This window comes from Apodemus sylvaticus, chromosome 6, assembly GCF_947179515.1.
Source record: "Apodemus sylvaticus chromosome 6, mApoSyl1.1, whole genome shotgun sequence".
NCBI lineage: Eukaryota > Metazoa > Chordata > Mammalia > Rodentia > Muridae > Apodemus > Apodemus sylvaticus.
In genome coordinates, this window is record NC_067477.1 from 52,360,541 (window position 1) to 52,504,719 (window position 144,179).

The window sequence follows — 144,179 nt, forward strand, 5'->3', positions numbered from 1 at the left end:
GACATGATGCTGGCCTTAGAGACATGATGTTGCCCTTAGGGACATGATGCTTGCCTTAGGGACATAATGCTGGCCTTAGAGACATGATGCTGGCTTAAGGCAGGTGTTAGCAGTAGCTACAGAAGAGAAATATTATGACTTAAATTACATTTTGATAACACACCCCACTGAACTGATAGGAAAATTATAATTTTGATGACACCCCCCACTGGACTGGTAGGAAAATTATTTCATATTGCCTCCTATTCTCTCCTTTCCAAAGCTATTTTAAACAGAAGCCCTTGTTCTCACCTCTCACTCATATAAACACCAGTACATGAGTGCCTCAGAAAAATGCCTCCAGCCCTCTTAAATGATGTTTGGTCTGAATGGCCTACTGAGCCACCAAGCACTTCACATGGTCATGGCCGCTACACCCTCTGAGGGTCTGCATCAGTCCCAGGAACATTGGAAGGATGGTTACCAGGGCTTAGCTCAACGCTAGGGTCTGCATATAACCCATCTGCTGTACCTGTCACAACCAGAGAATAGAACCGTCCTCAGCACTGCGGTGATTGAGAAAATCAGTATGTGAATACATTTTACAAACTGTGAAAACACACCCAGAGAGGATTAAAGAGAAATGACATTTCACTGGGCTCCCAACCTCTGTCCCCTGCTCCTCTAGAACTTCTGCACCAAGAAGAAAACACTCTAAGAACAGCCTCCACTCCTAAGCTAAGTGTCCTTGGCAGAATGCATCTTTGAAGGCTGAGATGGAATTGTCACCATATTTTAGTTGGACCTGATACTCTGTGCATCGCTTCCTCACCTAAAAGGGGAGTTGATAAACATTCTGACTCTCAGGAGAAGATTGAGGAAATGGCTACACAAAGGGCTTAGAAAGGCTGCTATAGAGTGAGCGGGAAGCACTCCTTCTCCATATCATTTGCCTGTTCACATAGCCAACACACCATACTTATAAGGCAAACATGAGTTATCAGCCCACTGAGACGGTGTCAGTCTCCATGGCTGGGAGTAGGTTGCTAGGGAAGTGTCAAGTAAGGTCATTCAAAAACTTAATGGAACAAAGTGGCGAGATGAGTGTCAGATGCTAAAGAGACATCTAATAACTCGTGATTAATTTACTCTGAATAATGCATTGAAGTGAGGACTCTCTGAAGCTTTATTTGGATTAAGTTCCTGGCTGTCCCAAGGCTCCTCTCACTGGCTTATCACTGTGTGGTGTTATAAGGGAAGTGGGATTCTGCCCTCACCAGCAAATATCCAGGTATTAGCAGGTTCTGCCCCCTATGGTTCCCCACTGTTGCGTGAACATTCCCTCGGGGAGAAATCAACACATGTCTCCTTTTCAGATTAGGGTACCAAGAACAAGCCAAAGTTTGATGGATCAAAATCTAACTTGGGAAAACATTGCATTGATCAGTTTTATTTACTGCACATGGCTGAGGAGTTATTTACATGAGTGTGGGTGACCCCAAAGTAGCCACATCACCAAGAAGTCTCATCTCCAGAGTGGATGATAGTTTCCCTAGAGCTCATAGACGAGTCCCCACTTCAGTTAGCCTTTCTCAGTCTATAACCTCTAACATCTTCAGATACAACAAGGCCATGTGCAATCAGGGCAGACTAACGCACAGCTGGCTGGGAGGCATAAGGTCATGACCTTCTCCATCCCTTATCCCTTCTAGCAAAGAATGTCTACAGTCAACAAACCTGATTGATTGATTGCTTGATTGATTGATTTTTGGTTTTTCGAGACAGGGTTTCTCTGTGTTCTCTGTTGCTCTGTGTAGCTCTGGCTGTTCTGGAACTCAGAAATCCACCTACCTCTGCCTCCCAAGTGCTGGGATAAAGGCGTGCACAACCACTGCCCGGCAACAATCTGATCTTGAGCGTCTCTTGCAAGCAGTCACAGATGCTCTGATGAAGGTAATGGCTGATACTCTCATAGGAAAGTAATCCACTTACCCAGCTTAACAGGCAAGGTTCTGCATCTTGAATTTTAATTGGACTCCATTGTTGTTAGACACCCCAGAGTTTAAGACATCTACTAGTCAAAATAGAGTAGAATTCTCTGTGGTAACAACAGCAAAAACAGTACATGTCGGGGCTGGAGAGATGGCTCAGCGGTTAAGAGCACTGACTGCTCTTCCAAAGGTCCTGAGTTCAAATTCTAGCAACCACATGGTGGCTCACAACCATCTGTAATGAGATCTGACTCCCTCTTCTGGAGTGTCTAAAGAGGGCTACAGTGTACTTACATATAATAAATAAATAAATCTTTCTGGGTGGTGGTGGCACACACCTTTAATCCCAGCACTTGGGAGGCAGAGGCAGGCAGATTTCTGAGTTCAAGGCCAACCTGGTCAACAGAGTGAGTTCCAGGACAGCTGGGGCTACCCAAAGAAACCCTGTCTCAAAAAAAAAAAAAAAAAAAAAAAAACCCAAACAGTACATGACAGAAATTTGAAATTACTTATGTTTCAAATCCATGGAAGAGATGGGAATGCCATGCTCCTTATAGCTCTGAAGAACCAGGGTGGCGTGTCTAAAGGCTTCTCAGACATATGGACAGAGAGAATGGAGTAGCACAAGCCACATGTTACCTCTTAGACATTTTTACCTGGAAAATGTCTATTATGCAACTCATACTTTAATGGTCAAAAAACCCAAAGTCGTATGGTCGGTCATGCCTGGTCTTCTAAGCACATACACTCTCCCTGAAGGGAAGTGCCCCAGATGTGGGGGATGAGAAGAGGAGGTACCAGAGCAAGGAGTTAATGGAAAATAGAACTGTGTCTAATGGCACTAAAGAGTATTTTTTTCCACTACAACAGAAGTCTAGAGGCAGATGGAGTCCAAGCTAGAAGGCTCAGGCTGTCTTCAGCACTTGGTCCTGGTTCTATAGTGCTGTTCTTCTGCTGTCGGCAGTCTCTTGGTTGTGGCTGCAGAGCTTATACATGGCCAGGTGTCACATGAACTTTCAAGTATCATACAACACCCAGAGAAGAATAGTAGTGCTCTTCCCCCTCCCATTAGTTATATTAGTGTGAAAGTCTTTCCCAGGGTCCTGGCTTACTTTGTCTTGGGCCCATAGGCTAGAATTAAGCTATGTGCCCATGGTTGAGGACTGGTACAGGGAGTAAGGCCACCTTCTGGCATGAGGGAAGGCCCTTTTCCCCCTCTGTACAAACAATCCTGTCTTTCTGACTTTCCCTTTGTTTTTCTTCTGCAGATTACCTCAAACCTCCACTTCCCAAGCGCTCAGAGTACAAGTTTGTACCACCACACCTGGTAGCAATTCTGGCTTCCAAAAGAAATAGGGCACTGTGCTAGGCACATGTCTGTGATTCTAGGCTTTTATATGAGAGGCTGGAAAAGTCAAGACCAGCCTGGGCTACATAGAGAGTTTGAGGCTAGTTTACATAAAAAGGGAGGTCTTAAGAAGAAAAGTTGAGAGGGAGACAGGGAAGGAGGAAGGAAAGGGTGAGGGGTGAGAGAGGGAAGAGCGGGGAGAGGAGGAAAGGAGGAGAGCACAGACCAGAAGGAGTCAGGAATATACAACCTGTTTTCACCCCTTCTGGAAAGATCCTTTGTTCAGATTATAAACAACAAGGAACCCAAGTGTCCCTTCAGGAAAGCTTGCATTCATGCTTATGTGGTTATTCACAGGGGACTAACTAGGGACAAATAAAGAAAGCAAAGCTGGCATTTAATAAGGAAGGATCATTTACCTAAGGGTCAGGGAAATTAGAAACTGCTTTGGGTTGATATTACATCCATCTCAAAAGAGTTGACCAAAAGAATCCCTTCACGGTGACCCCTCCATTATACCTAAAAATTAGTGACCACTTCGCTCTTTATTTCCCTTATCTGTGGACCTGTCTGTCTCCACCTCTAAGGCTGAAAATTTTAGACCATTTCATCTTGTTATTCCTGCACTTGATAGGAAATAGTAATGGCTGAGATCATTTGGTCTCTCTGTACACCTGAGCCTATTATAAGTTCTGGGTGTATTAACTCTTGAAAGCCAACAACTTTCATGGATGTATTGATATCTGTGTTTGCTAGACACAGAGGACACAAAAGTTAAATCATTTAACCAAATGTACACAAGTAATAAGCTGGATTTCAAGTGGAGGCAGCCTCATGAATACGCTCAGCACTGGTGAGCTTGATACACTTTATACATACAAAGAGGACAGGCGTGAGGAAGAGTGGATACCAGCTTGTGTTGGACGATGGAATACCCTTACATGTTCCTTATGCATGGTTCTGGTTTTTCTAACTTCTAGTGCGGTTGCTCTCAGCACCTTCTGAGGAAGGGAGGGGCTGGGAGACAAGGAAAGAAGGGAAAATGCTAATGCCTTCTTTCCTTTTTTTCTTTTTCCCACCCTCTCTTCCTCCTCAAGTGCAGGAGCAACTTTCTTTTTGCAACCTAAGTGTTACTTAAGATAGGAACTGTCAGAGCTTCTGAGGCTTAGAGGCTCTAAAAGAGAAAAGTTGAAATGTAACAATGTAACCCAGCAAAGATCTCTTCTGTCCTTTTAAGTCACTTGGGTTTTGAAACAATGTGTCTCATATAAAATGTGTCTTTTTTTTTTTTTTTAATTTGGACTTGGGCTTTTTCTTCTAATTGTGTACTCTTTGAAATGTCAGTTCAATGAAGGGATGCCAAATTTCTTCATGGGCATATTGATTTATTTTTTTAAAAGCAATTCAAGGTCATAAGTAAATAAAGGCAGTAATTAAGGACCAGGAAATGCCCACTGTCAGTTGATGAGACTGTTGCTCCAACATCCTCCAACATCCTCTTTACAAGCCTTTTGTTGCATTAGCTAGATAATGGGCTATGAACATTAAAAGCACCATTTTCCTTCTTGCATTCAGTCCCATTATTATAGGACTCTGCTTCCCAGGATTGTTCCAACAACCACATAGACTCAAGGGATCAGATCTAGTCGTCAGCCCTTGTGGACTCTGCTCCAGAGCAAACAAAACGGAGGTAATATGGAAGCATCACCCTTTTGCTGGTGTGTATGTAAAATTGTACTGTTCTTATTCATAAAGGATATTCAGGGTTTCTGTTGTTGATTCTGTTGTTTTACATTCTATCCAGACAGCTGTGCTATGTGAGCATGTTCACAGGGGTGGGGCCTTGGGGGTAGTGTTATGTGTCCACTACACTCCATATGGAGCCTACAGACAACCTTAGATTTCATCTCAGGGATCACCACCCACTTCCTTTGAGACAGGGTCTCACATTGCTCTGGAGAGCACCTAATTAGCCTAGACATCACCTGGTCCTGTTTCCGTCTCTCCAGCACTGAGACAGTAATTGTACACCACCGTACTTGGTGTGTTTGCAAGGGTTCTGGGGTCCAACTCAGGTTGCCCCAGGCTAGGCAGCTGATTTAAAAAAATATTACATCTATTTATTTCTGTTGGAGTATATGTCTGGGTCTACACATGGAGGTCGGGAGACAACTTTCAGGAGTTGATTATCTCCCTCTACCATTTGGGTCTCAGGGATCGAACCCAGGCCATTAGGCTTGGTGGCAAGTGCCACTGGGTACCAGGCAGCTAAATTTGTGTTTCTTTTTAAGGCATTTGGTATAACCTTGAACTAGAACTTTATCATTCTCTAATACCTACACATTCTTTTGTTTTTTATTTTCAGGTTGTTTTTATATTTTGTTAAACTTCTTTGAGTTTGGAAGAATTCTTTTTGAGGTGTCTTCTTCAGTTTCACCAGATATGGAAATGAGCTTCTGGTCTTTCCCCTCTGCCTTTCTTTCTCTTGGATCCCATCTCTTTGTCAACACCACTCTTATTTTCTCTGATCCAACTCCAAACGTTCTGCCACTTGGGATATCCTTCATTCTGCCACACACACCCACTTAATTGCCAAGTTCAAGTATTCAGCTTGAAGGGTGGTTGTTTATTTTTTTATTTTCATGTTCAGGATTCTGAATCAGTCCCTCACTATATTTTTCTGGAATATTGTAATGGCCCCTTTATTGACTTTTGCTATCAGCTGCCTAGTTCTTTAGCCTGTCTTTTATCATTTCCATTTGAGAAAGAGAGAGAAGAAGGGGGAGAGAAAGAGAGAGGAAGACATAGACACAGAGACAAAGAGAAAGAGACAAAGATCATATTTATTTCCTGCTTGGGTAACTACAATAGTTCACTATTACTAATTTCTTTTTAAATTTTTTTGATTTATTTATTTAACTTATGTTAGTACACTGTAGCTGTCTTCAGACACACCAGAAGAGGGCAGTAGATCTTATTACTGGTTGTGATCCCATATGGTTGCTGGGATTTGAACTCAGGACCTCTGGAAGAACAGTCAGTGCTTCTAACCGCTGAGCCATCTCTCTAGCCCCATTTCTTTTCTTTTTTTTTCTTTTTTAATTAGACATATTCTTTATTTACATTTCAAATGTCCCCTTTCCTGGTTCTCCCACCCCCCAAAAATCCCCTAACCCATCCTCCCTCTCGCTGCTCACCAATCTACCCACTCCCACTTCCCTGTCCTGGCATTCCCCTATACTGGGGCCTTCTTGGCACCAAGGGCCTCTCCTCCCTTTGATCCGGCCCCATTTCTTAAGAGTCTCTTCTTTGCACTGATATTCAGAGCTCTCTTCAGCAGCCCACCTGTCACTCCCCGAGACTGTTCCTCCACAGATGCATCTCCCCAAGATTCATCAAGATGCTTCTTGGGGGGCTGGCGAGATGGCTCAGTGGTTAAGAGCACCAACTGCTCTTCCAGAGGTCCTGAGTTCAAATCCCACAACCACATGGTGGCTCACAACTATCTGTAATACAATCTGATACCCTCTTCTGGTGTGTCTGAAACCAGCTACAGTGTACTCATATAAATATAACAAATAAATCTTTTTTAAAAAATTGCTTCTTGGGTCATCCATCTGGCAGAACCCAAAGTGCTTTTCCAAGGCTTGGTTCACATGTCCCCTTCCCTCGTGGATCTCCAAGCAGAAGTACTTGCTTCTTATTTTATTCAAATCTTGTGTTCCTGTCTTAGGTCAAGGTTAGAATCATACTCTTAAAAGAATGTATGTGTGTGGGGGGGAGGGGGACAGAAGGCTCCCAGAAGAGACCAGCAGGTGAGTGTGGGAGGTGTGAGGAGGGAAAGAGACTAAACAGGGGTGAATTTAACTCCAAGTCCCAAGAGAGTAAGTATCCCAGTGGCCTTCTCTGTGTATTCATTTGTCCCTCTTCATGACAGTCACTGAGCTTTCATGCTCCCTTACTGAGCAGTCACTGGCTGGAGATTGCCCCTCCCCCAATAGCACTTCCTGCTTTTATCCAGATGCCCAATGGCCCATAGGTATCCCCTGAAGGAGCATGAAGGAGCAGAAGTATCTTGGAGCTGCTGGCAAAACAATCTCCCGAGCAACATCAGCCTTGAGCACTGTTGTACGCTGCCTGGGAGTCATTGGATCAAGCATGGTTAGTGTGGACATTGCAGCACTGGGGAGCAAAGACTGCTTCTTAGACATCTATAGCCCTACCGCCGTCAGACTTTGCTCTGCAGCTGATAAGGGCTTAAATAGCATTTATTGACTCAGATCAAATACTCCTCATGCAATGATCTGTGTTGTCTGATCATTTTGCTGAAACCCGTTACCCTCACCCCAATGGCTTTAACTCAATTTATAAAATTCATGGTTTATGGAGTTTCAGAATTCCAAGTCCAGCTTTTCTTCCTGGTTACAGCAGCACGCTCAGCACATCTCTTCCAAAATTCCAAGACAGGCTGCTTGCTCTGTTCCGTCAGGATGCCAACCCGAGAATCATTTCTGAAAGATCACAGTCCTCGTCATTGCCAAGGGAAGGAGTTCTTGGCACACAGAGAACCTGGTTCAATCTGAGATGGCAGATGGTGATTTCAACTTCAGCTAAATTCCTGCTGAAAAGTGTTTGAACTGCAGATGAGAAAAGCTTCTATGACAAATTTCCAAGCGTGAGATGCTTCAGAGGAAAATGGCAAGTGTTGAGACTCCCCAACCCCCAACAGCCACATGCACACATACCTCAGAACTACTACAGGCATCCTTGGCCAAGATTCCCTACAAAGATGCCTTTGCTTCTGCGAGCACTGCGGATCCCAGTTGATGTTTTCTGAGCTTCAAGTACATCCACCAGATCTGCTGAGAGCAAATGCCATTCAGTTCATAAGCAGTGAATTGGCAGAGCGTATCCCTGCCGCTCCAGAGGTGGCCTTTCCCTCTTCTCCAGTAGCGCCATCCTCAGACCAGCTGATCATCATTGTTTCTCCCCTCCTCAAACAGCATCAAGCCATGGGCAGCCTGGCACCCCATTTGCAGGTTCCTCATGTGCGCTCAGACCTTGAGGATTGCTTTTTACAGCTGTCCTTAGAAGACAACTACTGAAATGTTGCCTCTTTACAGAGGTTGATACTTTGCCTGTGGTACTACCCTCATGCGACCACTTCTTCCTCTGTCTGTCTTCCTCTACCCACACGCCACACTCCCTGGTCCCTTTCTTCTTGGCACACTTAATTACCCTTAATAAAACCTCACCTGTACAAAGCCTCACCTCAGAGTCTGCCAAGGAGCAGACTTAAGATGATTCTGGCCAGTAGAACAATTCTGGGAGCACCACGCTATTAAATAGAGGGCAATGCTCTCAAGAGCAAGGGGTGTATGCATTTCTACGTCATCAATCCAGAATTCAGAAGGTGAGCGGAGGAGCAAGCTAAGAGGCTTGCTACACAGACATGAAGACCTGGGTTCAGATCCCCGGGCACCCACATAAAAAGCATGTGGCAAGCAGAGACAGGACGATCCCTTTGCTGGCAACGACACCAAGCTGAATGGATGAGTTTCACGCTCAGGGAGAGAGACCCAGTCTCTAAATATAAGTTGGAGGGCAATTGAGGAAGACACTTGACATTGATTTCTAGCCTTTCCACTCACATATATTCACATATGAACACATACATACACATACATAAAGACAAAACTCCAGCTAGGCATTTACAGGAAAGTTAATAGCTGAAGATCTGTAAGCAATGGCATGTGCAGAGGCAGAGACCCAAGGAGAGTGCAATCCTAAAAGCTGGTTAGAGGGTCGTTAACAACCGCTGGTTAGAGGGTCGTTAACAACCATTGTCATCCTGGGCCTCACTGGCCAGAAGAGAGCATAGCTCTCTTGTCAGCTGTGTAACAAGAGCTGGTCTCTGCAGCAGACCTACAGAGCCCTACAGGGAGGGAACTCATCAGCTGAAACTCATAGGACTCTAGGCTTGGGGGGAACCTGTTCATGCTTATCAAGGTTCCCTTCCTAGGGCACAGAACAGGTGGAAAGGGCAGAGAGAGGATGTAAGGGAACAAATGGGAGCTATCCAGCATGCCTACCACAGAATGCAACGTATACACACACACACACACACACACACACACACACACACACACACTCAATGCTTGATTTTCAGGCTTTTTACTGGATGCACATAGACACAATTTTTTTCCTCTCTGTTGGTAATTTTTCCTTCAGCCTTATTTGATTGCACTTTGGGAGACCCAGACATAGGCTACATCATGCGGGAGCAAGGACCCTTAACAATCAAGACCCAAAGTGCATTTTCATTAGAGTCTGAGTGTGGCCACTGGGTACCGCGGCCTTGGTGCTCACACAGCAGCCTCCGAGACAGAACTTTCTGCAGACTGAGCATGACTCACAGAGTACACTGCCATAAAGAGTAATCATCCACTTAGCCTTGGAGCTTCGTTCTCAGAGGTCTGAATGTAACCTTAGGAAGCCACTCCATTTCTGTTCCAGTTGAAAACAAACTATAAACCAAAGGTCTTCATGTGGCTTCTGCTGTATCTATCAGGCTACAGTGCCATCAAACCCTTTGAAGAGGCCATCATTATTTAGATTATGTCCCAGTGTCCTTATTGCTGGGGGCAATGACATCTCATTGGTCTCATTTTCTCTTCTCAGAATGGTCATTTCCTGCTTCAGATTTGAACTATTGAGAGAGTAAGAGGAAAGGTCACCTGGTTGTTTCAAAGCCTTTGAGATTAGTTATGGAAAACAACGCGGGTCCTCAGGATGCTGACAGGGGATGATGTGAGTGCAATGGAGGATGTGTGAGACTAAAGTACCCTCCTTGTACTTCCTTGTAGATGCCCACCGTTGCCTTCTATGTCTCGGGTCCTCTCTGCTGGGCTCCCTGCAGATTCAAAGAACTGATGGGGCAAAAGAAAACAGTTTTCTAGTTTGTGATTTCTAGGTATTAAAATACTGAACAGTGAACTCCTTCAAAATACTTTTGAAGACCTGAGGGTTTGTAACTTCCCGCAGTTACATCAAATGGGCTACCTGAAAGGGAAGCTGGGGGTGAATGGGAAGGCGGCAAAAAGAGAGACCAAGATAACACCTGCTATTCAAGGTCTCAAAGTTTAATGAAGAATTCCCAATATAGGCTGGAAGCTTCTTAGCAGAACCAGTTCAGTTGCTCAGCAGGAGGCTAGTGTTTCTCAGGAAACCACAGGTCTTTGAAGAACAATGGGCTTCACCTTGGTCTGAGCATTCCACCCTAGGTGGAGGGGATTATGGCTAACACAGGAGTTCCCACTCAAAGGCTGGGAAAGGAACTTCACATTGGTCAATGTCAAGTTCCTACCAGGTGGCATGGCACCTCAATAAGACTCTCTACATCTCCTCCCTTTTTACTAGTTTTAAGATGAGAAGATAACAACCAAGTGGACAGTCATCCATCAAAGGACGGTGGGCATTAACCATGAGGGGGGAGTAGTGACCTGGTCCTCCTAAACACTTTATGGTGTCTTCTTATGGAAGAGAGGGCTTAGGTTTCCTTGTCATTTGTTAGTCTAAGGAAGGCCTTTAAACACCAACCTCTATGCAACCAGGTTTGCTTCACAGGGGACTCAGAGGTAGAAAACATGGTGCTCCCCTTGCAGTGCTTTGCCTCGCACCTCCCACAGTGCCCATGTCTGCTCGTAAGCGAACACACATAGATCTGAGTTCTACGTAGCTCTCGTAAGAGGTTGACTTGTATAGGGTTTTGATGTCAGAGAGTCGATTTTTTGCCAAACACCCCGCAAGTGTCTTTAACAGACCTGCCAGTTTTCAGTCCAGGTGAGCCTGAGTGGAGACAATCAAGCTGCTTAAAATATAAGGTGAAGAGTTAGAAGCAAAACAGGATTAACTTGTCTGCAGTTATCCCAAGGTGTCCAACTCAGTTGTAAATCAGCAACTTTCAACTGTGCCACAGCTGTCTTTAATTCTTTTATCACTTTGAACTCCAAGGTCTGATATTATTTGACTCTGTTCTGCTGGTCTATGATCTCAGCGACAGGGAAAGCCAGCAGTCAGATGTATCCTGTCCTTCCCTGTGAGCCTGACTCAAGCTCTTTCTAGCGGCGATTGGTGCATCTCAGGATCACTGCTCCTTCCTGCACTTGATTCCCTTTTTAGGTCCTGTAGCTCATTAGTCAATTTCTGCAACTTATTTTCAAACTCTAATTTATGTAGTTGCACCTCCATCTGAGTATCATCTTGTACAGTAAAGACCATACGTGAAGCAGAAGATGCACTAGGAGGCCAATCCTCACCATAATATTTGGCAGCTCCTTTGTCTGAATGAGCTTTCTTCTCTAATGTTAGTTCATCAGTAGTATCTCTATATCTTTCTAATTTAGGGTTGAGAGGACCCTTTTCTGAGAAAGTCCTCTCTGGCAGGCTTCCTTCTAGAGATTCCTCAAGGTCTCCCTGTGTGCTCTCTGATGCCTGCAAGTTCTCTTCATCAATAACATCTTTTATAAGCATCCAGAGGCAGAGGGTAGTATTATCTGCCTTGGTGGCTCTTAACATTTCCCCAAATTTTCCCCCAGGTTCTCTTATCTAAAGTTCTTTTTTCTTGGAACCATGGGCAACAAGAATCTTTCTGATCTAAACAACCTTCTAACCATTGTTTCAAACCCTTCTTTCGCCTGAAGCAGCTCTTGAAGGCTGCGGACAAATGCTTATAAAGTTCCTGTCCCATTTTCCACTGGCAACCCCTAAGCGAGTTCAGCACTGGGTCAATGCTGTCCCACTTAGCCTGTGTTCTTCTGCACATACAACAACAGTTTAAAAAGATGAAATCTTAGACTAGCGCTAGTATTTATCTCCTATAGTTGCTCACCATGCAGGATACCATCTTTTCTGTTTTCTGCGAAGTTTCACCAAGACAGGGTCACCTCAGGAGTTCTTCCTGAGTCCTGCCCCACTTTGGGTGCCAATCTGTAACTACCTGCAGTTTCATCAAATGGGTTACCTAGAAGGAAAGCTGGGGATATATGGAAAGGTGGCAAAAAGAGACAGAGACCAAGATAACACTTGCTATTCAAGGTCTCAAAGTTTAATGAAGAACTCCCAATATAGGCTGGAAGCTTCTCAGCAGAATCAGTTCAGTTGCTCCACAGGTGGCTAGTGTTTCTCAGGAAACTGCAGGTCCTTGAAGAACAATGGACTTCACCTTGGTCTGAGCACTCTACCCAAGGTGAAGGGGATTATGGCTAACACAGGAGTTCCTACTCAAAGGCTGGGAGAGGAACTTCACACTGATCGATGTCAAGTTCCTGCTAGGTGGCATGGGACCTCAATAAGGCTCTCTACAAGGGTTTAGAAGGTGTCCAGTCTTAAATATCATCATTATCACCATCACCACCACCACCACCATCATCATCACTATCGTCTTTGGACAACTTGCATTTCAACGTAGCTATTTGGGTCATCTATAACCAGTCCCAGAAAGCACATGCTATGGAGACAGGCCCAGGCTTGGCGTCAAATGCATCCACTTCGTGATCTTAGACCAACAGTAGCTATCAGTCTATAGACCAGTCTGAAGAGAGATTAGCTACAGGCAAAACTACACAGCAGGAGCCAAAGAATTGCACAAACACAAATGCACACTAACTCACTGGGTTTTAATACTGATTAAATGTTGAAAAGATAATATTTGGGATATATTGGATCAGATAATGTATTAGACAATAATTTTATGTGTTCATTTTACATTTTAAAGTATGGCCATCAGCAAAACCTTGAACTACATGCATGGCTTACATTTAATTCTACTGGACAGAGCTGCTTCAAATAGGTCCCCAATTCTTACAAAAACTCAAAAGCAGTCCCATTTGGCAAAACATTCTTTCCCATTCAAAGATCTTATTCTATTTTAAATGAAGATTTCACATCACATTAGTCAAGTGGAGTCAATGGAAGAAACATTACCTTCTTTTAAACTAAAATTCCATTTCCTTCTTCTTTGAATGAAGCTGCAGTGACCGGCACTTTAGGACCAGAGACCACTTCCAGATTCCTGACTCAAGAAACAGGATGGCTCTGTAATAAAAACCAGTCCTACCCCACCATGAGCACACACCATCCTTTGTGTGAGGGCCACGCGCCTGAAATGCACCTAATTGCTCAACCTAAAAGACTCTCGAGTTCGAGGACTGGTTCCCACGGTGCTTCAACTTCTGCACCAAAGAGAAAACATGGCACAGAGGTAAAGCCACCGGCTGTGTCATGGGACTGATAGAAAGGAAAGCTGTGGGAAGACTCAGAGGTACATGTGCAGAGCAGTCGAGGGAGGTCAGCCTCCATGAGAGTACGCACTGTCACAATGACTGCACAGGCTCCCGGGACAGCGTGTGGAATGCAGTAGTCTGAGCAGCAGCCATATTTTAATGATGTCCTTGGCCCTCTGCACTGCTAGGATCTGTGTAAGCTGCCCAACTTGTTCAAATCCAGGGTTGCCTCCAAGCAATCCCATACTCTCTCACATGTGGGTAATTTTCCTTCTGTCAGGACAAGAACTGACAATGCTTCCTGAGAATGTCCTGGAATACCAGGACAGTCCTGGGTACTTTCAGAATCTGAGCTGGGCCCATCTCCTCTCTCAAATGCCTCACAGAGGAAAGTGAAGGGGCCAGTACTAAGGAGAACCCCCTGGGGGCAAAGGCTAAAGGCCTCTTCCATCCACCCCCTCCTCTCTGCTTATGTTCTTTCTTCCTGCCTGGCTGTTGAGTCTCCCAGTCTCTGGCATGCATCTCTGGGATACAGACTGTGGTTTTCTCCCTCTTTCTTTCAGTACCCAATCTCCTCGGGGAGAAAGCAGACATCTTTCACTCAGTTCCTCGGCTAGCCAGAGAAAACAAACAAACAAACAAACAAGTATATCTTCCTCCCTCCCTTCTTCCTTCCTTCTTTCCTTCCTTCCTTCCTTTCTATTTTTGGAGACAGTTTCTATGTGTAGCCCTGACTACCCTAGAACTCACTTTATAGACAAGGCTGGCCTTGAACTCATAGAGATCTGCCTGCTCTGCCTCCCGAACGCTGAAATTAAAGGTGTGCGCCAACAGCCCTGATTACTTTTATCTTTTTCATCCCTTAATTACTCCCCCCACTTCTACTTCCCTCATCTTTTTCTCCAGTTCATCTTAACTGTCCATATTCTGATCAGTTATAAAGTTTCCCACCTGTTTTGGTAGCAGGAGGATCAATCAAGGCCAGCCTGGGCTACACATTAAAGCTAGGTGTGGTGGTGTACTCCTTTAATCCCAACACTAGAAGGCAGAAGCAGGCAGATCTCTGTGAGTTTAAGGCCAGCCTGGTCTATAAGAGTGAGTTCCAGGACACCCAGGACTTTAGAGAGATTCTGTCTCAAATAAAGCAAGAAACAAACAAACTAGTTTCCCCAGGAAGAAATAGAGCAACACACTCTTTCAAGGCCTGTGCTTCAGTAACTTGCAAAGTTTTAACCATCTGACATTCCCAGTCCTGTACTGAACTGTAGCAGAACACAATCCCCAAAACAACAGGTGTAAGTACTTGACGAATCTAGGCTCCCTTAACAAAGTTCTGTAAAGTGAGAATTAAAATCAGAAGCAGAGGGCTGGAGAGATGGCTCAGCAGACAAGAGCACTGCCTGCCCTTTCAGAAGGCCAGGGTTGAATCCTCAGAACCTACATGGCAGCTCACAGTCATGTGTAACTCTGCATGCACAGATAAATTAATTTAAAAATCAAAAGAAGAGGAACTACAACAAATAAATGGTGAAAACTGCCTTGAAATGGGTATTACCACTAGGCAAAGATTCATATTTCTTTTTCATTTTTCTTTATATGTAAAGTAGAATTAAACCTACTTCTATCAAGCAATAGGTTGATTCTGAGAGAAATCTTGGGTTTTGTCTGGACTAAGACCTGCCTGGCCTGTGCGACCTAACATGCACATAGTTTTAAAGAATCTGTTTCATGCCTTTAACTCCAGCTCTTGGGAGGCAGAGGTAGATGGATCTCTGCCTGCAGCACCCAGCAGCGAACTGCCTGGCTCCCTGCTGTTCCCCCTCCTCTGTGGTGGGGCTGCAGGCAATCCCAGCACTAACTCCACCCTTCCCATCCTTTCAAAAAAACGAGTTCTGTGTTTTTCTAATTACACCATCCCTAGCAATCGCTTCCTCTGCAAGTAGTGGAATTGCATCCAATATCCTTTGCCCCAAGGATCATAGCTTTGAACTAGGGTACTACCTCACCCTCATGGGCTCTTGGTGGTTACAGGGACGGGTGGTGAGATACTTGGCGTGATCTGCCATGGCAGAATCTGGGCAGAACACGGAAGCTGTTTCCTTGTCCTTTCCCCCCGAGGCTGCTGAGGTTTGAGTGCCCACCGAACATCATTTTCTAGTTCACGATATCTCTGTAAGCATCCTGATGGAGGGTTGATGAATGGTGTTACAGGACTGGATAGCTCTGCTCACGGCTTGCACGTTTACGTTTCTGTGTACAGACGGGGATGGGGACATGAAATGTCTCTTATTCTCCCAGATGCTCTGTAATGGAGAAAGGTTTGGGTTTTTTAAATAACTGACTTTGATACTTGACATTTTGAGATAACTGGATTCCTGCAAGTTGTAAGAAACAATATGGAGGGACCCTCTAAATGCTTTATTCGTTTTTCCCACTCTGCAGAACTATAGCACAATACAATCAGAAAATAATAAACCAGGCCTTGGTCAGCTGGGGGTCCCAGGAAAATCCCTCTCACTAGTTCTGCTTTGTGAGCATTAAATTCTAGATAGTTTGACACAAATGTGATGTTCTGAGTCAGTCTGTGAAGGGCTTTCTGTGTGACGCTCTGGCTTCCGGGCCCTCCAGCTTCCTGCTTTCGAAATGCTATGGTGTCTACCGCCTCAGGAGAAGTCACATGTGTTGGTTCCAGGAGCCTGAACTGGCCCGTTTCCTTTCTGTCGCCTACAACTCTCAGTGGCAAGGGGACTTGGTTCAGCGTTCTTGTGGAAATAACTTGTGGATGTAATAAATCAAGACATATCCGTCCTTCCACAAGGGTAACTCATGGATTCTGCAAAGAAGTTGCCTCGGGCCCATATTTCCCATATCTCCCTCCACCTCTAGCCTAGATTTGCGATCCTGTTTGACTACTTGGTATTAGGAAGCACTGGGAAGAGAAGAACACTGAAATATAGTTAGCACCTTTTTTGAGAGTAACATGTAGTGCAGGCGTGGGAGAAAGCAGCAGGATGAGGACCCCCCCCCACACACACACACAGCAACCTTGATGACAGAAGGACCACCAATTCCAGCGACTTCCTGTTCTGCAAGGCTGTCACAGATGGTTGACTGCACCCTCCGAAGTTTATACAAGCGGCAGGGCACCTATTAGGATGAGGTGGGCAGCTACTGATGCTTCCAGAAAAGGTGGGACATTCAGAGAGCTCAGTGCGCTCCAAGGACCTTCGCTCTTTGGGACCTTTTCCATGACCTTCAAAAAGCTCTCTGGAGCTGGGGAATCCAGGGTCACCTGCAGGTGACAGAAGTACTGGCCTCCACTTAAGGTCCATCAAGCTGGGGTCTTCACTCTCCAGAAACGCGTGGGTCCTATCCCAAGCGCCAGGTGCTAGTGGATGCCTTTGAGAGGAAAAGGAGGTGGTGGACAAGGGGCCGCGTGGTGGCAGTGCCAGCTGGTACGCTAAGGCGACCTCTGGGTGCAGGACGGACACGCGGAGCCAGGGCGTTCCCAAATTCAAATCTCCCTGGCGGGGGCTCTGCCCGCCCGCCGACTCTCAGCCGCTGCCCGCTCCTCCCTCGGCTGCGGCGGGAGGAGGAGTCGCGCCCTGGCCGGCGTCCCCTTGACTCCTCCCTGCGCGGCCAGGCTCTTCCTCCCCCGCGGCCCGATCTCCGGGTGGCAGCGGCTGAGCCCGGAGCGAGCGCGCGGGCGCGGCCGTCCCGTGCCTCCGGGCCAAGCCCGAGAGTCCCACGGTCATGGTCTGTGCGGTAGCGCGGGGCGCCTGAGCTCGGGACGCGGTAAGCGACAAGCTGGGGATCCCCGGGGGTCGCGCGGCCTGGGAGACCGAGGAGGCCTGTGCTGCCAGTGCACCGTCCACGAGGGAGCCCGAGCGCCCTGAGCGGCGCACACCCGCAGATCCCGCAGATCGGGGTCCAGCACGCCCTGGAGGGGCTCTGTCGCCAGAGGGTGGTGGCGGCGGCGGGGGAGGGGCGACGGCGGGGGCGGAGGATGCGCCGGCGCGCTTTTGTGAACGCTGGCCCCTTACATATGGAAATGACGCCCGCGCGGGTCCCTATTCGCGTCCTCTGGAAAGACGCGTGCCCGGATCTGCGGCGCGGGCTGCTCGGTGTCGCGGGGCCCTAACAAAGCGCCCTTTCCTTGCAGAGCTCCGGAGGCGGCCGGCGTGGGCGCTCCCCAGAGGCCGACGGAAGGTAGGCGAGGCCGGCGGGGCCGGACCACAGGTCTGGCTTGTGAGCTCTACGACCCGCGAGGGGACAGGTGGAGTGGGGACGCCGCTCGGGTTGCTAGGAACCTGGGCTGGCCCGCCCTCCCGCCACACCTCCGCCTCGCAGACCTGCGGCGCCCGGAGCTGAAAGCTGCTACTGTGCCTCGCTCCAGCCGCGGGCAGGAGCCGCCGGAGCGAGCAGAAAGGGTTCTTGTTCTGTGGGTCGAGGCCACCCAGGCAGCCCCAAGATCCAGAAGCTGAAGGGGAAGCCTGCGTGGGGAGCCCCTGGGTGTCCGCCTGCACCTCTTGGGAGCGCAAAACTGCTTGGAGTCCTAAAAGTGGAGATTTTAGAAGGTGCGTGGGATCCGTGCAGGTAGAGACTTTGGGGTGCAGCTAGCAGGAAGGGGTGGCAATACATCGTGACAGTTGCTCTGAAAACCGCGATCTCCAGAGCAGAGGCGCGTGGAATAAAGTGAGGAGAGGGTGTAGGTGGGAGAGAAGTATCCAAGACTCAGGTCTGAACTGCAGTACCACCCCCACGTCCCCTAAAAAGACAAGGCTGATGGAAACCAGCCTCCGCTCAAAGCTCTGTGAGTTTGAGAGAGATTGGAAAGGGTGGTGCCCCTAGCCTCAGCCCGGAAGGTGCGAACGAAAGGGGAGCAGGAATCATGCACTGCCACGGATCGGATCGTATTTCCAGACAACTTTCTTCTTAGGAGATGGTTTCATCGTCCCTTAACTGAGCCGGACCCTTTCCAGGGGGGGCGAGGAAGTCCTGAGAAGGCTTTCCTTGCAGCTCAACCAAAACAGACTGCGGTTATCTATGTGACTGAAACGGTAGTTTTTAGGGTGCTCATCCCAATTAATCTCACCATAGCACCTGAGCTAGGCTCTTGGGACCATGAACTGTTTCTCAGTTGGGTTCGCTCTGATATGTCATCTTGGCATAAATGTATCTATTTACATGCTTCCTGAGGCTTAACAAACCGTACGTAGATACTTTCCTGGTACCGGTGTAGCTTATTCTAGGGTCTTCTGCAATGGTGAGCACAGAGGCTGACCTGGAATATTAGTATGTCTTGCTGTGGAATCGAAAGGAACCGTGAAATACCCTGACTGTTCATCAGTAACATCACAGGCCAGAGGAAAGAGGAGGAGTTCGTGCTGTCTCTTTAGCTGTGGCTGGTGTTCATAGGGAGGTGATCCGGGCAGCAGGTATTGGCAACCTGCCTGTTTTCAAGGCTCTCTGATGTTTTAGAGGGAAGCATTCTGAACTGCAGTGTTGAGAAAGCAAATAGATTGCCACAAGCAGAGGCATTGCTAACACACAGACCCCGGGGCAAGAAAGAGGACGCTACCCTCTATGTGGTCCTCTTGCTGAAATGTCACACGGTCCAGTCATTTTAATAGGTGCTCGCTCAGAATGTCACAAGTTCTTTTTCTCCGTATTCCCTTTCATTTTAGATAATGTAATGGCCCTTCATATCACAAGATGTTAACTCACAGGACAAGAATAGGGCTCCACAGAATTCTGAACAGTCAATCTTAATTTAATCGTCAGTGTTCTTATCATGAGTCAAATGTTGTTCAAATAAATTGTTTTAAATGTCACTGCAAATGACTTTTTAAACTAACGTTTTACCAGTCTTGATGCTTCCATTTGGTGTTGATAATGAAAATACATTTTATAAGCCTTACCCTGATAGAGGCTTGGCAGTTACATCAGGACATCTTAGAGGGATTCAGACAGCCTGGGCCTTTTAGATGGCTACTTTTATAAATGCCAACTCATTTGTAAGTCAATAAATAATGCAGTTTGAATTCTGGCTATTGATCTTATATCTATTGGCCAGAGGCTCATGGGGCAGGCTCGCTGTACCTCACAAAAAAGATATGTTTATCTGATTATATTCAGAAATAAGATAATTTTAAACATTATGGAATCATGCAAATGAGAAACTTCATTAGAAGTTAGGCACTTGCTCTACATGGAAACTGCTCAGAGTGTCGATATCCTAATATCTACCTCAACACAGTTGGGGAAATATCATTTGTAGATGTGAGAACAGGCATTTTCTGCTCAGGCCCTAGGGAGCTTACAGCTTCAGCCATACCAAATTAATTTATGTAAATACAGCTCAAGAAATGAAAGTTGTTTCAGGCTCTCTCTCTCTCTCTCTCTCTCTCTCTCTCTCTCTCTCTCTCTCTCTCTCTCTTAAAGTAGCAAATACAAAACTCTATTTTGTTTTTCATTTCATGTGTGACTCCTGTAGTTTGGTAAGTAATTGAATATAGGTTACTGGATCTGTAGCACGAAGCCGTTGTTGTTCCTTAACTGATTAGGTAATTCACCTGTTATTACGGATAACAAAAGCCTGGATTCACATCAACCTGCCGGGCAGTAAAACCCTAATGCTTGCTTAGGCTGAGAATAAATGCTAGCAGGGCGCCTTGGCACAATCAGATTTTAGAGTATGGTTAGCAAAACAAGTGTTCTTTCAAACTCATCTGCATGTGAATTTTCAGCGGCATGTAGGAGTTTATATATTTTTTTCCTACCTCAGCTCTGTTCCTGCTGATGCTGTATTGCTTTTGGTTTTCCAGCTTGAAGGCGGGAGGCGCTGTGTGAGTTGGGAGGAGGCATTTGGCAGTTTGTGGCTGAGCAGCAAACTATATTTTGAAGTGTTTTAGGTAGAAATTGGGGAGTGGGGGTGGGCAGGGCATCGCTTAATTCTGGAGCTGGTGCTGTTCTCGAGTTCTTTCTCCTTGTTATTCCTTTTATAATAAAACTAGTATAAGATTAAGCCTGGAGAACTTTGCAGCTGATAAAAATTTAGGAACAAAAAGGGAAGAAAGGGGAACACTTTAATTTGATCATGGTTCCTTATTAGGGTCTAATAAAGGCATAGGTGAAAAGCCTTAGCAGGCAGGGTTTGCTTTGTTTCTATCACTGCAGTTCCGAAGTAATGAAATTAGACACTTGGTGGTCACTGCCTGGGCTGTGGACCCCCGACAGCTGTGTCTGAACACAGGTCCGAAAGCACCTATTATGATACTGAAAGGGAAGAGGCTGTGAGGGAAAGCTTAGAGGACCAAACACACATTCCGCAGGGCTCTTCAGCTGCTGGGCCATCTGGAAGGGAGATAAAAGGCCTGGCTAGGGGCTCCGGCATTGTGTTTATTTATTATTTGGTTTGCACTTGCCAGACTTTGTCCCCCTTTTACTCCCTCCAGCCCAGGACAGAAACCCACCCTGGCTGGGGCTCCAGACTTGCAAGTTCCTTCCTATAACCTGGTGTGGGAAAGTCCACACATGGCTTCACACGGACCTGGGGGTCACTTCGTTACTCCAGCTCTACCTCCACCTACTTTTTAGAAGTCCCCATTGGCACCATGTTTTAATCTGCTGGGGGGTTGGATAAAGAGTGCGTACGGCACAGACGTGATGAATGTCAGTCTGGGGCCTAGTGACAGCCTTGTTTTGGGTTCATTGGGAGGAAGATGCCCGAGTAATTGTCATTATGGCCGGTTATTGGGTGGTAAATGCTTTGATTGCGCGCTCTACGCATCTGCCTCTTATTTAACTGTCCCTAGTTAGAACGCCCACACTAGTCCTTTTATTCCAAAGGAGTCATGATGGCTTCTCGCGAGCTGTCATTGGTGGGGTTCCCCCCCCCCAGGTTATGGTTGTCACCCTTAAACTGGAATTGTTCTTTGCAACTTTAAGGAGAATTTACTACTCTCATTCAGCTTTATAAGTTTCCTGCTGCTGATGGGGCACCTGCTGGGCCTGACTCTGGAAAGTATTGGTTTCTCAGATGAGACCCTAAGTGTTCGTTGGTGGAAAGACATGAAGTGCTGTGTGATTCCTGAGCTGTAACCATTCCTGACGGGCTGGGGCCCTTATGGTGGTCTCAGGTAAAAGTGTATTTCTTCTCAGCCTCAGAACCCAATGCTGCTTTAGGAAAAGAGAGTGCCCATCCTATCTGTATATTCCTAGAGACTTGTAGGCTGTACACATTCGGTCCATGGACCAAGGCAACTGGGACCCCACACACACACACCATTCCCCACTCCAATTTGGAGCAGCGTGTGGCTTGAGACTGTCCAAGGTTTTCTCAGTACTGGCCAGCCGGGCGACACAGATGGGGGACCACGAGTTGTTCAATCCCATCATTGCATCCTGTGAGCATGTGTGACGCTGAGGGACAATAACGGTAGAACCTTCGCCCTGCTCCACTCTAACGCCGTGGCCTTGAATAGGTTGCTTAATTCTGCCTAACCCCGATTTCTACACTTGAAATGGGGAAGTGATACTGTCTATACCCCTGAACCAGGAGGAGTAAATTATATGATTGAGGCAATATGCATAAAGTACTCGGTGTATGCTGGACTCATATTAAATGCTGGGAAGAACATAATGCCTTCTGAATTCCCCGCTATGTCTTAGCCTTTCTGCAGTTATCTGACATTAAATTTGTCAATAATCTGCCCTTTTAGGCTTAGGGAGCCAAGCATTATCCATTATCATCACCGCTTATTAATATAATGATGTTTTCAGGGTAACGTCACTTGCTCATTCTCGCCCTTATTCAGTAGCATTCCACGAGCTGCTTGGCTGCTCTGCAGGCCCACTTCTGCCTGATTGACTTAAATTACTCTCCTCTGGCTTCCTTTCCAGGCCTCGGGTGTTTTCTTGCTTGATTTTTTCGGTTGCCTCGCTTGGACCTGTTCCTCTGAGCCACTAGTTTGTCCTACTTAGTTCTAGAACAACCCTCGCAGATGGCCGTTGTTATCCTCAGTGTCTATACAAGGGGGCTTGACAAGTCCCTCCAAAGTCTGGTCCTTAACTGAGAAATGCAGCTTGTGACTGACTGCATTGTGCACCGAATTACACTCGGATGACTCCGCTGTGGTTCGGTACTCATTGTTGGTGCTGATTCTTCTTGGTTATGCCTAACCCTGACAATGCCCTTGAGAAGTGAAGATGTATGTGTGGAAGAAGTCAGGGCAGGAACTGTCTATGTCAATTTTGGCATCTTCACCGGGGTAAATATCCCTCCCTGCAACCCCCGTAACACAAAGTCAGTCCATTTACTGAGTCCCTGGCCCAAAGAATGGATTGTACTGTTCAGCTGTGGGCAGGGAAGGAGCTAAAGAAGCAGAAACTGTGGCCCTTGCGCTTACCTTTCTGGTGAGTGGGGAGGGGGAAACATTTCTTGCGCTGGAAATTACAGATGAACATTTGGAGAATTGTGTCAACCAGCAAAAATGCATTTGGTGCCAGATGAGAACTGACAGCTTGTCACCATGTGTAACATTTCCTGGATGTTGCAGTTGGAGCACTTGCCACTGGGGTGCAGCCCCCCCTTCTCCCATATCACCCTTACCCTACCCCCACGAACCCTCCTCTCCCACCCCCACCCCACCCCACCCCAGTGTACCTTTACCTCCCACCCAACCCCTGCCTTCAGTCAAAAGAACATTCTCCTAAGCTTGTTGTCTGTGGAACCTAGGAGATGGAGTTCAGGGATAAGAAAAAAAGAAGCTGCTTTCAAATGAAAGAAGTCTGATCTAGTGAAAATCCAATGGCCTCCCTAAATCAGATTTGAAGCAGCAGATAAGGCTAGGCATTCTTAGCACTGGGCGTGTTTCAGTCTCTTTCATTGGCTTAGACCATTGGTTCTCAACCCTCCAAATGCCTTGAATTTTATGGTGACATCCCCCCCCATCACCATAAAATTATTTTCATTGGTGCTTCATGACCGAATTCTGCTATTGTTATAAGAATGCAAATAAATGATATGCTAGAGATCTGTGACCCCTGTGAAAGGATTGTTCTAACCCCATGGGCTTGAGACCCAGAGATTGAGAACCATTGGCTAAGACAGAAAGTAATGTTTGAAAGGGAATGTGTTAAGATTCTTTCTCTTCTAAGTTTATAAACCCACATAGAGAAATCAAGTGAAATTGTTTGACTTTTCTGAAGTTGGTCAGATTACAACCCAGGCAACTCTAAGAAAGAACTTCACAGCTGTGAAAATCCTAGAGCCCATGGGGCTCCCAGCAGACCTTCGTTGACAATTAACTGGCCCACTCTGGGCGAACCTCCTTAGCCAGGCTTGGCCTTGTCTGTGCTCCTTCTTTTTGTGGTTTGGTTTAACACCTTGGTGTTTCTTTTCTGAAGCTTTGATGTTTATGTAGCACTCGAACATATTTTGAAAACATTTACATACTGATTAGTTAACCCAGCAGACCAACCCTGGGAAGGCAGCCAGAGCCTGCTGCTGCACCTCAGAGGTTAGCTGCTGAGGGGAGAGACCTTCCCAGGCCTGGGAGCCTGGACCGGCACTCCCTCACGATGCTTTTCCTGGTGGCCCTGAACACTGAGCTGGGCTGCGCCTTCTCCCCAGCTCACCTTATGACATCATCCAGTGTGTGGGGGTCACAGCTTGTCTTCGGTTTTTTGTTTGGTTGATTTTTTTTGTTGGTCTCTCTCTCTCTCTCTCTCTCTCACTCACACACACACACACACACACACAAAAGACAGGGTCTATGTAGCTATTCTGGAACTTACCCTATAGACTAGGCTGACCTTGAACTCACAGAGATTTGCCTGTCTCTGCCTCTCAAGCACTGGTGTCAAAGGCATCCACCACTACACCTCACCTGGTTGTTTGTTCAGGCCTGTCATGTTGTGGACAGTTGTCTGTGGAAAGAAAGAAGGCGGCCTAGAGGGGCATCGCATTGTTTCAGAAAGTTCCATTGCCTTGGGCCTGAGCTGTGTGCAGCTTAAAAGACACTGTCTCTGCGATACTCTTGAGTTTTGACTCAGGGCTTTAGTTAAAGAGGCTTTTTTTTTAACTGCTGATGCTTTCCGGGGTTGGGCCCAGGGCCTTACACATGCTAAGCATATATGATGTACTACTGAGCTACACCCCCAAGCCCTGGGGAAGGTGCTGTGTTTTGTAGTCACGGTGTTGGCTGAAAGCCTAATTGCAAACGCCTGAGGTCACCATCCCAAGGGTACGTGTTGTGTTTGGCACCCGTTGATTGCATCACGAAGCTTCTTCCAGATGTGCAGCATTTGAGCTGGATCCAGCACATTAAAAATTGATTATTGTATACAAGGAGAAGGAAAGATCTTTTTCGCTTTCTTTCTTCTTTGTTTCTTTTCTTCTCTCTCTCTGTTTCTTTGTTTCTTTCCCTTCCTTCCTTCCTTCCTTCCTTCCTTCCTTCCTTCCTTCCTTCCTTCCTTCCTTCCTTCCTTCCTTCCTTCGAGACAGGATTTCTCTGTGTAGCTCCTGTTGTTGTAGAACTTGCTCTGTTCCACAACTTGCTGCTCTGAACTCACCGACATCCCCCTGCCTCTGCCTCTCAAGTGCTGGGATTAAAGGTGTGTGCCACCATACCCGGCCTGTGAACATCTTATTCTCAAAGTAAAATACCTGGATTTGTGTGGTTTTACTTTTAGCAAAAGAGAGCCTTTGGTGGCGTCAGGTTTTTTACTGGTCCTAGAGCGGGTTAAAGGCTGGGCCGGGGTTTGCTGGTGGGGAATCAGCCATGGAAGCTGGGGCAGCCGGGAAATAGGCATGAGTTGCTGGAGGTAGAGAGCTGTTCAACTGTCCCCAAACAGCCACTGGCTTCTCAGGAAAGGTCGGTGGTGTTTTGCCCTTTCTCTAGGCAACTAAGCATTACCTAGAGCACCCTGGGACAAGAGAGCCTCAGGGAACACTTTCCTGCCTGTGTAATTGCACCAGCAAGGCTAATTGAGTTGCTTTTTAAATTAAAGGCATCTGGGCCACATAAATTGGGAGATGGCTCAGTCAGTGCCTGATGTAACTGCTGTGTGGAATTCCTAGGTTGAATGGAGTGAAAGTTTGACCACACCTCAGATCCCAGCATCTGGGGAGGTTGTCTACAGCTTGGTGATTTGTCTGGCAGCTCTGACCCTGTAGTGATAATTATCTCATCTTAACTGACTGGCTGGTAGAAGAGCCTTTCACTTTCCTGAGTCCCCAGGCTGATAGGTGAGAAACCCTTTCAAGTGTGAGTCTGGCAGACAGGCCGTTTGCCCACGGATCTGTCAGGAAGGAGGGCTATCTGCCTAAACCCTTCCTGCCTGGGATGTTACTCCGTTGTATCATTAGGTTGTGCCCTGGTGCTGGTGTGTATACAAGTACCACTGGCCAGGCGGGGCCTTGCTGTAGAGTGTTCTAAGTGGATGATGAACTGGGGGCTCGGGAGATGTGTATGAACAGATAGGCTTGGGGGAGATTCATGTGTCAGAGGTGACCTGCCCCAACCTGTCTGTCTTCCTTCATGTCCCACACAGGTGAGCGCTGTGGGCTATGGGATGGATGAGGTGGAGCAGGACCAACATGAGGCCCGACTCAAGGAGCTGTTTGACAGTTTTGACACCCTGGGAACTGGGTCTCTGGGTCAAGAGGAGCTCACTGACCTCTGCCATGTGCTGTGCTTGGAAGATGTGGGCCCGGTGCTGCAGCAGACACTACTCCAGGACAACCTCTTGGGCAGGGTAAGATCTGGGGAAGAACAGAGTTTGTTGGAAGTTGGGCGCGGTTTCTGTCAGGGTCCTGGGGTTGGTGGCAAGCCACAGGTGTGTTGCAACTTGTCTCTTGCAACCTGGCCGTTAACCTGGGGCGTGTAGTTTGCTCTCCTGATAAGGACATGATACATTTAGTCTGCGCTTGGAATTAAGTTGTTCACTGAGCATTGTGGGTAACAAGAGGAATAGACTGTTTCCCAGACTCTTTGCCTTGTTCTTTGTGGGTCATTTTGTTGAATCCATATTCATCATCAGGACAGAGAATAGAGGGGTGAGATTTCCATGGAAAAGAAGCAAAGGCAGGAAGAGAGCTGCCCTTCACAGGAAGTAGAAGTGGGTTTCTAGCACAACTTATGAAAAGCTGGTTTTTGTGGGGGTCATTTTGAGGTGAAGATTGAACCTTCAATGCTGGAAATAAGATAGGAAGGTACACAAAACATAGGCCGTCTCCAGCCCAGCCCAACATGCATGGAGAGTGTGTGTGAAAAGCAGTTAGCGTCCACATTTGATCAGGTCATGTTCTCCCCCACCCCAGATGGTCTCAGGCAAGGAAAGAATAAAGAGGTCCCCCTTGTCCCAAGCCCCTAGCAGTGAGAAGGATAGTTGCAGTCTGAGAATGCCTTCAGTTCCCCCTCAGCTCTAGGGCAGGCAAAATGAAGGGACTTCCGAGCTGTGTTGCTAATTTTGACACAGGTTTGTCCTGTGCTGTAACTCCAGGAAGTAGTCCTGAAGCTTAGTTTGGTTTTGCCAAATGCTCCTCCTCCTCCTCCTCCTTCCTTGTTCACTACCTTCCAATGGACATAGGGTACATAAGTGTCCCAAGGCATAGAAGTATTAAATGAATGTCACATGAAGGAGTCAGACACAGTACTAACCATGAAGCATACAAAAAAAAAAAAAAAGTGATATTGGGGACTTGACATGATGTGGAGCCAAATAGTTCATACTTCAGGAAAAAGAAGTTGATTTTGTTGCAAAAAGTAGGGTCACTCTTGGTCACTTTGAGGAAGATTAAATATTTGTGAGTACATGTAGTATCTTGAAAATGCTAAAAGGACTCATCCGGAAGGTAGTAAAAATAGCAATATGGAAGGTCAAACCATTTACTCTACTTCATGTGCTCCAGGGTTTTAGGCACAGTGGGGAGCAGAGTAGCATCTCCATTGTGGTCCCCAGGTTGCATGCCTTGGGGGTGAAGGCATAGTTGCTTTTAGTGCTTCAAACAGCACAAGGAGCCGGGTTCCCTGAGATCCTCTCTCAGAGTGCAAGGGGCTCCTCCACTGCAGAAAGGTTCTGCCCCAGCAGCTGGCCAACAATTTGCTCTCCAGATGTTAGCCCAAACCAGGGAACAGTTATCGATTGATTTGTTAATGGCTTGACACCATCAGCCTGCTTTTTAGGTTGGCTATTTGCCTGAATACTGAATACCTAAGTGGTCTGCAGTGTGATATTTACTTAGTGAACTGGTGATAAAGTTAAATAGATGTCTGCATATCAATTTCATGTGGGAGGTCCCTGGTGATTGTCTTGAGAGACAGAATTGTCATGAATTAACACACTACAGTTAAATTTGCATCTTTATGAAACTGAATTATTCTCCTTGGTTGATTGCCTTGGCCATATGCTGTGAAGAAGTCTCATGCATGGTTTATAATTTTCAGTTGTAAAGCAGTAAATCTCTTAGCATTTACTGGACCCATTCTATATATCATCTTCATGAAACACTGAGTAGGGATCATACATTGTTAAGGGGTAAGTGTTAAAAATTAGCTTAATTTCAGATGACTATGTAACATATAGTAACTGTGTACTGATATGTGGAATTTCAATACATGTGTGTCATGCAGCGGGATGAGGTCAGCTGACTGGTATTTTCTTGGGTTGTGAGCATGAGAAATCTTTATCTTTTTTTGAAATATTTTGTTAATCATTACCAACTATAGTTATTTTTTTATTCTTTATTCTCTGTGTGTGAGTATGTATGGGAATATGTGAGTGTATGTGAGAGAGTGTCTGTGTGTATGTGTGTGTGTGTGAGAGAGAGACAGAGACTGCGACAGAGGCAGCAGTGAGGGTCAGCAGACAACTTGAGGTAGTGCTGGTCCTCTCCTTCCACCATTTGAGATGTGGGGACTAAACTCAGGTTCTCCTTTAGTCTTGTTTAGTCAGGTTCTTTGCAGTCCTTGGCAGCAAAGCTCTTTACAAGTTGCTATTTGTTTGCTTATTTTATTTTGAGATAGGGTCTCACTCTGTAGCCCTGGCTGGCCTAGGACTGCTTATATAGACCAGACTGGACTCAGACTCACAAGTTCTCCTGCCTCTGTTTCCTATTTGCTGGATGGAATTAAAGGGGTGTGCCACCATACCCGTCCCAAGATGATATATTTTTTTTTATGTCAGCTTTCTTCTTATTAGAAGATATTTATAGAAAAACCCCACTGGGGATATAACTCAGGTGATAAAGTACTTATCTGGAATCTATAAGGCCCCAGGTTCAGACTCTGGTACTATCACTGTCAAAGGAGGGGAGGGTTATAAGGACTAGAACCTTGATTTAATAAGTAGAAAAAGTGAAAAAGTAGCATGACAAATCTTAATACATTCATCAGTTCACTAATTTGGCAAATATAATTGTGTGCTATTTGGGACAGTCATTCAGTTAGTCTCATTGTATTGGTTCAATTTATTAATGTTTACTATATACTAAAGTAGTTTATAAAATTGGCTTTTGGATATATTAGGATCCATCATCTTCCTAGATGCTTCTGACTTTAATTTTACCTTATGAATAATAAACACCTTAATTGAATATAACTGTTATTATATCAATGTGTGTGTGTGTTTTCTATGCATTTGCTAATAGACCATTTCCCTTCAAATTAGAGTTAGTTGATCTGTCTGGATTCATAACTTAAGTCAATATTTCCTGATCCTGTTGGTTACTGTTCAGATGTTTAAAAGGTGTAATCTCAGGACCCTTGATTTAAAGGAAAGGATCCAGTCCATGTCATCGGATACACATGTGTGAATCCCCACCCTAGGGCCTCCTGGATCTATGGAAGCATTGCAGGCTGGTTGGGTGACACGCCTGGTGGGTGATTGGTGAAGGGATTGAATGCTATGTTCACACAGGGCAGGATGCTGTGCCAACTCTTTGCTGGGCCGAGCTTTCACCATCAAGTGACCTGACATTAGATGCTTCTTGTTACTTCTGACCTTAGGTTTTATTTGTATCAGTTTTAAAGGTCAACACATAAAGCTGTGGGTTTCATTATGACACTTTTTTTAATTTTAAGATTTATTAATTTATGTATATGAGTGCCCCATCTGCATGCACAGAAGAGGGCATTAGGTCCCACTACAGATGGTTGTGACCCACTATGTGGTTGCTGGGATTTGAACTCAGGACCTCTGGAAGAGCAGACAGTGCTCTCACCGCTGAGCCATCTCTAGCTCCCGTTATGACAGGTGTTTCCTTAAGCCTCCTCTCTTTTATCAGCAATTAGGAGAGAAAGGAGATGGCTTGCTTTAGTTGGATAGGTAGCTTCAATTCAGTTTCCATAGCTAAGATTTAGTGACTCTGTCTGGAAACCTTCGGACTACATTCATGTTATACAATGTATTTCCTTTCCTTATCCAATATGACAACTTTGAGACAAGATAGTTTCCATCACTGTTCCTTGATAAAACTCTAAAATACCCTGTGTTCTTGGTGCACCTGTTTGAAGGAAAACAAGCAGAACTCGTGACTCCAGAGTCCTGTGGGTACCTGACCTTTTAAGCCAGGTGTGATGGTGCGCACCTTTAATCCCAACATTCAGAAAACAGAGGCAGGCAGATCTGAATTTGAGGCTAGCCTGGTCTACAGAGTGATTTTCAGGACATCCAGGTCTTCACAGAGAAACCTGGTCTGGAAACAACTCCTCCCCCCAAAAAAAGAGAGAAAAAGTTTTAATATTAAATTTTTATAGTCATATAAACATATAATTTATTTCCCCTTACTATTCATTGCAAAGTGCTTGGGGCTCTTTTAGGGGTATTAAGTTGTTAAATTGGAATGGTAGATTTACCTTTGTTTCCAGGTCATTAAAAGCTTCTCATGGTTTCTTTTTCTCACACATACTTAGCTATTTGAAGATTGAATCTGACATTGAGAAAGTCTTTCTGGCGGTGGTTATTTGGACTCATTCTGAGTGTATGCAATTACACTTGATCATCAGCTCCTGCCTATTTATAACCATCCGCAATCACGCTCCTGTGGATTTCACTGAGCTGACTCTCCTCTTCCCCCGGGGTGGGGAGAGTGCTCAGTCTCTTTCTATGTAACCTGTAGTGGTTAGGGCTGTTACTGTGCTGCTTTTGTGACTCTGGGCTGATGGCCCTTCTCCTCTAAGATTCGCCTTTGGGGTCGCTTTAAGCTCCACCATGCCTGGGTTCCACCTGATAAGGGTGCTTCTGTTCTATACTGAGGATTTAATGTCAAACATGCTACAAAATGAACTCCCATTTCTAAGTCCGTGACTCCTTAAGTCTCAGAGTATTTAGTGTGGCAGGAAGAGGAGGTAAAAGGGTGACCCTGGACTCTGGAAAAGCAAGGAGAACAGGTTGTGACAGCCATTCTCATCTGACCGAATTATTTAAATAATGCCTGATTTCTCAGCCCGAGAGGATGTAGTCAGGAAGGCTCAGTAAAATTTGCCAATTTTTCTGATACTTTTTATGGGTGGCTTCTTGTCTGCCAAGGGTATTTCATGTCCTTCAGTGTCCATCACAGGTATTAGTCATCAGGGCTCGTCTGTGTGACAAAGAATCCTAGTACCTAGTAAGGCTGGTTCAAGGTCAGATGACGCATTTGAGGCAGTGCCAGCATGGGATGCTCGAGACCCCAGCCCTTGCATTTAAGTTCATGTGTCTACAGTGTCTTCTACACTAACCATGCAAAAGCAAATCTCATTTCTTCTCATTCCCTCTAAACATCACTGCCCCCACCGCTACCACTGCCACAAGTACATAGGGACAATGTGCTATCATAGTGTAGTTTCTGATGTCAGACCTCAGTTCAAATACTGACTGCTGCCAGTTTTCAACTGTGTCATCTCAAATCCAAGGCCCACTTTCTTTATCTGCAGAAAGAGAGCCAGAGAGAAAGAAGGGCCTGGTTGAGTATTCCCCCTCGATAAGCATGAATCTTTGATAAATAATGACTTCCCCATTGTAGGAGATTGGTCTGATGCTGTTGTATTCAAATGCCAAGTACTGGTCCCCAAGATCTGGTTGCCCCCTCAAGGAAGAGATCCTCATGTATGCCAAATGATGCTATGTAACCTTGCTCCCCGAGTTAATTGGGCAGTAGATAGATGAAGACAGGTTTTTAGTTACCTGGCTGGGGGGTTGCAGGGACAAAGAAGAGGGAGGAGGAAGCCACTGTGAGAGGAGATATGCCATGAGGTCACATTTGGGGTCAGGAGAAACAGCAAGTAACAAGGGTCCTATGGCTAGGGTGTGAGCGAGGACAGCTCCAAACCCGCCCAATCTGGGCTTACCGCTTGTAAATAAAATACGTGGATTGTGTGTCCTTTATATTTAGACTAAAACATTTCATAGCCTGGTCTTTTGTGGCAAAATACAACCTGTTTGCTAGCCTATAAGGTTTCTCCTTGCTTGCAGAGACCATTTGCTGATGGGTCCATGTACTGGCTGGTTTTGTGTGTCAACTTGACACAGGCTGGAGTTATCACAGAGAATGGAGCTTCAGTTGGGGAAGTGCCTCCATGAGATCCAGCTGTGGGGCATTTTCTCAAATAGTGATGGGGGGGGGGTAGGGCCCTTTGTGGGTGGTACCATCTTAGGGGTTATTATTCTTGGGTTCTATAAGAGAGCAGGCTGAGCAAGCCAGGGGAAGCAAGCCAGTAAGTAACATCCCTCTATGGCCTCTGCATCAACTCCTGCTTCCTGACCTGCTTGAATTCCAGTCCTGACCTCCTTTTGTGATGAACAGCAATGTGGAAATGTAAACTGAATAAACCCTTTCCTCCCCAACTTGCTCCTTGGTCATGATGTTTGTGCAGGTATAGAAACCCTGACTAAGACAGTCCATATTTCTATACCCACCTCAATTAATAATGCCCTGAAGTTTCTGTCACCAATTTCCTTTTGTGATAGCAGATACAAACCAACTAAGTTTAATGCCAGCTACATAGAGCTTTCTTTGTCTTGTAAGACACTGGTTTGAATGCTCTAAGTTTGGGTCTGTTTGAATAGTACTTGTGCACACATGGAAACGATATGCATTTGGTGCCCATGGCTGCACAGGATGACTGCAGTGTTGGCTTCTTTATTTGACTCTCATCACGGCCTTGTGCTGAGCTAGCACTACGTTAGCACAGGGCTTTACACTCTTCTTTTCTCCCAGAAGGGCAAATTGTTTCCCTAAAACAGAATGTGGCCGGGAATAGTGATGAGGTAAAATCTGTCAAGAGGTGGTGACACGTGACAGAGCAGGGAGAGGGAGAGACAGAGACAGACAGAGGCAGAGACGCTGCAACTTGACTAGCCTTCCTATTAATTTAGTTTAAATGCCATGAGTGTTTTTAGTCAGGCATGTAATTTCTGCATTGCTGCAAACCGCCCTTTGAGGCATAGATAGAGAGATGCTTATTAAATGAAGGGCAGCAATTCTTGTTCAAATGGGGAAGTACCAGCCAGGGCACCCACAACCTGGAAGCTCATTACCGTGTAAGACTGACTTGCCTTGTATATTTGTGTATATCTAAATTTTGACATACCACAATAGTAAAGCTCCCTTGGAGGGAAGAAAGGATACTAAATCTTCTTAGTTACTGAACACGGTGAGCGCACTCTTAATGCGATTCTTAACAATAGGGGCCATTTACCAGCATTTTGGTTCTGGGTTGAACCCTGAGGGGCTTTTTACCACATCAGTATTCATGAGTATTGATAGAAACACCCCCCACCCTGCAATCACCCACCTCCCTTAGAGAATGGTCTCCTTGAATCAAAGATGTGGCATTTACTGCTGTCTAAATCCTGGGGCCCAGGGTCTGCATGCCCTTGCACGAAGAAAATAAAGATAGAAATGGACTTGAAGCTGTGCTAATTGTTTAGCTATCTGACGAGTGCTATCTGAAGTTTGTTGGAAGGAAGGAAGGGACCAACTTAGATACGTGACATTAGACCATGAAGAACCTCTGACTTAACAATCGTAGATGCTTTATGTGCTAAAATGAGACTGTTTTCCCACTCTGTATGGAAGCCTTTAACTCTGTCTTCTTAAGCCAGACCCTATTTTCCTTCGCACTGGCCAAGTAGGACATCCTGACTGATCGGGGCCCCTGCCAGCTTACTTTGTCTCTTTCCAAGTACTCACCAGATTCTATCTTCTCCAGGCTAATACACTCTCCTCCCTCCCACATTCCATTCTCTTGCTCCCTAGAGTAGATCTGATAAACTCCTTGAGAGCAGAGGTCAGGTGTCTTGAGTTCGAGTTCTCTGCTGTGGCCTTACATCTGCTGTGCAGTGGGCATCTGGCGGCTCGCCATGAAGCCCAAGGTTTCTCTTGGCTCTGTGGGGCTCTCTTAAGAGGTCAGGTCTTGGGCTGGTGAGATGGCTCAGTGGTTAAGAGCACTGACTGTTTTCCCAAAGGTCCTGAGTTCAAATCCCAGCAACCACATGGTGGCTCACAACCATCTGTAATGAGATTTGACGCCCTCTTCTGGTGCGTCTGAAGACAGCTACAGTGTACTTAGATATAATAATAAATAAATCCTTAAAAAAAAAAAAAAAAAAGGTCAGATCATGAGTGAAGTGGGCCTGAGTCTGGCAGAATGACTGGTTCTGATAGAGCCATATCAGAGGGCCTGGTTGCCCAGGTAATCCCGCCACTTCTAAGACGTGATCAGAAGCAAGGAACTTCTCTCAGCAACCTTTGTCTTCTAAACTCCAAGGTGGCATCTCAGATGGGTATTGTAAAAGTCAAAGACAAGCTGTCTATGAGAAAACCTTCAAGAGTATTTCACTTACCTTGGATTATCTGAGATATATATGGATAACATTCTCAATAACTAAATCCTTTACCCCAAGTACTGGCACACAAGGGAAAGAAGAGATTAACCTTTAGACAGTCAAAAAAATCAGTTTAAGTTTTATTTGATCAAAGAGTATATTGCATATAATTAGACTTACTTAATCATTTTTTGCCCTATTAGCTTTTTCAATATAGTAGAAAGGGGGATATGTCAGGTGTCATTTAGCAGTGGCTACATCTATGTCCCAAACTAAACAACCCCAGCCTAATAGTTTTTGAGTGCATATATTTCATCTTTTAAAAATAGGTTACATAGAATTATTTTAAAAAATTAATAAAAGAATCATCCATTATTTGTGTGTGAAGATAGTTTTTGTCCTTACTGTGTGGGTTTCTGTCTTTTGCTTGTGTGTCTGGGCTGTAGTGTGTAGATCACAGCAGGATGACATTTGTGTTAAAGTAGTGAAGCCAGGTATGGTGAGGAACACCTTTTATAACAGCACTCTAGAGGCCAAGGCTGGTGGATCTCTGTAAGCTGGAGGCCAGGCAGTGAGATGCTATCTTAATAACTATAAAAGTGTGTGTGTGTGTGTGTGTGTGTGTGTGTGTGTGTGTGTGTGTATACGCTTGCATGTGTGCATGGTGGTAATACTGGAGAGATGTCTCAGTAGTTAAGAACATGTGTGCTCTTACAGAGAACCTAGGTTCAATTCCTAGCATGCATTGATGGCTCAAGAACCATCTATAAAATATATATATATATAATAGAACAAAACAAAACAAACAAAAAAAAGAACCATCTATAACTCTACTTCTATGGGACCCAGCACTCCTTCTTGACTTCCAAAGGCACCAAGCACATGTGGGTGAACTATACATATAAAATAAATCTTTTTTTAAAAGATTTTTTAATTTTTTGTTTATATGAGTACACTGCCGCTGTCTGTAGACACACACTAGAAGAGTGCATACAGATGGTTGTGAGCCTCCATGTGGTTGCTGGGAATTGAACTCAGGACCTCTAGCAGAGCAGTCAATGATCTTCACCACTGAGCCATCTCTCCAGCCCATAAGTAAATCTTAAAGCAGTAACAGTGGTTGGGAACTCCTGCAGTGTTCCCGTCTATCCTGCATCCTGGCAGATGTGCCTTAAGTTATATGTAGCCACAAGGTCTCACCCATTAGTTTCCTCATTGTCTGCCATAAGCTAGATAATCAGATAATCAAGGCTTTGAGATTAGGGACCTACCGTCCCAAATGTTTCTACTTGATACATCTCAGTCAAGGAGATTTTAGCCCCATAGAAAGCCTTAAATGTTGACTGGAAGTAATTCTACGTTATAGATGCCTGTACCTTGTGTCAGAGGAGGTTTCTAGTCCCTAGGGTGAGCGTCATAACGTCTGTTAACTGAACTGAATTAGTCAGGACCAAACTCAACACTGGGCTTTTTTTTTTTCTCTCCTTTCTTTCTCTTATAGGCAGAGTCTCCTCTAACTCTAGCCAGCCTGGGTCTTGCAGTGTTGTTTGAGGCTGACCTTAAATTCTCAATCCTCCTGTCTTTACCTCCTCCACCTCCCAAGTGTTGTGATTACAGGCAGGCACCACCACACCCAGTTCTCAGAAAGACTCTCATCTATGACTATCAAAACATAGACCTTTAGAAACCCTAGGAGACCTGCAGAGTCAAGTATAAAGAGCTTGAATTTCTCAGGACCAATGACTTCCTTTCAAATGCCCGTTTAGCTTACCACTGCAGGAAGGGAAGAGAGGCTTCACTCAGGGCCTTCTGTGATTAACTCAAGTCAGGGAAGCTCAGAGTTAGGGGTTCTCCATGTACCACAGACCAGCTCAGTCTCTCTGATTCTGAGCAACTCCACAGTGGACTGGCCCCAGGATCTCCCAACTGCTACCCTACCCTCTAGGAGCTTGACTGTGTCACTCCGTGGTCACTGCCGTGCTTCAAAATATGGCCCCATTTCTCTGTGTTGGGAACAGTCAACCCAAGATTATACATGTTAATATTAACTACCATTTGTGGGGGCCTAGTAAGTCCTAGAGTGTTCTAGAAATTAACTTTGCTGTTGTTGTTTTGTTTTTTCAAGACATGATTTCCCTGTATAGCCCTGGCTGTCCTGGAACTCACTCTGTAGACCAGACTGGCCTCAGAAATTTGCCTGCCTCTGCCTCCCGAGTGCTAGGATTAAAGGCATGCTCCACCACTGTCCCACCCATAACTTTCAGTTTTACCTCCCTAGAGCACTGTTTAGGGAAGTGTGTTAAGAAATCATAAAGGTATGCAGTGCTCTAGCACAACACCTGCCAGACACCTTACAACATTCCCTGTGAGTTTGAGTTCCATGAAGATCGTGGATTGTGTCTCTCCCATCTCTGCCGTGTTACCAGATCTTAGTGTCTGGCACATGCTCAGTACATACCTGTCATATGAATCATACTGGATATTTGCTAGACATCCCCAGATGTTACAGATCAGCGGACGAAAGCTCGGGGAAGTTAGGCAAGCTAGCCAGGTCACAGTGGGATGTGAGCAGCAGAGTGACCTTCAGAGCCTGGGTGCATCTTCCCAGGCGCTCTGCTGCCCCCTCTGAAGAGGAGGAATGGTTTTGACACCTGTCAGCTGGGCCAAGCTCCCAGATGTGTGAGCTAGCTGTTGGGGTAAGTGTCCCCAGTCATGTGAACCCCAGTTTACCTGGGTGGCACCACTGCCTTCCTGAGCCTGTTTCTGAAGTCAGGATTGTGTGCTTTCTTCTTCCCAAGGGTTTAAGGTGATTTGTCAGGCACAAACGTCTAATTAGCACAGCTTACGTTCCTGCAATTGTTTAACCATTTCATGGACTACTATGTTGCTTTAGCAGATGCTCTACCTCCCTGGACAGACTCTTGTTCAAGGTTTCTTCTAGCTTGTTGATTTTAAAAGTCAGGAAATTTGCCAAGACGGTAAACCCTAACTCTTCTCATACACACACACACACACACACACACACACAGATATCTTTTAACAGCAATTAGAAAATTAAGTAAAGCCCACATGATCTAAAAGGAATATGGGCACTGAAGTGATGGCTCAGTGATTAAGAAGAGTCGCTGGGAGAAGATGTGGGTCAGGTTCCCAGCACCCGTACCACGTACCATACAACCACCTGTAACTCCAGTTTCAGGAGACCCAATGCCCTCTTTCGGCCAGGATGGACACCTGTCTGCACATACAAATAAGCAGGCACACACATTCACATATACATAAATATAAATAAAAGCTTTAAAATCTCTAAAAGGAATATAATTTGGGGAAAATTTTTAATGACTCAAAGTTAGTGTAGTATAGCTCACATCTGCTTTGGAAGAATGTGCAAAAGTATAACCAAATACAGTTTTGTTTGGTTTGAGGGGTCTTTCCCCTAAGACAGGGTTTCTGTGTGGCTCTCACTCGATGTGCTAGGACTTGCTCTGTAGACCAGGCTGTCCTTAAACTCAGAGATCCACCTGCCTCTCTGCCTCTGAAGTGCTGGGATTAAAGCCATGTCTGGCTTGGTGGGGTGATGGGGTGCGCGAGCACGTGAACATGGTAGGACAGTGTGCTACCATTGAGCTACATCACAAAGACCATTTTTAATTATTTATTTGACTTTGAGACAGGATCTTATTAAGTTGCTCGGGCTGGTCTAGAACTTACTCTGTCACTCTGGCAGCCTTCAAATTTGTGGCCCTGGTGCCTTAGCTCTTTGTTAGTTAGAATTGTAATTGTAATTAGCTGCAACTACTAAGCCTGGTTCATTCTTCAGTCTTACGACAAATCTCAAGAAGGAGACCTCTGCTTTGTTTGATTTGTGCAGATTGGACATTTTTCCAATAATAAGATGACTAATATGCTTTGTCAATTTTCCAATTTTACTTTGTAAGTGATTTTTTTTAAATTTATCATTTATAATTGAAACCTCTGTCCAGGAAAATAAGTGCCACACAATCAAACTAGAATTATGTTTGAATGCGACTTCTCCCTGCTATCCCAGGCCGAGGTCACAGAAAGGTGGAGAAGAACAAGTTTTACCCTTGTAAGCGCTTCTGACGAGTGTTTCTGAAAGTAAGACTGGCTCTCCTGTGCTAATCAGGAAAATTATGTTTTATGTTTATGATGGACGTACTTCTCAGGCTTCTTGTGTTCTGTGTGTTTGCTGTTGATTTTTTTTCTATACTCACAGGGTCCTGGCAGATAAATATTACATACTTGCCCCGGGCAAAACCATATTAAAGTTTACCTGGAAAGTTTCCTTCAGTCCTAAGAGGTGACCACATCCATATCCATGCGTAGTTTACTCCAGAGGTTTTTCCTAAAGTCCAACCTAATGTCTTTCTCTTTTGATCTTGTTTAAAAGGCAAAAGGGACTGAGAGTTCACAATGTATCTTCCTGAGTTTACACAGGGTTTGCCAGTTAGCTTTCCTCCCAGAAAGCTGGATCATACTTGCATTTGTATAAACACCAGTGTGTTCATGGCATTGCATGTCAGCAAGGAGCAGCCTGGTTTTCCTTCAGCACTTTTTGGAGAGATGAAGGAGAGAACAAATGTGGGCGAAGATTTCCTCAAGGCTGTCAGGATGGGAGGAACAGTGCAGACACCCTGCAGATGGATTTGCCTTAAGACTGTGGAAAATGATTTTAATTTTTTAAAATTTCTTTTTAGGTACATTTTGACCAATTTAAAGAAGCATTAATACTTATCTTGTCTAGAACTCTATCCAGTGAGGAGCACTTTGAGGAGTCAGGTAAGAGCACTACTATTTCTTCTACTTTTTATTCCATCTTAAAACTGTATCAAGGGCAGGGCCAGGCATGTAGCTCAGTGGCAGAGTGTTTGCCTGACATGCACAAGGCCCCGAGTTCAATCCCTCTTCCCTCTTCCTCCCAAAAAGTTTGAAAATGTTCTTGGCGAGGATCTTGAAGTGTGAATGTGGAAGATTTGGGATGTCTGTTCTCCATAGATTAGGCCCTTCTTTCTAGAGACTTCTCTTTTGATACCATCACAAGAGGCTTGTAGCTGTTAAACAGCCATGAGTCCTATATTGCCCTGGCTGTCTTAGAACTCACTCTGTAGACCAGGCTGGCCTCGAACTCAGAAATCTGCCTGCCTCTGCCTCCCAGAGTGCTGGGATTACAGTCGTGCGCCAGCACTGCCCAGCCCAGCCATGGGTCTTTACCACAGCAGTGCGTTATGGAAGGATAGTTGGATTATTCCTATGTAAGGCCTGGTGGCCTAGGGATGATTTGTGGGACTGAATGGCCAATGGGAGCTCCGCCAGCCTTGCTTCTGTGTCTGTGTGGCATGTGGTCTGGGGGAGAATTTCCTGAAAGAAGAAATGTGGCCAACAAGAGAGAATTCTACATGGTCCCAATGAGTAGAAAATCTTCTACCTGTAGACATGACTACATGACAGCGCGGTGACCTCTGCATGACCCGCACCCCACCCTCAAGTGTCTATGGTCCCAGCACCTGGATGAGCACTTAGCTTTAGTAAATTTGAAGAAACCGTCATGGAAGAAGGACTAAGCTGTATCTCACTGATTTTTTTTTTAAAGTACCATATATTCTAAGCTATACAGTTATATATTTAAAAAGAGAAAAGTGCTGTCAAATTTATAATCTAAAATGTTTTTTCATGATAACATAGATCCTAATCTAAGTGTATTCAAATCTGGCTCTGGTGTTTGAATGTCTTAAAATCAGAGAAATATGATAAATATTTGAGGGAAATTCTGGTGTAGAAGCTTGTATTTAAGTATAGAAAATTATGAAGCTGTTTGATTGACATGGGCTAGGGATGAGGGCTGACTGCGAAGGGGCATCAGGAAATTTGGAGGGTGCTGTAACTTCTACCTCTTGTCATGTGATGAGAGGTTCATGATCACACGAGCTTTTCCTACCCATACACCTCAATAAACCTGATTTTCAAAAAAGAAAACAAACAGGAAACTATAGGCCAGTATGAACAGAAACGGTATTTTGTATAGTTCGTCAGTGTGACCTATTTACAGAGAATGCAGATGGGAGCTTGTTTCTTATCTTCACAGGTGGTCTAGGTCTCCACTGGACTTCGTAAAGTGTTCCAGATTTGGGTCATGTGTCTGGGCCTTACCTTTAATAATGTTTTGGGTTCTGGCTTAATTCTCCCCCTTTTTGCTAATGGTATCTACCATTAGAGAGGCTGTTTGTGGGCCCAGGGCTTGCCACAGCTTACTGGCGGCTCCTTACTGAGCCTGGGAGAGGTGCTTATATATTTCAGACTTTTCTAGGCTAATAACAGAGTGGCCATGGGTTACTGCTGTGGGAACAAGGACTTTTGTTACTCTTAGGACCTCACATTTTATTGGCATTTTCACTTCTTAAAAATTTGTCATCTTGAGAGCAATTATACAAGATTGGGGACCCTGGATAGAGCGGTAGATTTTGGCTGATACAAGCATAGGCAGTTTAAATGCACTTCCATTGTCTTCCTGCGCTTTCAGGTGCCCTGGGAAGGGGCAACCTTGACATTAATCCACACTACACTTTCACCACCCTTCCCTGAAAACACACGCTATTGTCTGACAGAAAACTGTCACTATAGAAACACGGATTTGTGGTTGACCACACTTGTGGAGGCTGCCCCGGGCTTGTACAGAGTTGGACACCAACAATTGGAAGAGCTGTGCCCGGGTCTGCCAGGACGCCAGGCTGACAGAGCTAGCTGCAGATGGTGGCTTCATTACTGCATGTGGGCCATGCTACTGTGCAGGCGGAGGCTGCCTTTTGGACCAATCTTCCAGGAACTACACCCAGAAGGCATTATCATTCCATCGTGTTTCAGAACTGTCCCCAAACCAGTATCATGCAGCAGTAAGATCCCTATGGACAGGACAGCATTTCAGCCAGTGTTTCAGTGATGCTGCTAACCCTGGCCCTAACAGGATACAAATCCAGAGTGGAAACAGTGCCTTGAGTATTTTATCTGCTAGGAAGCAGGCATCATGGCTCCCACACTCCCTGCTTTGTCTGTCGTTGGCCTCTGTCTCCCTGGACCCCTCCGGTTGCTCATGGCTATGAAGCCATTTTCCCCCCACCAAAACATGCACCCACTTACTCTAAATCTGATTCTTCTGCCCACTCAGACTGACTGGTTTGTGTGTGCAGACACAAAAGGGACTCAAGCGCAGTGTAGCAAATGGAGTTCAGCTCCAGCTCTCCAGAGCTTCATGGTACCAACCATCCTTAAATGATAGACTGCAGCATGGAGGGCTGGAGAGTGCTCTGTCATCTTATAAAAAAACAAATGGAGGCACAAAGCAGGGCCAGGGCAGTCCTTTGAATAAATTTCAGGGGAAGACATTAATCCTGTGTCTCCAGCACATGTAAAGAACCTAGTTTTAAGTATTTCTTTAAGCTTTATTTATTTTTAGCTTATATTATGTATATGTGCCAGTGTCCAAAGAGGCCAGAACAAGGCATCTGATCCCCTGGAATTAGAGTTATGGGCTATTTTGAACTACCATGTGGGTGCTGGCCACCAAATCCAGGTCTCTGAAGGAACAGTAAGTGTTCTTAACTGCTGAGTTCTCTCTCCAGTCCCCAGTTTAAAGACTTGTAGCCTTCAGATGGGTGGGCTGGTCCTCAGTCTGTGCAGCCTGTTTCCAAGTCTGCCAAGGCGTTCTAGGCGACAAGAGGAAGTGAACTGCAGCAGGTCATGCCTGACGTCCGGTGACAGAGCGGTCTGTGTCCTTGCATCATTGGGATGCTCAGAACCTAATTCCTTTCTCACCACATGGACCTATATTGTGTGTGGTCATGCCTTTTGAAATCCTAGTGGGCTTCGAGAGAAAAGATAAAACCAGAAAGGTAACAACAGACAGGCTCATAGGAAGGATATAGTGTGAGGAATCCAGAGGGTCATGAAGTGGTAAGGTTTCTATAAGACAAAGCATTCTGCATCTGTATTAGGCAGGTGCTCTAAAGGAACAGGACCAAAGGAATGTGTATATATGCATGTGCAAATAGATATATTGGCTTACATGATGGTACCTGGTCAACCTGACAGTGATTGTCTGTGTTAGAAAGGCAAGAACCAGAGATCCCAGCAGTCCCTAGTTAGCACTGGAAACTCACAAGTGCCCATTCCTAGAGTCAATGGAACTGGGTACCCCGTGATAGGCCTAACATACTGGAGTCTGATGCCTATGTGGGAGAGTGGCAGCAGTCATAGACCCACTCATTCATAAAGAAGGCAAGCCGGTGTCACATGCCGTCTCAGCTCTTTCTGGACGTTTTAATCCTGGCTGCTCTTGGAGGACTGCACAGCCTACCTCGAGGGTGAGGTCCACTCCCTGTCACTCTCTCACATGTCTCCATAAGTGCTCCCATAGACACACAAGTGTGTGTCATCAGTTACAGACACTTCCTAATCCACTCAAGTTGACAACCCAACCAACCATTATAGCACCTGATCAAGCAACAGTCTAGGAAAATCTTCTTGATGTGATGGGAAGAACTTACAGCTGGCTTTGCCTCTTTAGTGGTGTGGCCTTATACATCTCTCCTTTATGGTCTTTGACCAGCTGACCAAAGGGAGGCGAGGCCCTTGGTCCCGAGAAGGTTTGATGCCCCAGTATAGGGGAATGCCAGGACAGGGAAGCGGGAGTGGGTGGATTGGTGAGTAGGGGGAGGGGGCATGGGTTAGGGGATTGGGGGGGGGGGGAGAACCAGGAAAGAAGGCAATATTTGAAATGCAAATGAAGAATATATCTAATAAATAAAAACAAAACAAAACAAAACAAAATGGTTTGAATGCTTTCAGCTCCAAAGTTTGCTGTGTGGTCTTCTCGTGCCCCAATGGCATTATTTACATCTATAGGAAAAGCTACAGACACCAGCATTCTCTTTCTGTAAGATTGTACATAACTATGTTAACTAACCTAACTGTAAAGCTCTCCGAAGGGCTGATGCTCACTGTGTTCCCTACTCTCTTAGTCTTCCAATAAAAGGCAGTTGTACATTAATACAAAGCAAAGCTCTAAGGGGATTTGAGAGGATACGGAATTGTCATTATTTTTGCATCCCAGTCTTGGGTTCTGCCCTTTATAACTTCTCTTGCACTATTTTTAGAATCTTGATAACACCGACTTTTGAAATTCTAAGACTGTAAGAGTTTTTCCTGTACAAAGTAGTAACGATAGAGACACAGTGAAATGTAGATAAGGACAGGACAATGGGCTGGGAATGGTAGGATGTCCTTTGTAGCTTCCAACCTAATTAACTGCAACAGTGGTCTGCGTCCTCTTAGCTGCATATGCTATTTAATTTCTAAGTTGTTCCTGGCATCAGAGAGGGGCAACAACTTATTACCTATTTAGTCAGTTTGTAATGGCAGCGGATTACTGTGGTTTTGTAGTGGAGATGCTGCAGTGATGTCCACATGCTCCTTCCTGGCTCTGGGCTCGGCTCCCTTTGGTGCCCCTTGTCCTGGGCTTCTGTTGTGGAGTAAATGTTAGCATAATGCAAGAAGCCCCCTGAAAATGCGGTTCCTTTGTTGAGGGCTGGAAGAGCCAACTCAGCTAGGAAAACAGGAAGGGGCTTTGTTTTGGCAGGTGGTAGTTTCTGTTCCAGAACTTTAATTCTGAGGCCATTCCATCCCCTTTAATTGTAGTTGTTTTTCTTATACAAAACATGACTTTTTTTCTTATTCAAAAAAGTCATGAATGAAAAAAAAAAACCATTCCCTTTAGTTCACATAGCAAGCATGCAGCAGACTGAGTTCCTTGGGCACTAGGCTAGATCCTGATTTACAGCCAAAAAGGAGGACACATTTGCAACTCCATGCAGAGGTATTGAGCCAAGCTCTGGAGTCTGGCCGCTGTCTGTACTTGGTAAATTGTTAACACATATAGCTCATGTCTTCCCTTTGGCTAAGATAAAAACATAAGTGCCTTTCTTCTGATGTTAGTAACTTGAGGCTTGCAAGGACCAGAAGTTTTCTCTAAATCACCATCACCAAAATCAACCATATAAATGGGTATTAGAGTGTTATATCTGCACACCTATAATCTCAGCATGTGGGGTGTCAGGATCAACCTGACCTATAAGTGAGATCCTGACTCAAATTTTTTTAAAAAAGAAGGTATTTGCAAGTCGTGAAATTGGAAACACCTGCGCCTGCTGGTGGTCAGGTAAAATATTAGAACCTTTGCCATGAGCTATAGTGATGTTCTTAGCCAGTCAGTGCGAGCCTCTCTCAGAGAGTAAATGATCATGTGTATAAAAGGGTGCTCACTTTGGATAGTGTGTGCGTGGTGGAGCAAAAATGTTGGCAGTGTGTCAGTAGGCAAATTGTGGCTTATGTGTGTAATTAGAGGCTAGGCAGTTATTAAAATGCCATAGAGGGTTGCTTATTGTTAGGAAAATTTTACTAAAAATAAAAAGCAATCTTGTCAAAATCCATGTGGTACTCTACAGATTCTCGTGCTACTTAAAATTAGTAGACAGGGTGCCGAGAATTTCGATAATGAAGTAGTACAATTGGGACTAGTATATTTTATTTCAGTTACAATGAGTGTGTAAGAAGGCTCCCACCCAGGGGACACAAAGGACATGAGAGGCTTAGAAGGTTTGTTCGTCTCTCCCACAGCAGCCTGCCTTGGAGTGTAAATGCAAGTAACAGGGGAGAGACAGGCAAGATCAAGATCAGGGCAGCTCTGGTTCCTGTACCTTTGCCACTAGTCTGACATGTTAGAGGAAACAAGACTGAGGAAATACGCTGTGATTTGAAGGTTGGGACACTTCCTGGCTCTGCTCCTCCAGGTGCCTACGCTGGGCACATCTTCTTACTCTGATGGCTTTGGGCTGCCACCGGCTCCACAGCAGCCTGGGTGGTGGGCTAGAGGACAGGATGAGCTCCTGTGACGGGAGTGCTCCACAGGACCATGACCTTGCTCCGTGGCATTGTTAAGGAGGAAAGGAATCCTTCATGAGGTTAAGGACTCCTAACCCTCAAGACCCTGATGGAGTATCTTGTTCCAGGTTCACATGGCCTGTGATTTTTCCATGAGGTCCTGTTGCCCCAGGAAGTATTACAGTTGAAAATGGATAGGAAACTCTAACATGCAGAGGTGGTTTTAGAAAAGTGTTACTTTGGCCATTATTAAATCAGAAGCTGCAGGCAGTGTGAGTTGCGCAACAGCATAGGAGAAAAGGCACCGTGAAAGTTCGTGCCCAAGAAGTTCCTTCAAGGCGACGCTTTGAGCCGAGCCTCGAATAGCAGGGAAGTTCAGTCAGAGGGAAGTGACCCACAAAGTGATGGCAAATGCAGAGCATCCTCACGGGCAGCCAATCAATCCGTCCTCCCAGGCCGAGGCTGGAAAGCATTGCCGTTGTTATTGGTACAGATCTTTTCCTGTCCACTGATCCTTGACTGCTCTAAATCTGAGATAGATTATAGAACTGTCCCAGTCAGCCCAGGGCATTGCCACCTCCCACATCTGTCTGTCTGTCTGTCATTATAGCTTGGTTGCTCTTGGACTCTAGCTGTTTGCTTGGCTTGTATTTAGACTCAGTTGTGGCTCTGCACTACCCAAAGCCTTCTAACCCTGGGATGGGGCAGGGTCAGGTGGTGTGATGCAAGTCAGACCGTGAGGTAAGGGACTATACAACAGGCCCACGCGTGACAGTCTTCCCCAGAAAGCCCTGTGGGGCTGTTGTCTTGAGATTTGCACACAGTTTGCTTTTTTTTTTTTTAATCGTTTCTTATTTTGAAGTTGAGTTCAGGAACCCTGTAAGCTGAACAAAAATGCACTTTGAAGGACCTCAAGTGGTACCCCCTCCCCTTCGAGAGTGGGGTGTGAGGACTCTGATCCTGTCACTGTACCCAGAGAGGGCTTGATAAAGACCCCCTGAGCGGATGCACCTGGTGTGGAATCACCACAAGAGAGGCATAGTCACAAGTAGACTGAGGTGCCAGTGTTCCCCGTGTCTCTGGCCATGATGTCTTTGGCTCACTCAAAGGTCAGAAAGGGGAGCCAATCCAGACAAAGAATGTTGGTCCCATGGGTCTGCGGGAGCCAATCCAGACAAAGAATGTTGGTCCCTTGGCGGCTAGGCTTTCTTCTTCACCCTTGGAAAACATCTAAGAATATTCAGAAAAGCTGGATTTAAAAAGTCCACCATATCCCTCAGCGGACATGAGGTGACCCCTCCCATGTCCCGTGAATAGGTATTAAAGGAGTCTGTCTCACGCGGAAGGCAGCCCTGAAAGTCTGCTTGGGTTCTCTGTTGTGTGCTTTGGTATCTCTTAGGTCCTGACCTTGTGTTTGTGCAGAGAGTTTTACGTGATGAAGTCATGGTTAGACTTGGGTAACCATCCAGGCTCCCTGCAGGTCTCTGTGCTCTCTGCTTTGGCCAGCCGTGCAATGGATTTGAGACAGCAAGAACAAGGGTTCCAGGCTCAGCGGGTAAGAGCACTGACTGCTCTTCTGAAGGTCCAGAGTTCAAATCCCAGCAACCACATGAAGGCTCTCAACCATCTGTACAGTTACAGTGTACTCATATATATAAAATAAATCAACAAATCTTAAAAAAAATAAAGGACTCTGGCAGCACACAGGAGGTGGTGGTCAGTCTTAGAAGAGAGGGAAAGTGAGACAGGCACGGGGCGATTCCTTGTGCACCCTGTGTCTAGGAGGAGCTGAAGAAGTAGTCAAGGTGTTTGTCTTGTTCTTCTTCCTGCCATCGGCACATCCACTCAGACTACCATTGTCTGCAGCACTCACTGTATTTCCATTTTAACTTTTCTGTAAGTGCTGGGTCTTGTGCACATGCCATCCATGCACGAGTCACAGCTCTGAAGTGTCTCTTCTTGGGACAGATGAGCTATAGAATAGAGGAGCACCTGTGCTTTGTTGGCCTCCTAAGAGGGAAGGAAATAAATGGTTTTCTTTCTTTTTCACCTTTTGAATTCCCTACTTACATCTTTTTCCTACCTGCTTTGTGGAGCCCGTGAGTTCCCTCACTTGCTCTGGCATCTTGAGAGAACTGACTCCAGGTTTCTTGATAGTCCTCTATTTCTGACCAGGTGTTTGGTTTATGGAGTGAAACAGATACCTAAATTAGACCAGGTAGGACTGCCTTGAAGCCATGTTCCCAAGCTTTCCCAGGCTGGCAGGGACCCTCCTAGCCACCAGAGACCAGGCTTGCCTGCTTTTTTTTTTCTGACACTAATTTTTATTGAATTATCTTCTTTCATCATGATTGGTTCCTTTAGTAAGCGGCATGTGTCTGTTCCTGGGTGCGTGCACATGCGGCATGGAGGCCAGAGATTGTCATCCAGGGTCTTCCTTGAACACTCCCACCTAAGTTGGTTGTTTTTGTTTTGTTTTGTTTTGTTTTGTTTGAGACAGGGTCTCTCGCTGAACCCAAACTGTATCTTTAGAGGAGTGTGGCTTTGAAAAGAAGCTGGGTGACCAGCAAAGCTGTAGTCTTCCACCGAGAGCTGGGATTATAGGTCTAGCTGATGCGGGGGCTGACCATCCAAACTCAAGCCCCGTGCTTACACGCAGTAGACATTTTGTCAACTGAGCCGTTTCCCCAACTCATTCCTCCCCCTGTTTTATTTTTATGCTTGATACCAACTAGTAGACATGAGCAAGAAGAGAAAATGACTCGTGAATGTCCTTTGAAGGAGCGAGCTGCAGGAGACAGGACAGTCCTTCGAGCCTCATTTCACACATCTCCTTAGAGCTCTGGCCTGTGCTGAAGGAAGCCCCGTGATGCAAACACTTTCATTTCCCCATAAATCAAGGAGCCCCGTGTTATCTAGCATCAGTGGAATTGTTGCAGAATGAAACTGGAAGCCTTTGCCTCTGGGTGCAACCCTGAAGTAAATACACTTTGCCCTGGGGTGGCAGTTTCTTCCCTTAGATGTGATAAGGCTAGACCCTGCAGTCTTCCACCTGAGCGAGAGTTTCTTAAGCTTCCCACAGTGGCCTTCCTTAAGCTTCCCACAGTGGCCTTCCTTAAGCTTCCCACAGTGGCCTTCCTTAAGCTTCCCACAGTGGCCTTCCTTAAGCTTCCCACAGTGGCCTTCCGTTTGGACTGTCCTTACTCTGGGGAAGCCCTGCAGAGATGGCTGGGGAGATTCATACTCTGCCAATGCTCTCCAGGACAGCTGTTGACCGTGAACGTTCTCTCTGGACTCCTCACTCTCGTGGGTTTCTCCTTCCCTCACAGACTCCCGATGCTGATGTTCTCAGAAGAACAGGGAGGTGTGAGCATATGGTTCTAAGAAGTAGCCATGTCTAACTGCTGTGGCCGTCCTAATTTTTATTGCTTACATGGGTGGTTTTAGAAACTCTGACAAGGAAGCCATAATAATCCACCTTTATTTTGTACATGCTAACATCTTCATTCTAGTAAGATTTTTTTTTTTTTTGCCCTCCCAGCCGCTCTAGTAAGATTTTTGTGGGAACCAGAAACACACACACATACACACACAAGCTGATTATCTATGTGTGGTATATATACATATATGTAATATAGAAGATATTAACTTAAAGGTTGCTTACAATTGGTTATTAAAATGTAATTTAAGAGGTTTTAAACTCCTGAACAAACAAAAACTCAACTCCACATTGTTCCCAGTCAGTGGGTCTCCATTGACCACCTTTTTTGAATAGAGGAAGAGCTGTTTAGATTCTCCCAACACTCTACCCTGTGACAGGAGAGTTAGCCATACACAGCCAGGGACCACTTCCGCCACCGATAAGCTTAGCATCCCATCCCCAGGAGCGTCTGTAGATCCTGTCGCTTCCCCCTTTTATCTTTAACACAGTAAGAACGCCTTTGCTGTCTGTCCGTTACATCCCCAGACCAACCCTATTCGCATACTTGGAAAGTCCTGGCTTTTATGTTTTCCTTTGAGTCCTATCTAAGCCCTCCTAATGACTAATGATGTATCCTGTTGTCTGGCACTAAAATTTAAGAACATCTAATAAATTAAGGATGCTTCTGCATTGCTTCTTGTCTGACCAGCATCTGTGGGTGCCAGCTGCCAGCAAGTGGCTCGGGTGTCTGTACCACTCCTGGGTACCCACAGGCGGACACACCCGCTTCTGAAGAAAGGTACCTTCAAGTGTGCATGCCAGTCTCGATGTAAAGTTTGTGTGCTTAAACACTTCCCGTAAGAGAATCACCTGATCTATTAAGATGACCTGACTTGGACTTACAAAGAGCTGCCTATCAATCGCTGGAAATTGCATAGCTATCATAAATACTTCACTCCTAGCTTTCCTGAGCATTCCATAATGCTCCGGCTACATCTGTGAGCATCACAGAATCTAAGTTTGTGCCCAAGGAGGTGGTATGGGGGAAGGTGGACAGGTATGCAGGGTCCTCTGCCTTCCAGGGATGCTCAAGTCAGAGTCTACCAACCCAACCTTTCCCCGTTGAGGATAAAGGGCTTTGTGGCTTCAGCTCACATCTAATCACCCACTCTTGCCCTGATGAGATGTGTATATACCTCAATTAAAGCACTTGTGTCTGAGGTCTGAAATGTGCTTGGACCCTTGTGTTCAAACAGGATCCAGAGAGTGTTCAAACGGGATCCAGAGAGTGTTCAAACAGGATCCAGAGAGTGTCCCAAGACAACAGAGAACAAATCTTTGCTCCTCTTATCTTTTTTAGTAGAATATTTTATTGCCCTGATACTATGCAATAATAGTATCATGCTTACCAAGCTTAGGGATGGCGCTGGAGTGGAGTATTTATCTTTATTGCTCCAAAGCATTCAGAGTAGAGAGAACTGAGCTGGTGGAGGTGGCGTGGACGAGGTGCTGCTGTGGCAGTCGTAGAGGTGGTGGTTGTAGACGTGGCGCTTGGTGGTAGTGGGGGGGTGTCAGTGGCCGTGCGGGCGAAACTGGCAATTGCTGATCCACTCCTGCGCACCAGGGTTCTTCAGAAGAGTTGGAGGCGACCCTACCCTGGGCACGCCCCTCTTTGTTTACACGCCACCGGTGTTGAAAACAGAGGAAGGGCCATATATCATGTTTCCGCGTGTGGCTTTCAAACACTATTTTATTCCACAGCTTTATATTTTATCATTTTTTATAAATGTAATCTTGATGCTAGCTTTCGCAGAAGGGAGGAGCTGTCCTTAAATGACTAGAATTCTCGGTGTCAGTTTCATATTTGTGTTGCCCTGCTTATCTGGTAGATCAGAAAGCGGAACAGTTAACAAGGAGGTCCCTGAGGTAAGGGAGGGTGTTTCCCTCTGAGTTCTGAAATGTGCTTAGAAGGTTGTGTTCCCTCAGATTCTTCAGAACCATACAGGGTCCACGACTCCCTGTCCCCCAGTCTACTTCTTTTGCTCTCCCACAGCTTACTAAACAGATAACCTGGATCAACTGCTGTACCCCCTTTTGGATAGGGAGTTCCCTATAGCCCCAACTGGCCCTGATCTCACTGTGTAACTGAGGCTGACACTGAGCCTTCGAGTCTTTCTACTTCTGCTTCCTGAGTTCAGGATCATAGGCATGATGGTCATGTCTAGTTCAAGCTACATCCCCCAGCCCTCCTCATCTTATTACTTAGCTTTTGAATCAACTTCCATTCTGCCATCATAGTTTCTATAACTTACAGATATGTAAGACCACAGGTGGCCCGCCGAACTGGCTTATTTGGGGAGCATGCAAGAGGCTGTGCCCCCACGTGGCCTGGGGCTACTTCTCGTGTAATGTGGCCTTCACTCTTATGTCCTTGTCCAGACTGCTCACCAGAAGTGCAGCCCAAATATGTTAGAGGCGGGAAGCGTTACGGACGAAGATCACTGCCCGAGTTCCAGGAGTCTGGGGAAGAGTTCGCGGAGGTGACAGTGCTTGAGTCACTAGAGGAAGAAGCAAGGCCATCACACATCCCAGCTGGCGACTGCAGCGAGGTAAGGAGCTCGGTCACAGTCACAGGACTATCACAGTCACAGGCGCAGTCACCCATTGTGGGCACGAGCCCTCTGTAGCATGAGACAGAAGTTAGGCATTCACAGTGCAACAGGCTCCACTCAGATGTGCCCCCTTGTAGGTTCCCTCTCCTGCCTCTCGGACATAGAAGCTAACCTTCCTAACCTTTGTCTCGGTTTTCAGAAAGTTGATTATGTCTGAGCCTCATTTATATGTATCTACCTAGATTTCGGTTATTTTTTATATTGCCTGATCTATAGCTTCTCACAGCTCTCCTTGGAATTGTATCTTTCCCTGCTATGGTACTTTTAATTTAATTTTAATTTTTTTCCCAATGATTTTAAAAAGCTAACCAAGGGCCTAGCAGGTAAGAACACTTGCTGCATAAGCTTGAAGACTCAAGTTCAAATCCCTAGAATCCGTGTAAAAAGCTGGGTGTGGTTGACATGTGCACTGGGCTTGTGAGTCTGAGTAGAGTCATCGAGAGCCATGGTTGGGGTGGTAGAAGGGTAGGGAGGAGTTGGAGGGTTGGAGACAAGATTGCCGGGCCTTGCTGGTGGTCGGCCTAGTTCTTGTCTTAAGAGAATAAGACAGAGACACACAGCTTCCTCCTCTGGCCTCAACACATGCAGGGGTACAAACATCCACGCACACCCATGTGTTCACACACTACCCACACAAACACATCTCACACACGTACATGTCTGAAAATTAAAAAAAACAAAACAAAAAACAGGTTTAAATCTAAATCTTTCACTGTCTCCAACCTCAAGCCGTGATGAACTTCCATAACAGAATAGAAATCTTGTGTTTCAAATTTTTTCAGGTTTTAAGATTTATTTTATGTGTTTGAATGTTTTGCCTGCTTTTATATATGTGCACCATGTATATACATGCCTGTTGCCTGGGGAGAACAGACCCTAGATCTGGATTTATAGATGGTCATGAGCAGCCATGGAGGTACCTGGGACTTGAACTCGGGTCCTCTGAAAAGCAACCAGTACCATTAACCGCAGAGCTATCTCCCTAGCTCCGTGTTTTGATGTTTTAAAATCACCTACACTTTAATCTTTTGGGAGGTGATAAACCAGCGGAGTGCCTCCCCAGGGCATGGACGTTTCCATCACTCTTCCTCGGGCCTGTCACACCCAGGGGCAGCACACACACTGGCTCCCCATCTTACTTGGCACTCTTCTTTTCATTTTATGCACCACTGTAATCTGCCAGTAAAGAAGAAGCGGTAACAGTTTCTTTAGTCTTTCTGGCTCATTTGCCAACATCCCATTTATAGAACATGATCAAGAATGCCTTGCTGAGCAAACTCTTAAATTTTCTTGCAAATCTCAGCTCAGATTGGAGCTGTAAATATTCCAGACATGAATATAAGCTGAAAAAGAGACAAAGCACCTCCACTTTCAGGATGGGTCTGCAGACTGCAGGCTGACTGACTGTGTGTGTGTGTGTGTATCTGCATATCTGTGTATGCATGCGTGTGTTTATAGACTGCAGGCCGACTGGGTATTTGTGCATTTGTCTGTGTGAACATGTGTATTCATGGTTGCCTAGCATCCTTGTTACTAAAATCTATAGGAGACTTGCTCCCAAGGATGTCCTTAGCAATCAAACATCTGTCTTCAACATCCTGAATACCTGAAAACCTAAAGGAACAAGGACAAACCCAGGTATGGGGAAGATTTCCCCATAGGAAATGGAACTGTCAATAAATACTGAAAATAAAAGGGGGAAAACACACACACACACACACACACACACACACACACACATGTGCGCGCGCTAAATACCTTTGCCTCTCAAAAAAAAAAAAAAAGAAAAGAAAATCAAATGATACTTAATCTGTTCCCTAGATGTGATGGTTCAGTGGCAGATATATAAGGAAAAGAAAAATAGCTAGAAAAGAGACAGAGAGCTTACAAAATGGAGTAAGAATAATGTGGGTGACATGTAGCCACTAAATTTGGAGACAGAGAGCATGGCCCGGGGTCTTCTGGGGCCCCAAGCAGGTTAGCCTAGGGCAGGAATGCTGGCTATCCCAGACACTCAGTTCAGGGATCCCTTCCTTTCTTGGTTCTTTTGAAACCTTCAGACAGGGATCTTTGCCTAGGAAAACATGAAACTTACATGCAAAACTTATATACACAGTTTTAAGAGGGCAAGGATCTGCATACATTGCATAGTTGAATATTCATACACCGCGTTTTTCCTTGCTGTTGGAGAGGGTATCCTGTTACTATGTAAAATCTGTTTTATCGTGAGTCTGGGTGGTATGAAATTTAATTGGGATATACATCTTGAAAAAGAGTCTGGACGCTTTAGGAGGTAAGCTTAATTATTCCGAGACCCTTTTTAAGTCTAGTGTCTTATCTGTTGAATTGGTCTCAAGATATTATTATGTGGTGCCAAGAAACCCAAACCCAATAATTGTTTATTTTTGACACAGTAGTTTCTACTTACACTCCAGGGACACCCAGAGAGCCTCTGAGCCGAGTCAGCCCTTCCTGGCAATGTATTTCTTGCCCCTTTGTTAGCTCAGTTGCTGACTCACTGGTTAGCTTGTTTATTCTACTGGGGTTACTATCTTTAAAAAACGAGCCTTTGGTTTATGTATAAGTAAACATGAGTTGAAGCCTGAGGCAGGAGAAACCTTGCTGATGGTAAAGGATGTTATGGAGAGATCACATCACCTTCAGTGTGCTACAGCTTCCTGCACATGCTCCAGAAACCCCACATAGGACCTTTGAATCCCACAGTCAGAATCTGTCCTGTTCACCACTCTCCAAAAGAGCTGCAGGCAGAGACCTGGGCAGGGCCCTTTCCCTGGGTGTCTGCTCCCAGCAGAGACTCTCCCCACGGTCATAGTCTGCTGCATCCCACCCCAAAGCACCCACAGGAGTACCAGAGGACATGCCTTTGCCTCCCCTGTTGAGATTGTCACAGCTGCTTCCTGCCCCCAAAGTAAGCTGAGTCGGTCCTGCCGTCTTTTGGTTTTTAGAACTATAGTTGAACCAAAGCTTGGTCTTGCTAAAAGTGATCTTCCACTCAGCCCCCAACCCTGTCATTTTTCAAAGCAGCTTCTCTCTTCAAGTTTTGGATGTTTCTGTGCAGCTGCGACCCTGCCCAAGGTCTCGTTCTCATCAGCAGCCTTCCCCTGGGCAGATGGTCTTGTGGTGTGGTTTTATGAGCCTGTCAGTCTTGTGTCCGCATAGCGTCTCTGTTTGCTGTCTAGCTCTAGTCTCAGTTACCTGCCTAAGAGGCACATCCTGGAATCATTATCCTTTCTACAGATGCTGTTCACGCGCTGAGGGGTGAGGAAGTGAAGGCCTCTTCCTATTTGGAGGAGACTTCTCCTGCCTGACTAGGGAGCCCAAATCTTAAATCTGTCAGGGGTTCTGTTCTCTGCTACATTCATTTCTGTCTCCTTCCTTGTCACCTGAGAATCTGACATCTCATGTCTTCAGAGGTGTTGAGAATCTGTTCTCTGGGATCATTCTTTACCGTGGAGCTATCTGGCACTATCAAAGGAGAAGGAAATAAGGGGAGCTGGAGACAGACTTCTTAGGTTTGCAAGATTGGGACACGTAGCCAGATTTGTTGGTCTGCTGTTTCTCCTGCTTTCAACAGGTCTGATTTTTCCCTCCCCAAAGTGGCTTCAGTTCAGAGTTTTTCGATGGAGACAATAAAAAGATCAGAGCCTGTTATCAGGAGCTGAGGGTGGTCTGGCTGTGTTCCCTAATGGGAAACTAATTTTAGCTCCAGGTTGAGTCAAATCATGATCTTACTGAGGTCCTGTGGAGGCGCGGGTTACCAACGGGGTGGAGCAGTGTCCCACTCACCCATCAAAGCTGTCCCATTAGCATCTCACCCTCTCAGGACAAATGAGCAAACTGTATCTGAAAAGGTAAAGTAAGAATCTCTCTCTCCACTCATCAGAGGGGAGGTTGCTGCGGCCTCCCACTTCTGCAGGAAGGCTGTCATTTCCAGGCTCCGGGGTGGTATAGTTCACGGTGTCTTTTTTTGATACAGGGCCCTTCTCCCATAAGTACTGCCTAAACTATAGATAACTCTCAACAGTAATTCTCTGCAGTTTACCTCTAACTCCACCTTTTTGTTGGCACTCATGGGCATGTCCACAAATGTAGACAAGTGAAGCATCTAAGTTTATATTTAATATAAGCCCTGTGCAATGCTTCAGATTTCATAGGCACCAGCAACTTGGAAGCTCCCATGGTCGCTGCTCACATGTCATGAGCCGTGGGTGAATGAGGGCCAACATGGTCACAGGTCATAGCTACTCTGCTTCCCCTTGTACAGAGTGTATGAAAATGAACTAAATAGGAACTGGAGAGATGGCTTGGCAGTTAAAAGAACTGGCTGCTCTTCCAGAGGACCCAGGTTCAATTCCTAGCATCCTCATGGTACTGTCTGTGATCTGACACCCTTGCACAGACATACATGCAGGCAAAACACCAATACACATGAACTATAATACATAAGCTTTGCCACGGCTTTGGCCATGTTCGGCTTTTGATTCTATTTGTCTGTGTTCAAGGCCCAAAAGACCCTTTCTCTAATCCTTCCCTCTCCCTTGAACGTTTATCAGGCAAGTTGATTCTTTCCTGCTGAAAGCGAGAAATGTCTAACCTAGCTGTTTAGAGTGTCTTCCCTATCGAGTGCAGTTTACAGGGCAACAGAGCCATTCTGTAGGGAGAGACCTCTGAATTCTGCAGCACTGTGTAAGTCCTTCAAAACCTCATCTGGAAAGCAGGACATCCAAGGTGCTAATTTGCAGGCCAGGTAGAGCCCACTAGCAGCCGTGATGTGCCTGGCCTCCACTAGCATGTTGATCTGGCGTCTGGATCCCCTGGTATCTGACCTCTCTCCTCTCAGCTTCGATAGAAAGGGATGGCGATTTTTCTTTTTTTATGGGATCATTTTCACCGTCAGTTCAGGAGGACATTCTACTCCTTAATGAATCAAGGCCAACAAAGGGCACATTCTTGGTCCCAGCCTAAGGTGTGACTACCGAGGGGGTTGTGGTTGACACCACTTGTTCTTAACTTCAGTAAAAAACAGAAGTGAGACTTCAGGATTTTTAAGAGCACATTTTATCCCGTTTGATGAATAGCTACTAAAGAACCTTGGGTTTCAGGCCCTTGTTTCGTCACAGGTAGCTAGCAGGGGGGGCAAAACGCCACACATTTTAATTCTATTCTCTGTTCTTCAGGCTTGGTAGAAACGTTTGTGTAATTAATACAATTGGGGCAGGGCCACTTTGCTTTCTGGCCTAGTTGAAGAACAGGACTCAGCTTGTTAACTGTTTTCCTCTCCAGGGAATAAGTTGAGTCTGTAAGATCCTTATCAAGAACAAGGGGATTTCAACAATTATTTCTTCAACTGTAGACAATAATAATGTAAGTCAAAACCTTTGGCTCACACGATGCAGTTCAGCGAGAACCTGAGAAAACAGTTAAATCCGACGGACACATTGGCCCAAGGATGCTCAGCAGAGTCCAAGCTTCAGGTTGGCCAGGGTGGCACTTGGTTAGCCCCGCCCCCTGCAAAACAACAAAACCAAACAAAACCCTAAAACAAAAACCTAACCTTGCTGCCCACATCAGTTCAAACTGCTTTGACACTGAGATTGACCCTTTCCTTTATGATATTTTCATATTCGCATAGCTTGGTGTTGAAACGGTGAATTTTTCCATTGTGTGGGTTAATGTTTAATTGTAGCACACACACCTGGGGTTTTTTTTGTATCTGAGAGAAGCCCTACTCAGACCTTTTATAGTTGAGACATACACATTACTTTTTCATTACCCCCTTTATATCCTTTGTCCATCTGTCCCCTCATTGAGGGTGATGTCCTCAGGACAGATGCTTTTGTTAATAGCATTCCATCTTCCCTTCCTGCTTCTTCAGTCTAGTTAGATTACATGGCTTCTCCAGTATGGGATTATAGATCCCTTGAGTGTGACCTAAGACCTCAAATCCTCTTCAAAGCTAACAAGATGCTCTTGTTCTTCCAAGGCTTGCAGACCTTGGTTCCCTGATTAGTCTTCCTGAATTACACCAAGATGTTGTCCCTTAAAGTCTGTCTCTGGGGCTGGAGAGGTGGCTCAGTGGTTATGAACACTGGCTGCTCTTTCAGAGGGTCCGAGTTCAATTCCCAGCAACCACACAGCAGCTCACAACTGTCTGTAACACCAGTGCTAGGGGATCTGACACCCTCACACAGACATACATTCAACTAAAACACCAATTCACAGGAAATAAAAATAGATAATTCATTAAAAGAAAAGATCCATCTCTACTCCACAGTTTTCCAGATGAGTAATTCCTGATACCCACTTTGCACTGCAAACCTAAGACACCCAGCACATCAAACCAAGCTAACAATCTTCTAATGGTTGTAGCCCTTTCCAACCACAGATAGTTTGCTTACTACCTAATCAGCAACCAAAGTGACTAGAATTATGAAAACTTCCCAGTCTACTTAAAGAGACCCTGTCTCAAAGGTAGTGTTTGTCTATATTTAGCTTTAATCTAAAGTGCCTCAAAAGGAGTGGGGAGACTTTCCCCCTTTCAGGACTTGAGATTCCAGTAACGCCCAGCCTTACTAAGGGGCAAGTCTTACCCTGAGCATATCTTTGCATTGGCAGCACTTGAAGGCTTCTTGGCGGTGTGCTAGGACTCATGTGATCGTGCGCACACTTTAAAGCCATACATTAATTCCCGTTATCCCCAGCTCTTACTCGCAGCATTTAATTGCCTTTAGAGATGAAGGCACCAATTTTCACTCTACTCCTGTAGCTCCTCCCTGAGTTCAAAATAGAGAGACTGGAGGCTGGGGCTGTCAGATTCTCCACTGCATTCTACTGCCTTAGCCTTCCCTGAGTCCCAGGAAGTGTGTCTCAGCAGAAACAAAAGCAGACCCCCAGGTACATTCAGCTTCCAATATCCAGCTCAGAGTGCAGCTTTCTAAACATTTAAGATGAACCCGACACACTGCAGATGCTCTGCTTTGAATTGTATGCACGATGCCTAAACAGATTTCTGGTTCTCTTTCGAGATACCCCACGCTTTGCTAAATACGTTCCCCCCTTTAAAGGAGCTTTGTTCATCCAGGAAACTGTCTCTTCCTCTGGCATTACAAGGCCTTGCCTTTTCAAAAATCAGTGTGCTGTGGTCTCCCAGGCTGCAGACATCAGTTCAGCAACCTCTGTCTCCGTAGAATAGCTTCGTGGATGCCCATAATCATTTAATTAGCCATACATTCTGTAGGGTGCAAAGGTCTTAGCTGAAGCAGATGGCTAGTGGATGGCTATTGTAGGCAGGTCCCATGCAGTCCGAAGGCTGCAGATTCTGTCTCCACTTTGGGGCTAGAAGCTGAGAGCCAAGAGACTCTGGCCATCTGCTCTGCAGTGCCCCAAAGCAGGTGTCTCTCTAAAGAAAGCATTCCTGAGATTGAGACAGCCTGTGTGACTGATGTGTGCAGGGCACCTCAGCCAGCTATAAAGCAATCAAGCTGGCCACAATGGCCAGTGTGACCTTAAGATGTGTGCAAGGACATCCTTTGTCTAACTGAGAAGGGTGAGGGCTACTTGATGCAGTGGCCATTTGGGGGCCAAGCAACCTCTGACCCCTTCTTCTGTGTCTGCCCTGTAAATAAGGAATCACAGGGTCGCCCTTGCCAGATGTACCATCCAGGGGCCTCTGTAGAGTGAAAGGTCCCAGGGGAGACTGTCACCCCACATTGACTCCCGGTTGATTGCTCCATCACAATTACCATGCCACACCTGTCCCTCCCTGTCGCCCATCCCCAGTCTTCTTAAGGCATAATTGTCAACAGCTGTATTATTTATAGAGACTATTTTGTTAGATGTATACAGTATGGACTGAGTGAATCCAGCTAGTTCACTTGTCTGTGTCGTAGTTGCTAATCTCTTCCAGGTTATTCCTAAAGCTGATGTTGCACTGTGCACTGTGTGTGTCTGTGTGTGTGTGTGTGTGTGTGTGTGTGTGTGTGTGTGTGTGTGGTGTTTAATTATTGTCCTTGTCCTGCCTGGAGCATCCGAGTAGCAGAGAGAATAACTAATAGCTACTTCATGTAGTTAAAAGCAGGGACCTCCCAAGGAACAGCTAGCCCTTGGTACTGGCGGGTGCTTTCTGGTATGAAGCATATCCTCCACAGTTGCTTTGACTTAGCACAAGGAAACTGAGGCATGCAGAAGTTAAGTGATTTGACCATGATGCCCATGCCACCAAAGGGAAATGAAGCTCAGTGGTCCAACTTTGGAGTTCCGGGTCAAATCGTTATTCTGAAAGAAGCAATAGCCGTAGTTGGATGTCTCTAAGACACACTCACACCCTCGTGTCCCGCTCACAGGGAGGTGTGCTGCTCCCACTTTGTAGGTGAAATAACTTTCTGAGAAGTAACAGGAATGAGCAGAGACACAGTGTTTGCTCACTTTCTATCCTTTCTATGGCTTTGCTTCCCGTGTCCTGAGTGACTGAGGTGTGTGGAAAGATGTTCACATGCGACAACAGCCCTTCACGAAGTGCACCCAGCCACCCAGAGGACCCCTGGCTTCATGGGGACCAATAGCAGTCTCTTCTGGTGAATTCAGTGCCCTGACAGCTCCGAGACTTTCCTGGCTACCCTTTCTAGAGCTCTGGATGAGCCTGTGACTAGAGGCCACCAGCCAGTGCTCACTTCAGCATTGTTACCATCAGCAATTAAAGGACCCCGGTCCACAATGACTCGCCCTTTTATTGGGGCTGTTTCAGTAGCTGAATGACCTAATCCCCCAACCTCCTAAACTGCCCCTCCCCCATCTTTTTAATTGCACTCACTGGTTCCAGGCAGCAAGAATGAAAATAAATGAAGTGTGAATGAATTGGATCTTCCCTTACCCATCCCACCCCCTCCAAAATTACAACTTAATAACAAACATTCAGCTTTTATTCGCCTCCCTCCCTCTTAAAGGGACAGACCCTTCCTGTAGACTTGGGAGAGGCGGAGCTCCTGTCATGCTAGGGGGAGGGACTCCAGTCTCCAGCAGAGCTGATCTTGGAAGGAGAAGGAGCAGTTGGGATGACCCCAGCTCCATCAGAGTTTACCAAAAATCATGGAAGAGTGCCGGGGAGACTGCCACCCCATAGTTCAGCTCTGCCTGTTGTCTCTCACTCTGCCCACCCATTATTTTGAGGTTATGAGAAACCATTCCTGCTAAGTGGTGCCTGGGGTTTAAAAGCCATGGCTGTTTTAGGCTACTGTTTAATTATTTACTAGTGTATATTGTACATGATAATGGGTTCCATTCAGACATTTGCATACATACATACATACACTGTGGGGTTTTCTTTTTGTTTTTTTTCTTTTCTTTTCTTTTCTTTCTTTCTTTTTTTTTTGTTTTTTTGTTTTTTTGTTTTTTTGTTTTTCGAGACAGGGTTTCTCTGTGTAGCTCCAGCTGTCCTGGAACTCACTGTGTAGACCAAGTTGGCCTGGAACTCAAGAAATCCACCTGCCTCTGCCTCCCAAGTGCTGGGATTAAAGGCGTGCACCACTACCACCCGGCATACACTGTATTTTTATTCACTACTGATCCCCTTTCTATTCCTAACTACCCCCCCCCCCCACACTTAATTCAGGTTGTTTATAGGAGTTACTTATTGGAGAATGGACAACTGAACAGTGGCTGTCTATACCACTGAAGAAAATGTCTTCTCCACTTGTAATAACCATTAACTTCCCTGAGTAAAGTCTTACTTTACTCCCTGGGTAAGGCCTTATGAGTCCCCCCTCCACCTCACGACAGAATATTGAAGGTCTCAAAACAAATCTTGTGTGACCGATCTTATGAAAATGATCAGAGTTGCTGTGAGGGCCAGCACCAGGCCCACAGCATGCCCAGTGTTAAACTATTAGGGACTGCTCTTTGGGATGGTTTGGTCTGCAGAGCAGGTCTTAACGGAGGGTCTCTGATTGTCCCATGCTCTGCTGAGCTTAGGAGGCATCAGTAGCATTCGCCTGCCTAAGCACCATTGGCTTCCCTCCAAACCTGCACCCACCACAGTCTGCTGCACAAGGTAACTAACCCAAGGGAGAGAGCCTGAGACAATGCAGCTAAGCTAACGAGGACCCGAGGACGAAAGGAACCGCGAGAGCTGTGTCTCCTCATCCTGCAGATCATTTATAACAGTGGAGGAAATAAAAAGCGGTCTCTTATAGACCCTCAACTAAAACGTGTCTTATTTTTATTATCTGTTTCCTTCTGGTCTTTGTCTGGCTGGATAAATATTTGTTGCCAGCAACGATCGTGGTGCAGATCACATTTTTGTTATGGTCTTTTGTTTAACATTTATGAAAATGATTTTCCATGGTCCTACATGGTTTTTAAATTACTTTTAATGACTGCATTATGTTGTACCATTGTGTCTTATGCCCCATTGTTTAATATTTAAGCTGTTTTAAACATCTTATCATTATAAACATGCCACAGAATACATATTTGTGCACACAGCTCTTTCTCTATTTTTATTCATTCACTTTACACCCCTCCTTCCGGTCACTCCCTCCCCCAGTCCTTCCCCACCCCTTCTCTTTTTTTAATTGCCATTGATAGCAAGTAAAATCATTGAAGAGTAAATATCTTTATTTTGATATATAAAGCCATTTTCATTATAAAAATAATACCTACAAACATTGCTGCTAGCCACACATGCACAGGGTTGCTTCAGACTATCTTCTTGGTGGGAGCTATAACTTAAATACTTAGATAATTCAGTAACAACAGTTCAGTAATGAAAATTATGCGCCCCCCCCCCATCTTAGTTCCGGTGACCTTGCGTGGTGTTGAATGAACGGGACTGTGGTGAGTTGCCATCGTGTAGCGTGCATCCCTGCTGGAGCTCAGTGGTTAGAGAACTGTTCTTACAGAGAACACCCCCCACCCCGCTGTCAGCTCAGTTCCCAGCATCCATGTCAGGCTGCACACCACTGCCTGCAACTCTAACTCCAGGAGATCTGACACCTTCTTCCAACTTCACATGTTTATATCTAACACTGATACACGTGAACATATGATTTTAAAAAAAAACCCTTTAAAAAATGTACAGATAACTTTCAGAGGCGTACCCAAGCGAATGGTTTAATTCTGAATACAGAGTTGGAAAGAATTCCACAAATACACGTTTAATAAGTATTGCATACACATGTGCAATACAGAAATAACAGGACTTTATAGTTGCATGTGCCGGGCACAGTGCTAAATACTTCTCCATTCCCTCGGTAAATCTATGCCACATTATTCCCATTTTACAGCTAAACTAAGGTCAAGAGGTCAAACAACGTATATAAATATATCCCATTAGTAGTGGGGAATCAGAACCAGGCAGTCTAGCTCCAAATCTGTACAGTAGCTTCTTGCTGGACCATTAGTCAGGGGTGAGAGGTGGAGACAGGAGAGTGATCTTGGACAGTGATGGACAGGTGAAGGCTGAGGCACCCTGACTATAGACCTGTGGCACACTGGGAACTGTATGAGAACGTGCGTCTTTGTTCTTCAAAGGCTCTGCTCACTATTTTAACAAGCTTGGAGAAATGCATGAGCAAACGTGAGAAGCCTCGCATACTCCGATGCCGCTGCCTTAGGACTTGTTGCTGAAGACATTTCAAAGCTGTATGCTGCTGCTTTGCTTTTGTTCCAAGATGCTCTGTGCCTGCTAAGACTCTTTAAAGTTTGAACCCAATGGGAACACTTTTATTCCCTTTTCCCCATTGGTGTCTACTGTGAAGATACAAACTTGTGTTTAATAGTTTCATTTGGACCAGTGGTTCTGAGGTCATAAACTCCATTTAATATGTTATAGGTGAGATGCTGAATAATTATTATTAAAATTATCAGTGGGATTTAAGGTCTTATATATAATAGCAGTTTAATTCTGATCAGAAACAGTCATTGAGGAGATCCATGGAGGACTCTTGACTGCCCCTCCCTCTGCTTCACCAGGTCACACACATCTCGAAGCTTAGAGCACCATCTTTATCTAGAAACGCGGGACAAGTGAGGTGATGATGAACTTATAACCCCAAGGAAACACGGAGAAATCAGCTGGACCCCAGTGGGTCAGTCCCAGCCATACCCTGCCCGTTTGCCATGTGCAGTTAGCTTAGCCATCTTGAGACGTGGCCTTCTGCTGTCTCCAGTTCAGCAGCGTCTGTTTGGGGATTTCACTTGGAGGTTTCAGCTTAGCTGAGTCTGTGACCTCTTAAGCGTCCCTGTGGACTAAGGAGCTGTGAATCAATCGTAGTAGACACTTGTCTCTCCTTGAAGAGGAGATGACTACATGGATGTAATGGTTGGAATCTAGATTCACTCAGAGGCAAGGCTCTGGGCATGCCAATGAGGGATTATCTCGATTAGGTTAAAGTGAGGAAAGCCATGTTAACTGTGGGCAGTGCCATCCCATCAGCTGGAGACCTAGACTGGTCACCAGCATGAATGGAAGAGAGCACCCACTGCCCTCTGCTCCCTGACCGGGGACAGAGTGTGCCTAGCTGTCCCTGCTCCTGTGCTGTTCTCTCCCTTCCATGATAGACTGTGTCCCCGAGAACTGTAAATCAAAACAAACCCTTCCATCCTTCAGTCGCTCCTGTCAGGTACCTAAAGCAACGATGAGTGCAGGGAGTGGAGGAGACAGGCCAAGGTAGCCTGAAAGCACGTTAAGTCATGTCGTCGTGAACTACTCAAAGACAATGTTTGGTGTAAGCATTTTTATACCGCACACCATCTGCTGTGAGGAATCTAGGCTCTGCAGACAGGAGTTAATTAGGCCTATCTTCCTGCTTTGTTTATTTCAGGAGTCTAAGAAATCAACTAGCATCATATAGTTCAACCATCCCAGTGAACGGTCTTGTTATTTGGTATAAGAGGCAACTTTATTCATAAAATTACACACACACACACACACACACACACCCGTATTTCTTCCCCTTTTAGTTCTTTATTATTTGAGGGGCTGTGTACAAAGACCTAGTTTTCTTTTCTATCTGTCATGCTTTGCTCTTTATTTGTCCCTCACTGCTCTCAAGATAGTCCAGTCTACCCATGGTTATAATGAAGTCTAGGATGTCCCCATCCTTCTGCCTCCTGGGTGCTAGTGTCTCTAGGCAAGAGCCACCACACCTGTGGATTAGAGTTGTGTGTGTGTTAAGTGGGTCTTCTCAGCAGGACTTCCCTCACTGGTGTAGGTCCCCCCTGTGGGACAGGAGCAATGGGCAGCTTGCTTGAGAGGCCCAAGTCACTTGCAGGAGAACCAAAGTTACAGGTTATAACAGGTCCAAGGAAGATTGATACAGAACTTGGCCAGTGGAGAAAGGGCTGGATTTGTTCCTGGCTTGTGATGAGGGAGAGGTTACCAGTACAAAAACTACATGCTCTGACCTCGGAGGAGACTCACTCAGAACTTAGCATGCTAAGAGGTCTAGTTCAGATAAATTCCATTATGGTCAATGAAGCTTACTACCAGCACAGTGTGTTGAATTCAGCTTTCTGGTCTACCCGTGGGACTGCATCTGTATTTGCTCTCATTGACAGGTACACCCGACCCATTCTTCAGCAGTTATTAAAGTCTCCTGTTCTCTTTGCTATCTGTAGTTCAGATGACCCTCAGGACTCAGTTTATCCATTGCAGCTGTTAGGACATCAGTCCCACTTTTCCGTCCCAGTCTGATGTGTCCTTCTCAGTCACCATTCTGTCTTACCTCCTCTTTTCTGGACCCTGTGTCTTCATTAACATGTGAACTTTATTGAGATTATAATATAATTACATTTCTTCCTTCCCCTTTCATGATCCAAATCCTCCCATATGCCCCTCCTTGCTCTCTTTCAAATTGGTGGTCCCCCTTTGCCATTAGTTATTGTTACATGCATATCTTAATGTACACCACACACACACACACACACATACACACACAGACACACAGATACACACATACACACATACACACACACACGGTCTGGTTAACTGAAAGGAGCCCTTACTGACTCAAAGGCTATAGTCCTGTGACTAACCCACACGGTGGCTTGAGAGCTAGGGAGCAAGTGGTGTAGTGTAGAGCTGGATTCAAATGGGCACTAATCGTCTGTTGCCTTCTCTAGCACTGGAAGACGCAACACAGTGAGGAGTATGAAGCGGAAGGTAAGAGATTGCAGTGGGGTTGGGGGAACTGCTGAGGCAGGAAAGCCCTGGATGCTATGGCTAAGGCACTCTGTGCACCCACTTTCTTCCTCCTTGCACTAGAAGGAAGGACCAACAGCAAGAGGAAAAAGAATCATTTCCAAGAGACACTTCGCACTCTTCAAACCCTGATTATTAACATTGTAGCAAACGTGGCAGCTAATATGTAGCAATCTACTATAGAGGACTACTGTCCTGCAGACTGTCAAAGGGATTTGTGAACATCCCCAACAAGCCATGTGTTCAGCATCTATAGATAGACTATGAAGCAGAACGCAACATTCCTGTGGCCACCAGATGGCACTGTGGTTCAGCTCCCTTTCCTGCCTGACCCCAGATGAAATGTGGCTAAGTATAATTATATCAATGTGTTCTCTGGCTCTCCAGCCTGGAATAATAGTACAGTAATGGATTTAAATTCTGTCAATAAATAGCAGGAATGACACTGAGCGCCCCTTCCAGTCTTCCATGGTTCTCTCAGGTACATAAAATCATGCCCATAATTGTCCCAGATCTAAGTAATGACATCCCAGGCTCACAGTTACACCACCAGTTTAGAAGCAGGAGGGTTAATACAGGAGAAGTAGTCTTGGCATTTCGGTTAGTAGTTTGACCATGTCTTTAAACAGAACTTAGCATACATCTGCAAACGCTAACAGACACGCAGTTTGCAACCTTTTCTTACAAGTGAGTCTTGAGTTTCTGATTTGGAAAACAGTTGAACTTTAGAGGCTCTTTATGGTTGTTTCTGTCCCAGGAAAAGATGCTGTAATGCTTAGTCCAGAAAGAAATCAGAAATGAAACATTCTGCAAGCCTCAGGTGAGGCGTCTGACCTCATGTGTATGCGATAGTGTTCCTTTCTCATGGGTGATTGTCCCAGAGCAAAAATTCCTTCAATTTACATTCAGGCTTCAGTACCAAATCGGAGTGGGACCAACATCTGTAGTCATCTCATACAGTATTTATTATGGGGCTGGAGAGATGGCTTAGCAGTTATGATAGCAGCTCACAGCCATTAGTAACCCTAGTTCCTCCATGAGCACTATATGTATGTAGTACACAGATATGCAGGTAAGCAAAACACTCATCCATGCAAAAGAATAAGAAAACAATCAAAAGAATTACTTTCCAAGAGTACATTTCAGTAGCAGGTACTGTCTCTGTGCAATTCTTTGTAGACAACACAGTTTTTGCTTTGATTTTAGGCCAGCTAAGGTTTTGGAACCCAGATGACCTGAATGCTTCACATGGTGGGCCTTGCCCTCCTCCAGACTGGATAGAAGAGAAACTGCAAGAGGTTTGTGAAGATCTGGGGATCACTCGAGACGGTCACCTGAACCGGAAGAAGCTGGTTTCCATCTGCGAACAGTATGGATTACAGAATGTGGATGGAGCGGTGAGCTGATTTAAAATCAGAGTTCTGATCTGAGAATAAGGAGAAGAGCTTTGTCTGCCCCAGGCCGGGAAGAGCCACACTGTGACCTCCTTATTAGAGACACAGCTTTCTTTTCTTCCTAAAAAAAACATTCTATGAGAGTTTTGTCTTTGGAAAAGTCATGTTGTGCGGCAGAAATCAAAGCCAATGTGACAGAGCTTCCAGAATGTATAGTATGGCTGGCTACCCACTGTGCTAAGTATGTCACCCCACATGAGACGCATCAACCGAACAGAAAAATGTGGGGGGACGCAGAGGAGGAAGTAAGAGCTTGAGTCAGGAGAGAGCCTCGAAGGCCAGGCTGCTACATGGTCACTTCTGGAATGTTCTCAGTGTCGTTCCTGGGCCTTTGGGTAAGCTAGAATAGAGCCCAGAGCAGGCTGCCCCTCCGGCTGTGGTCTGAAGTTTGCGTGCTGGCCTGAGGAGAGATTTGGTTGTGTAGAACAGCCAGACTCTGGCTATGAGGAAATGGAGTCAGGTAGCTTGGTAGTTTTGATAGCACCAAGATTCTTGAAGTTCCAGAGAGTTTATGATGTAAGATTCTGCTTTCCATTTTTTTTCTGAAGAATCACGGGAAGATCTTCAGGATTAGTAAATGAATAGCCATGAAGCTAAACAGAAAAACCTGTAATTTGAGGATGTGCCTTCCAGAAAGCTACAAATAAAGATTAGGGGGAGTTAGAGGTTAGGAATACAGTCATTGCTCCAGAATCCTTGATTATAATGCCATCTGATACCACACTGGCCACCTCCCCAGGAGAAAGTGGTAGCATATATTCCTAACCAAGAAAGAGGCCGATCTTTAAAACTTGCCAAGTAGCCTGACTTGCAGAAAAAATTGGTTTTTAGTTTTTAGGGTTTTTTTTTCCCCTTGTTCTCATATGATGTGGCCATTATATAAGCCCTCTGACAACCTCTGGAATACCCCAGCGCCCCATTAATTTCTCAGCAGTGGCTATTGAGTCATAAAATTAAATTAATTGTCCTAATTTCTGAGCCAATACAGTACAAAGAGCCTTGGGTTGTTTTCTGTTTTGTGTTTTCCCAAGAAACATTGCACAAACTTGAGTTACTGATCTGAGAACAATTTTTGGAATAATAAACTGCAGCCACTCACAGGGAGCTGGCTTCCTCTTCTTCTGCAGGGAACTCCTCAAACTGGAGACAAGGGCACATTCAGTTCCTTCCCTGTGCCTTCGAATTAGGAAGGCATTGCTCACCAAGCGTGCGCCTGCTCAGTGTTTCCACACCCTCCCACCAGGAGTGAGGAGATGTGCTCCCTTCAGGTCCTTAGGTCTGAACCCAGAGGAGCTGAGTGATTAGCATAGGACTTGGTGACTAGCTTAGGATTTAGTGTAGGACTTGGGATCCTGGAATTTTATACCTGATAGCAGTTTGAGCTCTGTCAGCCTTTTGCAGAGGAAGCCTGTGAGATCTGCTGCCCCTCCTCCCCTGTCCCGCATTTTTATGAGGGAGAACTAGATGAGCTGTCGGAGGACACCCCACTTTGTCTAAGGGAAGACAGCTAAGAAGGCAGGGTGGGCAGGCTAGCTCCCTCCAGGCCACGTCAAACCCAGGGCTGGCTTTGTTTGACTTGTTCAGCATTTTAAAATACTGAACTTTGAGGTATACTCTTTGAAATTGGAATTTTTCCCTATTTTGTAATAGTGAGCCACAGCTGTCTCCTCCGGAGGCCACAGGCAGCCGTGTGCTGAGCCGGCTTAGTCCTTGCTGCTTGCTGTCTGATGTCTGAAGCCTCCCAGGTCACCGTGGGTGTGTGTCCCAGTTCCTGGACCCTATTCTGGTTCATGCTTCACACCCTACCCACTGGGAAGTCAGCCACCCACAGACCTGGCCAGTGTGGGAAATGAAAATGCCCTTGTTCCCCAAGAGGGCCGGTGCCTTGCCTCCGTGGCTCAGAAAACCTGTATTCTCTTGAGCCCAGTTCCAATCACCTTTCTAAATTTACATCCTTTTACCCAACTTCTCATCCCGAGCTCTGACTTAAAATAACTAGCAGAATCGACTATGGCGATCTGATGGACTGAGTGATGGGTGCTCAGGCCACGTGGAAACTGCACTGATCTGGCTAAGGTCATGCAAGCAGTAAGGACATAATCCATTGCTTTGTCTGGATCTTGTGAACATTTCTGGTTGAATGGCCCTGAGAGCCACTTCCTCTAGGACATCGTTCTTTTGTTTGGTGAGAATGAGACAGAAAAGTTGAAGGCTTTTTGGCAACCTCAGCATCTTGTCTCAAATGTCACCCATCACAGGATTCTGTCAGAACCTGTTTCTTCCCTAGATTTCCAACCACTAGAAATTTCCTTGCCTCAGAAGCCTCTCCCGAACAAGACATATGTTTCCTAGGAATTGGCAAAAAGCACTTGAAATAAAATTTGTTACTCTTCTGTCTTCTTGCTTCTCCGGGGCCCAGGCATCAGGAGGGAGCTGGGTAGCCTCACAGTCTCAGGCCCCTCCCATAGCCTACTGCGGCAGTGTGCAGTGCAGGATCTCTGTTTGACTTCTGTTCTGTTCTTGGAGGCCCGTTCCACAGTAAACTTATCACACAGAGGGAAGAGAGAGTCTCAGTTAGATGTCTGTGCCTTTGCTCCTGTCTGTGGCTACTATGGTTCATGCTACCCTTTCTCCTTCCCACTCCTGTGGGACTAGGGAACAAACCGTCTCCCTGACAAGCCTCCATGTGGGCTGTGGCCCAAGCTCCCTGTTCCCTGTAATAAGATAAAAGTTATAGGATGGCTAGCAGAGAGTGCAAAATGGAGAGGCAAAATGGAGAAGAGAGACTCCTTCCTCTGTCTACATCTTGAGACCTCCTTTTGCACACACACAAGATCACTGTCACTCATTCTTGCTCTCTCCTGGGCTAACGCATTAAAATATAACTTCAGTGTGTTCCAAGGAACATCACTGCAATCTGCCCCAGGCCACATGTGCTGTTCTAGCAAGCTGTTTGAGGTTCTTCTCCTGTTGCTGGGATAAAATGCTCTGACAAAGCAACTTTAGGGAGAAAGGGGTTTTAATCTTAATTACTGTGTTCAGTTGCCATGACGAAGCACGGTGACCAAGTTCACTTAGAAGTATTTAGTTGGAGGCTTGTTTATGGCTTTAGAGGGTGAGTCTACCAGGAGCATGGTGACAGGCAGCCAGGCAGGCAGCCATAGGATTGGAGCAGCAGCTAAGAGTTTATGTCCTAATCTGCTAACAGAAGGCAGGCAGGCAGGCAGAAAGACAGACAGACAGACAAAGACAGAGAAAAGGGAAGTGTATGCCTGCTGTGGGCTTTTGAAACCTAAAGCCCACCCCCAGTGACACGTCTCCTCCCACAAGGCCACACTTCCTAGCTCTTCCTAAACATTTCCAGTGCGGACCAAGCATTCACATATATGAACCTGTGGTAGCTACTCTCATTTGAACCACCACAGATTTATTCTGTTTCAGCATCCATAGCGCAGCCTGTCTTGGTGTGGAAGTTAAGGCAGCAGGCACTTGAGTCATCTGGTTATCGCACTCATATTCAGAAGCAGGTAATGATGCATGCAACTGCGGCCCACTCACTCTGTCCACTGGGGCAGGATCCCAGCCAGGATGGGCGGAGCCTCCCATTTCAGTTAATGCAGTCAAGACAATCCTCCGCAGACAAGCCCGGAAGCCTCCAAGGTGATGCTAAATCCTGTCAAGCTAACGTTAGCACACCAGCCATCACACATGCCAATTTGAAAGCTTCAGCGTGAGCCGGATATCACTGAGAGCCACTGAATTTTAACTAATATCTTGTTACGATTGGGAAACGCTGTATGCTTTAATTTAAAAAACATTTTATAATAATGCTACTTGTGACATTTAAGGCTGCCAGACCTGGAAGAATGAGTGAAAAAAAAAACCAAAACCAAAAACAAATCAATAGTGGATTGCTGAACTGCATAGGATTATGGAGATGTTAGAGATGGGGTTTTATTTCATTTGAGTGAGGGGGGGTTATTATTTCTAGAGAAAGAAATTCTTTTAAATAAGAATAGAGACAAAATTATATGTCTGGACTTTTAGAGTCCACGGTGGTAGGAATTTCTGTTCTCCAGAAAGTTGTTGTGCATTTGCATTTGTGGGTGTATTTAAAACACATGATTGCTCTTTCTTAGATGCTGGAAGAGGTGTTTCTCAGCCTTGATCCTGAGGGCACAATGAGCGTCGAAGACTTTTTCTATGGTCTGTTTAAGACTGGAAAATCCCTGACACCATCAGCACCATCAGCGTCTACTCCCTACAGACAGCTAAAGCGGCATCTTTCTATGCAGGTAAGAGAACCTGCATCTTTCTATGCAGGTAAGAGAACCTGCATCTTTCTATGCAGGTAAGCGAAACTGTACCTTTCTATGCAGGTAGGAGATCAGTGTGCAGCCCGGCATGGTGGCACACATCCCAGCACAGTGGGCAGGGTGGAGAACAGCAATACAAGTTGGAGGTTAGCCTGGGCTACATAGTGAGGCCCTGTCTTAGAAAAGAAGAACCAACAGAAGATTATTTTTTTTTCAGAATAAGTGTTTAAAATTCGTTTAGTAATTCTGAATGAGTTAATCTGTTGTCTCAAGCGTAATACCATGAAGAAAAAGTATTTAGAGAATGAGAAAGACTAAGCTGTTTGAAAGGAAAGGGTGGTTTGAGAAATGGCCACAAATTACAGAGTGTGAAGGCCACTAATTATGCCTCTTGGTGACAGTGTGGGGGTAGAAGAGACCTGGTGTCAGGTAGACATACATCTCATCTTTTGCTAAGCATCTCCCAGAACAGTTCTTTCTGATGAGGTTGTAGGCTCGACTCACTGAGAACCAGAGATCAAAGGCACAGCATGGCTTTCTCCCTCTGACAGTGTAAATTAACTTCTGCTCTCTGTGGCCAGGACTGGGCCATCCCAGTCTTGATCAGCAGCGAGCTGACTCAGTTTACTTAAGACAATTGTTCTTCCAGTCTTTCGATGAGAGTGGACGGCGGACCACAACCTCCTCGGCAATGACAAGCAGCATTGGCTTCCGGGTCTTCTCCTGCTTGGATGATGGGATGGGCCAGGCATCTGTGGAGAGGATACTGGATTCCTGGCAGGAAGAAGGCATTGAGAACAGTCAGGAGATCCTGAAGGTGCGGCAGCTAGAAGAGCACTCTAGGAAGGGGGTGTCAGTTTATCTTTTGAAACTGATTTGACTTGATTTATCCTTAATGACTCAATGTTTGTGAATCTCAGAAATGAGGTAATTTTTCCTGCCTGCTGTAACCCCATAGCTGAGTATGTCCATGTGTTTTAACCTCAAGCTATTGACATAGGAAAGCTGTTAACTCATCTTTGGGTGGCAGAGTTTGAAATTACCCTAGTGCGTTCCTTTACGATGTCAGATGGGGTATCATAAGATACAAGCAGTCGACCTTGATTTCCTTAAGCAAACAGGTTTCCTAAGGAGCGGGTCCTGCCTGGTCTCTAGCCTGGCTTCCGTCAGCCTCTACACTTTCTGCTCTCTGAAGCTAGGCCTGTCATGTGTTCTGACTCTACATCGTGTTGTGATTCCCAGGCCTTGGATTTCAGCCTGGATGGAAACATCAACCTGACAGAGCTGACGCTGGCTCTGGAGAATGAGCTTCTGGTCACCAAGAATGCCATTCACCAGGCGGCGCTAGCTAGCTTCAAGGCTGAGATCCGGCATTTGTTGTAAGTTGAGCCAAAGGTTAGCTGGTCCACTTCACACTGTCTCCCATGTCACCTTAACCAGGCCCCTTCTCCACCCATAGGCCATGGGGGCCTTCTTTCATCTCTGACTGTTAAACAGTTACCTTAGCTGAAGGGAAGTGCGTTGGGGCTCTGATTGGTTGCAGCATGGGAAGAGAACCGTGGAAAGTCTTTTTGTTTGGGGAGGGTTTTGGTTGTCTTGGTTTTGTGCTTGTACTGAATCGAGCCAGATGAGAGGTTTTTTTTTTTTTTTTTTTTTTTTTTTTTTTTCTGGGGGGGTTGGGGGCGTCTCTTGGTTGCTTGGAAACAGCTTCTCACTAACTCCCTTTCTTTCTAATTCTAGAGAACGAGTTGACCAAGTAGTCAGAGAAAAGGAAAAGCTACGGTCGGACCTGGACAAGGCAGAAAAGCTGAAGTCTCTAATGGCTTCTGAGGTGGACGATCACCATGCAGCCATTGAGCGGAGGAATGAATACAACCTCAGGTGTGGTCAGAGGGCGGGGTTCAGGGTCCTCCCCCATCCCTCCCAAACCCCTCTTCTCCTCTCTGTCCCCAGGCCCCCCTGGCCCCCTGGGCATGGCAGGGTGAGAACAGAGCTGACTGCAGAGGTCTAGCTGCAGCCCAGCCTCAGGGGAGGGAGGTCACTTGAGACATTTTCTCTCTGCTTTGTGCTTCCTTCCCGCTCCTGTTTTTTTTTGGAATGGCTGTACACTGTCCTCCCTCCGAGGGATCTACGGGCCACCTGTGGATTTTCCTGTGCCCTTCCTCACAGGAAGCTGGATGAAGAATACAAGGAGCGCGTAGCAGCCTTAAAGAATGAACTCCGCCAAGAGAGGGAACAGCTTCTGCAGCAAGTGGGCAGGCAGCGGGTGGAGCTGGAGCAGGAGATTGAGAAGGCCAAAACAGAAGAGAATTACATCCGGGACCGCCTCGCCCTCTCCCTGAAGGTAATCTTCTTGGTAGTTCTGTGGCCTGGGTCCAGGCTAGGTATCTGCAGGGAACACTGGAGCTCCCTGAGGGCACAGATCTGTGTAGGGCTAAATCCAAGGATTCTCCCTGGTCTCAGCATGGATGTGGTGGTGGCCTCAGGGTCTGGTGTGTGGACGGTGTTGAGGAGTATTTCCTGTTCAGTCACAGCCTTTGCACTTCTCCTCAGGACTGGGCTGGACTTGGCTGAAACCCTCAATTCCAGAGCTGCTCCCCTAAGCTTGTCCTCAGCCTTCTCCTTCCCCTTCCTACCTGCCCCTCCCCCACTCTTATTCTCTGGACATCTCCAATCATGATTTTCCTCTTATGATGGTCCCTTCCTCCCTCTGTCCCAGTGGAAGAAGGTGACTGTCTCTTTTCTGGGCTCTCATACAAGCTGGATGTAGTACTGGGCGCACTGCCTACAGGAAAACCTTGATGATGTTCCTCAAGCCTGTTTCCTAGGGCGCAGCTCTTACCCTGCTGTGGTTATCATAGCAGATGGTGCAAGTAGCTGTCTGTCTCCAGAACAGCAGGTGCAGGGAAAATGTTTGCTGTTATGATGTGGCCCCGGGTCCGCACAGCAACTGAGGAAAGGCCAAGGCAGCAAGCAACTTCTCCTGAATTCTCCTAATCAGCAGCCGCAGCATCGATTGCTCAAAGTCCCGGGAGTTAAAATTCATAGCCATCCGCACTCATGACCATTAGACGTATCCCTTCCTCTGCATTTCGAAGCCTCTGGTTAACTTCTAAATGTATCATGGCCCCCACAGGTGATTCAGGTGTGTTCGTAATAGTCCTTTTCTCCACGTGTCCATCAGAGGGGATGTAATAAAGCTAGGTAGGTGTGAGCATGTTGGTGCCTGTGGTTTAAAGGCAAGGTGCTACTCGGGAGAGCAGGAGCCCTGCACCTCGCCTGGACAGTATTAGAGTTGGCTCTGATGACGAAGGTGCGGGTGAGCTGGCCCTGAGGCTGTGAGAGCAGGCGTGCTGGCCCAGCCCCTTGCTGGCTGCTGCTTCTGGGGAGAGCAGGCCCACACCTCCACTGGGCAGCACAGTGGAACTGGCTCTGAGGCGTAAATGAGAGTGGACTTGCCCCAAGGGCATGAGAGCAGAGAGCTAGCCCTGCCCCTTGCCAGCAGCAGTATGTGGCATTGGGTAAGCTGGCCGGGGCAGTGCTGGAGAGCTGGTGGGCTGGCCATCTCAGCTGCCACCCAGGCCCAGATCCAGGGCTTTGAGCTGGCCCACCCCAATACCCACCCCATCTCTGAGCTGCTGGAGCTTGTGAAGGGCCCGTCCTGTAGATCCAAAGTGTCAGGACCCGTGACTCAGCGACAACAGGATATCAGGGAGGAGTCCCAGCGAGGATCCAGTATCTTTTTGTTTTTGTTTGTTTTTTTTATTTTATTTAGAGGAGCGATTGCAAGGAACAGGTAGATGAATGGGATTGAGGTGCATGATATGAAACTCACAAAGACTCATTAAAAAAATAATTAAAAACTAGGGTGCTACGATCACAGGCACCGCCAGACTGCTCATCTTTACTTCTCTAACCCAGTGGCTCTCAGCCTTCCTAGCGCTGTGACCCTTTAATACAGTTCCTCACGTGTGGTGACCCACAGCCATAGCTATTTTCCTTGCCACTTCATAACTGTAAGTTTGCTGCTGTGGTGACTCATAATATACATATCTGTGTTTTCCAATGGTTCTAGGTGACCCTGTAAAAGGGTCATTCAAGTTCCAAAGGGGTTACGACCCACAGGTTGAGAACCACTGCTCTAACCTCAGCTCCTTCCGGTGCCCCACCCTGCCCGGTGCCCAGCCCCTCCCACTGCACCTTCCCTGACCTGCCCCCCTGTTCCTCCTTTATGCTCCTTTGCCAAGTCCCCAGCACCACAGGCCACATTCCCTTTCCATTCCCATTACGCCCCTTTCTTGTCTGGAGACCTGCTTGCTGTTGCCGCTAGGTGCACCCTCCTCTCGCAGGCCACATTGGCCCCTGTGCTCAGTAGCCATATCTGATTTAGGAGCAGCCAGCATCGAAGGCAGGGCTTGCTCCTGTCGCTTCAGCATTTGAGTGTGGAGATTTCTTTTTTTTTTTTTAACTTAATTTTATTTTTTACTTATCCACTTTACATCCCGCCCCTCCCCATTCCTCTCACCCCCTCCCGCAGGCCTCCCCCATCCCCTCCCCATCTCCTCCGAGTGGGTGGGGCCCCCCTGTGTATCCCCCCCACCCTAGCACTTGAAGTCTCTGCGAGGCAGGCAGTGTGGACATTCTTTGAGAGACAAAAGTCCTGGAGTTGGTGTTAGAGGAGAAGGTAGTATTTTTTTGAAGGCTTTAAGTACATTTCTTTAAACCTCCATATTGCTATGTTAGAGTGTGAACTAGAATACATAAAGGCATACTGGCTCTCTATGCTTTTGGCAAAATGTACATTGAGAGTAACATTCTTCCAGTCAGCCCTTAACACTGAAGAAGAAAGAAAATATGTCAAATGGCAAGTCTATATGTTTTTTTTTCTTTTCTTCTTTTTTAAAGCAAATGTGGGTGAAATCTTTCTAGAGTACTATAAAAGTTTGTGAGTTTCAGTTGCTTTATTTTAGTTTATACATAAAAATTAAGAACTATTTACGTGTAAGCTCTATATCCTTAAACCAAAATTGTAAGTTAACTATAAACTGTAATGCCCATGAATTATAATCAGTTTTAGATTTATTCTTTTTATAGTCTTTCTGAGTCTTTTGCTATAGCTAGACAAGGCCTTCTTTCTTTCCTTCCTTCCTGCCTATTAACATTAATTTGTTTGGCAGGGGCTCACGCTGGTGTGAGCATGTGACAATCAGAGGACAGCTCAGTGCTGGGGAGTCACATCAGTTAGAGAAGCCTTTTCCCTGAGAGCCAGCTCATGCTCATTCTAGAAATGTACTTTCTTACCAGATTTCTTACATTGAACAATACATGGTGAATATGTCACTTAAAATACTCCACTGTAATGCTGTATAGAAATAAAATAAAGCCATGTATGTACCTTCTTTTTAAAAAAAATTATTTATTGCTATCAAAATAAAATTTTAGTATTAAAAATAATATCCATATTAAAAGGTGTGATTAATTTTGAATCATTTTACTCAGTATCTACAAGGCATTATTACTTTGAAATGGAGCCAGTAAGCATAAATAACTTTGTGCTGTCTTCTATATTTGTAATTTTCTTTGTGAGGTTTTCTTTTTTTTTTTTTTTTTTTTTTTTTTTTTTGGTTTTGGTTTTTTTGAGACAGGGTTTCTCTGTGTAGTCCTGGAACTCGCTTTGTAGACCAGGCTGGCCTCGAACTCAGAAATCCACCTGCCTCTGCCTCCCAAGTGCTGGGATTAACGGCGTGTGCCACCACCACCCGGCTTCTTTGTGAGATCTTGTGTGTACTTTCCTCTGACAGTGCATGTCTTAGTTGGTTCTAGATGTATTTCAAGTGCTCAATATCCACACTGACCTGTTAGTAGCTAAGATGTGGAACACCACAATTTTATAAGGTTTTAATTTTTTTAATGATTTACCTTTATTTTATGGGCATTGTATTTTCCTTGCATGTACGTCTGTGTGAGGGTAACAGAAGCCGTGGAACTGGAGTTACAGACAGGTGTGAGCTGCTATGTGGGTTCTGGGAATTGAACCCAGGTCCTTTGGGAAATCAGCCAGTGCTCTTAACCACTGAGCCATCTCTCCAGCCCCTATAAGGTTCTTTTTAAAGGCAGACTTTTGGATCATGAGCTAGGTATTAACCACTTAATAATTGTTTTGTTTTGATTTTCTCTAGTTTTCACAATGGATACAGGTTTCTTAATTTCAAATGCTGGTTTATACTTCATATAAAGCGATAGAACAGTTTCCTGATTTCTGATTTGTGCCATGCTTATTTTCCCAACTTTCTCAAGGAAAACAGTCGCCTGGAGAATGAGCTTCTGGAAAACGCAGAGAAGTTGACAGAATACGAGAACCTTACAAACAAACTTCAGCGCAATTTGGAAAATGTGTTAGCAGAAAAGGTAAATCTGTCGACTTCTGACTTCCTGGGGAGTCGCCCAAGATGTCAGTCACCCAAAAGAGTGGAAGCCATGCCAAGGACATTTTTATTAGGGAACTGTTTGGGTGCCTGAAGGACAGCGTGACTTCTCAGGCTATGGCTCAGGATGGTCGCTGAGAGGGAAGCATTGCCTGGCCCTGAGACGGCCCCTCCCCCAGCCCAACACGCCCTTCTTGGATGGTGTCCTCCTCTTCCGGTTGCTGGTGTCTCTGATTCTTGTCATAGCTGGGAGCCTGGATGACCCCAGAAGCTGGGATCTTTGGAATGTGATAGGTCAAAGAAGGGCCCTTGGGAATAATGACAGCTTTGTTTTTCTGTCCTTTCTAGTTTGGTGACCTCGATCCCAGCAGTGCTGAGTTCTTTCTTCAAGAGGAGAGACTGGCGCAGATGAGAAACGATTATGAGCAGCAGTGCAGGGTGCGTGGCTCATGGTAACTAAGCAACACCGGAGGGCCTGGGTTCAAATCCCAGCCTCAGCAATCCCTGGGCTTGTCAGGCCACTGAAATCTATGGATGCCGAAACTTCCTTTAAGCACAGTGCTTAAAGGTGCCCAGCAGGCAGCTGCAAAGGTTCAGAGAGAATCTGTGGAAAGTGCTTAGAACAGAGCCAGGACATACCAAGCACATGCGTAAACTAGCTACTAATGTGACTCAGTATCCTGGGCTGCAGGCAGTCAAGCCAGTTCCCTTCAGGTCTACCTTGTCTTGCTACTATAGAGAGGACTAGCCAGGGTTCTGCTGAGTGCAGTAATAATGTAGCTATATTGATGTACTTATCCCAAAATTAGCTCCCCTAGCTGATCGTTGTAAATTATGTCATCTGAATGTCATTTTGTACTAATTTCCTACCCGTTTTCCTGAACATATTCTTTTATTTGAAAAATGTAAGAATTAGGAGCAGAAACCACTCAAACTTTTAGTTGTAAGTCATTTCCACTGTCTACCAGATACAGTGAATATGAATAACAGGAGTCTATTGATTCCTTTTGTTTGTTTTGTTTTGTTTTGTTTGAGACAGGGTCTCACTGTGTAGCTCTGGCTGTCTTAGAACTCATTCTACAGACCAGGCTGGCTTCGAACTCAGAGATCCACCTGTCTCTGACCCCAATTGCTGGGATTACAGACATGCACCACTATCAGCCTGTTCTCTGTTTGTTTCTTAAATTAGCTCCCCTAAACTGAGGAATTTGATTGATTGATTGATTGATTTTTGTTTGTAAGCTGAACATACTTATTTAGCAAGGTAAATAGAACTGGGCTAGTTTTAGATACAGTTTGTACTTTTGCAGAGATGAGGAAGTCCTCACGCGATCATTGCAGCCTGACTTCTCAGGCGCTTCAGGCATGCATCTAAGAAGTGACGCGCGCCTGCTGCCTTCATGACTTAAGCTTTAGCTTAGTCTAATCATGTGGGTTTTGTTTTAATTGTCTCTAAATTGAATGAACTCATCAGTAAGATCAGTTACTGATACCTTCAGAATTCCCCCAGTCATCTTTTTGAAACCACTTTTTATACATATACATATGCATATACATATACATATACCATATATTGTGTACATTCAGTGTATACAGTTCCATGTCTTTAATCATATTCAAACAGCTGTGGAGTCCTGACCACAATTCAATGTGAGGGTGTGGTCATCACTCCAAGAAAACCCTGCTGCACTTCCCAACCGTTCCTATTGTCCCCACCCCTGCCAAGTTCATCTTCTCCCCACCACACCCCCCACCCCGGTGTCTCCCCCTCCTCCAATTCTGATCCCCAAGCTCTCTTTACCCCTAGCCCTGCCCCAGGCAGCCACTGGTCTATTTTCTGTCAGCCAACAGCTGGTCCCTTGTAAAGGTCCTTTCACTTGCTGCTACTGACCAGGTTCTTCATGATGCTGCGATCATGTTTTCTGTTCCTTCTAGTGGCTGAATAAAGTCCCATCAAATAGATATGCTACATTTTAAAATCTATTAGTGGGCATTTGGGTTTTTAGGGGCTATCATGAATAATGGTTCTAAGTAGATTTCTGCATGTACTTGATTTTCTTGGGGTTTATACCAGGGACTATTCTGCAGGAGCACAAGATAAACCAATGTTTAACTTTTAGGGACCAGCAGACCTCCTCCAATGTTATTTTCCATGCAATTGTCCTACCATATGAGCATCCTCATCCACCACATCTTCATTTACAATTGCTGTTATATCCCATCATAGATTTTATCATTCCTCCAGAAGCTAACAGTATTGAAGGTCTTCCAATACACTTATTGGTTGAATATCTTCTTTGATGACCTATCTGGTATAGCCTTTGTCCAGTTTTAAGTTGAATACCTTGACTTTGACTTCTAATAATCTTTATAAATTCTAGTTACAAGTCCCTTATCTGTTACTTAACCAAACTTTCCTCCAATTACATAGTCTTTTTACTTTACATTTTAAAAATGTTTTATTATGTTTATGTGTTTGTCTGTGTTGTTTTTGCACGTGAGTACAGTCCCATAGAGGCATAGGAAGGAGTCCAATCCCCAGGACTGGGAGTCATGGGTGATTAGGAGCCACCCGACATGGGTGCTGGGAACCAAGTCAGCGCCTGTGCTCTTAACCTCTGAGTTCTCTCTTCAGCTTCTATCTTCTTTTTACTGTCTTGGTGTCTTTTGAAGCCCTAAAGCCTGTACTTTGCTCCTATCTGTTCTGTTTTTCTTGTGTTCTCTTGGTGCCATGGGTGAGACTGGTGTTGTTTTTTTAAACTCCAGCTACTACAAGACCAAGTGGACGAGCTCCAGTCTGAGCTGGAAGAATATCAGGCCCAAGGCAGAGTACTCAAACTCCCCTTGAAGAACTCGCTGTCAGAAGAACTCGACGGGCATGGCGGCAGTATTGAGCCTGACCACGGTAAACACTGTGCACACAGTCTTTTTGATGTCTGTGTCTGTGGCGCAGTGGCTGGGCAGAGCACTGCAGAACACTGGCATCCTGGAGCTCAGGGAGGGAGAGACTTCAGCCGTCTCATTTATTGAGCTACTTCACTGGTGGCTGGGTTTTCTCCTTTGTCCTTGAATTCTTTATAAAAACTATTTGCGATTCTGATATTGCTAACTCCCCACACACACACACACACACACAATGGCTGCTTGGTATGAAGATGGTTTGGAAGAGTTCGTCAGTCACACACCACAGAACCCAGAGCTGATTTTCATAGGCTGCCTAGACTAAATGCCTTATTTGTCTCTGCAAGAGAAGTAAGTTACGAGCTCATGCCTGTGGCTTTGAGGGAGAGAAGCAGGAGCCAAGCTGTTGGGCAGGCCTGCCTGCGCGCCATCCTGCAGTCCAGCTCCTTGCCTGGGTCCCGCCTTTTCTCCTCAGGACTTTGGGTTTTAATCTGAGCAAGGTTCCTGTGGGTTCTGCTGTTCCTTGTGGCATCCCCCTTCCCTTGGTTTTTAAGAAGGGAGCTTTTTCCTTCCCTCCCTCCCTCCCTGCTGTGGGATCAGTTGGTGATTGGGGAGGAGGTGTAGGACATAGGGAGGAGGTGTAGGACTAGGGAGGAGGTGTAGGAGGTAGGGAGGAGGTGTAGGACTAGGGAAGAGGTGTAGGAGGTAAGGAGGAGGTGTAGGAAGTTCTGAGTCCTTCTCTCTGATCCTTGATTCATCTGACGCAACTTTCCCACCTGAATGTTGACTGTTCCAAGAAACTTCTGCCATCTTGGAGGGGGGATGGGCCAAAATATGTGAGGAGAAAGCCCAAGGCAGGCCTGTCAATCCCAGTTGCTAGAACTCTGCCCACGTCTGCTTGTATATCTCCAAATAGAGTCTCACTACCTTAAGAGATTTCTACCTAGCAGGAAATATATTTGACCTTGTTCTAGTTCAGCCCTCGACTTCTGCTCATAATTTCATTTTCCCTTGGTGCTTATCGTGGGCGGTGGGAGAAGTAAGACATACATTTGAAGGCATTGAGAATCTCCTCCCCAATGGCCGGCACCATGCCCCTGACCCGTGCGCCTGCATGGAAATCACTTAGACACCTGGAAATCTACAACAGTAAAACAACTCTGTGCAGTATTGAGGGATGGACCAGGTATCTTGGCCCATGACGTTAGACCCATATACACAGCAGTAGGGTGCTCGCCACTCATTTGTTCCCCCGCCACCTCACCCCTCTGAATTTGTCACTGGGTAGTTTGACCAAACTATCTCATGCTGTTTCCACAGCACTTAGCCCTTTTACTGAGAGTTCATATTTGACATATTACACACACACCATTTATCATTCAAAATGGTGCATTCAACTAAGGCTTATCATACTGCCTGTATTTAGGAGGAACTCCTTACAGTCTTCTTGTTGCCCTATTGCTTGAATGTGGATTCCATTGTTTCCAAGAGCTTCGCACCTGGGAAATCAGGCTGAAAGGCTTCCTTCGTGAAGCCACGCCTCTTGCCAGATGCCAGAGTACACCAATGACTGCGCCTGACGCAGGCTCAGTGGGTTCCCTGTGTTTTCAGGGCCTGCTTCTGAAGAATGCAACCCACTGAATATGAGCATTGAGGCAGAGATGGTCATCGAACAGATGAAGGAGCAGCACCACAGGGACCTGTGTCACCTGAGACTGGAGCTGGAAGACAAAGTAAGTCCTGCTTCCAGTCTGACCTTGAGTCCGCTCAGCCCTGAGCACCCCTGCTGCTTCTTCCTCACAGAACAGCTCTTCCTGTGCAGTCAGAGGTTCTGGGGTTCAGAGGTTGCCAGGAGCCCACTTCCTCAGACTAAGGTCGAGGTCTGTTTTGCTCCAGTCTCTCCGGACTGTGATGTGTGCTTGGTCCTCATATTGTAATATACTAATTATGGCGTTTTTAACTTGTTTAAAAATATCCCAATTGAAAACAAAAAAACCCTTGCTTTGATGTAGTGTCACTTACTAGATTAGATACAAGCTCTGGCCCTTGGTGTCTCAGTGTTTCACTCCGTGGCTTCCATGCACCTTCACCGTGGTTGTGGTTTTCATTTTTTCCCTGCATATGGGTTGTTATGTATGGTTATGTGTGTATGCATGTTCATTTGTGTTATATTGTTTATATTAGTTATATTGTGTTTGCATGGTTATATGTGTATGCATGATTACATATGTATGCATGTTCATGTGTGTATGTATGTATGGTCATGTGTGTGCGCACGGTTATATGTGTATGCATGGTCATGTGTATATTCATGGTTACATGTGTATGCATGGTAACATTTGCACGCATGGTTACGTGTGTATACATGGTCATATATGTATGCATGGTCATGTGTGTATACATGTTTGCATGTATATACATGCTTACATGTATATGCATGGTTATGTGTGTACACATGGTCATGTGTGTATGCATGGTCATGTGTGTATGCATGTTTGCATGTATATACATGCTTACATGTATATGCGTGGTTACGTGTGTACATATGGTTATGTGTGTATGCATGGTCATGTGTGTATGCATGGTTGTGTGTATGCATGGTCATGCGTGTATGCATGTTTGCATGTATATGCATGCTTGTATGTGTATGCTTGGTTAAGTGTGTATGCATGTTCATGCTGTGAATGGGAGCAAATGGGTGAGCAGGCTGGATATCAACATCCAGTGTATTCCTTGGCTGGTCCCTCACTGATCCCAGAGTTCCTCCATTCATCTAGCTAGCTAGCTTGCCCAGGGATCCCCTGTCTCTGCCCCCTAGCATTGGCATGACAGGTAAAGGGGCCATCATGCCCAGTTTATGTAGATTTGGGGATTAAGCCAAGGTCCCCTTTACTCTGTACCACTCCCCAGCCTCTGCTTTTCTTGTTCACTTGACCTTTCCTGGCTTATGAATTTTCCCACTTTGCTTTCCTACCATAAACTTAAGATCTTAAAATATGTAGTTTAAGTCTTCAAATGTTTCTTGAACTCTGTAAGGTACGCAGAGTGCTGTATGGAACACAAAGTTGGATAAGAAATTGTTAGTTCAGTGAGAGCCTAGAGCTCTCTGGCCAGCCAGCCTAGTCTGTTTGGTGTGTTCTGAGCTAGTGAAAGACCTATCTGGAAAAAAAAGGTGGATGGTGCCTCAGGAATGGCACTGTGGTTGGCTGTCCTCTTGCCTACACACACATGTGCATGTACACGCATATACACACACACACCTCTACATGTACATATATGAACAATCATATACCTAAGTAAATAAAAGTAGACCTGGCTTCACTTAGTATTTTACTTCAGGTAATTTTGAACTAAGTTTGCACTTTCAGTCAGAACAAGAAAACGAGAGTGTCCTCTGGGACAGAAGCACTCATTGCGCCCACACCCCTTGCCCATAGCTCAGAACCCACTCATCCCATGGTTTCGCTGTCCGGTTCTAGGTACGCCACTATGAAAAGCAGCTGGATGACACCAGGGTCGCCTGTGAAAAGGAGCAGGAGGCCATGAAGAAAAAGTATGAGGAAGGAACGCACGCCTTGGAGAAGCAAATGGGTGACCTTCGGAGTGAGATCGCAGACCTTCAAGGGCAGGCAGCCGTGCTGAGGGAGGCCCACCACAGGGCCAGCGGCAGGCACGAGGAGGAAAAGAAACAACTGCAGGTGGTGTTCGATGAGGAAAAGGCTCAGCTTCGGGAGGAGCTGCGACTGGAGCATGAGCAGGAGCTCAGGGCCAGGCTGCAGCAGGCAGAGGAAAGCTTTCGTCAGGAGAGAGAGGAACTCGTGCAGGCTGCGGCCTGGACTGAAGACAAGGCGAGAGGCTTGACTTGGGACCTGGAGCAGTCGCACCAGGAGCAGCTGCTGAGCCTGGTGGAGAAGCACGCTCTGGAGAAAGAAGAGCTGAGGAAGGAGCTCTCGGAATATCACCAAAGGGAGCTCCAGGAGGGAAGGTAAGGAAGTGGGGGACACCGTGAACAACTGAATACTGCTTCTCGGAAGTTCCTGTCAGCCAGGGAGGACTGGAAAACGGGGTAGGGGTGGGGATGGGGGAGCAGAGCAGCCCACAGATTGAGTAGGTTCTTTAAAAATTAATCCAACCAGTTTTGTCTAGTTCACTAGGAAGTCTCCCTTGATCATTGGAACTGGTATTGTTTGTGTGTGTGTGTGTAGGGACAGGGGGTGAGGGGAGAGCAGTCAGTCAGAGGAACTGTTCCTGGGTGACACTTACTGTCTTCCTGTGCTCAGATGAGGGCTAGATCTTTCCTACTGCAATGCTGTTTGGAAAACCTATTCATAAGCAGGATTCTGGACAGACTCATATTTCTTCTCTCTTATGAAATGGCGTGCTATATTTACTGTCCTTGTGTGAAATCCCAGGTATAGCTGAGAGATTGCGACTTTCCCACCCTGTTTAATATAGAGCTCTTTTATTAATTAAGCAAAAAAGAGAGTGATTATTATGCCTGTTTTATGCAGCTGAAATCCTATAGTGCCTGCTTCAAAATATTTCCCAGGTGAGGAATGAGGTCACTATGTCTTTGTCATTTAATGTGAAATGCCAGTATAAGGCATCGATTAAACCACACAAGTACATTCAGGAAGCGTATTAAAGGATTCGGTTTCATAAGCTCACCCTGCTTCAGAGAAAGATAAGTTTCCTGGATTTATGGTCTCCAGAAGAGAGATCCTTTCCCCGCACACACGAATGGCGTAGGAATCGGAGCGTTGTAGAAAGCGGCCCCACTGTCTGCCCGCCAGCCTTCTTTCTGTATGGGAAAATGTTGGGTTTGCTTCCGCAGTTGGCAGCGGTTTCAGTAATGCTGTGTGTTGACCACATTTAGGGAAGAAATGGAAACAGAGTACACTAGAAGAGTCTCTCAGATAGAAGCCCAGTTTCAGGCTGACTGTGAGAAAGCCAGTGAGCGCTGTGAGCAGACTCTGCAGAGCCTGGAGGGTCGCTACCGCCAGGAGCTGAAGGAACTCCTGGACCAGCACGTGGAGGAGAGGGCGCAGTGGGAGTTCGAGAAGGACGAGCTCACTCAGGAGTGCACAGAGGCCCAGGAGCAGCTGAAGCAGGCGCTCCAGAGGGAGAAGGCAGCCGCCCTGGCCGTGAACCAGGAACAGGAGATGCTGAAGACGTACAAGGAACGTGTGGATATCCTGAGCACGGAAAGAGAGCAGCTGTTGCAAGACCTGAAAGACCTACAGAAGGCCTCTGAGAGCCAGCACAGCCTCCTGTCTGACCAGCTACTTGAGTTGAAGAGAAATCAGGAGAGAGAACTGAGGCAGCGAGGGCAGGTGCTATGCCAGACCGGGGTCTCTGAGCAGCTGGCCAGCCAGCAGCTTGAAAGGCTCCAGGTAGAGCATGAGCAAGAGAGGCGAGACATGGCGGGCAAGCTTGCCGCCCTGGAGAGCGCCTACAGAGCGAGCTGTGAGAGAGCAGATCAAGAGAAGGCGGAGATGAGCGCAGAAATCCGCAGGCTTCAGGATGCAGTCAAGGACATGCAGCAGACAGCATCTCTCTTGGTGCCTCAGGGCGGCTGCCAGGCAGCCGTCGGGGAGGAGGCAGATGAAGCCATGTCCCTGCTTCAGCAAGGGGAACAGCTGTTGGAGGAAAATGGAGATGTCCTCATCAGCCTGCAGAGAGCGCACGAGCGCGCGGTGAAGGAAAATGCAAAAATGGCCACTGAAATTTCTAGATTGCAGCAGAGGCTGAAGAAGTTAGAGCCAGGAGCAGTGATCTCATCCTGTTTGGACGAGCGGATGTCTGAGATTTCGGGAAATTCCAGGGAACAAGCAGAACCAGTAATGAAACAAGGTACAGCCACCGAGCACTTCCTGGGTGACCTAGGAGACCATGACACCCAGGACCTGGGAAGTACAGGGACGAGCTCTGTTCAGAGGCAGGAGTGCAAAACCGAGGCATCAGAAGCTTCCCTGGAATGCTTTTCTGAGCTCGAAAACAGCGAAGACACCAGGACCGAATCCTGGGACCCGAAGAGTCAGATCATCCGGCTTCAGGAGCAACTCACAGTCTTGCGTGCAGACTGCGATAGGGCTTCTGAGAGGAAACAGGACCTGCTTTTTGATATTTCCATGCTGAAAAAGAAACTAAAGATGCTGGAGAGGCTCCCCGAGGCGTCCTCCAAGTATAAGGTGTTATACGAGGATGCCGCCCGAGAAAACGCCTGCCTTCAGGAGGAGCTGAGACTCACAGAGGCGCGCCACGAGGAGTCTCTGCACAGCAACAAGGAGCTCACCGCTCAAGTCTACAGGCTGCAAGATGAGGTGAGGAAAATGGAGGAGGTGATGGAGACGGTCCTCAGCCTGGAGAAGAGTTACGATGAGGTCAGACTGGAAAAGGAGGAGCTCGGTGCTCTGGAGACGGAGAAGGTGCTGGAAAGGGCCGCCCTGCCGGGTGACAGCTACTCCCTGTGGGGAGCTCCTTCAGGAAACCCGGAGGTCACCTCTGATGAAAAGATGCTCAGACTCCATCAGGCTCCAGAAGAGTGTACACCCAAGCTCATGAGCATGCGCCACGTCATAGAAGAGTGTAGACAAGAAACCCGGTGCTGTGAGCAGGGTAGCACGCGGCTCCTAGCTAGAATAAAAGCGCATGAAGTTGCCTGGATCCGCAGACCGATTCAGGCACGGCACGAGAAGCCGAGCGAGCAGAATGGAGTGATCCCGAAGGGAAGTGCTGCTCTCCTAGGCCTTCAAGACACAAGTCTTCGCCATGAGGCCACAATCGCAGAGTTAGAACTGGAAAAGCAAAAGCTACAGGAGCTGACTAGAAATTTGAGGGAGCAAGTCACGACATTAGTTAAGCAGAAAGATTTCCCTTCTCAAGGAGAGAAGGAGGAAGAGCTGAAGGCCATGATGCACGACTTGCAGATCACGTGCGGTGAGATGCAGCGGAAGGTTGAGCTTCTGAGGTAACGTATGTGCCTTGAGACCTCGTGGAAGCCTGCAGAGCGTCTGATCACATCTAACTGTGCTGCTTGCCCTGCCTAGAGACACTAACCTATTAGTCTCAAGAAGAGCTGTGTTCTAGCCGCCGCCTGCTTCTGTGTGTGTTAACAACTAGAGTAACCTTATCTAGGAGGCACCCCCCTTCCTCATAGCAAGTTAGCGTCGCCCATCCGGAGCGTGGAAGGGCAAAATGGCGAGTGTCTGCTGTTTACCCACTGTTCCGTCGGTGTTTGCTCCTAGCCCTCTCCTGGCTCTGACGTCCTTGGGATGAATAGATAACCTTTTGCTTAGTGTTAGTTACTGTCCTCATTTTAATGAAGCATGTTCTATGTAATGAATGCCTCTTATGTAGTATTAACTCACTTCGTAGATAACCATGCTCTTCCTATACTAATACAGAAACTTACTGAATGGATACTTTTTCTTCCATACTTGACATATATGCCAATATAGAAACAATACACCTTTATCGTACTATTTTACCAAAGAGATTGTAGTAGATATTCTTGAGCGTTGAAGACAAAGTTAACTACTTTGACAAACTACCAGCCTGACTTTGTGAAATATGGCTGCATTTCAGTATTTCTATCAAGTTGGGTTTTTCTTAAATTTGTAAAATATTACATTGTGTCTGAAGTATCTTAGTGGTATAAAGTGAAAGAATTCACTTGAGTTTCCTCTTTCTCAGATTACTTTTACTTCAAGACCTCAGAGTAGAGCGAAGGGAAGAAGCCTGGTACCTTGGTGTGCCCGTTTTTATGTGGCACATTGTCCCTGGGATCCTAAGCTAGAGCTCCAACAGCTGAGTAATGTGGCTTTTGTCTGTTCAGAGCAGGGAGGGCTTGAGAACCGAGGTAGCGAAGCCAGCTGTTCAAAGCAGCCTGCCTGTCATTGAGAAGTCAGCACCCGAGTTGGCATTGAGTTTTGATCCCCGTCTCCACGATCAAGGGTTTCTAGCCACACCTCCCCGACGTCTTTTAGCGAGATTCTTATTTTCCAAAAGTAGTGACTCAATATGTTACAACTTGATTTCCAAGTACCAAGAGACTACTAATTTAAACTTCTACTTTAACTGGCATGAAATTCTTTCTATATTGGAAGTTACTAGAAAATATTTTCCAAAGATGCCAGATGACTGCCATGTTCTAACTTTTTTTTTTAATCTCTACACTTAGATATGAATCTGAAAAGCTTCAGGAGGAAAATTCTATTTTGAGGAATGAAATTACTACTTTAAATGAGGAAGACAGCGTCTCTAACCTGAGACTGGAGGAATTAAGCGGATCTCGGGAAGAACTGTGGTAAGACATAGTTTAGTAACTTTTACAAGGCCTAGGGGCTATTTCACTTCAGGTTTAAAAGCCTCACTCCCGATTCCTGCCTCCATTGCTCCTTTAGGCAGAAAATAGAAACCATAGAAGAGGAAAAGGCTTCAATTCAGAAGATGGTTGAAAAGTTAAAGAAACAGGTAAGAAACACTTAAAATTCCCCCGTGATTCTTGACTCAGAATTTTTTTTTTAATTTGAAATGTACAAGTTGAATAATAAACAAATAATTTACTAGAATAATATACATGATGGTAAGGTTGTAAATTCTGAGGGTGACCATGGAAACCCACCTCACAGTGACTCTAAACTCTCTTAGGGTCTCTCTGTAAACCCTAAGTGTTTAATACAGGCTTTCTATCCAGTACATGTGGGAGGGCCTCTCTGAGCCTTACCTGTGAGCATCAATCAGTTCTAGCCTTAGTGATTTCCACTAATGTCAGCTCCTTCATTTCTCTGATTCAAAGCAGAACCGTTCATACAGACTTCTCAGATACAGACCGCCAGCAGATCTGCTTACCATTTCTTAGACCTGTGGCTCCCTCAGATGGCTAATGCCATTCAATGCTCATTTTGTATAAAGCTTACAACAGATACTCAAGTATGGGAAGACTATTTAAGACATATCTGAAATAGTCACAAGACAAGAACATACTTGGGAAGGAAACAGTCTTATGTCTGAAATAGCCAAGGTAACGTCCAAAATATATCTTGTACTATTTCAAATAAGTGGCGGAACTCAATTGGAAACTAGGCAACAGATAGGATCAAATCACAGACAGACCTGACAGAACATACCCAAAGGCTAGCTGTGCAGTATTAGGGAAACTTAAATAGGTTAGTTTTTTTTTCCACCTACTAAACAAAAACTAAACATTGATATTATAATAGTAAATAAATATGTATAAATAAATAAGTATACACTGTCGAGAGTAAGCTGATAGCACCTAAAGGGAGAGTTTTTGGGGCCTTCTGCCAAAGCATTAATATATATATTATATATGTATGTGTTTATATATATGTATTATGTATATATGTATGTGTGTGTGAGTGTGTGTGTGTGTATATATATATATATACACACACACACACTTCTTTTGGCCTTCTGCCAAAGCATTAATATATATATTATATATGTATGTGTTTATATATATGTATTATGTATATATGTATGTGTGTGTGAGTGTGTGTGTGTGTATATATATATATATATATACACACACACTTCTTTTCTAACTCAGAAAGGCCATACCAAACAAAGGAGCAAACAGAAACAAATGAACCCAGAACCCAGAATTGCTACCAGTTTGTTGCTTAATAATGAAATGATAAGACAAATGTATATTTCCATCTATACAAGAATGGAAAACGACAATATGGGGATTTTTTTTTTACATAAAATTTCCTGCATTCGTTAAAATATGTAACATATGGTGACATCTAGGCACACTAGCTTGGAAAGATAACATCTATATGATATCAGAAATGGAAAAAGCAAGCTGTTAAAACATGCAATGATACTTTTTATCCTTAGCATTTACTTTTTTGGCTAAAAGAAAGATGGTAGTATATATGCATAGAAAATGATCTAGTGGTATGCAAATTCAGCGATAAAGAACCAGGCACCCTGTGGCCTGAGATTAACCTGTCTCTAACTTTTTATATACTTCTGAATTGGCGGAAATTGTAATAAGGAGCATATATTATTTTCTGTTATGTGTGGATAAGAGAGAGTGTACAAAGGAAGATTAATTTTTTAAAAAAATTTATTTTATTACAAAATAAAGACAACATATTTATTAAAAAAAAAAAAAGACATAGGCTTGTGCCCCACAGCAGTGGTTTTCAACCTGTGGGCTGTGACCCCTTTGGGTTGAATGGATATTTTACCCAGGTCCCCTAAGACCATCAGAAAACATAGATATTTACATTATCATAACAGCAGCAAAATTACAGTTATGAAGTAGCAGTGAAAATAATCTTATGGTTGGGGGTCACCATCATCCGAGGAACTATACTAAAGGGTTGCAGCATTGGGAAGGCTGCAAATCGCTGGCTCCACAGGCAGAATGGCCGGGGCTGCAAGCAAAACTGCCCCGTGGTAGAACAGTCTCCTACAGAGATTTCTGTAAACTACATTGAGAGAGGAGAAAAGATTCTAAATCTTTTTGTTGTTGTTGTTGTTAGCAAAAGTAGGGCAGCAATATTCTTTAAAACTTATTTCAATTTTAATTAGGTTTCAGATTTAAAAATCAAAAACCAACAGTTGGATTCAGAAAATATAAAACTCAGCCAAAAGAACTCCCAAAACAAGGAAGAACTGAAAACCCTTAATCAACGTCTGGCAGAAATGCTCTACCAGAAGGAGGAGCCAGGAACTCGCACCTCTGAGAAATGGGAACAAGAAAATGCAAGCCTCAGAGAAGAACTGGATCTCTGCAAAGTGCAGGTCAGGTCTCCAGCCATTGTAACTAAATGTATGTCTGAGTGCTCTGTCTGCATGTACACCTGCATGCAGAAGAGGGCGCCAGATCCCATTACAGATGGTTGTGAGCAGCCTTGTGGTTGCCGGGAATTGAAGTCAAGCCTTCTAGAAGAGCAACCAGTGCTCTTAACCACTGGGCCCTCTCTCCAGCCTTAGATTTTTCATTCTTAATCCAAAGAAATAAACGTCTTATACATAAGACCTTAATGATAAAATCACTGTTGGCCTGGCATGTAAATATATACTCCAGATAGCTCTACTCTATGAATAGAGCATTCTCCCACCACAGATGGGGAGTGAGTTCCATGAAGCAGCTGTGAACCAATTCATCTTGGCTGTGGAAAAAAATATATCTTTTTTAAAAAAAGAGAATTACACTGTGCCAGACATGCACAGATGTCTTGTTTGTTTGGTGCTGCTGTTGATATTTCCTAAAGAACACAGGTAACAAATATTTACTTAGCGTTTACATTGTACTTGTGGAGATGAGTTAAAGACTCTAAGTGAACATATGTAGGCTCTGTGCAAATACAGAACCAATTTATAGAGGACCTTGAACATATGAGGGTTTGGATATCCTTTGGCGGGATGGGGAGGCACTCCTGGAACTAATCCCTCCTAAATGTCAAGAGTGTGTGTAATCAGAGTGTTTTCTCACCCCGCTGGGATGGAGATGGAGTTGTTGTTGTTGTTGTTGTTGTTGTTTTAAGTACCTGGACTAACTAGGGGTAGATAGTTCGGATTTCATAGAGTCTGATACTCAGTATAATAAATAAAACAGTTCAGATACCAGAAAAACACATGGGGTGAGGTTTCATCAACCACAGAGAACAAGATCTGTCTCTCTCAGTTGAAAAAAAAAAGAACCTGAAATGAAGGGACGGGGCTGGAGCCACGGCCGGAGGTTAGAGCACCAATGCTCACGCCCGGGACCCTGTTTGTTTCCCAGAGCACACATGACAACTCAACGCTCCACATCCAGGGCCTCTCATGACTCTTCTGTGAGGGCTCCTGCACGCATGTGGTGCACATATATGTACTCAGGCACATACATATGCACACAAGATCAAGAAATGTGAAAAAAATTAAAAAGTAGAAGAAAATTTAGGGACATAAGAAAAATATGATAGTAGTGTGGGGAAAAAAATGGGAACAAAGAAGTTTTTCAAAAAAAGATTAAAATGACCCTCAAAGCTCTGAACGGATGTTCCAAATCAGTCATAATTAGAGGAATGTAAAATAAGCAGTATTGGCATGTGGTTCCTCACTTGAAAGATTGCTGTCTGTTCAGAAATACCAGCAGCATGCTCTCCTGGCAAGACTGTGCTGGCAGACGCCATCAAACGCCGCGGCGCTGCGCACTGACAGCATCCACGCGGAGGTATTTTGGCACAACCTGTCATCATCCCATGTGTGCTCACCTTTCGCCCAACAGTCTCACGTCTAGGAACTTAACTTTAACATATCCCGGCAATCAGGTGAAAAGCCACACACATGAGGAAATTCATTCCAGCTTTGTTAGTTTTTTGCAAAGTTGCTTGAACAACGGAAATGTTCGTGTATGAAAGTGTGATTGATCTAAGACTTGTGGTATAGCCATACAATATGTAGTTTTATTCAGCTATTAAAAAGGGAGGCACATAAAGGTACATGGGTAAAAATAAGACCTTCCATCACAATTATGAGAAGAGATCAGATATTATTTCAGCCAGATTTTCCTTTGTTGATGAAACTGTTACCAGACCAAGATATTCAAGGAAAATGTGATTTTAGTTAGTGAATAGTACTTATTAAGCACTTTCAGTTATAAAAGTATCATTTTCTTCCCATGGTCTTCCAACATGCAGAATACATGCTTCCCATTGATCGTGTGTGGTGGGTCCTGGGGCTTAGTAAGTTCCCCCCACTTCTGTCAGCGGCATGTAGCAGTGCCTACACACACTGCCTGGACATGCCAGCACATGTCACCTGGCCTCAGAGGACACAGTGCTTCACACAGGCAGGCATCTGGGCTCTGGAAGCAATTCTTTGTGTTGTTTTCTTTTTAAACACTATAGTTGAAAAAGTGATAGTGCTCCAAGAGAGAGCGAGCCCTTGACGCACTGCGGGCCTTTCAAAGACCCTGAAGGAACACTTGGGTCGGCAGGTCACATCCGCAAGAAGTAGTGAGGTCACCCCAAGCTTCCATTGGGGGATCAGCTCCTGCAGAGCGTAAAGACCTGAGTGTGTTCATATTCTTTTCAGAGGAAATTTAAAAAATAAAAAAGCTTAGGAATAAATGTTAAACAAGTCTTCCTAGGGGGTCGGATGGGGGAGAATGGTGACACTCAATGTGAAATGATTTCCAGGACATGAGGTTCATTTGTTGATGGAACCACAAAGTGTATCTGCCGTGTGCTTCCATACATGGTGAGGGACGTTAGAGAAGAAACACGTATGTCTGTCCATTTACGTTAAGGAACTATGAGAGTGATAAGCCAGACATTGAAGAGATGGCTGTGGAGAAGTTAGGAGGGAGAGACACGGATGGCGAAATTGGAATGTGCTGAGGGGGAGCCGGGCTTTGTTGACATGGTCTTTATACAAAGCTTTGACTCTTCTGTGTTCCCTGTGGGTTTGGTTTGGCTTTTCTCCATGTCTGGTAATCTAACCAGGAGCTTTCTACAGCTTTACCTCTGTGCTGCATCCCAGACCTGTTTCACACAAGCTTTATAGACCTCAGACCATCAAAATCAATCATGATGGGTGCAGGGATACCAAAAGAGAACACTTAAAGATGATACCAGCGCTGTGTGCAATATAACCACAGTAGGAACAGTGAGAATGAGAAGTCCACAAATGCATTAATAATCTAGTCAGAAATCGTGATTTCTCAGAGGCATACAAGGCTGTTTTACATCTCCTAGAAGCGAGTGAGGAAGCACACAGAGCACAGACCAAGGTGGACACTGTCGGAGAAGGCCCTTGGAGCCCCAGAGTGTGGAGAGTGAAGGCGAATCCTCTGATAATGTCAGGATCAGAGGCATCAGACTCAAGCTAGAGAAAGAAACAGATATTTTTGTATGGGGTAACCAGATCTTGATTTCCAACTATTATCCTCCTGTAAAAGCACCTTGGAAAATCTGATTCCAAGGTTAAAACAGAAAATAGTCAAACCTGAACTGTCCCGTGGTGCCAAAAAGAAAAGGGTACTTAAAAAATAAATAGGTAAAAATTAAAAATAGAACAAATCCAACAAAGACCCAGGACCCCAACTTAAGGAGCCCCTACTAGCTCAGTCTTAAGCAGTTCAATCAGGGAAATATAATATAAAATGAAATAATCATAAGTGTAAAAGCGATGTGGGTAAATATTCGCATCAATTGACTGAATAAACAATTGGAGAGAAGCAACTGCTCTTTCTTATCTAACAAAAGCAGAAATAAGGAAAGAAAAGAGAAAATCATCTTCAGGAAAACCTCAAGTGATAGTAATTGTAGCCAGAATGAACTGGTGGGCCTAGGAGTGAATAAGCAGGAATTCAAAGAAGGAATTTGCACAACCTCAGGGGACCTCTCCCAGGAGAAGGTTACTTTATAGAGAGAAATATCCAGAGACGTGGGTCAGGCCTCAGACCATGTTATACACATGGAGTCTTTGGAAATGATCTGGTTGGTCCTTTGACTATAAAGATAAATGGTCTTGATGCAGTGCCATTGAACTGGTCTTCCTGTCCCTTGCGATCGTCTCCTGTGGTTGGTGAAGCTTGCCAGCCAATGACTGTGTCTGTTATGTGTTGGATATCTTCCGTAGACGTCCACCTTGGTGTCTTCTCTGGAGGCAGAACTTTCTGAAGTTAAACTGCAGACTCACATAGTGGAGCAGGAAAACCTCCTTCTCAAAGATGAACTGGAGAGACTAAAGCAGGTAAGGGTGCTGCTGGTGTGGAGGGAGGTGCAGCACCACCTAGAGATGCAGGCGTCTCCACCACCAAACACCCTTGGTGCCACGGTTGGGCCACCAGTTCATTGCTTCAAGTTGACTTGAGTTGCAAGTGTGTTACTAATTCCCCAGTGAAGCAGCTTATTTGTATGGTAGACTCTAAAATTCTGTTACTACGAATCCTAACCATTTCAGCTTCAATTTTTTTCTTGTTCTACTTTCTCCAGGTGGGAAGGAAAAGTCACATTAGTTTCTCTGATAAGAGGGTGATTTTCTGGCTCATGAATTCCAGAACCGTTCTCTGATTTCTGGAGACCTGAGAGAAATTGGTCCAGCATGTATCTTTTCACTGCGGCAGGCGGGAGGCACCTCCTAGGAGAGCGTGCTCTCCAGTATCCTCAGACCACTCTCTCCCACATTTACAAGTATAACTCGTGGAGCTCAGTCTGGGTATCTTTTCTGCCACAAGTACGAACTCCATTTGTTCCACGTAGCATGCTGGGAGCTAAGGTGCAGTCTGCCTGTGAGGTGAGGGTATCTCAGAGCCATTGCTATAATGTAACATTGTTATAATTAACATTGTTATAATTATGTTAACATAAATGTAGCATTGTTATAATTAACTCCATCTCCCCTGTAGCTAGGAAGGCATGGCTTGCTCGCCCTTTCAGGGACAGTGCCCGATCCATGTGCATACTGTGTGCCTTTGCCTAGCACAGAGCACAAGAGAAGAAGCACAGTTGGAGGAGAGCCGTGAGTCCCTCTGTGCGCATGGCAGGAAGTCGCTCTGTCATGAGGACTTTTGAGGAGGGTGCTTTTAGGTGCCAGCCTGTCCTTGCCCTGCAGTGCAGACCCAGAAAGAATGTCACTCTGTGTGATGTGATTCGGAGCTCTGGAAACACTATATATATTACATATCACACCAAAAAGAAGCATGAATAGCATCCCAGAAAGTCCCCTGATAGATACCCAAACCATTACAGTGTTAGAGAGTTCCTGGGGAAGGACATGGCCTCATATTACACTGATGTGCAGAAACTTCAAGGGCGTTTTCCTATATCCTTCTAACGTGTTCAGGCTTATGAGGTATGTTGGATTTGCTATCAGTTGAAAACAAGCTCCAACCTGTAAAATCTATTTTGTCATAGCTAATTCCAGTGTTATGTGGGAGGTCTTCAGATAGGGAGCTGGCTCTATCATAATGGTAACAGGGTTGAACACATGAAAGGCAAACAGGAAGGCAATTATTAAAGCATGTGTGAAGTCCAGGAAGGATTAAAGGGCATGGGAAACACTTGGCTCCTCGGAGCTGTTTCCAACTAGGCCGGAGTGAGCATTGCTTCCCAACACTGGGGCGTTTTTGGTTTTCACACGTTGGGGAGCTAGTATTACTGAGTGTAGTGGGTAAAGCCAGAGATGCTAGGAAATGTCCAGCAATGTCCAGAAAGATGTCTGCAGCAGAGTATCCAGTGTGACACTGGAACCATCGTGGCTGCTGACACGACCAGCCTGGTTTGTCTCCGCCGTGAGCAGAGAGAAGGAAGCCCGCATGTCTGCTCCGATGGGCAGTCCGTTAGGTTTCTTCCCGTGTTTATACTTGAATGTGAGAATACCAACCCCCTGGTTTGTTTTTGTTTTTGAAACAAGATCTTGATGTGTAGCCCAGGCTTGCCTCAAACTTCGCCTTCCTGCCTCAGCCTCCTGAGTGCTAAGATTATACATGGGTACAACCATGACGTGTAACTCCCTTCTCTTTTTACAGGCAGTGTTATAAAGCCCTGGTTTAACTAGAGTTAACCTAGTTAACTAGTAAACCTAGCCTCTGTAGTCGAGGCTGGCTGGCACTCTTGAGCTCCTGATATTCTAGATCAGCAGTTCTCAACCTTCCTAACGCTGTGACCCTTTAACACAGTCGTGGTGCCCCCCAAGCATAAAAGTAATTTTGTTGCTACTTCATAGCTATAATTTGGCTACTGTTCTGAATCATGATGTAAATATTTTTGGAGATAGAGGTTTGCCCAAGGAGGTACAACCCACAGCGTGAAAACTGCTGCTTAAATTCATCTCTACCTTGAGCATGACGCCTTCCATGCTCAGCTAATTTGAAGGTCTTGACTGTAGTTTGAAAAATACATTTGAATACCTCTTTAAAAACATGATAAAAAAAAAAAAGTAACTTGTGTCCTCTCTGGAGCAGACGTTAAACTGAAGATAGGACAGCAATGTGTCATGTAACTGGGACAGTAAGGTTGAAAGCTAGGGCCACCGTTTAGCAGCATCTGCCTGCATCTTTAGATCTAAGCAGACATTTCAGCAGTCAGCTAGGGAATGGTGAGAAACTAGTTGGGAACAGTTAACCAGAGTTAATTATAGGCTTCTAGAGTTTATATGTCCTTTGAAGTATATCCTGACAGGAAGACTTAAGGGCCACGAAAGTGCCCTGTTTACAAATACCTCCTTTTCAAGTCTATAGTGTACACATAGCTGGGGGCCGGGCAGTGACAGCTCATTTATTTAATCCCTTACAGCTGCACAGATGTCCTGACCTCTCTGACTTCCAGCAGAAAATGTCTAGCATTCTAAGCCTCAATGAAAAACTGCTGAAGGAAAAAGAAGTTCTGAGTGAAGAGTTGAAGAGCTGTGCAGACAAGGTATAAAGAATCGAGTTTCTCTTCGTTGTAGAGTGTGGGCCATAGCAGGCGTTTCCCTACAGGCTGCAGCCCCTGGGCTTCCTGTGATAGTCCAAAGTTACAGATGGAGTCAGGTGACCCTAGACTAGTGAAGCCAAGATCATGGCTTTGTCTCACTATACCATGATGCTATTCAGAATATAACAATAAGAAGATGGCTTTTATCCTCTCAAGTCTGTCACAGACAAACACTATTTTTCTATTATACTTTCACTAACAATACAAAGATGTTGCTTTTCTTGCTCCACATGCCTTATAGGCATTCTTTATTTTCATGTTAAAGTATAGTCCTGAGATTTCCAATTGCCTTTCAGTCCACTTCCTGCCCTCAAAATAGGATATCTGGGGAAGGAGGGGACAGAAAAAGGGAAACCCAGCAAAGAACAGAGGCATCACATTAAGTAGGGCAAAGCCAGAAAAGCTTCCCCCACCCCTACCCCCACCCCTATCCCCACCCCCCTGGCCTTCTTCTTGGTGTTAGTGATGTCCACTCCCCACACACACCCCTGCCTGGCCTTCTGCTCAAGGCAGATGGGGGTTTCTCTATGGAAGGGATGGAAACCATAAACTGGGTCTAGATTTGCTTGCACAAACACTCTCCTACCTTGTGTCCTCTCCGGAGCAGCTGGCAGAATCAAGCCTCTTAGAGCACAGAATCGCTACAATGAAGCAGGAGCAGGAAGCCTGGGAAGAGCAGAGCCAGAGCCTGAAGTCCCAGCTGGTGGTATCCCAGGAAAAGGTGTGCGGACAGTTCTTGCTGTATCTCCATAATTAGTATTTTCACCTTCCAAAGAAAGGCCCAGGAGGGAGTATTCAAGATGAGACCAGCTCAAGGAGCCTCAGGATGATCCCTTGGGACATCATTTGAGACATCTCTACAATATTGCAAAACAATTTACAATATACTGTGTCCACTGACCCAGAGCTTATGTCTTATGAGCAGTGTTTCCTTATTAAGGACAGTACTTTAAGAGACTTGTTCCTAATGTGGGACAGGACTTCCAAAGCAAGTCCGAGCCCTCCAATGCTGAAGGACCAAGATAGCAACCTGCCTTTCACAAACTTAAGTTGAATTGAGGTACATTTGAGATACCGGTATAAAGTAGAATTCTGCAAATATAAACTATTATTTTCAACCAAGAGGTCCTTCACAAACCAACACTTCAGACTCAAATGTGAATCTCAAGACTCAGTGTGAGTGCAGCTGGCAATGGTAGCAGCCATTCCCCAGTTGTGTCCCCAGCCCCTGGCAGTCGGGTGGATGCGCATATCAGCAGTGCCTGGCCCCAGACAGGTTTGTCTTTTCCCTAAATATAACTTAACTGTAAATATATGAAGTATCCTGGGTTTCCACTGGATTGCTGGAAAGAGAACCGAATGCAGCAAATTATGTCGGAAGGGGCCTTGGCAGGTCCTTGTTCATCCTGGACATGCAAGAGGTGAGACCATGAATGTTCGTGTCACCATATACGATTATTCTCACCATGCAGGTTCAGAATTTAGAGGATATCCTGCAGAATGTAAACCTTCAGATGGCCCAGATTGAATCAGATCTCCAAGTGACTCAGCAAGAGAAGGAGGCTCTAAAGCAGGAAGTGATGTCATTACAGAGACAGCTTCAGAATGCCACCAGCAAGGTTATTCCTTAGTTTAATTATACTATATATTATTTTAGTCTATTTAGTCAGATTGGTTTTGCGCCCCCTCTCTCTCTGTCTCTGTCTCTGTCTCTCTCTCTCTCTTTCTGTGTGTGTGTGTGTGTGTGTGTGTGTGTGTGTGTGTGGTTTTATACATAGTTTTTTTTAAAATTTGTTTGTGTAGCCACTACTGAACCAAACAGTAAAGCATTTCTGTCTGTATCCTTTGTCTCCTCCAGTTGACAGCCCCAGGGATCTGCTTTTGTATTCTCTGCTACTATAGGTCAGGGATATTTGCTTCTGAACCACATATAAATGGAATTATAATGGTACAAAAGGTATTTTTTTTTTAGACCAAAGAAGTTAAAAGACTAAGACAAAAGCATTTCAGATTTTAAACAAGAGCATGCTTGGGAAATCAGCCAAGAAAAACATTTGGAGAAATCAAGCTAGGAACACCCATCTACAGGGGAAAAGGAAAAAAATAAATAAATAAAAAAATAAAAAAAAAAACAGTAAAAGTGCAGAAAAGGAAACCTCTAGCATAAGACAATGGCGCTGACTTAGGCAAGTCACTGCTGCCAATTGGCTTGCCTCTGCATTAACAGAAAGTCTAGGAAAAGCTGCTTAAATAGCAGCTGGCTGCCCTTCCCGACGCTGTTAAAAGCACATCTCATCTCAAATATTACAGTGCTGCTTAAGGTTCACACACATCAGCAGCGGCATTCTGCATGTCGGTGGATGTTGAATTTTATTCTATAATGATAAAACTAGCCCGCGATTCAGTTATTTTATCTCTCGGTGGATAATACTTAAGATAAAATAAGGGAGGCTTTTCAATTTAAAAAATGCCAAGGGTCTGACTATATTTTAACATTAAAATAAAGAATGCCTCTAAGGCAGGTGGGGCAAGGAAAGCAAACTTTCAATGTACTTTTCTTTTTCAGGTTTGATTAAGAAGCTTATCTAGCAGTGCTGCCTTTTTTAATTTTCTAAAGTTATTTTTAGGATTAAAAAAAGTCACTTTGGTATCTTAAAGCGTATCCTTGAATTCACGCCTCCATTACAAAGGCAATAAGTATTTTGGAGTCTAAAAAGGAAGAAGCTTGCCTGTGTGAAAGCCAGATTGCAGGGCTAGCCTGTGGAAGCATGCAGGGCTAGCCTGTGGAAGCATGCAGGGCTAGCCTGTGGAAGCATGCAGGGCTAGCCTGTGGAAGCATGCAGGGCTAGCCTGTGGAAGCATGCAGGGCTAGCCTGTGGAAGCATGCAGGGCTAGCCTGTGGAAGCATGCAGGACTAGCCTGTGGAAGCATGCAGGGCTAGCCTGTGGAAGCATGCAGGGCTAGCCTGTGGAAGCATGCAGGGCTAGCCTGTGGAAGCATGCAGGGCCAGCCTGTGGAAGCATGCAGGGCCAGCCTGTGGAAGCATGCAGGGCTAGCCTGTGGAAGCATGCAGGGCTAGCCTGTGGAAGCATGCAGGGCCAGCCTGTGGAAGCATGCAGGGCCAGCCTGTGGAAGCATGCAGGGCTAGCCCGTGGAAGCATGCAGGGCTAGCCTGTGGAAGCATGCAGGGCTAGCCTGTGGAAGCATGCAGGGCTAGCCTGTGGAAGCATGCAGGGCTAGCCTGTGGAAGCATGCAGGGCTAGCCTGTGGAAGCATGCAGCTTGCAGTGCTTCTGAGTTCTCTGTGTCTTCAGTTAATGGAGAGTGTTACCTACGTTCAAAGTGGGATTCCCAAGAAGGAAGCAACTTTGAAACCACCAACCTCTTGATACTTGAGTCCTGGTAGACCGTGTCAGACCCCTGTCCATCAGACTTTCTATTGAAGTCAATTGGTATATTTTACCAGTGATCACTTTGAACCTTTAAAAAAAAAATCAAAATCCAAGAGTATCATTTTTTTTTCTATCTATATACACATAAGTGGTCACTGAGGATTGTCATTAGGTAAGCGTGAAACCTGTCACAGGACAGAAGTGATTTGTCAGTTTGCTAGTAAGTTTTAATGCTCCAATTCTCTGTTCAGGACTGGATCTCAGAAACAGCTCCCCATCTCTCAGGGCTCCAGGGCCAGCAGAAAAGGCTGTCCTGGGACAAACTGGATCATCTGATGAATGAGGAACCACAGCTGCTTTGTCAAGAAAGCAAGAGACTCCAGACTGTGGTACAGAACACACAAGCAGACCTCACACACTCCCGGGATAAGGTAACTCCAAAGCAGCATGTTGTTGAAATGACTAATTAGATATAAAGATGAGCTGTTTGATATAGAATAGATTTGAGTACCTTGTGATGGCAGACTTATTTTTAGATAAGTTTTCATTTGCTTATATATAAATTTATATATTTAAACTTTTTATTTTATATAAGCAGTTGTATATTAAAATACGTCTGTGACTTTAACCCACATATTAAAAGTACCAAGTGGTAGAAATTATGATATCCATATATTCCTCATTCAAACTGGTCAACTGCCCAGACCAATAATAAGAAAATGGCAAAATCAGGCTCAGATTTTAAGGGTCAGGCTAACTCTTTGTAAGAGAAAACTTGGTGCCCCTTTGTAGAGACTTAGCATTCCAAGGCCAGAGTCATTTTAAAAGTTTCTGACAATTACCCAGCTGACACGTGTTTACCTGTGCTGTGTTGTCAACCACTTAACCTGTGCCTCGGCACGTCTGCTGTGGAATTCCAAGCGTCATGAATTTTCCTTGAGAACAGCTATGTGTGCAGAAGAATCTGCTATTACCGGATCTACAGTGGGGATAGCACAGCCATGGTCCCCCTCCTCATGGCATTGGCAGATGCAGATGCTTGGGTCCAGCAGCCATCTCTACCCGAGTCCACCTGGGCCACCTCTAAACATTCTGCCCACAATAGAGCCACAGATCCCAGGACTGCTGCCCCATCTGTTCCGCAGCTCCCTCCCCATCACGCTGGGCTCCTGGAGACTTAGCTCACTGAAAAATCTCCTCAACATGCCATTAAGGTTGAGTTTGTAAGCTCAACCAGGTTTATCTAGAAAGGATGTTTAGAAATAATAATAATAAAAAAAATGAGGCTTCAGAATTCAGTCTAGGTCTTGCTAGACTCTTGCCCAGGTTGATTTGAACTTAGGGGCTCAAATGATCCCCTGCCTCAGTCTCCCTAGTAACTGGGACCTCAGCCCTTTCCACCCTGACCAGATAAAGAAGTGCTTTTTAACACCATGAAACCCAAGTAGTAAATAAAACATTCCCTGTTTGCCTTTTTTTTTTTTTTTTTTTTTTTTTGGTCCTGGCTGGATAGTTATATAGGCATTTCTTGTTCCTACTAGGTCCGTCAACTGGAATCCAACCTTCTTCCCACCAAGCACCAAAAACAACTCAACCCATCATGTACTGTGAAGTCCATAGAAGAAGAAATTTTGACCTTAAAGAGAGAATGTGAACAGAATAGTTCTCAGAAAGAACGGCATTCTACTGTTAGGAAGGTGCGTGTGCTGAGGACCTGTGTTCTGACCAGTGTGTCCCCAGTGTCTGCTTCTTGCCAGGAGTGACAGCTTTGATCCTTCCTCAGATCCTTTGGTGCCTTCATAACCTTGTTAAAACAGTATCATCGTTCTTTTTATTGAGTAAAGATTTTTTTTAAAACAAGAACAATTTAAGCTTTTAGGAGGAAGACAGTTCACACACACACACACACACACACATCACCTTAAAAGAATTCATTTTAAATTGTATGTTTGTATGTGCACATGAGTGTAGAGACCGAAAGAGAGTGTCAGATCCTCTGGAGCTGGAGTTATTGGCTGTTGTAAGCCACACAACATGGTTTCTAGGACCTCAGAATAGCTAGAAGATCAGTATGCACTCCTAACCACTTAGCTATCTCTCTAGCCCCTAAAACCCAGGTTTTTAAAAAGCAATACCAAAAACAAAACAAACAACATGAAACAAACAACAACAAAAAGACTTCTTGAAGTTTGAAGGTTTTATTAGAATGAGTGGCAGAAGCACTGGTGTGGCACAGCACAGCCCAGCCCAGCCCAGCCCAGCCCAGCCCAGCCCAGCCCAGCACAGCACAGCACAGCACAGCACAGCACAGCACAGCACAGCACAGCACAGCACAGCACAGCACAACACAGCACAACACAGCCCAGTCCAGCACAGCAAAGCCCAGCACAGCACAGCCCAGCACAGCACAGCACAGCACAGCACAGCCCAGTCCAGCCCAGCAAAACCCAGCAAAGCCCAGCCCAGCACAGCACAGCACAGCACAGCCCAGCACAGCCCAGCCCAGCACAGCAAAGCCCAGCACAGCACAGCACAGCACAGCACAGTCCAGCACAGCAAAGCCCAGCACAGCCCAGCCCAGCACAGCCCAGCACAGCACAGCACAGCACAGCACAGCACAGCTATCTAATGAGAGGAGACAGCAGAGCGGACCATGCAGCGTGCTGAGCTAATGTGACTTGCTAAGCTCCTCTGAGGAGATTAAGAAAATTCTTTACCTCCCAGTTAATGTTTGATAAGTATTTGGAAAGAAATGTTCCTATGAATAGAAGAATTTACTTAGAAATCCATAAAGAAAAGCTTTTGATTTTTATCTTCACTTTTATTTATGAAATTAAATGTGTTAGAACAAAGAGGAAGTTGAAAAATGGAGATTATTAATAAAGCCCTAATGGGAGACAAGCACAGGGGTGAGCGATGGTGGGCACAGCTACTTCACTGTAGGGAAATGTGTATTTCTTACAGTCGGTAGCAGAGAAGTTTAAAGCCAGCTACCACCTTAGAAAAATCTGATCTTCGTGAGACATGGTGGTTAAATCCAGATTGCTTAAATGCCAGCTATGCACTGATGTGCACTGAATTGTTGTTTGTTGGTTTTCTTTGCAGAATTATCTTGGCTTTCTTCCAAGATTAGAGGTCTCTAATGCAAATTTATCAAAATAAAAGAGAGCAACTCGCTTTGTAAAAGTTTTATTTTAGTTTGCTTGTTTCTTCCAGGTCAGTCAGATGAGTTCCCTTGAGCGAGAATTAGAAACAATCCATTTGGAAAATGAAGGTTTGAAGAAGAAACAGGTGAGACTGGACGAGACGCTAATGGAGGTTAGTAAATGATCTAAGCTGTGGAGAATACCTGCGAGGCACTTACAGGAGAGACCAGATGTGGCACCGAATTCCTGATGGGAGAGTCTAATTGTCCGGCTTGATTCTTTGGTCTGTCTTCCCAAAATGAACGGACATGTTTGCTTAGTTACAGTCGTAGTTGTCTGTGCTCCTTTGCAGAATGAAGAATAACTTTAACCCCAAATGTAAAGACACACATACATCAATAGATATGGATGACAGGGACTCTGCCTGGGGGGCCCAGAGCTCTCTCATCATTGGCATAACTGTAACAGTTTCCTGACATCTCCTAGCCTGCACTGTCTTGTGATAGAATCACTCTCCGACTACCTGTCCAGATATATGTAGGATGCTGAGAGCATCAGCATTTAGGTTTCTTTTCAGGAACAGTCATCTTTTCTTTTTCTTTTTTAAAAAGATTTATTCACTTAAGTGAGTACACTGTAGCTGTCTTCAGACACACCAGAAGAGGGCATTGGATCTCATTACTGATGGTTTGAGCTACCATGTGGCTGCTAGGAATTGAACTCAGGACCTCTGGGAGAGCAGTCAGGGCTCTTAGCTGCTGAGAGCTCCAGCCCAGAACTGCCATCTTACTCAGACAGAGCTCAGTGGTAGAGAAGTTCACTTGTATATGTGAAGCCTTGGGTTGGATTCCTGGTGATCAGAAGCCAACGGTGTGCATGGCTATGGCTGCATTTGGAACTCAGCTGTGCCTCACAAAAGGAACAACTGACAAATGTTAAACGATTTAGAAAACTAACCAATGTGTGTACACAGGGCCCTGGCAGCCAGAGCGCTTTTGTCCCATTACAGGGTATGAACACATGTGAAGCCTCAGTAAATGAAGACTTCACGGAGATGTTTTGCTGTGGGTAGATGAAAAATTAGTCTAACATGAAATGAACTATAAAATCTGTATAAGGAAGTATACATAGACTGTATCTTGCTATCTTGTTAAAATACTTTGTGCACACATTTTGTTTTGATTTTTTTCAAGGCAGGATTATAGAAAGGAAGGTTTCAAAATATTTTCTGTTTGTTTGTTTGTTTATTTAATTTTACTTTGGTTTTTCAAGGTAAGGTTTCTCTGTGTAGCCCTGGCTATCCTGGAACTCACTTTGTGGACCAGGCTGGCCTAGAACTCAGAGATCTGCCTGCTTCTGCCTTCCAAGTGCTGGGATTAAAGGCGTGTGCCACCATGCCTGGCAAAGTATTTTCCTTATAAAGCTGGATATATGGCAAGGTGGCTTCAATGCTTAGCTTTAAAATGTGAAAATTGGACGAAGGTATCACATTGGCATTTAAAAGCCCACTGAGGTTTGGTAATCTTATGTTCTCGGATTTATCCACTAATGGGAAGATTGGTGAAATTTCCATAAAGGCTCAAAACTGTGAGTTCAGCCTGGGCTTTGATGTCGATATGAAATAGTCAAGAGGCTCTAATGAGTAAGAAATCTGAAGCCGAGCTCTGGTAAGAGCCTGAAGGGCGACAGGGTGTATGCACTTACCCACTGCTGGACTCAGTCCACATGCTCTACCGGTAAGCTGGGGCTTGGCCTATTTGCCCTAGCCTGGGAAGCCCCCTTCTCCAAGGCTCATTTCTATTATTAACAGGCATCAGCCATTTCCTGCCATTCTTTTTCCCTAGTAGTAAATATTTGCTGATAAGGAAAACAAATGTTCCTGGTACTGGAACTGAATACGGGAAAAGCATGGATTTAAACACGGAAAAGAACATTTTATATACTATTCTAATGAAACTCCCATTAGGAAGCAAGACTGGGTTGTTGATTCTGTAGTTCTGCAGACTGGATTTCTTTTCCCTCCTTCACTTTTCTGAGCCATGTAGCTCAGGCTGTCTTGAGCTCACCATCCCTTGGCTTTTAGTCTCCTGAGTGCTTCTGGCACACATCACCACGTCTCGTTCCAGATTAGATTTTTAACAGATTTTCTGAGATAATTCACATCTTGTACAGTTCACATGTTTAAAATATACAGTTAAACCTGGGGGACATGTATATAACAATTTTATAACTTTACCCATTTTTAAGTTTGTAATCCAATGGCGTTAGCTAATTCCATTGTTTCTGAAATCTCTCACACTCTCAACTCTAACCCTTAAGCAGAATCCACTCCTCCCAGCAGTCTGGTCGTGTCTGGTTGCAGGACGGTTGTAGAGGTGGTGATGCAGACGCTTCAGCGTCTCTTGTACTTACCTGCGGGATCCACGCACACACACTCCTTCCTCTGGCAGTTTTCCTGCCCCTGCAGTTGAGGTGTGAGGAGCAGGCAAGGAAGTGCTCCTGTGTCAGCGTCTTTGGGGTTGGAGGATTTGAGAAAAATCTTTCTAGATGATTCTTATCTAACACACATACTTCCTTGGGAGAAGTCTACCTCGTCTCTACAAACTAGTTTAAGGGGCACATGTGAACACACAGCTACTTTGGTGTAATTAAAGATTACAAATTAGGCTGAAAAACGGACTCTGGCTTGAAACTGACTCCCGTTCTTGGGCATTTTGAGCATTCAAAGAAAGGTTCACACACCACCTTAGTTGTTGCTTGTCTGCGGTATCATTTGGCAATCCAGTTTAGAGGGTTAAACAAAAAGGCTTTCCTGTGTGCCCATTCAGCACGGGATTTAACCCCAGGTTCAGTGCTTACTGGATCTGGGCATGGGTACGCCTCACAAGTTCACAACCAACCCGACTGGCGCAGCTGAGGGTGCCACCGCACAGCTGCAGTCTGTAAGGTCCTTTACTATAAAGGACACGCAGTAAAGGTGGCCCTGGCCGCGTGTGTACTCTGATTCATGCGCACAATCCCTGTCTTCCTTATTGTAACTTGCACTTTTCTTACTCTTCCTATAGCTCCTGTAATCTCCTCTTGTTTTTCTTTTGTCTGTGGCTAACCTCTCCCTAGAGCTCAGTGGTTGGAAGTAGCAGAGCGGGGCGCAGTGCTGTGCCCGAGCTAGCGTGTGAAGGTAGAGCACTTCCAGTGAACTTTCTCAGCATGTGAACGTCTGCTCATCATGTCTGTGCGGTCATTCCTGTTCATTATGACAGTTCTTACGTGCAGTGACAAGAGCCAGTATTCATTTTTTACTTTGCTTTAATGTAGAATATGTCTATTTACTTAAGGGTTTTCCTCAATATTTAAAACATTTTGAAGAAAACTATTTGCCATTTGTCATAAGTAATGGAATATCTTCACATCTACTACTACTACTACTATTTCAAAATGGATAATGAGACTTAGAATTAAAAACAAATGGATAATGGCTCTGAAACTTCCTAACATTTCATTATAGTTGCGTTGAGAGGCCCTTTCCCTCCCTGTAGGCCTGGAGGTGCTTCCTCTCGAGTTCCATCCTGCTCGTGTGTGTGTGTGTGTGTGTGTGTGTGTGTGTGTGTGTGTGTGTATGTGTGTGTTGCATGCCTCCCATTGGGCCCTGTGTCTGCTGGCTGTGTTGACAGATAAAAAGTAGCATGTCCCATTGGTTAAAAATGCATTCCTTTGCATTCCTTAAATTTCATCAGCATGTTGATACAGTGTTTCCTTGCTGTCCTCAACAATACTTTTACTTCAGTTCTGGGTAGTCTGGGCTCTGACCTGATGTCCCATACTTGCCTGTCGTGTGGCTATTTAAGGATAAGACTCCTAATAGATGAACTAAGATAGGTTGAAATAATTTTAGGTACAGTACTCTTAAAGTGTTAATTTGGGGTCAGAAGATATATAGCCAATGAGCTATGAATCTCATGGAGATTTCTTTGCAAATCTCCATGATGGTAAGGAAAAGGGAGAAAGCTTAAAGCCAAACCTCTCTCGCCATCTTCCCCGCTCCTGTCTCACTTTTAATGAAAGGGGAAAAGGTAGTTGAATGTTCTAGAATAAAAAGCATAGATATAATTTCGATATGCTACATGTCGTAGACCTCGTGCCCTTATAGCCACTCTTTCATGTCTTAAAATGTTTAAGAAAGCCTTAATGTCGCATCTCCAGGAGGCGACAAAATGCTTTCCCCGCTACCTCCTCCAGGCTTTGTCCTGTTTTGAGGGATAATGAGGCCATGGAGGGATGGATCCTGGGCTCAGTTCTCCCTGAGAACTGAGGAAGGTTGGCACCTTCCTGGGCAGAAGGCCTCCACTGACCAGCTCTGACCTTGTCCTTCAGATGCAGCCCCTGAGGTCCACTGTGACGCGTAGCCCACCTTCTCCCTGGGATCTGCAGTTGCTGCAGCAGCAAGCCTGCCCGACGGTGCCCAGGGAGCAGTTTCTGCAGCTTCAGCAGCAGCTGCTGCAGGCGGAAAAGAGAAGCCAGCACCTGCAGGAGGAGCTTGACAACAGGGCCTCTGAAAACAACACGCCACAGGTAGAATGCTCTTCTCTGGGGAAGCTCACACCATCCCATCCTGTCCACTTTACCTTTGTTTGAAAAATAAACCAGTCCAGAGGTAGCGGTGAAGAAGTCCATTCCCTGCACTGTTCTGCCTCCCATGAGGCCACACCCACAGAACCGCACGCACTTTGGTTTTACAGTTTCTTTCCAAGCTCTCTGCTTACAAGTCAGGCAGTTCCATGTGCTGGGTGGGCCTCCTTTGCACATGACGGAGAACCAAGATTACTTGTGTAGAGTCCATAGCTGGCCCAACAGTCTTGTCACACTCTCAGTCCTGGGGTAGGAATCTCTGCTAACAGACATTCTCAGTTCTCCTGTGTGGTGTGGCCTGCCAAGGTCTGAGAAGTCACAGGCGGGGATTCTCTAGAACCAATGATGTAGAATGTGCAGTTTGTTAGTGCCACATTCTTAGTTATCCAGTTCATTTCACTCAATATTTCAAAAACATCAAATCTGAAAAACTACTTAAGCTCCAAATAGTTGTTTTCCCTTAGTACATTATCTTTATTTTTCCTAAATTTGTTCTTACCCATATAATTACTAGTGAGAAATGTCTCCTTTGTTTATATCTAAGTCGATTCTTTCTGGTTTAGAAATACGGCCCAGTTAATATTTGATAAGGAGTTTCCCAGTTTCTTAATCCCCGCAGAGGAGCTTTGCAGGTCACATTAGCTTAGCACGCTGCACAGTCCACTCTGATGTCTCCTCTCATTGGTAGATTGCCGTGCCGTGCTGGGTCATGCCAGGCCGTCCACTCATTAACAAAACCTTCAGACCTCCAAAAGTCTTTATGTGCTTTAAAACTCCATTTTTAGCAGCTGTCTATGTGCCTTTCTCACCTCCCATTATTAGAGACAGCTTTTAAAATGGAGACTGTCAGCATGGACTGCCGAAGCAGTGCCCCAGCTCTCTGCAGGCCCCAGCTCTCCAGCATGAAGGTGGCATTCTATCCTAAAAGCCACTATGGTTCAGTATGAAAGGGAGCTTCAGTTCTTCATTGTGTAGTTTTTGAAAGGCTCTCCGAGTGATGTGACTAAGATGCACTCACTGCTCTCCCAGATGCACTGTTTTTAAAATAGGCTTTTCCTAATATGCCCATCAATATTCGAGAATTAAAAAAAAAAAACTTCTGTGCCAATAACTCCAGTATTAGACAGAAACTATCAAGAAACCTCTTCAGCTAGAGAAGAGCTGTGTGTTGTGTGGTAGAATGGCTTCTTCCAGTTGCTGAGCTGACTGGATGAATACTGCACATTATACAAATCTGCACAGTGCCTGTGAAGAGAGTGAGGATTTTCGTCTGCCTTTGTGTTAACTTTTGCTTGCACGTGTAGTGTGACTGTGTGTGCTTCTAGGAATGTGTTTGTATTATAAGTGTGTGAACTTAGACTCCCCTAAAATAAGCCATGACCTTGTCACCAGGGTGAAGTGTCCCACTTGCCTTCTTTCTCTAGGCCTTGCTACCGGAGCATCGAGCAATGCATGCAGACTCCTACAGAAGGATTGGGCACCTCTGACAACTGGGCTGCTGTTGATGGCATTGTTACCATGACAGTCTCAAACGCACACATGCACACATGAACACTGCACAGACATGAGCTAGGGCATGGTGGAATCAAGTGCTCTTTTAAAATATTTGACTGTTACCTTCACTGTTAAAGCCTTCACAGTATTGTCTCTTATTTATGTAGACATGAAAGACTTTTGTGAATCCGTCACAAACTTCAGCTTGCTACAAATCAGCTTATTTATATGGTTTAAAGAGTGTATTTAAGATTCTTGAAAGGATATATTCTATATATTTTCTAATTCCATATGTTGTAATTATTTTTAAAAGAAGGTACTACTTTTATATATGGAATTTGAAGAAAATCAGGGTTATTTATACTGTTTTGTATGAGATGTATCATACTTTTGACAGAAAAAAGGGAAATTTTGATGCAACAATAAAATAAAATTTAAATATATGACTGTCTTCTTTGTTTTTCTTCTGCCTTCTCCTTTGTAGCACTCAGTGTATGTTGATTAACCTGCTGCTATGGTTTTCTGTTTTGTTTTTTGAAGCAAGCATTATTCATTATGTATAAACATTAAAAAGTTGTTAGATCTTTTAAAATATAGGTCTTTTTTAAAAGGCCAGACTTCTATGGCCCCATGTATTAAAGTTTACTCTGTATATTAAGCTTATACTAAATATAGATTTTTGTCTTCAAAACAGTCATATGGTTTCAGCTCACATTTGAGCATACTCCATTTTTTTCAAAATGTCTTTTAAAAAATGCGTAACTGTTACCCAATTGTTAACACATGAACCACAATAATAATAATTGATTATGAACTTAAGGACTTGAAGTACCTCCTAAAATGTGAAATTCCTGGTGTGCGCATATTTGTAAGTGATGGTAGGACCAGTGCTGTCTCTCTGGAGATCACTTTACTTCCCCAACTCCTGTCCCCTCACCCCCACCCTCGTTGTATGAGGACAGGAGGAAAGACCACGCCTCTTCCTGTGCTGTGGTTTTATCTGGGCTGGGTTCGAATATCTATGAGGAGATGTTTTCACTTCTGCCTACTCTGATGATAAATGCATCCTCTGGTCCAATGTTTGCTTCATACTGACAAGTCACTGGGAATCAGATGAGTAGGGTAACTGGCAGGAAGAAGTTCAGTATGATGAAGAAAAAAACAACCCTTGGATGGTTACCAGTCATTTCAAAGGAAAATGAGAGATGTGGGTTGTAGCCGGTTAGAAACATTAGGTAACCCCAAATAACCAAGTGTTTGCAATGTTCAGAGGCCCACGGGATCGCAAAGACATAAATCACAGTGGAAGGTTGGTCCCCTGTTTTCATTTACTTGCATAGACACTGTGTTAAAAGTGCATATGGGTTTCAGCTAGAGGTTTAAGAACTGACCTCAGGGGATGACAAGCCAAGGTAAGAGCCTTGTCTTTTCCTGAATTCCTCTGACAGTGCTGCTTTTCTAAGGTATTGTCAATGCGTGCAGTGCCCAGAACTCCCATTACGTTAGAAACCCGTCCTCTGGTTATGAAGGAATGCATCAGCTGTCCTTTCTCTGCTTCTTGTGGGAGAGTCACTACCGGTACCCGCTAATACACTTTCTCCCTCTTCTCCTTAGGGAAGCCAGGAACACCTTGTAACTCTCATGGAAGAACGAATGATAGAAGTTGAGCAAAAACTAAAGCTGGTGAAAAGGCTTCTTCAAGAGAAAGTGAATCAGCTCAAAGAACAAGTAAGCCTCTGTCCCTCCCATTTGCCTGACATTCCAGGTTGTGTGGGTGTACAGGCTGTGTATGTTGGTCCTTGAGAGCTATGCACTGTTGTTTCTGAGGGCCGGGGTCTCTCCCTCAGCACCGGGATTACTTCTGCGCACCACTCACAGTACCCAGCTTTTAGATGGGGACTGGTCTTCTCGTTCTACCACGTGGGAATCACACTCAGGTCACGTTCTTGCAAGACACGCACTTTATTGGCTGAGCGCTCTCTCTAGCCCCAACGTCCCATCCAGTCTTAACTTTAGATTTTGGATCTTTGTATTGCTGTTGTGTTGTTAATATAAGTTAATTCTGCTGGAGAAGTCTAGAAAACTTAGGAATCACTTTCATATAAGCCCCCAAATAAGAATTCTGTATTGCACAGTTTTGTCAAAACTCCATTGAGGCCATATAAAATTGTCCACAATTTTATAAATGTATATTTGCTAACAGTGGCTCTTGTCCAAAGTATTCCTAATGAAGTTAACAGAAAACAATACATTAAAAAAAGGGGGGGTAATAAATGTTCCCAGTAGTTTGTGGCAACCTCAAAACGTAACTTGGGCTGATGAAATGACTTGGTAGATAAAGGTATTACCCCCAAGCCAGACAACCTGAGTTCAATATCTGAAAGCCATGTGGTAGAATGAGAGAATCAGTTCCCATAAGATGTCCTCTGAGTCCCACACATGTGCATACACATGCCCCACACACACATTAAATAAGCAAGCAAACAAATACATAGTTCCAATATCTTATACTATGACCAGGTTCCAAAAGGATATGCTTTGAATGGGGTCTGACCTCCCAGTTCTAGACTGTTAACTTGGTCTCTTCACCTGCTAATTACAGACATGACCACGCTGTTTAAAAAACTACCTGTTTATGAAAAAAAAAAAAAAAGTGGGCAAGAAGCTCCTTCTAGTCAAATGTGGCAGCCTCCCAGAAAGCTGAGGCTGGGACAGATCGCTTGGGTACAGAGGGGAATTTGCCAACCCTGATTTTCTAGATACATAAAACCGAAGAACATCAGTCCCAGGAGAGAGGTCTGAATGCAGATGCACGCAAGAACAGATGCGTGCAGAAACTTTCCCTTGCTCTGTATCTTAAACAGAGGAGAAAGGAGGGAAACCCCATTTGTGAGCATTTGTCCAGGCAGCCCTTTGTGTGTTCCTATGGTCAGCACAAGTTGCTGTGTGTCACATCCTGTTGTGGGCACTAGACACTCAGCTGTCAACAAAGTGAGGCTCCTGGGCATGTGGAATGTAAATTCTAGCATGCCCACAAGAAGCCGAGGATCTCTCCAGATGGAAGGTTTAAAAATAAACAAGAGATAACTGTTTTTGTATGGGATCACACAAGAGCTAGAGGCCTAAAGAGAGCTTCCTGGAGGCCTCTTAAAGCAAATCTAGAGAGCTGAGTAGAGAGATGTAGGGAGGCAGTCTAGAGAGCGAGGTGGAGCGGTGTAAGGAGAGGTAACTTCACAGAATGGGGGAAGCACACAGGGTTTGGGCATCTCTAAATGCGAACTGCTGCTAACTCACACTATCCTAAGAGAAGAGACGAGAAAGGAGAGGTGAATCAGCCAAGGAGAAAGCATTTATTTCTATGCTTAGTAGTTTTTGAATCTTGTCCTCTAGGCAATGAAGGGTCATTGAAAGAGATGTGGGGGAAGGAAGGAATGGTGAGTTATGACATTTCAGTCACAAGTAAGTTCTGAGGTGTACTATATCTGATGTTGCCTAAATTTTTTGTTGTTTTTGTTGTTTTTGGAGACAGGGTTTCTCTGTATAGTCCTGGCTGTCCTGGAACTCACTCTGTAGACCAGGCTGGCCTCGAACTCAGAAATCCGCCTGCCTCTGTCTCCCAGAGTGCTGGGATTACAGGCGTGCGCCACCACCGCCAGGTGCCTAAATTATTATGACCTGGAAATGGTAATAAACCAGCCATTCTGTAGACACTGATTATTTGGTTCCCTGCTTGAGTCATCTATACAAAGATGAGTATAAGATGTGGGAAAGAAGATTGAATACAAAAACAGGGGCAAGAATTAAGGTAGCAAGGTTGGCTAACAAATGTGCCCTTTCAATATAGACTCCAGATTCTAACCATAAGAGAGGGTATACCTTTTGGGGAGGGGTTGGTAGAAAAGAGAGGAAAATGAGGTTAAGGGAAGCAATTGCCAAAACAATTCCTGCACTACATGTTGAAATATCTTGTTGTATTTATAAATATCACAGGTTGTAGTTTTGAATGGTGAAGCACATTTGTTAAGAGTGGATATTAACATAGTTGATACCTCAAAATGCTATGATGGACAAGCATTTTTTGTATTTTTACAAAAAATAGATAAGGGAATAGCACGTGTTTAGGTAGAAAAATTCATTTTGGAGCCCTTAAAAAATAACCCACTTTTTGTTTTGTAATTGGTTTTAGCATCAGACTTGATATTTGGGAATACAAATAGAATGAATCCACATTTCTGTTTGCATATACACTGGTAAAAGTAACTACTTTTACTAGTGCACAGCTAGCAGAACTGATTTGCCATTATTAAGTAAGTTCCCCTATGTTTTAAATTGGGAATAGTTAACACAAATGGAATCAAGATGTTTCTGGTTCTGTCCTAGCTCTGCAAGAATACAGAAACAGACGCCATGGTGAAGGGTTTGTATGTTGAAAACGCCCAGTTGTTGAAAGCTCTGGAGGTGACTGAACAGCGACAGAAGACCGCAGAGAAGAAAAACTTCCTCCTAGAGGAGAAGATTGCCAGCCTCAGCACCATTGTCAGGAACCTGGCACCAGCACCACGGACGTCTATGCCTCCTCTGAGGTCATAGCCAGCCCAAAGGATGCGTACCAAAGGATGCGCTTGCATTTGTGCACTTTACCGACACTATTGGAACGTGGTAATAGGTCCTCTGAACCCTCTAACTAAAAAACTTTCCATGGCTTAAAATCCAGCCAATCCGAAGTCTGCCAGCAACAGAATTGGAGGCTCCAAATGGGTGCTTACTGGAATTCCACAAATCACTGTTTAAATTACTCATAAGCACTGAACTTGTAAAGTATGTTCTGGATAACTACCAAGAATGAAATTAACTTAATCTTAAAATCCTAGTTTTTTAATGTTTTTCAACTGCTATTATCTGTGTATGCAATCCAGGTTCCTTTTATGTTTGGTATCTAACTAGAGTGGTTATTATTATAATTTTTTAAAACATTTAAGTACTGAAATCATTCTGCTTACAATACTTTGGTCTCTTTGAATTAATCGGCTGGCTGCAGTTCTGTTCAGAGAAGGCTTGGCCAGTAGCGAGCCACCGAGGTCAGTGACGTCCGAGTTCTGTAAACTCTGGTTTCTGATGCCAGTTCTTGCTACTCTTGCTGGATAACAGATTCAGAACTTACTCGGCTGCACTCTTGGCTAAGGGTGAAGTTTCACTTTCTTTAAACAGCTCTTTCTCCTCCTCCTAAGATTTTGTTTGGGATCTTGTCTTCTAAAACTTGTTAAAACTGTGCTCTTAACATTACTGAAGCATAGGAAGACCACTGACAGAGCAACCACTTTGGAGTGAAGCCGCTCTTGGAAGAAGGCCACATGGAGTATGGCGGGTGTACTTTCATCTCCCCCAAGCCTTGGCATTCATGGACACACCTTTGAGTTTGCATCAAAAGCTCAGGGAAAGATGCTTAAACTGTCTTCCTGAACTACTTGCTGTCCAGCCTAAGAACTGTGTACTGACACCATTCTGCTTACAATACTTTAGTCTCTTTGAATTAATCGGCTGACTGCAGTTCTGTTCAGAGAAGGCTTGGCCAGAGATGTGTAAACCACACAACCTTTTGGTCTTATATATTAACAGCCATAGACTTTTTACTTCTATATTTTAGTGCACTTAATTATCTGAAAAGGCCTTGACTGTAGAGTTAAAAAATCTCGCCTACTTATGAAGAGCTTTTACTGTTTGTTTAATATAGGTCAAGATTTCCATGCTTCTGACCTTTTGATACCTCATATCTGAACTTATGAATCTCATACTGTGGAGAACATTGGCATGCTATCAGGGATAAATGAGAGACATTAGAGAGTCTCACTTTATAAGAGGTACAAGAGAAAAGTAAATCGTTGTGTTTGGGAAGGGACACGTCCAACAGGCTGAGAGTCACACAATGTGAGGGAATGCTGAGCCATTTCCATCATGGCTCTGGGTTTCTTTGGGGCCCAACTCTCCAGTCCCAGCAGCACAGAGCCAAGTGTGACACAGCTGCACACTATCTGTGTCCCAGGAGCTCACACTGGATTTGCACTACTGTGCCTATCAGAAAGTTCTGATTTCCCACTGGGGAAAGAATTAATCCTTCCCTATAATTATACAACTAAATATTTGACCTCTGGTATTTGCAGCCTCTAAATCTTTCTACTCAGCTACTTGTATGGCATTAGCTTTAGCAGAAAATTGTGGATAGGCCTAGGCTGAGATGGGAGGTAAGCTAAGTCTGTCTGAAGTACTTCTGTGAGATGCTTCAGCTTCTGAAGGTTAATGCCACTGGAACTGAACAGTAAGCACAGCTGGCCAACAGCTGGCTGGCGTGGGGCCATGTTTGTTGTGCTTCTTAATGTTATGAAAAGTGTAGGTTAGTGTTTCTTATAAATTTGTATTTATGTGTACATAAAGTGTTGTACAATGACTGTAAATATGATTTTTTTAAAAGATTTAGAGTTCATTTAGAATTATTTCACCCAAAATCAAAATGCTACTTTAATAAAATGTTAATTTCTTGCTTTATCCCACTTACTAAGTAGGGGGGAAGATCAATATGAGAAGTGTCTATAGATATCTTAAACTTATACATCCATGCAGCAGTTTATTTGTAGAGACATTTTGGAGTGGGAGTTTAACTGCCCATGTAGAATATACCTTGAAGCTTTAAAAGTATCAAATGTAAAATCCTAGAATTAGTGTTGATTCGACTCTCAGACTTTCTTTCCTGTGGTTCTCTCCAAAATCACAGGTTATGTGTTTTATGACCATAGCTACTTTTCTTTTTTTTAAGCACTGTTTTTAGACTCTTAAGACATTGCTGGAAAGACCTCCATTGCCCTGTTTGTTGACTTCTAGTTTTTAAAAGCCTTACTCTTTTGTTTCCCCTAAGGGGAGAAAGGATTTATTTTATCTAAAGGTCTTTAAAGTAAGTTTGTGAGGGGAGAGATGTCTGTGTGGTTTAGGATGAAGCACAGTATTTTCATTTTTTTTTAAACTCTAATTCCATCTAAGCCATTTTTTAAATGTGAATCCCTCCTTGAAACTGCAATGTGCTATTTGTACATTTGACTATCAGCATGTTTTATATAAACAGATCGTGAAATCATAAACTTTATGGTATAGGAAGACATCTTACAGGTCTAGCACTTCAGTGATAAATCAATATTCAGGGAAGGTATTATTTTGAGAAACTTTTTTAAAGAAATACTAAGGCTTCTTGGGAAACTTTGTAACATGTGGAAAATAAATTTGTGATTTCCCCTTTTACTTAACTGTGTAAAGAAAAAGAAAACACTGCTGTTGTCAGCATCTTTTAAAGGTATTCGCAGTCACAGAAGTCTGAGTACAGTGTTAATCGAGTCCTGCTCTGCGTGGATTGCCCACAGTTGTATAGCATTCCCGTGATTCATTAAGCAAAGCCAAAAACCAGGTCAAAGCCTAAGAACCAAAGCACTCACTGGAAAGTCTGTCAGGAGAACGTGGCCACCCCACGTGAACATCTTAACACTGTGAAGACTCTGTTTCAGACATCTGGACAGCTATTTAATAGCAAATTAAAGATGTGCTTTTTCCTTTTTAATTTTTGGATGATGCAAGGTAAGTTTATTCTCATTGTGAGAACATTACCATAACAAGACTTAAAGGAATATTGGTTAAAAACAAAACAAACCAATTAAAACCCAAAAGTAAACCAAAATTAACTTGAGTTAATCTAAAACCCACACTAGAATTGTTTTCTTCTGCTCAAGATTAATGTGAATATGTTTATATTGGTTTTGTAATTTCATTTTAGTCATTCTATCCCAGAAGGAGTTTAATGTGAGCTTAAAATGTAAATAAACAATTTTGCAAACATGCCTCTGGTTTTCTGGATTGGAGTTTTGATGAGCAGTTTTAGTGTGTTTATCATTAGACTTTTAAGTGAAAACATGAAAATGCTGCAGGAAACACATTCTACAAATGCAGAATCCAGGTCCCATGCTACATGCTAAGTCAGAGTCATCATTTTAAGATGACTGCACCAGGGGACTTGGTTCAGTGGCTAAGGATGTTCACGACTCTTGCAGAGGATGAGGATTCAGTCCCCAGCACCTACATCAGACCACCCAAAACTGCTCCAGGAGATGAGTGCCCTCCTGTGGCCCCCAAGAGCACTGGCATGCACATGGCGCACAGAAAGTCATGCAGGGACACACTTACACAGAAAGTAGGGAAATTTTGAAAAAGAAGAGCCCCTCAGGTGATTTGCTGTGAATTAGAGCAGAGACTCGTTCCCTTCCCATGGAGGAAGTGATGTAATTCAGACCATCCAGCTTGTGGTACTTGTGCTCTGTAACAGTGGCTAATTCACACAGAATCTTGACTTAACCTTAGAAGGCCCTGCTTGACATCTGGGATGCTTCAGAAATTGAGCATCTCCATCTGAGTAGCTCAGACTGTTTTAACTGGGCTGCTCATAAATGATGATACAGATGATAAAAGACTCCCAAAAGTAAACCAAGAGCACACTGTTAATACAGCAAACCCTGAAATGCACAGGGGAATGTTGACTGGCCTAGGCCTATCTCAGAAGCCCTGTTCCTTTCATTGTCAAAACATTTATGCCAACTTCACATTCACTGCTTTTATGAGACAGAAACTATTTATCCCCATTTTACATATGGAAAAAAAATGGAGCTTGCAAAAGCTGAAACTCAAGGCTACCCTGATGGCAAATAGGGAAGTCAGGATTCATGGTCCAAGATCTGCTGTTAAAATCCCATAATATCAGTTGCTACTTATAGCAGAACAGTATTTAATCAGTGTTGATGTAGTGGCTACCATTGAATAACACTTGAGGAAGCGCGGAAGAGAATATCCAAAATGTCAGAAGAGGAGTTCCCAACATTTCTCCAAAAGAGTAGAGCAATCACATGGCCACTCAACCTCACCTCGCCTGACCATGCTGTGTTCAGAAGTGTGTATGGTCACTTCTCCAGTGCAGCATCTGACCACACACTTCTGTCTGGAGGACAAGAGCTCTAGAATCCATCACTACTGCCAGAGCTGCCAGTAATGCCAGATGCCCTTACTACTAAAAGAGCTGGTGTCAACTGTAGGCCGCCAGCGGCCACATACGAACCGGATCAGGAAGGTCACAGCTAAATGCTGTGGGGGGAAGGGACAGTCAACAGTACCTGAAGAAATCTCTGTCCCCCAGTAGAAAATTCCATACTGTTTCACCACACCTGCTGGAATGTCCTCAATCTCAAATGGCCCCAGACACCATAGGTCTTTCCTATTGTTGATTATACCATTATCTATACCATGTATAAATGTGTGTATACATTTGTATGATATACCATTAATTATACCATGGCATATACTGTGCCCACAGTCATTACAGCACAGTCAATGAGCTACTACAAAAAGCAAGTGAAAGACAGAACTTCAGTGTGCATATTATAGTTAAACTGTCAAATGTATGAGAGACAAAATTCTAGGGGTGGATGTATCCGACTAAAGATTTCCAAGCAGAGACAGTGCAGGGCAGGAAGAAGTGGAGAGGTACATTCCAAGCTCCAACAGGACAGCTACAAGGAAGCTTCACTCAAGACCACTCTGCCACTCAACCTCACCTCACCTGACCACGCTGGGAGGTCAGCATGGGAACTGGGAAATGCTGGGAATTCCTCTCCTGACCTTTTAGATATTCTCTTCTACTTTTCCTCAAGTGTTATTTAATGGTAGCCACTACATCAACACTGATTAAATATTGTTCTGCTACAAAAGCAATAAAGTCCTTTCAAGACAAGCAACTCTGAAGAGTTCAGAACACTAGATTAACTGTGTGAAAAATACTCCAAGGAGGCTTTCATCCAGAAGTGAGAGCTAACACCAACACAAGAGCATGTCGGGGAGGGGAGAGGGAGAACTTGGAGAGCGCAGAGCAGCAGCCTAGGGTGTCAACACCTGACAAATGCAACCATTTTGTTTTTTATAGTAACATCTAATATGCTAGGCCCTAGATTCTATATTTCAAATCATACTCCATTGATAGCACTTTGACCCTGAAGTAAGACTGGCTTCACACCAGTCTTAGAACTGAGCAGATGGATATGTGGTGTTGGGGAGAAGACTTTCTGACTGTATTGCTCCCAAGAACAGTAATGAGTCTCTGAAAAATGGTGAATGGAAGATAACCTCGGTGATCTCTGTCAAAGCAGCCACAGGACCAGGACATAGAGACTAGATGGCTCTCTGCGGATATGTCGCCTCCTCAGGAAGGCCACTTACACGGGCCTCCTTCTCCTGATCTACTTACTGCTTTCGTTGTTGCCCAGCCTGTATCCTCACACCTACTTCTGCCCTCACGGCCTGCTCAGGATACACTCCACCAGAGCCACTACCACACAACAGTGCGCCTGCCCATCGGCCTTCGCTGGAGTCACCTGAAACGATGTCCTATTTCCAGAAAGCAAGATTGTCTCTTCCTGTTTTCAATAATTTTTTCTATAAGAAGAAAGTGATTTTTAAAAGTTGCTTTTTTTCATTATATGTCTGAGTATATTGGCTTCATGTGTGTGCCTGGTACCCAGAAAGGTCAGATATGACCATGGATCCCCTGAGACTGGAGTTATAGATGGTTATGAGCCACTGCATGGGTGCTGGGAATCAAACATAGGTCCTTTGCAGGAACAATAAGTGTTCTTAACCATGGAGCCAATGCTCCAGAGTAGAGTTCATGAAAACATGTCTCATAATTTACAGTGACTCGATTTCTCTTCTTGAAGTTGCTGGTGTCTTACATCATAGATTTCAAGAAGCCCTTTGGGCATCTGTCTGCATTTTTGCCAGGCTGAGTTCGTTTTATTCATCTTGATGTCATTCTCCCAGGTCTGGGTCAACACTCTGCCTATTCGGTTTGGTCCTGTCCAAGTTTTTCACACCCGGGCTCAGTGAAGAGTCCTTTGTCTGTGACCATCTGCTTTCCCTTCGAGAGCACTTGCCTTGCACTTACAGATTTACGGTTTATGCTTTCTTTTGATGAGTCTTTCCCTACATGGCCTAATGCTATATGATCTTGTCTTAAAAAAAAAGTCCTGTCTCTGCCATTTTGATGTATTTCCTTCTAACCCTCATATCTTGGCATCATATAAGTGCTTATTTTCTTGTAAACAAATGGAATGAAACTATACCTATTTTGTAAAATTGCACCTTTTTAAATAAAAGTTTATTTCATCTCATTAAAACAAATCCCTGTCTCCTCTTGAGTTTTGTGAGACTTGCTTTCTACAGTATTAATATCTACTCAGTTGTGCTGATTTTCCCTCTTTCCATTAGAACACCAACTCCGGCCTGATTCCTAAAGGCCCTGTCACTCACCTGCCAACCATTTCCCCTTTTCTGGAATTGGACAGGCACAACCTATAACACCACAGTTTAGGAAGCTCAGACAAGAGAACTATTGATGCCAGCTACAAAACATGATTCTGTCTCAGAAAAAATTTAATATATGAGTGTTTTGTCATCTAATATGAGCCAAGCATTATCAGTATCTTTACACTGGAGTTTTCAGAGACTATTGTACCATAAACATATATAGTTGATATGAAAATGAAGAACCAAAAGATAAAATGTCTTCATATTACATCAGTTTTCCATCTTATATACAATGTACTGCACTAGAAGCTAAAATACAAAAATGAAATACAAAGTCTTTGTTTCAATGAGTTTTCAATACTATAGGAGAGGTAAATAAACTAGCAAGAGGAAGCTTCACCTAAGCTAGTGTGCTGACAGTTGTAGATAAGCTTGGAATGGTATTTAATATTTGACCCCTCTGACTTTGCTGCATTTATAAAATTGGAATAATAATTCTTGATCCTATAGACTATGTTAAGTTAAATTATAAAACAGTGCATGACCCTGTAAATGTTAGTTGTATGCTCAGAGTTCAAGAAAGATAACCATGGAAACCAGGGGATACCCAAGACCCATCTCAGCAGGCCCTTGTGGCTTAGTCATCTCATAGAGGGCATTGGTTTTTTGTTCATTTAATTGATTTATAAAGTCAATAATGGATAAACATGTTGATGGTTTAGTATAAATAAAACTGATAGCACCAAATCATACTAATAGTCATTTCATTTTTCTCCATCACATTCTATTAGTATGTTGGTGGTGGAAAGACAACTTTTACTCGAGAATTTCCCTGATGAAGCAAAAGAAATTGTTAATTCTATATAATCTCAACCTTTCCATTCACATATTTTAATATGCTATGATATAAAATGGGAAGTACACATAAGGAATGAAGTACACTTAAGTGTCTCAGTCAAGAGCACCTGTGTAGCTCTTGATGCCCAACTAGCTGCCTGTGCCTCACAGGACACCTCTTTTACTTAGAGTGGTAGACAAATGACAGCTGCTCACACCACACTATCTGGATAACGTGGTCAGATGAATATAATGAGCCTGTGGTTTCAAAGCAACTGACGATATTTATTTTCAATGATGAGATTCAAATTTAATAGTCTTAATCAGGTCTGCAAAGTCTGCTTTGTAATGTAATAGATTCACATGTCCTGGGGATTTGGGCATGGAAATCTTTGGGGGATAATTAATCTGAGAGCACCATGACTTGGACATGATGAATACACTTGAACTGACATTTATGGAACATCCTACCAACAGCATCAGAAAACATTCTTTCTAAGTATATATGAACACTGATCAGGAGGGATTTTGCTTAATACTGTGCAATTCTCAATACATGTGAAAGGATTCAAATCATATGATGTACATTCTATGACCACAAGACAGAAATCAGTAATACAAAGATGGCTAAAAATGTTACCAAATATTTGGAAAATAGATAATTCATTTTAAAAGTATATTTGTTTTATGTGTATATGTGTATACTTGAGTCTTCATGCAACAAATGTGTGCAGGATCATAAAAGGGGCAACAGATCTCCTGAGTCTGTAGTTACATGCAATTGTGAATCATCATGTGGGTACTGGGAATTGAACCTGGATCCTCTGCAAGAGCAGTAAGCACTTAACTACTGGTCACTTCAGTCCCCAAACTGGATATTTCCATAGGGGAAAAAAAAAGACCGCTCATAGATCAAAAGGAGAAATAAACAAAAGAATAAAGTGTCTTGAACTGAGTGGTGATAAAAAAAAATCTTAAAATTGGTATCTGGTTAAAGCAGTAATTATAGGTATATTTATACCTCTGGCACAGAGAGGGGGAGGGGAGGGGAAGTCAGAGATGGAGGAGACAGAGATGGAGATAGAGAGACAGAAACAGCATTAGAGAGACAGACAGACAGACAGAAAGATTGCAAAGCTAAATCTAGCTTGGGGCTTGAGAGATGGGGCACTTGCTGCTCTGTCAGAGGACCTAAGTTCAGTTTCCAGGACCCACAGCAACCAGCTGCTCACAATTATTTGTGACTCTAGCTCCAGGGAATCTAATGCTGTTTTCCAGACTTTGCAGGCTCCTGCACACGGGTGGCACTCACATGTACACTAAAAATAAATATTTTTTAAAAGTAAATTTAAGTCAACCTCCAAACTAAATATAAATAAATATATATTTATTTATGAGCAAACTAAATCAAATTAAGCAGAAAAAAAAACAATAAGTAAAGATCAGAGCCAAAACTATTAAAATGAAAGTAGAAAAAAAATAGGCAAAAAATTCAGTGACACTTACAAACTTTCCTCTCAAGACTGATAGTTCTGATAAACAAGACTGTCTGGTCAGCAAAAGGCAACACACAAATTACCAATCTTAGGGGCCTGGCAGGACAGCTCAGTGGGTAGGGTACTTGCCATGCAAGCACAAACACCAGATCTGAGATTCCCAGAGCCCTTGGAGATCCTGGGAGGACCCGGTACCTGCTTGTAATCCCAATGCTGGGCAAGTGGACGCAGGCGATTCTTGGAGCAAGCTTGCCAGCTAGACTAACAGAATTGGTGAGCATCAGGTTAGGAAGGGTCTCTGCCTCAGTGTATAAGGTCAAAGTGATGGAGACAGACACCGCTGTTAATCTCCACTTGCACAATACCTATATGCACATGTGAACAGACATATACTTACGCATGTATGCCACATACATATGCAAGAAAAAACCCATCCACCCAAACCAAAAAAAACGTCAGGAATGAAGGATGTTAAAGACAACAGATACTACATATACATATATTATACATACTACATATGCATATACTATATATACTAAATATACAGCTACTACAGATACAGATACTACACACACACAAACACACACACACACACATATACACACAAAGTAAGATAATATAATCTATACTTAAAGATATCATAAAGAAAAACTCTAGGTCAGATGACTTCTACAGCGAATTCACATTTAAACTGAAAGAAATGGAGCTGGAGAGACAGCTTAGTGGTTAAAAGCACTTGCTGCACTTCCGAATGACCGGAGTCTGATTCCCAGCATGTAAGTCAGGTGGCTCAAAACACCTTACATATATGACATGCCCTTAGACAAGCAAACATATATGTAAATAAAAATAAAGTAAACCTTTAAGAAAAGAAATAAAGTCTCAACCCTGTAGCAGACCACTTGCAGAAGTCTATCCTTCCTCTCTGCCTCCATTTTCTGAGGATTTATCAGGGCACCCAGCCTCCCTACTTCATACCTTTTTGTCAGCTACCAGTACCCAGAGGTACTCTCTACCTGGGATCTCACTGGTTATGCAGATTTGGGTATCAGATAGGCAAATGTCATAGTAATGGTTTTATTGCTGTGAAGAGACACCAAGGCAACTCTTGTAAAAGCAAACATTTCACTGGGACTGGCTTATAGTTTCAGAGGTTCAGTCCATTACCATGGTGGGAGCATGGCAGCGTGCAGGCAGACATGGTGCTGGAGGAGCCAAGAGTTCTACATGTTAATCCAAAGGCAGCCAGGAGGAGACTAGCTTCTGCAGGCAGCCAGGAAGGAGCTCTTTTTCCTACATTGGGCAGATCTTGAGCACTAGAAGCCCTCAAAGTCCCCCTATACAGTGACACACTTCCTCCAAGGTCACATTTAGTCCAACGAGGCCACACCTCCTAATAGTGCTACTTACCATGAGCCAAGCATATTCAAACCACCACTCTCCATCCTGTTCTCTATTTCCAATTCAGCAGTCTCATCCCCAGCCCTCTTACAAGGGTCTGTCCTCCTTCTCTGAGTCTTCTTCCTGGGGACTCCACCATTAGCCTTTTGGCAGACCCAGATTTCCTGCTTCCTGTGGACCCTTTCAGTCCTAACCCCACTTCTAGACCATCCTCATCCCTTTGTGTCTGTCTCGAAGACCAATATACACACTCTACCCAGAACACTGGTGGCCACACAAAGCAGGGACTCAGAAGGACTCCCTATCAAGGAACCTACAGCCACCACAGATTCCTAAGATCCAAAGAGGGCAACAGAAACTAAGGCATGGAACACCCACCCAACATAGACAAGATAAGATATCAATATCTACAATTATAATCACCCCAAACCCAGATTAAAAAGACAGTCATTAATACCTGGGACAATATGCCAGGACCAGAGCCTAGCAACTCTACTACAGTAAGACCCAAGAAATGCAATGTAGTTGAAGCAAAAGACAGGACTTCAAAACAGCTATTATGAATATGTTCAAGGATCTCAGAGAGGATATAATTTAATCCATTAATGAAGTCTGTGAAAACACAAACATTAGAATGAAATTATGTAAACAGTTGAAGACAAGAAAGTAGAAATAGAATCATTAAAGAAACCCCAAACTGAGGGAAAACTGGAAATGAAAAGTTTGGGAACTCAAACAGGAACCTCAGAGGCAGGCCTTACCAGGAGAAAACAAGAGAGGAAAAAGAGAGTTTCAGGCACCGAAGACAAGATCAAAGAATTAATACCTCAGTCAAAGAAAATGTTAGATCTAAAAAATCCAGGCACAAAACATCCAGGAAATTTTGGGAAGCCAAGAGAAGACTAACCCTATGAATGACAGGTAGGAAGAGAGGAAGGAGAAGAAACCCAGGTCAAAGGCACAAAAATATTTTCAACAAAATCATAAAAAAATTCCCCCAAATCTAAAGAAGGAAGTGTCTATCAAGATATAAGATGTATTCAGAACACCAGATAGCTTGGACCAGGAAAAAATGTCACCATGTCATATAACAATCAAAGCATTATTGATTGTAGAGAACAAAGAAAGATTATTAGAGCTGCAAGAGAAAAAGACAAGTGTCATATAAAGGCAGACGGATTAAAATAACACCTGACTTCTCATCAGAGATGCTAAGAGCCAGAGGCTCTGGACAGATGGCCTACAAATTTTAAGAGACTACTAGCCCAGATGCCAACCCAGACTACAATACCCAGCTAAATTTTCAGTTACTATAGATGAAGGAAACACACACACACACACACTAACCAAATTTAGGCAGTATCTGCAAATTCAGCTCTACAGAAGATGCTAGAGGCAAAACTTCAACATGAATAAATTAACCACACCCAAGAAAACACAAGAAATAAGTAATCCAGACCAGCAAATCAGAAAAAGGGGGAAAACATACCATAACAACAAAATAACAGGAAGCAACAGACTCTGTTAGTTGATAACTCTCAATATCAATGGTCTCAAATCCCCACAAAATATACAAACTAACAGATTCAATTCAAAATCAGAATCCCGTTTCGTGTGTCAACTTGACACAGGCTGGAGTTATCACAGAGAAAGGAGCTTCAGTTGGGGAAGTGCCTCCATGAGATCCAGCTGTGGGGCATTTTCTCAATTAGTGATCAAGTGGGGAGGGCCCCTTGTGGGTGGTACCACCTTTGGGCTGGTGCTCTTGGGTTCTATAAGAGAGCAGGCTTAGCAAGCCAGGGGAAGCAAGCCAGTAAGAAACATCCCTCCATGGCCTCTGCATCAGCTCCTGCTTCCTGACCTGCTTGAGTTCCAGTCCTGACTTCCTTTAGTGATGGACTGCAACATGGAAGTGTAAGCTCAATAAACCGTTTCCTCCCCAACTTGCTTCTTGGTCATGATGTTTGTGCAGGTATAGAAACCCTGATTAAGACACAGACCCATGGGAAGAACAATGACTTCAGCCACCCAGACACCCCAAGACTCCCAGGGACTGAACTATCAACCAAGGGGTACACATGATTCCAGCCAAAAATGTGGCAGAGGAAGGCCTTGTTGGGCATTAGTGGGAGGAGTGATCCTTGGTCAGGTAAAGACTCAATAGAGGCCCCAACAAAGGGAAACCGAGGGGGGAGGTGAGAATGTGTCAGGTGAAGGGGCATATACGTGGAGGCAGGGGGTGGGAGGAGGGGTTGGGGGTCTTTGGGAAGGGGAAAATCGGGAAAGGTTTTACCATTGGCAATGCAAATGAAGACAATATGCAATACAAAAAAATTGACCAAACAAGTGAAAGGTTTGTATAATAAAAACTTTAAGACACTGAAGAAGTTATCAGAAGAGGGAAAGATCTCCCATGAATGTGAATCAGTAGGATCAATAGAGTGAAAATAGACATCCCACCAAAAACAATCCGCAGGTTCAATGCAACCCCCAGCAAATTTGCAACACAATTCTTCATAGGAACATGGAGGACAATTTTCAGCATCATATGAAAACACTAAATATACAGAATAGCTAAAGTAATCATGAATAATAGAAGAACTGCTGGAGGTATTTCCATCCCCAACATAGTTTTCACTACAGAGTTATGGAAATAAACCCAGTATGACAGTGCCATAAAAATAAATACATTGATTACTGGACTAAAACTGAAGACCCAGACCTGAGTCCACACACCCATGACAAATGATTTTTGCTTTTCAGGTTTTTTTTGTTTTGTTTTTTTACAAAGAAATACACACTGAAAAAAAGATAGCATCTTCAGCAAATGGCGCTGGTCAAACTGGATGGCTGCATATAGAATACTACTCTTGAATATAAATACAAGAATTATTTTTAAAGTGTTATGAAACAAATCTACGTATTTACTGGATGATTAATGAATTCTCAATACTCATCAATAAGTAAATACCAGAAAATAAGGCTAAGATTTAGATAAGGCGCCAAAAAACATATAAAATATTCTGTACATAGTCCTAGCATTTGGAAGGCTGAGAGATTTTGAGATTGAAGCCTACTAGAGCTATATAGTGAGACCCTGTCTCAAAATCACAAGGCAAGACCAAAGATAATTTTAAAACTTACCACTACAAGAGAGTACTTTGTTCCTACTAAAGTACTTAGCCAAACACAACCAAACAAAGTGCCTAAATGTTCAGTAACTGCAACTCACACACTTTGTAGGAAAGGCTATAAAATGATCCAATACCTTATGGAAAACAGTTTGGCAGTCTCTTAAAAGGTTAAAAATATACCTGGCATAACCCAGTCATTGACTGTGTGCGTTCATATTTAAGCAGGTGCTAAAACACCCTGAATGCTTGTGGAAGCTTTATTTGTAATGGCTCAAGTCTGTGAACAACCAAAATGATCATCAATAAATAAACAGACAAGTGCCTCTGGCACATCCTCTGCGTGACTCTCCAGTGGAAAGGCATGGGCTACTGTACAGGAACAAATTTAATTCTAAGTTCTAGAACAATTGTCCTAAGACTAGAAAATATAAAATCACAAAAAATGCATTATTTTATATTTGTGGAAATTAGGGGTCCAAATTCAGTCTCATTGGGCTCACCAGTGTCAGAGGGCTGGTTCCTCTGGGAGGCTCTGGGGAGTCGTTCAGCTTCTGGAGGTGGCTGATATTGTCTCCTGACCAATTCCTTACATCGTGCGAACATTTTACTCACTCAGTTATGTCTCCTGATTCTGTCAGCTTGCCTCTCTCCCACTTGTAAGAATCCTTGTGATTACAATGGACCTACTGGAATAACCTCAATCATTCACCCTACCTCAACATTCTTAAATGTATCATCACTGTCCCAAAGCTTTTGTCCTAGTTTGCTTTCTGCTGTTGTAATAAAATACTGACAAAAAAGCAATTTGGATAGGAAAGGATTTATTTCATCTTATACTGCCACATTACAGTCCATCATGAAGAGATGTCAGGGTAGGAACTCAAGACAGGAACCGGATGACAGGAACTAAAGCAGAGGCCATGGAAGAATACTGTTTACTGGCTTGCTCCTCCCCATGGCTTGCTCAGCCTGCTTTCTATACAACTCAGGACCAGCAGCCCATGGTGGCATCTTCCACAATGTGCTGGGGCCTCCTCTTCATCACCGATTAAGAAATGCTGTACAGTTTTGACCACAGGCCAATCTGATGAAAGCATTTTCTCAACTGAGGTTTCATCTTCCCAGATAACTCCTCCAGCTGATGCTAAATTATCAAAAAACCTAATCAGCACTAATATGTTAGTGCTAGAACTCTCAGGTTCTAGAGATTAGGACCTGTCTTTGGAAAATCATTATTTAGCCCTAATGTTTTGGGCCCAGAAATTCTGAGGAAATAGGCACAAGGATTCAACTAGAATAATGTTTACAAGCAATACCAACCACTGATTCCATCTTAATGGGGTCAAATACTACACCATAAAAGGTATTGGTTGTTTCTCTGAAATGCTCTAATTATGGATCCTCCAATTAAACCCACTAGTGTCTGTAACTCAAGTACAGGTTATTAATATTAACATTAGAACCCAACAAGGACTAAGGATTTGAACAGGAACAGTTTTTATGTGAAAGACAATGTACAGAAGAGCAGGAAAAATTCAACAGCAAGAAAACCAGTTGAAATTCATCTTCAGATTTTTAGACAGCATAATCCCGAGTCAGAATTATCATCAAAGAATCACTGAAGAGATGAATGATATTATGATAAAGAAAATTGCCTTTATTGTCAGATATGATCATTCCATTAAGAAGTCATGTCTGAGCTCATCGGGTCCTGCTTGACGGAGAGGCTGCTATGTACTCTAGATTCACAAGTCGCAGTTGGGAAGATTCTGAACAGCGGCTTGTCTTGAAGCTTGAGGCGTCTGACAGCATTGTGAATGTAAGAGTAAAGCACAGAATGGAGACTTAGTATTTGACTGTCACTGTTCAATCGTTTGGAGCTCTCAGGAGACGAGTAGATGTGAAAGAATTAAGAGTTCACTGAGTGACTCAGGAGTCACCAAGAAGAATTCTGTTTTCTTATGCCTTTAATTTTCACTAACATTTTCTTTCTCTACTAATTTACAGGAAATATCTTTAATCCTTTTCAGTGGGGCATAGTTTGTTTTTAGCCATATCCATGGCTTCTAGCATGCTGAATTTTTAACCTTGTCAATTTTTTATTTCCTTTACTCCAAACACTGACTAGTTAGTCATACTTGATAACTGCTGCCTTCTCAAACTGGAATTCCTTTCTGACCACAACCTCCTGTTCCTGCCCTCCTGTTTCCCCACTCCAATCAATCTGGCCTTTGTCTGCATTGTTATCTCTAGGTCCTCAGAGCTGAGCCACATGAGCTAATCAACATCACCAGCCAAAGGCATGTATGTCCTGCTCAGACCTGCCTTGACCAAGAACATGACTTAGGTGAAGTTTCAAAGACACGAGGCTCTTAAAGGTAAGTATTTAAAGATGTGTTCACATGAGAAAACTCGGGGCAAAGTATGGCTTAAAATTACTTTTCCATTGCTTTCCCCCACCCCCACCGAGGTTTTCCTATATGCTAAAACATATTCAACATTTAATATGTCTACTTTTTTCAATTACTTCTGAAATCCCAAGTTCTTTTAAGTTGTGATATGGAGGATGGAAACCATGTAACTTAGCTAGCTAGGTACACTCTCTCTACTGTGTCACATGCCAGTCCCTCCTAAATTAGTATGGAATCTGCATGTTCTACAACCAAAGCATGTGATCTCATCAGGAGCACGCCTTTAATCCCAGCACTTGGGAGGCAGAGACAGGTGGATTTCTGAGTTCAAGGCCAGCCTGATCTACAGAGTGAGTTCCAGGACAGCCAGGGCTACACAGAGAAACCCTGTCTCGAAAATACAAAAAATAAAAAAAGACTGATCGTTCCATTGGACAACCAGCAGCAGGATCAATAGCCTCTAGTGTCTGGCATGGGCTCCCTGCCATGGGTGGAAATTATGGGGGTTATGGTAGTTTGAATAAACATGGATCTTTGTGGCCTTGTTGCAATGGGTGTGGCCTTATTGGACTAAGTGTGTCACTACGGGTGGACTCTGAGGTTTCAGAAACTCGAGCCAGGGCCAGTGGCTCCCTCTCTCTTCCTGCTGCCTGTAGATCAGGATATAGAATTCTCAGCTCCTTCTCCAACACCGGGTTTTCCTATGTGCATCTCTGCTTCTCACCATGGCAATAATAAACTAAACCTCTGAACTGCAAGCCAGCCTCAAAGATATTCCTTTACAAGAGTTGCTGTGGTTACAGGATCTCTTCACAGCATAGCTAAGACAAGGTCCTTACAAGAAGACAATGACCTGTAGGGAGGGAGCCCATGTCAGACACTAGAATTTCTTGGAGTGGCTTTTTTCTTTTCTTTTTTTTTTTTTCTCCCCCACACAGAATACTTCCATTCAACATTGAAAACTACTTTTTATTTTCTTTTGTGTTATAATTAGATTACAAAGTTGCAGGTTTCCTTGTGGCTTCTTCATACATATGTAATTCTAGTTGCTCCTCCTCCTGTGCCCAACTCTCCTGCTCTGTCCCTTACACTCCTCTACCCTCTGGGTTTTCCCTTCCACTTCCATGTCTCCTGTGCTCTGTTGCCTCCCCACCAATAAACCTCTTTGCCCCTTCATGTGCCCATTTCTAGTTTTCTGTCTTCAGAAATACATTTATTCCTACATAACATGCACATAAATAAAACACACTTCTAAATAAAAATTAAAAACTAAAATCTGAAGATGAACAAGAACATGTGATATATTCTTTTTGAGCCTCAGTTACCTTAATTTATATTTCCCAGTTCCATTCATTTTTAGGAATATAACATAATTTCATTTTTTTAGAGCTAAATAAAATTCTATTGACCATACACAACACATTTTCATTATCTGTTCTTCAGTTAATGGACATTCAGGCTGATTCTATTTCCTTGATATTTTAATAAAGAAGCATTACAAGGATGTACAGGTATCGCTGTGGTAAGATATAAAATCTGTTAGATATAGACCCTGTGGTGATATACCTGGATCATATGGGAGTTCTATTTTTACTGTTATGTGAAACCTTCAGAATAATTTCTATAGTTACCAGTTTACACTCTCCTTGGCAATAATAAGGGTTCTTCACTACCCACATCATGAGCAGCATTTGTAGTCATTTCTTTCCTTGATGACAGTCATTGTGATTGGAATGTGATAGAATCTCAAAATAGTTTTAATTTACATTTCTTTGGTATCTGAGGAATGAAGTATTGAATATTGAAATATTTATAGGTCATGTGTATTTTTTCTTTTCAGAACTCAAGTTCCTTAGACCATTTTTAATGGTTGTTTTCTTTTTCCATATTTATTTTTGAGTTCTTTGCATATTCTAGACATTATGTATAACTTGCAAAACTCCTTCCATTCTGTAGGCTCATTTTCACTCAACTACTTTCCTTGCTGTATAGCCTTTAAATTTTCATGAGATTCTATTTGTTGATTTTTGGCTGTATTTTCTAAACAACTAGTGTCCTTTTTTAAAAATTATTTGATATATTTTTCATTTACATTTCAAATGATTTCTCCTTTTCTGGACCCCCACTCCCCAAAAGTCACATAAGCCCCCTTCCCTCCCCCTGTTCTCCCATCCACCCCTTCCCATTTCCCTGTTCTGGTTTGGCCCTATACTGCTACACTGAGTCTTTCCAGAACCAGGGGCCACTCCTCCGTTCTTCTTGTACCTCATTTGATGTGTGGATTATGTTTTGGGTATTCCAATTTTCTACGCTAATATCCACTTATTAGTGAGTTCATACCATGATTGATCTTTTGAGACTGGGTTACCTCACTTAGTATGATGTTCTCCAGCTCCATCCATTTGTCTAAGAATTTCATGAATTCATTGTTTCTAATGGCTGAATAGTACTCCATTGTGTATATATACCACATTTTTTGCACCCATTCTTCCGTTGAGGGATACCTGGGTTCTTTCCAGCGTCTGGCTATTATAAATAGGGCTTCTATGAACATAGTGGAGCACGTATCCTTATTACATGCTGGGTAATCCTCTGGGTATATGCCCAGGAGTGGTATAGGAGGATCCTCCGGAAGTGACATGCCCAGTGTTCTGAGGAACCGCCAGACTGATTTCCAGAGTGGTTGCACCAATTTGCAACCCCACCAGCAGTGAAGGAGTGTTCGCCTTTCTCCACATCCTTGCCAACACCTGCTGTCTCCTGAATTTTTAATCTTAGCCATTCTGACTGGTTTAAGGTGAAATCTCAGGGTTGTTTTGATTTGCATTTCCCTAATGACTAATGAAGTTGAGCATTTTTTAAGATGCTTCTTCACCATCCGAAGTTCTTCAGGTGAAAATTCTTTGTTTAGCTCTGTACCCCAGTTTTTTAAATAGGGTTATTTGGTTTTCTGGGGTCTAATTTCTTGAGTTCTTTGTATATATTGGATATTAGCCCTCTATCTGATGTAGGGTCGGTGAAGATCTTTTCCCAATTTATTGGTTGCTGATTTGTCCTTTTGATAGTGTTCCTTTGCCTTACAGAAACTTTGTAATTTTATGAGGTCCCATTTGTCAATTCTTGATCTTAGAGCATATGCTATTGGTGTTCTGTTCAGGAACTTTCCCCCTGTACCAATGTCCTCAAGGGTCTTCGCCAGTTTCTTTTCTATTAGCTTCAGAGTGTCTGGCTTTATGTGAAGGTCCTTGATCCATTTGGAGTTGAGTTTAGTACAAGGAGATATGGATGGATCAATTCGCATTCTTCTGCATGCTGACCTCCAGTTGAACCAGCACCATTTGTTGAAAAGGCTATCTCTTTTCCATTGGATGTTTTCAGCCCCTTTGTCGAGGATCAAGTGGCCATAGGTGTGTGGGTTCATTTCTAGACCTTCAATCCTGTTCCATTGATCCGCCTACCTGTCACTGTACCAATACCATGCAGTTTTTAACATTATTGCTCTGTAGTATTGCTTGAGGTCAGGGATACTGATTCCGCCAGAATTTCTTTTGTTGTTGAAAATAGTTTTAGCTATCCTGGGTTTTTTTTTTTTTTTTTTTTTATTCCAGATGAATTTGAGAATTGCTCTTTCTAATTCTATGAAGAACTGAGTTGGGATTTTGATGGGTATTGCGTTGAATCTGTATATTGCTTTTGGCAAAATGGCCATTTTAACTGTATTAATCCTGCCGATCCATGAGCATGGGAGGTTTTTCCATTTTTTTGAGGTCTTCTTCTATTTCCTTCTTCAGAGACTTGACGTTCTTGTCATACAGATCTTTCACATGTTTGGTAAGAGTTACACCAAGGTACTTTATACTGTTTGTGGCTATTGTGAAGGGTGTAATTTCCCTAATTTCTTTCTCAGCCTGCTTATCCTTTGAGTATAGGAAGGCTACTGATTTTCTTAAGTTGACTTAATAACCTGCCACTTAGCTGAAGTTGTTTATCAGCTGTAGGAGTTCTCTAGTGGAGTTTTTTGGGTCACTTAGGTAGACTATCATATCATCTGCAAATAATGATTGTTTGACTTCTTCCTTTCCAATTTATATCCCTTTGACGTCCTTATGTTGTCTAATTGCCTGAGCTAGTACCTCAAGTACAATATTGAAAAGATAAGGAGAAAGGGGGCAGCCCTGTCTAGTCCCTGATTTTAGTGGGATTGCTTCAAGTTTCTCTCCATGTAGTTTGATGCTGGCTACCGGTTTGCTGTATATTGCTTTTACTATGTTTAGGTATGGGCCTTGAATTCCTGTTCTTTCCAAGACTTTAAGCATGAAAGGATGCTGAATTTTGTCAAATCCTTTTTCAGCATCCAATGAAATGACCATGTGTTTTTTTCTTTGAGTTTGTTTATGTAGTGGAGTGCATTGATGGATTTCCGTATATTGAACCAACCCTGCATCCCTGGGATAAAGCCTACTTGGTCATGGTGGATGATCGTTTTTATGTGTTCTTGGATTCGGTTGGCAAGAATTTTATTGAGTATTTTTGCATCGATGTTCATAAGGGAAATTGGTCTGAAGTTCTCTTTCATTGTTGGATCTTTGTGTGGTTTTGGTATCAGTGTAATTGTGGCTTCGTAGAAGGAGTTGGGTAGTGTTCCTTCTGTTTCTATTTTGTGGAATAGTTTGAAGAGTATTGGTGTTATGTCTTCTTTGAAGGTCTGATAGAATTCTGCACTGAAACCATCTGGTCCTGTGCTTTTTTTTGTTTGGAAGACTTTCTATGACCCCTTCTATTTCTTTAGGGGTTATGGGACTGTTTAGATGATCTATTTGGTCCTGATTTAATTTTGGTATTTGGTATCTGGAAATTTGTAGCCGCCCGCGGCCACATGCGAACCAGAATACCTGGAAGAGAATTCTGGGGGTAACGGGAAGGGGACGAAAGAGATTGAATTGAGGCGACAGTTGCCGGTCAGGACTGACTTTAATATTATTATGCCAAGATATATAGTCTTTAGGAAACAACCCTGCCCCCCCCCCCAGAAGGTGATCACATCAAAGGGCAGGCTGAGAACTCCTTGGCTCCAATTCTCAGCGGGTCGCCTGCTTCCAGTCTGGCGGGTCTCTGCTGTCTTCCAGGTGAGACTGCCTTGAGGTAGTCTTGGTAGTCAAGGTGAAAGCGCCTTATTGTTCCAAGGAACAAAGGCCGGAGATAACACCAGCTGAAGAGTGGGGGCTGCCAGCCAGCTCAATGCTGTGGGGGAAGGGACAATTCCCCCTTAATTATTAATTTTTAACAACTCAGTGGATATAAGTATATTTGTCCAATGGACGATGGGCCTTCACCAGTGAGGGAAAACAGAGGTCCAACCCCCTTAAACATTAATGACATCTTTTTCAGGGGAAGGGAAATAGACTGCCTTAATAATTTAAGGACAGTCTCTTAATGTCAACCCCCATGCAGCTGGACGTGCTTTTCAGGAAAATTCGGAGACAGGATTTTTTCCCTTTCCCTTGCAGTGCCTCGCCTCACACCTCAAACTGATGCCCATGTTTGTTATATTAACAAACATACATAGTTCTGAATACTATGCAGCCTCCTTTTTGAGGATCCACTGGTAAAATAAATGCTCTGCGGATACGAGCTGGCTGGCTGGCTATTATAACCACTCATCCTCATCCTGGCGGCCATTGCTGGAGGGGCTGATCTTCTGAGTGTTGAGTCTGAGAGGTATCTGCTTGAAATACAAAAGAAGATTAAGAGAAAAAACCCGTTTGGTCAGTATCGGAAGGCCCAAGACGTTTAATTTGATTGAAAATTTGTGACTTCAGGCAAGAGGCCTGGCTTACAACTTAACTGCAAGAACACAAAGGAACCTTTCTTCCCAAGTAAGTGGGAAGCAGCTTAGGGAAAGCCTTTGTGAATTAATTATATTTACCAGCAGCTTTAGGGTGTGCTTACCTGTCTTAACAATCTCTCTGGCAGCCAACGTGCCCCATCTTCTCCTTGAGAAAAAATACAGACGGACCCTCTCCCCCAGATTAAAACGGGGTCTGGACCATTCCATGTATTAGTTAAAGGGTCCCACCACTTAACAATGGCATAGGAATTGGAAGTAACTGGGTGCCAATGTCGGTCTGCTGCAGACTGACCTTTAGCATCAGTTTGGAGAAAATATAAAACAAATAAGACAAAGGCAAGATGTGCTTTGGGAGACCTAGGGGGGTATAGATTCCCCTTCTTTGTTTTAAGAAGCCAGTTTTTAAGGGTGCGGTGAGCATGCTCTACGATTCCTTGACCCATTGGGTTATAAGGAATTCCAGTTTTAAGTTTAATATTAAATTCTTTACAAAATGAGATAAAGTTCTTAACAGAATAGGCTGGTCCATTGTCTGTCTTAATGACCTTGGGTAATCCCATGGTATTAAAGGCTTGTAAACAATGATCGATTACATTTTTAGAGGCTTCTCCCGAATGCAGGGAGGCAAAAAGGAGTCCTGAGCACGTATCAATGCAAACATGTATAAATTTTAATTTTCCAAATTCTGCATAGTGAGTTACATCCATTTGCCAAATTTGATTGGGCATAAGGCCATGTGGATTAACCCCTAAGTGGGGGACTGGTGCTAAAGTAAGACAATTAGGGCATTGTTTTACAATCATTCTTGCTTGCTCCTTTGTGATCTTATGACGGAGTCTTAATGTATGGCTAGAAAGATGAAATTTATCATGATCATGCCTAGCCATTTCTACAGGTTCTAAAACTAAGGCCTCTCCTATGAGAGCCTTGTCAATGCACTCATTACCCTGAGCCAAAGGTCCAGGAAGACCTGAGTGAGCTCGTATATGGCCAATATAAAAGGGATTTTTCCTAGCAAGAATGATACTTTGCAATTGTGAAAACAAGGATCCAGCTGGCGTATTAAAATTAAATGTGCCACAGGTTTTTAATTGTGGTATAGAAAATGCAACATAAGCACTGTCAGTAAAGAGATTAAAAGTACTATCTATAGATTAAAAGACACACAACACCGCTGTCAGTTCTGATAACTGAGCAGAAAGCCCAGGGGTCTCTATGACCACCCATTGATTATTAATAAGATATCCGGCTCTTCCTTTGGAAGAGCCGTCTGTGAAAATTAAAAGAGCATTATGCAATGGCTATAAAGATGTCATTTTAGGAAATACAACCTCATGCATATTTAAAAACTTTATCAATTTGTCTTGAGGATAATGGTTATCTATAGTCCCTTCAAAGCCTATTTGAGCAAGCAACCAATCTGTGCTATGCTGTTTTAACCAAGCATCTTGATCTACATTATAAGGCTGAATAATAACATCTGGTTCTTTGCCAAAATAAGTTAGCGCCTGCTTTCTTCCAAGCACAATTACTTGGGCTACTGCCTCATAATATGGCAAGATATTACGCCTTGAAGACACCCTCAAATGAATCCACATCAGAGGAGCCTTTTGCCATAATAAACCTGTAGGCGAATGAGTCATATTAAAAATTAGCAGATGCAAAGGTAAAGAATAATCTATATAGGTAACAAATTGATTTTCAATAGCTTTCTCCACTGTCTGTAAAGCCAAAAGTCCTTCTGAAGTTAATAATCTAGGAGATGTAGGATCAGCATTCCCCTTTAGAATATCAAATAAAGGTCGTAATTCTCCTGTAGTAAGCTTTAAATATGGCCAAAGCCAGTTAATGTCACCCAATAACTTCTGAAAATCATTTAAAGTTTTTAAATTGTCCCTGGGGATAATTATCTTCTGGGAAAAAATAGCTTGATCTGTAAGTTTAAAACCCAGATAATTATACGGGTCCTGGGTCTGTACCTTCTCTGGAGCTATTTGCAATCCTTTAGCAGCTAAAGCTTGCTGTAAATCTTTAAAACATAAAAGCAAAGTCTGAGGATTTTTTTCTGCAAGTAGAAAATCATCTGTGAAATAGATAGAGTAAATATCTGGCCACTTTTGTCTTACAGGCTGAATGGCCTGTGCCACAAACTTCTGACATAAAGCCGGCTGTTAGCCATGCCCTGAGGAAGAACTGTCCATTGATATCTTTTCATAGGTTCTATGAAGTTAATAGAAGGAACACTGAACGCAAATTTTTTGCAATCCTAAGGATGCAATGGAATAGTAAAGAAACAATCTTTTAAATCTATGACTATTTTATGAAATCCTTTATGAATAGCCATGGGAGATGGAAGACCAGCTTGTAAAGTTCACATGGGCAACATAGTTTCATTAACCTTTATTAAATCTTGTAGCAATCTCCATTTACTGGATTTTTTCTTAATAACAAATATTGGAGTATTCCATGGAGATAGAGACTCTCTTAAATGTCCCGCCTTCAATTGTTCCAGCACTAGCAAAGAGGCAGCTTCCATTTTTTCTTTAGATAAGGACCACTGATCAACCCACACAAGATTATCATTAAGCCACTGAATTTTATTGGCGTGGGATGCAGGCAAGATAGTGGCCATTACTGAAAATGCCCCAGACTTCTAGAGTTAGGGTTTGGCTGGGGGCTTTTAAACTTTCTAGTGCCTTGCCCTTCTTTCCCAAGCCCCTGAGCTGGCAAAGATTCTTGCTCTATCTTTTGCCTAGAGGCAATTTCGTTAGGGCTACACATAATCAGATTCATTTGTGACAAAAGGTCTCTTCCCCAAAGGGTAGTAGGCAAGTTTTGCATAACATAAGGCTGGATTTGCCCTGAATTTCCCTCTTTATCTTCCCAAGTTAGAAGTCTCATGCTCTGTTTTGGATTATTAGCATATCCGATGCCTTGGAGATGCATAAGTGTCTCCGTCAAGGGCCAACTACACGGCCAGTCTTGTCCTTTAATAATTGTTACATCAGCTCCCGTATCTATTAATCCTTCAAAACCCTTTCCTTCAATAGTCAATTTAAGGTTAGGTCTCTTATTGGTAATAGATTGAACCCAATACACTCGGAGGAGCCAAAGCCTCCTTTTATCCTTAACAAATTTGGAAGGCAGTGGATGTAAAGGAACCAAGACAGGTTGAGCAATTCTTTGGTTAGCAGGTATAGTTATGACACCATGAGGGGAAGCAGCCATAATTTTTATTTCTCCCTCATAGTCACTGTCTATGACACCTGGATAAATCTGCAGCCCCTTTACAGTAGAACTGCTTCGTCCTAGCAGTAATCCCCAAGTTCCTTCAGGTAATAGTCCAAAAACTCCTGTAGGCAGGATCTGGACACCCATTTCTGGGGTTAATACGACATAGAGGGTGATACTGAGGTCCAGTCCAGCGCTCCCTGGTGTTGCTCTGGCAAGCTCTAAGATAGATTTTCTTGGCTTGGCAGCAGCTGTGTTACCCCATAAACTGTCTGTCCTGGATGAATCGGGGCCTGGGGCGGGCCCCTCATCTCGTTTCCCAACACGGGTCTGCCTTGAATATTAGTTTTGGACTTGCATCCCTTAACCCAATGGTTTCCTTTCCTACACTTAGGACAGGTTCCTGGGGAACAAACTGATTGCCCGCTTATGGCACCCCCATTATCAGGGCAATCACTTTTAAAATGACCCAGACTGCTACATTTAAAACACCTTTTATTTCCTCGTCTCTGCGAAAGTATTCCCTGGATGGTGGTTCCCTGCAACGCTGCAGCCATTGCTAGACCCTGATTATACGAGGGGCCAATTTCAGAACAGAGACGAATATAACCAGCCAAGTCTGTCTTCCCCCTGTGAGGTCTGATTGCCTCCTGGCAGGCTGCTTTAACATTTTCATAGGCTAGCTGAGTAACCAACGGATTTTCTGCCTGAGAATTTCCAAAAATTCTATTAGCTGTTTTTAACAATCTATCCACAAAATCCTGAAAAAGCTCATCAGGAGCCTGTTTGACACCTGTTAAGTTTGCACTAAGATCTCCCTTTGATGGTAAAAGATTCCAAGCACAGCGGGCGGCCATTGCAGATGGCACGATAGGGGCCCATTCTTCCCCATGAGATTCAGCTGCTCTCTTTTTGGGATGAGCTGCCTTTTTTACAATTAGCTCATCAGCACTATCTCTGCGTTTTGTAACTTAGAGTGGGGAGGGTCCTCCTTTGCAGAGGTCCTCTCCGGCAGGCTTTCTTCTTGAGATTCCTCAAGTTCTTGAATAATATCCAATTCCTCCAAGCCTCCTTCATTTATAATATCCTTTATAAGTGTCCAGAGGCAGAGGGTAATATTATCTGCCTTGGCTGCCTTTAGCAAATTACCAATTCTTTCCCAAGTTCTCTCGTTTAACGTTCATTTTTCTTGGAACCAAGGACAGCAAAAATATATTTGGTCCAAGAAATCCTCTAACCTTCCTTCTTCAAACCCTATCCCTTTCGCCTGAAGCAACTCTTGAATGTTGCGGGCGCAAATTTCACGCGAACTTTCCTGTCCCATTTTTCCCTATCAATCTATCCCAAGCAGCTACTGTGCTGGGTCAGCACAATTTTGCTTGCTAAACCGTATCCCTCTGCACCCACAACAATAGTTTCAAAGGATAAAATTTTACACTAGCGCTAGCATTTGACTCCTAAAGTTGTTTACAGTGCGGATACCATCTTCTTTCCACTTTTTCTGCGAAGCTTCACCAGATAGGGTCACTTCAGGAAATTCTCCCGTATCAGGTCTGTCCCTGTTCGGGCACCAATATGTAGCCGCCCGCGGCCACATGCGAACCAGAATACCTGGAAGAGAATTCTGGGGGTAACGGGAAGGGGGCGAAAGAGATTGAGTCGAGGCGACAGTTGCCGGTCAGGACTGACTTTAATATTATTATGCCAAGATATATAGTCTTTAGGAAACAACCCTGCCCCCCCCCCCAGAAGGTGATCACATCAAAGGGCAGGCTGAGAACTCCTTGGCTCCAATTCTCAGCGGGTCTCCTGCTTCCAGTCTGGCGGGTCTCTGCTGGCTTCCAGGTGAGACTGCCTTGAGGTAGTCTTGGTACTCAAGGTGAAAGTGCCTTATTGTTCCAAGGAACAAAGGCTGATAACACCAGCTGAAGAGTGGGGGCTGCCAGCCAGCTCAATGCTGTCGGGGAAGGAACAGAAATTGTCCATTTCCTCCAGATTCTCCAGTTGTGTTGAGTATAGGCTTTTGTTGTACAATCTGATGATTTTTTGAATTTACTCAGTTTCTGTTGTTATATCCCCCTTTTCATTTCTATGTTTGTTAATTTGGATACTTTCTCTGTGCCCTTTGGTCAGTCTGGCTTAAGGGTTATCTATCTTGTTGATTTTCTCAAAGAACCAGCTCCTGGATTTGTTGATTCTTTCTATGGTTCTCTTTGTTTCCACTTGATTGATTTCAGCCCCGAGTTTGATGATTTCCTATCTTCTTCTCCTCCTGGGTGAATTAGCTTCTTTTTGTTCCAGAGCTTTCATGTGTGCCATTAAGCTGCTAGTGTATTCTCTCTCCCGTTTCTTTTTGGAGGCATTCAAGGCTATTAGTTTTTTTCTTAGCACTGCTTTCATTGTGTCCCAAAGATTTGGGTATGTTGTGCCTTCATTTTCATTAAATTCTAAAAAGTCTCTGATTTCTTTATTTCTTCTTTGGCCAAGGTGTCATTGAGTAGAGTATTGTTCAGCCTCCATGTGTATGTGGGCTTTCTGTTGTTTTTGTTGCTATTGAAGACCACTTATTCCATAGTGATCTGATAGAAGACATGGGATTAGTTCGATCTTCTTATATTTGTTGAGGTCTGTCTTGTGACCAATTATATGGTCGATTTTGGAGAAGGTACCATGAGGTGCTGAGAAAAAGGTATATTCTTTTGCTTTAGAGTGAAATGTTCCATAAATATCAGTCAAATCCAATTGGTCCAAAGCTTTACTGTGTCCCAGCTTAGTTTCTGTTTTCCTGATCGGTCCATTGAGGAGAGTGGAGTGTTGAAGTCACCCACAATTATTGTGTTAGGTGCAATGTGTGCTTTGAGCTTTAGTAAAGTTTCTTTTACGAATGAGGGTGCCCTTGCATTTGGAGCATAGATGTTCAGAATTGAAAGTTCTTCTTGGTGGATTTTTCCTTTGACCAGCAAGAAGTGTTCTTCCGTGTCTCTTGATGACTTTAGGTTGAAAGTCAACTTTATCTGATATTAGAATGGCTACTCCGGCTCATTTCTTGAGACCATTGGCTTGTAAAATTGTCTTCCAGGCTTTTACTCTAAGGTAGTTTTTGTCTTTGACACTGAGGTGTGTTTCCTGTATGCAGCAAAATGTAGGGTCCTGTTTCCTTATCCAATCTGTTAGTCTATGTCTTTTTATTGGAGAATTGAGTCCATTGATGTTAAGAGATATTAAGGAATAGTGATTATTACTTCCTGCCATTTTTGATGTTATTTTTATATTTGAGTGGTTATCTTCTTTTGGGTTTGATGAAAGAAGGTTACTATCTTGCTTTTTCCAGGGTGTAGTTTCCCTCCTTGTATTGGAGTTTTCCTCCTATTATTCTTTGTAGAGCTGGGTTTATGGAAAGATATTGTGTAAATTTGGTTTTGCCATGGAATATCTTGCTTTCTCCATCTGTGGTAATTGAGAGTTTTGCTGGGTATAATAGTCTTGGCTCACATTTGTGTTCTCTTAGGGTCTGCATGAGATCTTCCCAGGATCTTCTAGCTTTCATGGTCTCTGGTGAGAAGTCT

The 144,179-nt window shown here is 44.2% G+C and overlaps 1 protein-coding gene across 10 annotated transcripts; it reads left to right on the forward strand.

The window, feature by feature from the left end:
- The first annotated feature begins 17,227 nt into the window (after positions 1-17,227).
- Nin (ninein) lies at positions 17,228-118,750 on the forward strand. Of its 10 annotated transcripts, none has more exons than XR_007978358.1 (32): positions 17,229-17,396; positions 17,764-18,178; positions 26,160-26,363; positions 39,134-39,215; positions 51,226-51,395; positions 65,598-65,637; positions 66,883-67,073; positions 71,270-71,425; positions 72,096-72,263; positions 72,689-72,825; positions 73,187-73,327; positions 73,616-73,790; positions 77,744-77,854; positions 78,220-78,309; positions 80,638-80,776; positions 82,384-82,505; positions 84,252-84,757; positions 85,649-87,742; positions 88,955-89,080; positions 89,178-89,247; positions 91,342-91,554; positions 95,383-95,496; positions 98,040-98,162; positions 98,827-98,940; positions 99,692-99,838; positions 101,862-102,041; positions 103,152-103,307; positions 104,827-104,928; positions 109,128-109,325; positions 112,491-112,604; positions 114,267-114,335; positions 115,257-115,349. XR_007978358.1 is itself a non-coding variant. In XM_052185721.1 (32 exons), the coding sequence occupies exons 3-31, from the start codon at positions 26,181-26,183 to the stop codon at positions 114,282-114,284; spliced, it is 6,180 nt and encodes a 2,059-aa protein (XP_052041681.1). In that variant the 5' UTR covers positions 17,229-17,396; positions 17,764-18,178; positions 26,160-26,180; the 3' UTR covers positions 114,285-114,310; positions 115,257-115,343. The 10 variants fall into 10 exon arrangements, 9 of the variants coding, with proteins under 9 accessions (XP_052041679.1, XP_052041680.1, XP_052041683.1 ...); XM_052185721.1 differs by having other exon boundaries at positions 114,267-114,310; positions 115,257-115,343; XM_052185719.1 differs by lacking the exon at positions 114,267-114,335 and having other exon boundaries at positions 17,228-17,396; positions 104,827-104,901; positions 115,257-118,750.
- The last annotated feature ends 25,429 nt before the right edge of the window (positions 118,751-144,179 follow it).

What these genes read in the sequence shown, in the direction of transcription:
- Nin (XM_052185716.1), top strand. Translation starts at nt 26,181, where the DNA reads ATGGATGAGGTGGAGCAGGACCAACATGAGGCCCGACTCAAGGAGCTG. An exon ending in CAGTATTGAGCCTGACCACG is followed by an intron (nt 80,777 to 82,383) that starts GTAAACACTGTG and finishes CTGTGTTTTCAG; the next exon opens with GGCCTGCTTCTGAAGAATGC. An exon ending in GGATCTCGGGAAGAACTGTG is followed by an intron (nt 89,081 to 89,177) that starts GTAAGACATAGT and finishes TTGCTCCTTTAG; the next exon opens with GCAGAAAATAGAAACCATAG.